The sequence below is a fragment of the Athene noctua genome, chromosome 4 (assembly GCF_965140245.1).
Source record: "Athene noctua chromosome 4, bAthNoc1.hap1.1, whole genome shotgun sequence".
NCBI classification, from domain to species: Eukaryota; Metazoa; Chordata; class Aves; order Strigiformes; family Strigidae; genus Athene; species Athene noctua.
In genome coordinates this window covers 25713608-25857786 of record NC_134040.1, presented here as the reverse complement: position 1 = coordinate 25857786, position 144179 = coordinate 25713608, and the positions used below count along the sequence as shown (strand labels likewise).

Below are 144179 nucleotides of genomic sequence, written 5' to 3'. Positions count from 1 at the left end.
GGCATTTTCAGAAAACCTGCTCTCTAAGTCAACATGAAAATCCTCACTGACTTGCAGATGCAGGCTTAGGTCCATGCTTAGCATTTTTAAGACTCATTTACCCATCCTTGTAGGTGATGAGGAAGGACACCTTGGCACGTACACATCCATCGGGTGCTGACACTGGTATGGAGGCAGCAACTCAGAGATCAGTGTCAGCCCTTGGGTCTAGCAGGTCTCGGTTTGCCTCCAAACCAGAACGGAGCTGTAGGACAAACCAGTCAGGGATCTGCAAAGCTTGGTACTGGGTGAAGGTGACCTCCTACAAGATTCTAACAGCCTGGTCACACTGCATCCAATGGAAGGATACTCTTCCTGGGGAATTCCTGAGGGAGAAACACTTTAGGAGAAGCTCAGGACCTGACCACTTAGAAAAATAAGGTGAAGATTCATTGTCTTACTTTATGTCAGGGAAGTCCATTTTTACCAAAAATTGAAATCCATTTTGATGTATTTCCTAACTAAACATAAACAGTGAGTAGAGCCTTTTCCCTGCATAGCATCCCCTTACATTTTCTCTGCAGTGGGCCAATCCACCTTCTTTAAATAAAAATATTGAGAGGATAGTTGGATCCGACAGTGAGTTTCCATGAGTTCTCTCACAGTGCACAGATAAAAAAGCCAAGTAGTATCTCTTCACCAGAGCTACCTCGGGCTGTTCAGGATGGAAATAGTTGTTGGGATAAAGATATTCCAGCCTTACCCTGCATTGGTCTCAGGGATCTCCTGTCCCTCCTCCCATTACCTTTCTCATGCCCTCAAGAAGCCTCTCTGGCTGCCTCCCCTGCTCCCATACCTGACCTGAACCCTCTTCCCCCTCCCTTGACATTATGGCAGATCCCACACCCAGCACAAATGTCCTCCCTTCCCCCTATGCAACCATGAAGAAGGAGCTGTGGTCTGGCTGCAGACATCCCAGGATGGAAGTCTCTATGCAAAGGAATCTTAGCTTGAGCTGAATGCTGAAGCAATATCAGATGTGAAATCTCATCTCCACATGCAATGGTCCTGTGTGGTCACCTCTGCAAAGGTAGCCCCATGTTTCTGAGAAAACCTGCCCAGGTGTTTGTGCAAAGAAGAGCTGGCTGCTCTTACCCATGCTGAGACACATCGCAGGGAGGCGAATGTGGTGGGTCCCCAGCAAGACTTTCTCACGCAGGTTCAGACTGTGATCAGGTGTGAAACCAGGTTTTGAGAGGAGTACTTGAAGGAGGAAAACATACACTTAAACCTTTCAATCTTCACACAGATAAGGGCAGTCACATATGTTACTGGCATAGGTTAACTCTGATGATGGTCCCTGGAAATACCTACATGTCCAGTTTGTCAGTGGAAAATACTCAAAGCAATTTTACTTGAATTTGCCCCAAGAGCAAAAGTAAAGATGGTGGGGAGTTATATTAGCAAATAGATGGGATATAAGGAAGTTAGCATTACTGTATGACACTGGACCATGTGAAAGCATCCTTTTACACAGTATTACAAAGAAATTTCAACAAGGTATACGATCCATGCCAGCCAGCATCGCCCCAGAAGCTGTCATTACAGCAGCTGGTACTGGCTGCCTGGCAAGGAGTGCTGCGAGACATTCAGTTCCTCTAATAATTAAGAGCTTGCTCCTGCCAGCTGCTGAGCATTCTCATCTCCTGTCCCTTTCAGCTGAAGACAAGGAAAGTCATATCTGCATGACAAGGAGCTTTGGCAGGATGAGAAGCTTTGAGGGCCAAAATGTTCCTTGTAGATCATGTTAAATATTCACACGTTTAAAAAAAAAAAAATCCAGAACTAAAAGACTTTGAAAAATCAACAGCTCTGTCTACCAATATCTAAATCTCCCAATTTTCTTGCCTTTCTTCTGATCTGGGTTTTAAAAACATGCTGAATTTTGGAATGACATTCCAGCCCTGCATAATGAAAATGCAGTCTGTGGAACGGATGAATCATGGCTGAGCTTTTAAATACAGGAAAACTAACCTCTACTGCTGCCACAAATTAAGTTTTTTGGCATAAATCAAACAAGACAAAAAATGCTGTCCATGAGTAGAAGGAGGTATCATGATTAAATGCCTGGAGGAGAAAGCTTATTTCTATGTCATGCATGTTCTTGTCAAGAACATTCTGGAGAACCTCAGACAATCAATGGATTCCTAAATTTGAAACGATCGTATCAAACTCAGAATACAGAAATAGTAATAGGATGGTAAGACTGTGTTAGGGCCATCCACTGTACAGAGCATCCTGTGGCATTCAAATCAACACATACATTTTATAAACCCTGAGAATATATTTGATCTGTGGAGAGTTGGGCCATTTAAAGGCTTGTTAATAGCCCAGAATTTTTTATGCTGCAATTGAGAAAGCAACATTTTCACAATCATTCAAAGCAGACTCCTATGGGATAAGCAGGTTTTTGAACACTTGCTACTTCTTCCATTTATTGACTGAGGAATATAATTGACAGAGATATGGTGAACATCAGTTGAAATCCTGGAAGACCTAGATTTCACAGATGATACCTGAATCGTTAACCAGATGTGATGGTGTGCGACTGCAAAGATTGACCATGAGAGGAAACCAAAACAAACAAGCTTACAAAGCAGGAAGCTGATAAAGGCAATGAAGATAAAAAGGATACTGAATAACGTAGCAAACCACATAGACTGCAAAAGTAGAGCCATTCAGGCTGGAAACTTTGTGAGTTGGTCCTATGACATAAAAGGACATGATAGTACTGGGACTGAAGGAGAACCAGTAGTTTTTACTGTTTCAAAGTGGTGTAGAAATTAAGATTAACGGAGGAATAAAACTCAGTTCTCAACACAAATGTAAAGCAAATTTTACTGAACAGGTCAGAGACACCAGGGACTGCAAAAGAACTGATGAGAATAGTTCTAAACATGGCTATCCCTCCACATTTTAGACATTAATGGATGGTTGAATGGATAGCAAATGAAAACACAAAGTACAAGAGAGATGCATCAAAGCTACTATTAAAGAAAGTGGAAATGGATTAGCCACTGTCTGAGGAAATCAGATATCAGAGCTAGCAGCCAAGCTCTGGAGTGGATTCTACAGGGAACAGTAAAAAGGAAGACCATAAAAGTTTGTGCTACAGAAGATACGTTTGGCTTGCAAAGACATCAAACAGCACTCCAAGACAAAGATGAGTTAAGGATCATCTGAGAGGCCCTAAGTGTCTCCTAGATAAGTAATACTAGCAGGAGACTTGCTCCAGTATGTCTTTACATAGATAAGTCTCTGTGATTTATACTGGAAAATGGAGTTCTGTTAAATAGAAAGTTTACCTGTGTTCTTGCTTGTTGACACTTAACAATACACTGGCTGCTTAACCATTACCTGGTTGTAACATATGGCAACTGTAATGTATGCCATTAGGAAAAGAGCACTTTCATTTTCTGCTCTGCACTACTACTATGCTGATGTTTGCTGATGTCCAAAACAATCACTGGGACAAAGACACATTTCAGCTTCTTACCCTGTCACAGCAGTGACCTCACTCTGCTCTCCTCCCTTCTTTTCTCTCACTAACTGCAGATCACCCCTGTTTCTCACTTAGTTCCATGCCACCCAAAACATTTCATTTTCTCAGCCACTCACTTTCCCTTCACCTTAGCCACTGGCTTCCCCCACCACCTTTACATAAATCTTACTGTGACAAAGAAGCTGGGACCACAAGGTTGAGCTGAAGTTATGTGGAGGAAAGGAAAAGACCCGAGAGGGCAACAGACACAAAGAGCTGTATCTTCACACATGATTTATGAAAAGGATGTGGAAAGTAGAAGTCACCATCCTTTATGGAGGGACCAAGTTTCCCTCCTAGCAACCTACAGCAGAAATTGCTCTCAGAGGAGAAGTCAGAGAAATATTTCGTATTTCATATTGGCACAAAGTTAGCTAGTAATGTTGGGGTGGACTAACCAAACCATCAAAAGAAACTACATAGAGCACACACATAGCTTTCATGTCAGGAACCTTTCAGAGTGATTGCATCATGTCTAATGCTTATCAGTCCAGGAATAAATTATCCGTCTAAGTACAAAACAATCTTTTATCATGCAGGCCATTGGAACTAGACAGATTTGAATTATCGACATTTAGAAACTCATTTTCAGAGACAGGCATCAGCCAACAAATGGGGAATATCTAAGCCAAAAAGATGATTGTAATGTACAAAATAAATAATGCACACACTGAATTATTAATTAATTAATGTTGTCATAAACAAACTTTTACCACCTACCCTTTCAAAATGTGTAAACTCATCTGAGTAAAAGTAACAGTCAACTCAAGCTAAACTGAAGTGAAAATTATTCTGGATATTGAAAGCAGAGAAGTAAAAAAAATCTTAATTATTTACTAAACTTCCCACCTCTGAGTTCACCCGAGACTGGAACTACCAAAACACCAATGAAAAAGATGGTCTCTCCAGAGTAATGATTTATCAAAATACTTCACAAAGTTCTTAACATACAGGGATAAGAACACAAATTCCTCAATGTTGTCTCCAAACACAGCTCCTCGTTATTCTAATGCTCACTCATCTTTAATTGCCAGTGACTTCATTCTTGACTTATTGAGAGTTCCTGCCCCAAGAAGCTTTGCCAGTAAATAAGTTGCAACAGAGTAGGAGTGAGACAAATATTTGTTCATCCAGAATTTTTTTGCCTTTAAACACACCATCATTAAAACATGTTTCTATAAGATGTAGTTATCTTACCTCGGAGTTCCATACAGATAGTTAGTCTATCTCCTTCCGTTCTAAGCTCAAGGTCCCAATGATTCCCAACTCAGTCTCAAAGAGAAATATCCTTCAGCTCAATTTTTGCAATTACGGTTTTTGGCTGAAAATGCTTCAGGGAACTCTCACTCTATTATAAACACACACAGTAAGGCAGGCATAACATTAAAAGCCCTGAAGTGAAATAAACCCGACCATTCCTTGACCTCACTAAAAGTAAGCTTGACACATGAAGACTTAGCTGTTCTCCCAGTTTCCTTGGCTGCTTCCTAACAAATTTTCTGAGGAATAGTGTCTGGTGGAAAATAGTTTCCTTGTCCCACAAAACTACAAAATTTCAGAGTCTTTCCTATCCTCAGCTGGAAGGAGCCAAAGACCTTTTGAAGGACTTTGCAAAAAGCAAGAGATGCCCCGCCAGCCAAGAGTCTGAGACTTTCGGCACTGACTGCCCTTCTCCCCAGGCTAGCAAACCAGACATTTATTCCACCTGCCCAAGGTGAGGGGAACCATTAATAAAGAAAGAAACTTCCACAGAAACCACAGAAAAACACATTCCTTATCACCCCCTAACAGAGAAAACACTTGGGAGGGAAAACAGTGAGTGTTGTTGCTTTGGCCTGGAGCTGGCAGGGGATGTATCCAGTCTTGGGGTCTTTCCGCATCCCAGAGGAGGGCTCTAATCACCCCATGGCTGGCTGCTTGTGGGAAAGGGACTAACAGGATGTTATGACCAAATAGCCTGTTTTGTTCTTGTAAGCACTCCTCTTTCTCTCTGTTTCTTAAAAGAAATATGAAGCAAAAGAATGGGAAAAGAAAAGAAAAAAGGAAAGGGAAAAAGATTTGTTCAATAAGTACACATCCTAGTGAATAATTCTCAGAGTAAGCAATATCTGATGAAAAGCATTTGGTTGCAAAATTCATGACCAGCTCTAGTTAAAACCTGCTATTCAGAGGTAGCTCTAACTGTCACAGCTCTCTCTGGGCTCCTCTGTATTTGCTTTTCCATATCCCCTGGTAAATTTGCACAAGGTTCAAGGTCTTCTGCTACTGTGTGTGTGCCCTTTGCCAGCCTCGTTGCTGTGACATATTCAGGAGGCTACAGGTGACCTTTACAGTCCGATTTCAGTACCTGCCGCAGCCCGGGGCGAGCCGCAGCCTCCCTCCCCTCCCAGGGGACCCTCACCCTGGCCATAGGAGAGTACACGGATCGCGTTGCTGTTGGAGCGGGATGTGGGGTGTTGCCAAGGCACTGCCTATCTCATGAAGCAATGCAGAGCTGCCGGGGCTGCCTGACCCTCCGGGACAATTTGACGCTTGGCCCACAGCGTGCAGCTCCAGGGCGGATGTGATTTCTTGGCTTTGCCCCCAGCACACCCTTCCTGCCAATTTTTCTACATTTGCATTCTGCTAGTGCTCCCAATAGAAAAGGCACTGCACTGCTCCCATAAACACCAGCCACACCTGCTGGTGGGTCACAGCAGCATAATTCACAGTGCAAACCTCCCAAAACTTCAGCCTGACCTACCGCACCTTCTACACCTGGCTTGGGGTGTCCTGCCTGGTGCTCACTTCTAGGAGAAGAATTGAGCCTTTTCTGCTTCAGCTCTCCAGTTCCTTTTGCCCGCTTCTCCCTGTGGCATCTTGCACAAGCCAGCATTGCTACAAAAACACAAAACTCCAGAAGAGTAATTTTAAAGGCTGTGTTGGTCACTGCTTCACTGCTCTAAACATAAAGCAGACAGCAGATTGAAAAAAACCCAGACATTCTACTTAATCTGCAGATTCTTGACAACAAAAAACTTTGGAGAGCCTACAACTAAAATATTACAGAAAGATCATCAGCAAACAAGACATATCTGGATGAACAGGAAGCTCTGAAGATTAAAAAAACCCCGAGAAAATTAGAGTGCTGTGAAATCAGACAACTAGAGTGAGATGAAATCCACAGTGGGCTCAGGTGGTTGGCAGTGACTAAATTAAGAAGACATAGCTGTAGAAACAGTATTTTAGGCTTGATTTTAATTAGTAGGTACAAGCAAGTATGCACGGAAAGTAATCCAAACTCATTGTGCATCAGCTGCTATGAGGGAGACAGCTCAGGCACTGCTACTAGTTGTACACAAGCCCTAATACATGGTCTATCCATGGGCCACTTCTGGCTGCACTTTTTCACATGACAGGCAATGCAATTGCATGTGCTCTTGCTGTTGTTTCTCTTTTTTGCTCTCCTAACTGTTCTTACTTTTATTTAACTTCTCAGTCTGTAACTTCAGAAAAGGAAGACATCACTTAGTATAATGTAATTAGACCAAAAGAGGGAAGCTGAATTTACCCGGAGGAAGTTCTGCTTTTGCTCTAATGCTTCCTGCCTGTTCTGGATATTAGGTCCAAAAAGATCAGAGAGAGGGTACCTGTTCCAACATCAGCATATTTTTCCTTAGAATTTCTGGACATCAAATTTCTGCATTTATTTTCCTAATCGGCACTGGTATTTACTCATAACCTTACTGACTGGTATCTAATGACATCAAAAAGTCAATTTGCAGCACATCATATACACAGTTTAGCTGCTTCCTGATCTTCTGTCACCTATACCAATTTCAGTAGTGCTGTCCTGCATCATTAGCCCACCTTTACCTGTACAAGCTTTCTTCCCTCAGTCCTGCTCCCATTTCACAGCACACAGATGCTACAGGTAAGGTATTCAGCTCACCTTCATTTCTTTTACCTACTGCAGACATTCAAATCAGGTGAAGCAAGGATGCGCTGGGCATAGAAACTGAGGGAGCAGGTTTTTAGCATCTTTTGTAGAAATGGAGTGCAGCTTGCAGCTGGCCAGCCATGCTGTTCCAGTGACCTGTGGAGGCTTGGGATGTATCTGTCTCCCACACCAATGATGGTACCTCAAGCAGGCACCCCATGCTGGCTTATGTACAGATAGCAACGCAGAGCAGGAGCACAGAGCTCTGCTCCAACTGTGAAGTCCTCCAGAAACAGGTGGTTAGCATGTGGGAAGCCAACTTGTGAAGATATTTTAGGCCACGGTTCCTTTTCCAATCCCATGAACAGCCCAAGAAATTTTGTTTGTGTCATCCTCTCCCTGGCCTCTGCTTGGTCCTCAGCACAGGATCTCACCACACTTGTTCTCAGCAGAACAAGCTCAGTTCTAGTGGTCTGCCTTTTCCAGAGGTGTTTTCTTTCGCCTTCATCCCACCATGCACTTTACTCTGCACAGAAAGTTATGGACACGGTCAATCCCGTCACCTGTTCAGCCTGTGTGTGCTGTGCTCTGAGATGGTGTCCCTCCAAGACACACAGGCAGAGACACGGGAGAATAATCTAGGAGACCAGATTGTTTAAATCAATTTAAGTCATGTCTCAGTGGTGCCCAGCAGCTCTCACATGTGAATGCTTTCCCCAAGGTCTCCCTCTGGCTTTAACAGCGTTACTGTTCTCCAGATCTGCTCCCATCAAAGGCGAAGATAGAGAATTTTGCTCAGCATCGCTCAGCAAAGTTGGGCTCCCATCACCCCTCGCCCTGGCCCTGCCCTTCTCACACATCCCTGGCACAGCGCAGTGGCCCCTGCACCAGGCGAGGGGTGTTTGCTGTCCAGGTGTGCCCTGTGCTGCCTCTCTCTGCTTGTTGGTACTGCATGTGTTTCTTTTGTTGCATGGGAAAAAGCATTGGCCTCGGGGTCCTTGGGTTTGTTTTTTTAAGAACACATTAATTTGGACAAAGGAAGTTAATAACCTTTTGCTAAAATAAGGGACAACTGCAGCTCAGCAATATAGATCCGGGGTAATTTAATTTTAGGGATCACTCCTGGAAGACCAGCTAACTATTCCAGCTTCCTAACGGTTAAGATACATGTTTAGTTGTGCTCCATTTAAAGCACATAGTTTAGAAATCTAATATATTGCCATAAGTGAAAAGTACTTTTTAAAGACTTCAGCTGAATGCAGATTGCTGCTTATTCATCTGTCCTAGCACCTCCCCCCACCCCCCCCAGTCATAATTTTCAGTGCTTTCTGCTACTACAGTTCAGCTTCTCTATCCTGGCTCAGTGCCACTGTGCTCTGCACTTTGGCTAGGAATTTATACCCGGGAAAGGCAGACTATTTAGGGGTTAGAGTGGTTGAGTGGGGCTAAGAGCTCTCCAACGTCCATCTCCCTTGTGCCTCTGCTTTTGCAGGGCAGGATGAGCCCAAACAGGAACAGTTAAACTCATTATGTTTCCACTACTGTGTTTACAAAGAGAGGAAAAAATGGGATGCTCTCTCTAAAGCACTTGAAAATCTGCAGATAAAAAACTCTATAGAAGAGCAGAGAAATGGACTAATGCTTTCTAACTAGCTCTTTTCTAACAGAAAGCTGTAAAATTGCCAGGATTTTAATTTGGGATGATAAGTGGAAATTGTGAAATTTTTTCTAGATAAGAATTTTTTAGATTGCCAAATTACAACACCCAGTATTAAATTAAATTTCATAATATTGAAAGATTATAAGAGTGCAATGACACAAACATATGATACATTTCAACTTAAACAAAAATATCTTCATTTTCAGATCTTTTTCTCTGTGTGCGACCAGCAGCAGTTCCATGCATCAGAGGTGTAAAAGAAGTTCTGCCCCTCAAACCTGGCTCAGAAGAAAATCGTGGGGGTCAAATATTGTCCTCACCTCTGGGAGTCTGACATCCAACACATTCTGACATCTCAGAATGAGGTATGACAGCAGGTGCAAATTAGGAAAAAAGCAAGAAAAAAGAGGTTTACCAGGTCTCTTGCATGTTTTCTCTGGGAAAAGTGTATTTAGGTTGCTCTGCCAACAGTTAGGCTGGCAGCCACTTGCATTGTGTAACATGGAGTGGGCCTCGTGGGTTACCAGATTGTCACAGTGTAGACATAAATTTGTTTTGTGTGTAGAAGATAGGTTGGCCAGAGATTTTCCTAAAGGTTTGTTCTGCAAAAGGTGTCAGAAACTCTTTCTGCGTTCAAATGATCTGCAATGTGAAGAAACTATTTCTCCACATAAGTAGAAGCTCACAGTGGTCGTAAAGGTTGTAATAAAAAATTCTGAATTTTAAATTATCTTGTTAGGTATCAGAGTAGCTACTTGTGACATAAGACTGCTAAAACCAAAATATATGCTGCAGTCTCCAAGTCTTAGTGTGGCAACAGAAGACTGGATAACCAGGATGAACTCATCCTTCTTCTCAGACAAAGCTGGTCTTTAGTCCTGCACTTACTCCTTTGTGAAACCATACTCCAGTGGAAACCAGTGGCAGTTTTAGCTGAGACAGCACCATTTAGCATCTTTAGAATTAATAACAACTTTGTCTTTTTTAACTAAGGTCCTTCTGGCTGGCATGCTTGCTAGTCAGTTGGGGACTGAAATAGATACATCCATGAGAAGGTGTCCTTGGTGGGTAGGTCAGCAGAAGCATCCTGGGTAACCAGCGTGGTATGCATGAGATAAGAGCAAGAGCGTCTAACCTTCATTTAGTTCCAATTTTGCAGCTTCCTATTTGGACAGGTGAATACAATTTAAGCTCGAAAGGTCATCAGATGTGTTAGCTCTGATTAAAACTATTACATCTCATTGTAAATTTTGCCTCTCTAGGCAAGGCAGGGGTGCAGCAATTGGCAATGCACAAGTGCCCTTAGAAGGGCCTGCAAAGACTTCCCTGAGTGTGAGATTAGTCTCACATCTCTTGAGGGTGACAAACCTCCGTTTCTCCAATTTAAAACAAAAATTACAGTTATCCATGTTTCTCAGGCTGAAGTGTGCAAGGATTACAGAATAGGGAATACTAACCTAAACTTGAAGAAAAAGTGTTACATTTTCCTCTCTCAATTCAAATTGTGCCTTTCCATAACTGTATCTACATCCATATCCATCTCTGTAACCAGGCCTGAATAATCCTTTAACAGCAATTAATGGAGTCATACTGCAGAACTTATCAAAATCAAGAATTGTTACTTTAAATTAAACCTCTATTGATTTTTTCTTGGTGGTATCTTTCTTACTCTCTTGTTCCAAGTGAAAGGTGAAGAGTCTTTTTTTAAACTTTGCTTTATTACTAAAAATAAAACTAGCACAGATGAACTTTAAAGAATATGTAATTGAGTCTCATGTGATCAGAGGATCCAGTGTTGACAAGGAATCTCTTATTGGATGTAAGTTAAGTGGTGATATTCTCAGCCAGTGCTAGTGGAGAGAATGTTATTGTTTGCAAATAGCATAATTCTGTTTTTAATTTGTAACATCAGTGGAACACCTCTAAGAAACAAACTGAGCTAATTTTAGGTTAGTATTTGCAGTTTCAATCTGTCAGCACACTAAGATAGTATTTAATGTAAAAGAGTCCACTGAATTTCATGATAAATACTAGTTCAGAAGCTGGAAACCTTAGGTCAAGATCTAAGGTGGAAACTGTATTTAGCTTTAATGCTACTTGCTATTTAAAGACTTATTAAAACATTTCCTGGAGCTGTATTGGCCTGAGATACTGCCTAGGAACAACCCCACAGCTGTTTGCCTGTAGCACATACATGAACGGTATTTCTTCTTGTGGGGCATGTTGGTGTTTTTTCATTTCATAGTCGTTGTGTTTTGCTGAATGAAAATTGCCCTGGTTTTGGCTGGAATAGAGTTAATTTTCTTCCTAGCAGCTGGTACAGTGCTGTGGTTTGGATTTAGTGTGAGAATAATGTTGATAACACACCAATGTTTTAGTTGTTGCTAAGTACTGCTTAGCTTAAGTTAAGGATTTTTCAGTTTCCCAGACTCTGCCAGTGAGGAGGTGAACAAGGAGCTGGGAGGAAGCATGGTCAGGACAGCTGGCCCGAACTAGCCAAAGGAATATTCCATACCATAGGACATCATGCCCAGTATGTAAACTGGGGGGAGTGGGCTGGGAGTGGCCGATGGCTGCTGGGGCATCGGTCAGCAAGAGGTGAGCAATTGCATTGTTCACCAGCTGCCTTTTCTTAGTTTTATGTCTTTCTTTGTTATATTCCTTTTCATTACTGTTATTATTATATTTTATTATATTTTATGATTGTTATTATTTTATTTTAGTAATTAAACTGTTCTTATCCCAACCTACAAGTTTTAGGTTTTTTCAGTTCTCCCATCCCACTTGACAGTAGGAGGAGTGAGTGAGCAGCTGTGTGGTGCTTAGTTGCTGGCTGGGGTTAAACCACGACAAAATAAATTATGTTTATGTGGTAAAGGTTACCATTTGGTCCCAGCTGCAGCCCACATTCACTGTGAATAGTAAGGCGCTTGTTCCCTGATCTGATTTTTACCGCAGTGGACTAATATTGCTAGAAGCTACATGGCAATGCTGCATGGCATGCCCTCCTGTATCATCACCCAGCCCCACCAGCACTGCAGAGAGCGGGTACAGACCTGTGAGTATGGGTATGACTGGCTGCAGGACTGCCCAGAGCCTCCACTGCCTATACATCTTTATCCAAATATGCCAGCCTGGCCGTACAAAGTGCCAGGAGGCAGGTGAAGAGGAGCACAGCTGCTATTTTACCCCAAGGACTGCACCGATGGATCTAGTGAAGCTTTCTAGTACTGTTGCAGAAATAGTCTTTTTCTTCTCTGTCACCATTGCCATAAAAGGAGAAGAGTATTTTTCTACTTCCCAGCAAAACTGTGGCTAGAAACAACTGAAGGATTTTGAGTCACACAGCAACAACGATGGGAATCAGATAAGAGCATAAAGCAGAAATCATTCTGCTTGTCTTCTGCACTCTGTCAATTAATTCATTGGGTTTAGACATTTTCAAAGGAGTTTCATGAGCTAAGACTTCCATGATGTTAATAATTAGAGTACATACACAGTTTTCATCAAAACCTTTTTCAAACCAAAAATTATTTTCTAATAAATGGAAACTTTTTTCTTCCCCAAATCATCCAAAGATCATTTCTTGGACAAATCTCATGGTTTCCACTTTCTTTTGGAGGTGTTGGCAAAGAAGCTCCTTTCAACACCAGACATCTGTAACAACATTACCATCTAGTGGGGAATTTGACTCACCGCTGACGTGAATTCCTTAATGCAGAAATACACACTGTGACTCTTGTTGCAAAAATGCAGAATATCAATTAAATATTTATTTTGAAAATCAATGCCTGAAGTTAGATGACTGCTTTATTTGAAGGGTAAAAGAGTCTCTGAGTCATACTGTAGATCAGTAATATTAAAACTGCTCTAAATGCAGGAAATCAATACAAGAATTTCTAGGTAAGTTTTAATTCCCTAAGACTTTTAGAAGGAAACATTGCTTGATATTCACTCTGGCAAAGAAACGAAATCTTTTCTGGAAAAGAGTTAACAAACTGCAAATACTCTCTATATACAAATTAGGTAAAAATTAGACCCTGAATTTAATCAACACAAATCAAACTCAAATTCTCTTTTGTTTTCTTCTCTGTTCAGTTTCTGATTTCTTAAACTTTAAAAATTTACATTTTTTTGCACAGGTTGAGACAACTGTTGTTGGACAACAGTTTAAATATATTAGGAGTTACCAACAGACTGGTAATTATGGAAGCCTCATTTCAGATTAGTGTAAATGGAAATCCTGAGGCAGACTCAGCCACGTGCCTTCTTCTGGAAACTTCATTAGGCCCTACCAGCTGTCTTTCACATGTTCATCCCCTCACATGCAGGAGGTTTGATGCCTCTGGCGCCAAGCACTGTGCAGGACAGATGCCGACGATGAGCGGGCTACCAGCGCAGGACAGGGCTGCTGGTTACAGGGCTTTCGCTTCCTGCACCCCCACCCCGCTCGTTCTACGGTTTCTCTCTGACTCTCAATTTGTTTATTGGGTTTCTCTAGCATGTCCCACCAGTTGCTTCCCCTGTACAGCCTTTGGCACAATGGTCAGCATTTCAGTGGGGCCTCCACAGTGAAGCACAGCACCAGGATCATGCATAGCAACACTTTTAAAGCTGTCTGGGCTCATCTGTGTCACCCTTGTCCTTCTGTGCTTTTTCTCCTGATTGCCATATTTACTTCATCATTGTAGCCGAAACCAGTTTGTATTTCTGCACTTGACTAGTTCATCATTCCCCTGTGGCCTAAAAAACCTCTGAATTAGGCAAAAGTTAACTGTTAGGAATACATACCATCCTCTGGGCACACTAACTTCATACAGCACTCAAAAACCAATGTAGGAACTTCGATAGAAAAATCAAGGTCAATGAATGCTTTTAAATCCACCCATGATTAGGGCCAGATTTTCACCTGTAGAAGGTGTCAGCACAGAGCAACATGCACGTGTGTGAAAAGCCATACCAAGAACTTGGTTCACCTCCTGTACTCTCCTGGTTTTTCTGTACAACACCTGGTAGCGTTTAGAAAAACTAGATCTCGTGGAAGTTGATGTCTAGAGGACACGGAAGCATTCTGCACAGCACAGACTCAGCAGCTTGCATAATACTGAACAACAGCATTAATAAGCACCTCCTTCGCTTAGGGTCACAATCACTGCTTTGCCTTGGAGATTATAGGCTTAGGTCTTAAACTCCGAGGGTAATAAACACATTAAAAAAATAACCCAGCAACAACAAAGGAACCCCTCCCCCAGAGGCAGTTTGTTATCTGAGGTAGGAATAATAAGGGTACCATCCTGTTCCTGTTGGAATCTATGCTTGAATTCCCCCCGGGGATAAATTTAGGTCCTTTAATATCAGGCACTAAAAGAAAAGTAAAACGAAACAACAACAAAAAAAGTGGTTTAAGTCTGCCAAAAGTTTTGTGGGTTTTCTTTTTAAAATCAAATTTCTTCCCTTCCTGATAAGATGCAGCAGGGTAATACTTCACGATGTTGGTGTTTCTTCCCTTATATAGACAGAACAAGCTAGATCTGAGACATGAAAAGTCCTTAAAACTTGTAATTAAGAAGATAGTTGCCATTTGCCTGGTGTAAGCCTGTATTATAATCAGCCTGATTTTTGTGATGGGTCTGGGTATGACAGCTGTTTAATTTTTAAACCTCCTTCAGTAACAGCAATGGCTACATAGCCAGGCTAATGGCTTGAAGCTTTACAATTCTTCTGCAAAAGGCAGTTGGAGAGAGCAGGAAAAAGCTCTCTCTTTCATTACAATTAAAAAATCGTTAGGACAAATGATCAAATAAATTAAGGCAAGGGAATGAGCGTAGCCTTTTTTTGTGGAATATGCCGCACAACTTTTCACAATTCCATCTGACCTCCAGTGCGACTCGTAACTGCTTTTTTGCCTCCAAATTAGTCCTGTTTGGTAGCCAGCAACAACCTTACTATATGCTGAATGTTTAGGGGCTTGCTAAATTAACACAGCTGGCAACTCTTGAGTTGCTCCTACCTTTAAAAAGTTCAATTAATGATCTGGTCTCAGTCCAGTGACTTGCCCACACATGTAAAAGTGGGGTGTGGAAACAGGGGAAGCTGGGTGATCATGATGTATTACTTTCAGACTGGAAACTTCAGTGAATCTTGCAAACTTCCATAGGCAGGTGAGAAATGCAGTTATAAAATTTTTTTCCCCACAGATGATATTTTAAAAGATATGACCTAAGGAAATCAAATGTTTTAATGCAGTGAGAAGTTATACAATTGGGAATGAATAAGCTGTGCCATAGCTACAGTATAAACATCTGGATGATGGAAAATGACCATGACTGAAAAGGCTTTAGGGGCCAGTCATTGCCAGAAAATTTAACATGAGTTCCCAGGGTGTGCCGGGACAAGAAGATTTTATGTCTTCTACAAACAGAAATGAAGGACTAACCAGAGGCAAGCAGAAGACCACCAGTGGAGCATCACATACAGTTTCCGTGCCTGTCATCCAACAATTATGAAAAATGGAAGGTGGTACAGAAGCCCACAGTGTAAATGGTCAAGGGCTGGAAAAATGTTTCACAGTGCTTGCACACACATTGTACCTTAGCCAAGAGGAAGCCTTGAAGTTGACCTGATAACACTCACAGTATGTCTCCATGGAATGGTGTAGGCTGACAGGAGTGAGCTCCTGTACTCCAAGCTTGCTGGGCACAGGCTAACTCCAAACTGGGAATCACTAACTGCCATCAGACTGCAAACTAATAAACTTGGCTAGGAAGTAGAGCGATAAGATGTGGGTTCTGGGTGGAATGGTCTACTCTGGTAGGCTCAGTATATCTCAGATCACAAACAGCTTTTTTTAAATCACCCTCTAGAGAAGTGTGGAGACATGCCTTGAGAAAGTAGTCAAGGATCAGTAACTGAAGGGAGAAACGATTTGAAACCATACATTGGGAATGGGACATGGCCTAACATATATCCTTCAGTCACTGAGTGAAAAAGCATAAAAGCTTTCAGACTGCCCATGCCCTTGACTTCCTTAGTATGGGTGAGAGGGCTGCAGTACCAACAACTGCTGGGCAGAAACCATACTTGGTAAGGAAGGCAATGCAGGAAAACATAAACTCTTTTAAGAACTCTTTATTCTAATGGTTGCTCTGCCTGATCAAAAAAATATATCTGTTGGCTCTATGGTTTTCTGCCTTTCCTTCTTGTTTGACCTTCTCTCCTAGATCAGACTGTCATGGAAAGTGGAAGAGTCATCCTCTCTTGAGGCCTGCTGGCTCACATGTTGCTGGTTTTCCAGAAGGTACGCTTCACCAAAATGCACAGGACTGGAGTCAGTACAGAGCAGGTGACTCTCACAGGCGCCACAAGCTGAAACAAGCACCATAGTCCCCAGCTGTGTACGTTTTTCCTCTCGACTGGTTGGCTCACCATGACATAGTGGTCAAGTGACAGACAACAGAGCTTGCAGATGTTTTGCCTTGTGTCTGTGTTACATGCATGTACCACCTTTATGTTGCAAGATAGAGTAGCTGGTGGGAGGGGAATACAGAAGGGGCTTTTAAGGGAAAGTGTACTATAACCTTTTCTCTGAGACCACACTGCAGTGACTAAAAACTCCTGAAATCTGTAGGCCACAGCAGTGAGACATTGCATGTTGTTTGCTGGGATCTCTCTGGAGGTCATACAAAGGGTTTGGGTAAATCCCTGCTGTCAGCTCTTTGCTTCTGAAACTCTCATTTCCTCCTTCTCTCACATACACTCATGTTCCTTTAATCATAGAACTTCCTACTTCTTTTTTAAGCAAAAGCTGACAATGGAAGTTTTTATCCTTTGTTGAGGCATGAAGTTTTAGAAAAGGGGAAACAAGTATTTACTGTACTTGGGTCACACACTCAGCTAATAATAATTAGTGCAGATCCACTCAAATGTCCAAATATATATTCCTTAATTTGTCCATAATTTTAAGCTCTTGTTGCCTTAATCTGAACCAATTTAGTAATGTCTTGTAATCATCTGCTCCAGTTAAAATAGGACTTCTTCCTGGAACTGAGATGCTTGGAACAAATTATGAGAGAATCTGAGATGTTTCCTTTTTCTTTTTTTTTTTTTAAAATATAAATGTTAATAATTGTGAACGCCTAAAGATATTCTGAGGATAGAACATGCTGCTTATGCATGATTGATTTAGGCTAACACAGACTTATTTTTCCTACCCCATAGAGAGCTTGGCAGCTACCAGAGTAGGCATAATGGCACCTGTCACACTAGCCAGCATATCTAAACTAGCATTTATAACTACTAAACTAGCATTTATAACTAGCATATATAACTACTGACATTAAAGTGTATATAACTCCATCACACGATCCCACTAAATCCTGCAGGAGTCAAGTGACCCACCTGCAGTTTCTGCAGATACAATTTCTGTACAGGTAGGGTAAAACACCTACATGTGTTCTATCTCACCACCCTTTTTATTGTCTTCCTACAAAGTCAGTGCATTAAAGCAATCTTTCTACTCTTGATGTAGTTTAGCAACTTAATGCCAAACAATGAAGTTAAGGTCACAAATCTGACAGTCAAACAATAAAATGCAAATTTTGTGAATAAACACTTTTTTCTTGTTAAAACTAAGGCAGATGGCAGAGAAAAAAAACAAGAAAAGTTTCAAACAGGGGCCTTATGATAATAGACCAGCACCACAGACTGTCTATTTCAGCTCCAACAACGTTACATACTGTAAGTGTCCATGGCTGGAAGTTGCTACTTAAATTGTTATTTGATTGTTTTTTCTCGGTACTATTGAAACTGAAGCTTGTTCTCAGCACCATGAAGAAATCAGTGTATCTCAGAGATATGCCAGAGACTGCTGGAGGATATTTTTGTATTACAAAGTCTTCCTTTGTTTTCCATCCTAGCAGGAAGCAAGCTTTGCTGACCAGATGACTAGGTTATATGATCAGGTCTTATTTGACTTTCTCCACTGTTTGAAAAGAACATCACATTTTCTTTACCAGAGAAACCTTGCTTGCACTGAGGCCTGCCTCTGTGAGCTCCATCAGGAACTGCAAAAACCTCTGAAGGTTTACTGAGGCTTATCCAGGTTATCACTATATTCAGATTTGTACTGCCTCTTAGTTCAATGGATATTTGCACTCATACCTCTTTACAGGATGTTAGACATCCTACTGCAGGTCCTGAAAACATCATGGCTTTATCACGGCTAGTTCTACATATTCTCTTCTTGACAGTCCATCTCTTTCCATTTTTAATAAGCATCTCAGTTTTTCCTTCTCTCAAAATGAGCATGTTTATTAACTCCTTTCTTGACAAGTTTACTGTACAGAATGCACTCCAAAGGCTCTATAATTATTCCCTACTTACATATTGTTAACTGTTTTGCTACTTTGCCAATTGCAAGGTTCACTGCTACTCTATACCTGCTTGTTACCTCTAACCATTGAAACCACCATTTCTGATATTCCTTACCAAAAAATCCTAGACACAATTGGTATAGCAGGCCATTAAATATTAAACAGCAACCACATTACAGCTTTTGTTTAGCTTGTTTTGGGATCAGATTTTTTTGTGACATGCCCTAAGAGAAAACTGCAAATAATGAGCTGGGGAGACATATGTACCACTAATGCCATCAAGAATCTACAGCTTCATGAACTCAAAATCCCAATCAGTGGCCAATTCTTTAAGCTACTTGGCTCATCTTAAATAATACACGGAGTAAACACGCTCTTTGAGTCAACTGTTGCCTTGGCAATTCCAAATCTTTGACATCGCAAGACATTTCACTGTCTACAGAGCCAACATCATCCTAAGCAACAGGTGTTGGAAGCATGGAAAAAGACCCTATATAGAAGCGTTATAAGTATTCATTCGTCCTGTAATACTTATGAAAAAAATCTGAGAAAGGAGAACTTCAAAATTTCTTAAATGCTAGTTAAAAGGTCAAAAAAATCCCCCAATCCATTTTCAAGAGAACTAGGGCAAATCAAGTTGTAGCAAGATGACTCTTTCCTGAGGACCAACTTGATTAGACAGACTTGCAAATAACTAGTGAGAAAGGGAAACTTGCTGTCTCATTAGTAACAGAAGCACAGACAGATACAAAAGGTAATTATCATATTCTGCTTTTAGCTGGAAAATGAAAAATGTATTTATATCTCCTTTGTAGACAAGCAGTCTACTGTGAAATGTTAACAAAAGGAAATGTATTACAGAAGAGTGCTAGATAGGGACAGAAAGAAGTAGGCACCCAGTTGAGCCTAGGACCTGTTTGACTGTTGTCAGAACATCTTTCTTGGTCATTTTACTCCTAATCAAAAGCAGAATCCTGCTTCCATCTCTTTGTGTAGCAGCAATTTCTACTTGTGAAATATAAGACTTTAGAAATGTCAGGAAAATTCCCTAAAATCTCTTTGGATTTCTGAAATGTTTCATGAGAGAAGTTGGGGATAGGAAGCTAGTACAAGCTTCTCCAGAGTCCATTTTAATCATCTGCTCTCTCTGTAAGAGGAGTTTCATCAACTTCTAGCATCTATAGCCCCAAAGCTTTTCTAACACCTTGGAAATATATGACACAATTAATTAGACAGAAGAAAAAAATCTGTTTATACAAAGGAATAAGTAGTGTCTTCTACATAATGAAATATTTACTGATTTGCTTTGGGTTATGCTGAAAAGGTCTACTTTGAGGCACTGAATTCTTGCAGCCTCAGGTGTGTTTAGATGAAAGGAACACTTTCTGGCAGCTGCATGAGCAAATGAGTACCCAGTGATCCAACCTAATTTAGGTTATGGTTATGTAAAACTCAGTGGGTGTAAGCCACACATGTGCCTTCTGAAGGCAATGCCTGGGTTGCACTCCTGCTGGTTAGCTTGACTGCCAGTGTTCTTCTCCCTCCTACATACCTGTTCTTCTCTGTTAAAGAAAAATTACTTCACATCACAGGGTGTGACACACTATAAATACTTTACAATGATCTAAGATGCCTCAAGCAATCATGGCATTCATGCAGCTGTAGTCAAAATGCATTATTTTTGGTTTAGGCACTTTTTTCGTGTCATAGATATAGTATGCAAATATGGTGCACTGTTTGAAGAAGAATGTGATCACATTATTTTGAAACATATGGGAGACTAGTAAGGGCCCTTTTACACAGTGCAACCATTGTGTTGGAGGTCCCTAAGCAAACTCTAAGAGAAATGGTTTGCTTGCTCAATGAAAAGCAGTGGCATGCAGAGACACCTAAACAGGCTCTGACCAGCCCAGCGCTAGAATCAGAAGCAATGTAGACAGGTAACGAGCTGAGCCATGGGGCTGCGTGTTGGGGAGCAGCAAGGGAAGGCGCTGCTCTGGAGGGGAAAGTGAGCCAGGAGCAGAAGGTGACGGGCAGGCAGGCAAGGGGCACAACTTACTGACTAGGGAGCTGCCCCACAGTACCTTGAAAGGACAAGCAAGGCAGGTCACCAGTCCAGGTCACCAGACAAGGCTGCGGTGGTGAGACAGGCTGAGGCCAAGCTAGAAAGCCAAGTCCATAGGTCAGGGATCAACAAGGGTACATGGCCCGATGCCAAGTGTGGCTGCAGCATAGCTAAGGCAGGGACCAAGCACGAGAGCCTCAGCTTCTAAACACAGTTCCTAAGAGATGGTGGCATGGTGGGAAGCACCTGGCTTCTTCCAGCTTTTCCTTGAATGGCTGCAAGGCCAGGAGGCACTGAGGGCAGAAGCCACTGGAGGCCAGAAGTGCCTCAAAGCATTACCTAAGTTGCATTATCTAACTAAGCAGCCAAACCCCCAGGAGAGAGGGGAATGCACTGAGGACACTGATACTATCCCAGCTGACTTGGCTAAGTGGTGTGCTCTGCCATGTTGACATACTAGGCTGTGTTATTATGGTGGAATTGCAGCAGCTAGTGTGGTGGACTTGAATTAAAAAATTAATTCAGTTCCTCGCTCCACTGAATGGTGGAGGAAGAGCTCAAAAGCTACGTTGTCCTCTTTGCTCTGTGTAGATTATTGTCCTTCATTCAGAGTCCAACTAGCTACAGTTTCAAGACTTTGTCCTAAGTAATGGCAAAGTAATGTCCAAAGTAATAATAAAGATTACTAAATTTGAAAAAAATTCCAGGAACACTGGCTGACTGGCGATGCTGTAACTACAGCCCTTGCTACTCAGGATTGCTGGCAGTGCACCTACTCCAGCATATCAACCAAGAGCTGGAGGGTGCCAGGTACCTGCAGAGGAGGTACCTGGTAAGGAGACCATGTGTTTTAGTAGGACTGATAGAGTTACTGTTGTGAGGGAGGTACAGTGGTCAGGAAAAGACACAGTTCCAGCAACTGTACTTTCCCTTTTACATTGATTTGGCAGAGCATTGCACAGAGTACACTTGATAGACCTTCTGGAACAATCTTTCAGATAACCAGCAATACAGTCTGACCACGACTTAGAAGACCTCGATTTCAGTACCAGCAACCACTGAGAAACTGAAAGATTTGATGCAAGTCATTGAACTTCCTTGTGACTCAATTCTCACTCTAAACAAGGGAGGACCTGCAATATGTGCCTTTATGAAAGTGCTTTGACCTTCCCACATGATAGGCGCTATTATCATTCTCAGATTCTATATTAAATAATGATCTCTGGAAATAGATAAGAGGGCAAATGATAAAAGTACATAAGCCAGAAGCACAGGGAGTCAGAAGTAGCTACCACAAACTACCACTTGCACTAGCTGGAAAAAACAAACCAGAACTGGGTGACGGCAGCACACCACAGCAGGTCCTCCAGCTAAGCAGTGCTGTTCATTGCTATGGTTTTAAAGGAGTTGCCTTTTTCTTGTTCCACATGCTAGCACTAGTTCTTTCCACCTTTCAGGCTAATACCTCTATAGAGTACTCCATTTATGTCATTCACTAGCACACTCACACTGCAGACTTTGCTGCCTTTGTCATGCACCTTTGAAGGCTAGGTTGCACATACAAGTGAACTTCTTCCTTCATCCATTTTTTACTGTCTTTCCTTTTCTTCAAAAACTAAGCATCACTCCCAGGGATTTTTGTCTGTAGAAGCGAGATGGAGAAAAAACTGATTATTACAACTTGGATTTTCTGGAGTGGTTCATTCAGGATTCCTGCTGAGGGCCAGTGTATGGATTCACAGGGGGTTTTTTTAGAACATTCTCTGACTCAGAAATTATTGTTCATATGGAAGACAGTATGTGGTGACAATTTCTGGTACTCAGAAAACAGATCTAATTTTACACATCCTTAAGGATGCTCAGTTATAGAGTGTAGTTGGAGAAGGATGCAAGTATCTGGGACTAGCTCTGGGCTCTATTACTTCTCTCGCATACTTCTGAAGGGAAAAGTCCCAAGCTTTTCCAAAGTTGGGAACTGGGTAAGTGATATTACCTTCTTCCAGTCTTCCACTTTGGCCCCTTGAAATGGAGCGGCCTAGTGACAAAAATCAGCACAGGATGGGAAGAGACATACTGAAGCAACATACCATATGTCTGCTTCAGTGTAAGCAGTAGAAAGACTTGAATCAACAATTTCAGTCATGTTCAGAGCCTAGACCGGTGCATGGCATGATCCCTCACTTTGCCAGACATTTACATATTTAACAAAATTATATTAATTTGCCTATGTACAAATAGAAAATTCATTTGTACCCACAGAAAATTCAACTCCCTGGTACAATGAACCAGTTACATCTACATAGCCACAAAAGCAAAAAATTGCTTGTTATGTTTACTACATTTGTGCATTCTGAGAACAGTGACTTTAGGTCTCATTTAAATGCACTTCTGGAATTACACAAATTCTCAGTAAAAGGCTCTAGACTAGAAGTAGTCTTCCACTTAGACTGGCAGAGAAGCAAAACATCACGAAAAGGAATGCATCCCTGGAGTCATGTGGAATGTACTCCACCTCAGTCACCACACGCAGATGCAGGTCCCAAGACCACAACTGGATACTCAGCACATTTAGAAGAGTCTCAGGACTGAGTTTTAATTAATAACCACTGTAGATGGTACTGCCACTTTCAGGGAAAGTCTCAATTTACATGGTTCTGAACTGTCACCCCACCAACTGGTTTTCGTTTTAAATGTCAAAAAATGTACAACCATTGATGTAGGCATAGATTATTATTATTTTTATTGCTCTTGTTAAAAAGTCAGTGTATTAATTACGGCACTATGCTGTAAAAATGCAACATTACTGAGTGCTCTAACAGTATGAGGTCCATTATGACAAAATTTTAAACATGAAGCATGAGCTTCAAGATGGATTTCCAAATTGAAAAAAAGCCTAAGAGGTAAATGGGTTAATAATAATCGATTTATCTGGAATTTCAATACTAAATGAATACAGTGGATTTGCAAGAACCAGGCATATTTAAGACACAACAGTCGAAAAAAGCTTCTAGACATTGAAGAATAAATTCTTTTTCTTTTTGACCTACATAGAGGTATTTGTTCAGCACAGTAGATGAATGTTACAGCTCTCCTATTAAAGTACAACAGCAATGTGTCAGGGGTATTTTCATGAGAAAAGGAAAAAGCAAAACAAAACCATTTCTACATTGCCAGTCAGAGAAAAAACTGTGTGCTTAGAAATTTTAAAAAGCACATCAACTTAAGGGAAAAAAAAAAAAAAAAAAAAGAGAGAATCACATGTCCTAGGTGAATCTCCACCATAACAAAACACTGATGCCTATTAACTGTGCTTGGGGTCTGAACAAAACTATGGCACTATTCCTAATTCTGAAGCAAACCTAAAAAAATGGATATCCATGGATATTATCGCACTTGTAGTAGTGGTGCTTTAACTGGACTGAAAACTACTTTAACTGTATTAAGGAAAGTGAGATTTTTTTTTTTACATGTGTCATCTTACTTGAAAGATGCATTGTAAAAAGATTGGTGTCCTAATTCAAACTGCCATACCCTTTATAAAACAGTTTAAGCATATCTGGCACAACATGAAGATCCTAAAAGGCCTCCACTACTTCAGAAAAAGTCTTGAAGAATGTAATTTCCCAGGGGATGGGTGGGCACAGAGTACCAAATAAAGGGACAAAAAAATTACAGTGGACATTAGTTTCCCAGCAAAAGGATGTCCTACATCACACAGCAGATCAGAAATAAATAAGATGAAACTTGAAGAGTCTGAATAGAAATCCTTGGATGATGTTGCAAGAGTCACAGGCTTCACCAAACCAATGTCAGTGTATTTAGTTAAGCATAATGCAGTTACTATATACAGTATATGTTTATCAGATAATGCCAAGTAACAATACACTAAATTAATGGTAGTTAAACAAAAAATGTACTAAAACAACATACTTATAAAAAAAGATGGTCACCCCCCCAATTATGCATAGTTACATATGATGAAGTCCATCTCTATGGATTCCAATGGATTGACACTTTAAAGCATCAGGAAGCTGTTTTCTGAAGCGTAAACAACATAATTAACAGAACCCAGTCAAGCTGTAGGGGAATTATACCATCAAAAATATCTCGAGTCTAATCACAAAACTCTCTGTAGATATTACCACCACATAGCTGCAATGGGGCAGTCATCCATTCAAAGGTTTTATTCTGCCATATTTCTTCAAAGGACCTGCTAAAGGATGTGCTATTTAACATGGTGGTGATTCTACACACAAACAAAATATGTGACGAACACAAAGCACTTAGGTTTAGAAGCACTTATGGAAGAATCCATGACATCTTTACAGTCTATTGTGTATGACTGCACGCACTATTAAGTTTCTCCTGTTTATTATTATGTGGCATCTTACTGTTCATAGTATTTCTACATTGTAAGAAGAAAGAGCCTTTTCCCCAAGAAACCAGCTTCTCTGGTATGGGAAGCCACCATGCCCATATCTTGCTTTCCTACAGTAAGGCATGTACAATGAAGGTGACAATGTCAAATGCCCATGGATCATGACAAAAAGACCCAGTTCTTCCCTTTGTTTCTTGTTCAGCTTCTCTGCTCTGTTACAATGGTGAATGTCAGTCAGCATCCATGTGTTCTTGTCTAGTAAGCAGAGGCTTCCCATCTATATCACCAATCTTTTTCTGCATCTCTTCCACTGCTTTCAGCAAAGCTGCTCGCTCCTGTTCAAGAGTGACAATGGACTGTTTCAATTTGCCTTCATTGGTCAATAAAAGCTCTACTGTGGCTTCAAGGTTTTGGATCTTTCCATTAGCCACCTTTCAAAGCAAGAAAAGAGGAGCGGGAGAAAGAAAAAAAAAAAAAGAAATCCATTAATAACTGAAATCAACTTTAAACTATTTTTTGAGATACATTAATACTTATAAAATACTTTCCAAATGATGAAAAATTACAAAGGTAAATGCAGGTATGAATGTTATTCTGTGTACTTTAGACTACAACTGTGCTTTGCTTATAACAAGAAACTTCCCCCTCTCAACTTGATTGCTTTGATTAGTTCACAATTACACTCAGAATATAATGCAAAGTAATGAAATGAGAAAGTTACTAAATCTGCAGATTATATACCAAATAACTGCAGGTTAAGTTAAGCCTCTGTATGGGTCAGTTGGGAGACATTTTGGCCAGCCATATTTGTTGAATTCCATGTGCTTTGCAAAGCAAAGACAACCCAGCTGCATCCTCATTTCACCTCAACATTTGAGTCTGACAAATGCCAGATTTGGAGGCAAAGGGGGAGGAGGGGATTTAGTGCAATACACAAACGGGCAACACATCTTGAAAAATTCCAAAAATTCTCCTTCAAAAGACTGCACATATGAACATTCTACTTCATAGCGAAACAAAGTATTAGATCGTTCAAACTCATCGTGTGAGAGCTGTAGCTGAGGTACTTTGACAAAAGCAGAGATCTGTTTGGAAGTTTCAGCACTGGATAACATTTGGAGACAACACTGTATGGTCCTGACTCCAAGGAAGTATTTGCCTTTCTGATGAGCTCACTGCCTTTCATGTAGTTATGGTAGGTTGAAAAGTTCAGCCTTTGGGGGCAAAATACTAATGAACTATGACCCACATTGTTTGGTGATGCATTTTCCTCCCATCAGCAATGGGTCACCTTTCACTATGGGAAATGAAGACTGATGAAGCCCACCTCCAAGACAAAGGGATTGCTCCAACACTACAGGCAGTTAAGTTCCCCACTATGATATTAGGTGCTGACTTGCCAGCACTCAGGTGGCGGTGATCTTTGTAAAAAACCATTAAGGGTTGCAGAGACTTTAGGTGCAGGAGAGGGTGGAAGATCCCCTGATGCGGGTATCTATAGGACATCACATCTTGAATCACATCCCAGAAATCCCTCTCCTCCATGCTACAATCAACAATTTCCTTGCCCATGTGCCTGGAGCTTTATGAAAACATCTTGCAGAGGAGTATCTCTTCTTCTGACTTCTCTAAGACTCATCTTAGAACCTGAAACAGGTTCAGATCTCACAGGATCAGAATTTACAGCTTAAGTAAATTTCTGTTATGAAAGGCAATATAAGTGTGCAGAGTTGGCTAGCTTTAGTCATGATACAGGACCAATGGCTAAGAAACCTGAACTCCTCTCACCTATTATCTTACAAAGTCTATGTCTTTAATAGTAATCAAGAGGCTTGAAACGTCTACTTCTTATCTTTGAAGTCCCTTTCTCCATCAAACTAAACGTATGGTCAAAAGTTTTATTACGAGTGTCCTGTTATAAAGCAGCCAGAAAGCTGACTCCTTGAACAGTTAAGCAGAGAATACCTACAGAGACCATTAGTACTACTCTGAAAAAGCTGCAGACTCAACAGGCTCCAAGCATATATTAGAAATTATTATTTCACATATTGTCTAAACAATCTGGATAACAGTTAAAAAAACCCCTTGTATAAAAGAGTATGTCTTCATAGACAATGTATCCCATATCTGAGGTATCTCTCAATTATGACACTGGTAGGAGTTTTCCCATTTGTGGTAGGCTAGTATCCCTGCTGTAATAAAGCATTGTCAGAAAATGTAAAAATGAAGTTGAGAAAGCACTGTCTGTATTTTTAGTCATTTTCTACAGCTATGATTTTAATTAAAAGAGAAGAGATAGTGGGATGAATTAACTTTTCACTAATTGCAAGCATATGCTCTATCCACCCCCTCTCAGAATTTCTTCTGCATCTAAAGGCTAAACTAAATAAAATTGCAAGTAGCTACACTTCAAAGTCACTAGAGCAAACACCAGTCTCTCCTGTGCCTTGGTGTAGGACAATCCCTTCTGTAAAGGTGGATAAATTAGAATGCTAATTCAATATGAAATAGAAATTGTACCTGCAGTTCTTCCAGGAGATCAAAGTTTTGTTTGCGCAAGCTGCTGTTTGCCTTTTCTAATTTATCCAGTCTCTGATTGTCATTTAAAGATGAATCTATAAGCTCATCCTGAAGCACGTGGTATTCAACTTCATAAGCTTGCAACTGCTTGCCAATATCCATTTCAAACACCTGTTGCATATAAAAATATTAGAGTGCTGTGCAGATCAAAACCATAGCTCAGTCAGTGCTTTAAAATCTATGGATCTAGACTTGGATATCAAATCATCGCATACAAAAAAAGGACTTAATTTTTGGCATTCACATTTCCTACTCCGGAAGTGGCAAGACTGAGGCAGTAGAGTGCAATACATTGGCACTGGATCTACTTAAAAACTTTGCTACTGATTTGGTACCTGATTTGAGCAAAATCACTTACACTAAAACTTTCAAGAAGTCCAAGCCCCTGCACCACATGTACAGGTGTAAGGCTAAGTAGAATGAAAGCTTTAAATGAAAACCAGTAAACATTGCTAAATTTATTTAGGATTCTATGGTGCTCCTGGAGACTGAAACAAATTTAAATAATCTATCCTTACACTGATACACTTAATGGAAACATGTAATGTCAAAGCAGATTTTTATTATTGTTAACTATTAATCACTGAAATGAGTGCTCAGTCTTATACATGAATGTTAAGAAAACGTTTTATTTTAAAAGCAGATAAATAAATTGAGGTGCAGAGTGACCCAAAGGAAAGAACTGTTGTTGTCTTTTCCTTTTTCTAGGTTTTTGTCAAATATCTGCCTTCAAATTATTCAGGAAATATGACTTGAATGTCCCTGAGTTAGTTATCTCCTCTGAAAGCAGTGAAGAATGTGGTAAATTAAAAAGACAAGTATGTCAATCACAGAACACAGTAGGAACAAAAGTTGATTTAAAAATGCATCTGGAAAATACCCCAAGAATAGAAGTTCAAGGATTATTTTTATTTTTAGATCTCCTGTACTTTATTCCTTTTGGAAAAGAGTCAAATATCAACATCATTTCTTAAATACCTGCTGAAACAACAAAAATTATTTCCTATTTTATCCACTTTGTTTACAAAACTTCAACTGTTTGTTATAAAGAAAACATCAGTTTATGAAATGTTTCTGACACCTGTTATATATGCTATAAAAAATTCTCTCATAGTTGTACAGCAGCAGAAATACACATACTGAGCATCTAAGTACAGAAGGCTGAAATACAATTTTAAGTTGAGCTTGGTTACACATATGGAACTTTGATTTTCTGTAGATCTGAACATCTCTGGAGAACAGATACTGTTGAATTTTCAATAAAACAAATGGTGCAATTCAGCGGGGCAGAATGCTAGTTCCTCCCATGACCTCTGACACTTCTAGCCTCTATGCTCTTGAGAAGGGAGGGATATCCCTGCCGTCATGCCCAGAGTATCAAATCTGAAAGGGGGGAGACATGAGGCCAATAAAAAGCTTGACTTAAAAGCTAGCTAACTGAAAGCACGTTGGGGCACGTAAACCAAAGGCCACGCTGCAGAAGGTGTCAGGAGGATGGGTATTAGCCCAGGAGCTGTGTATGGACTGCAGGTCTGGTCAAAAAGCTGCTCTCTTCAAACACAGCCCTGATCACAGTGGGGTAACTGCTCTCCCTTCAACTCACCTTTACCTGCCCACTTAAAATTTAGAGCAATCAGAGCTACCTAAAAAGAGTATCTCCTGCTCCTTCTGCTCAAAGCCAACAGTTTTCTGCAGGTCACCTAAGCACTGCAAGTCTCTGCAGAACTGCGTACTCCAGGCTTTCAGCCTGACAGATAACATACAATCCCCTTTGGCCCCTAGAAATCTCTTGCTTTCCTTCTCCTTGCACAGGCTTTCGAGTTCTCCCCTCCTTCCTCTGGTAGTAAGCACTAGAAGCAATTTTTATGATCCTAATTCAAGCATATGTCCCCTGGAAGCTTTGCTGCCAGGGATCAGAAGGGAACCCCTCGCAAGCACTCTGCAGTGTGCTGTGCTGCTGCCTGCTTTCTTTACCAATCCACAGGCTTTGCAGATCTCCTGCAGCTCTTGGTGAGTGGCAGGCTTTTGCAATTCTGCACAGTACAGCCCCATGTTTTGGACCACAATAAGCCTTCGGAAAACAGGCTAAAACCTGTCTTGTCTTTGCCTGCTGCAAATTAGATGTCAAGTGTAACAGGGTTTCTGAACAGGCAAGCCTTAATTGAAATAATCTCCCACTTTTTCCAATTCCACAGTTACCATCTGCAGCCTTCTGCTAGTTTAGCAGTATCACATAATTTTCTTGTGTCATTTAAAAAAAGTGTATCAAGGATTCCCAGTTTTTGCTATCTAGAGGCACTGCTCACTGCAAGACACTGCACTGCCCCATGTACTCCTGGCAGAAATACAAAGGCACTGTTGTAACATACTGAACCAGCACCATAAAAGCCAGTATAGACAAAGTCAACTAAGGAGGCTTCTAATTTCATTAAGTAAGGTCAACACTTGCGAGGCTCTTGCAAGTCAATTTTTCCTTCTGAAAAGAGACTTCAAGAGCAAGATTCCTTGGAGACAGGAAAACTTGGAATGCTTTTTTGTGGAATGCACTGCATATGATCTGTAATATTGCTGCCAGTAACAAAGTGTTGTCCACTTCAAAAAAAGAAAAAGTAAACACATTTCATTAAAGGCTTCATAAAATGACCATAACCAACATGTATGAATACAGAGGTACTATACAAGTCACATGCTTCCAAAAGTTTTTGACATCTTCAGAACTATAATAACAGAATTCTCAGTTTAAAGTAACACAATACGCTGTTGTGGTTTTTCTGTCAGGAACTTGTTAAAAAGAGCATTCTTTTGCATACTACTCATATGCTCATATTATTTCATACCTGACTAATGGTCTTTTCCATCTGTACCAAACCCAAGTTGGGGAGAGTGCTTTTAATAAAATCAACAATAGTTTCTAGGTTCTCATGCTGCAGAATCAAGGGCTTGTGGCTTCCCAAAAGGCTTAAAGCCACTTTAAATATAGCCTCTGATCCTTGAAGAAAGAGCATATCTGTGAAAATAAAAGAAAAACAAAGTACATCAAGCAAGAACATCTTTTGACAAGAATATTAAAACAGCAAAATGTCCAAGGACAACTACTTCTCACAGGAGCAATCTGGAGGCTAGATATACTGTGCCAGACATATGCTTTTGTTACTGTGACTATGGCTTTAGAAGCTTTGTTGGATCAAGATTATTACTGTGAAACACTCAATTATTAATCTTAGTGAGTTTTCATCCACAAAATCCAATTAAAATTTAAGCTAAGTACACAATAAACCGCATAGTCAAGTTTATCAATGTTGTCACTTTTTGTACATGTAACAGTTCGTGGACTTTTTCCTTTTGAGATGTTCATGGAAATCTGAATTTGAATAGAATTCTAATCCCATTTAAAATCCTGACAAAAACTACTCCTGAAGACACAAAGATTGGAAGTTGTTTTCATCTCATTTAGTAGAGAAAGCTACAAAATCTCAGTTAATACAACACCGAGTACATGAGGCTAAATGTGCACTTTTCAGCAGCCTCAAGTTTCATGTGCATGTCCTTATTTTTAGTATGTCTCAACAACTTATTAATGTAGTTATTGGAATATTAACATAAGTACACTGAAATCTTAGTAATACGTCTTAAGTGTTAATATTGCAGGTGGCCCTGCAATGACAGCACCTGGCATACATTCAAGCACACTGAAACCACAGTATATAGTGACTGTTCAGTGCAACTTCCTTTCATTTCTTTTCCTTTACAAATTGCCTATGTCTTTATAGAGGAAAGAAACAGAAGACTGCAATGAAAGCATCTGACAAGAAACCCATCTTCACAAACCCATCTGTCCACAGTATAAGCAGCATTGCCCTGAATTTGACTTTTCTGCTACTGTAACTTGGAATCTGCCCCTGGTTTTATTGAGGGACTTGCTACAGCCAAAAGCATCTAACACATGAAATATTACTGATGGAGGTGTAAAGGGGAGATAAGATACTGTGGTTTTATTCCATACTTCCTGAATATATTTTTTTTGTAAAGGGCTTCTCTCTTGTCCTTTCCCTTCTTCGTGATTGTGAATTTATTCACAGCTTCAAATACAAAGAAGCACAACGACACCAAATAGATAGTATGTCTTAATGATAAAAAAAAAAAAGAAAGAAGAATAAAGAGAGAGGAAAAAGAAACCCACACAGTAAGGGAAACAACTACTAGCAAAACCACAGGTATCACTGATACAGCGGAGAAGAAAAATATGAAAACACTGGCTAACTACCTTTCTCAGTTAAAGCAACCTCTCTTTCTAAATTTGTATCAGAATGAAATTCCCCCTTGTGCTATTTTGCCTGTAATGTTGAAGCCATAGCTCATCTCACTTCTCTCTCTCTCTCTGAGAAAGAAAAGCACAAGTAATAACTAATCATAAATCTTACACTTTGCTGCCATTTGTCCTAAAAGCAGTATAAAGTTTTTCAACTCTGATTCAATGTGAAGTCCAAAGGCAGGAATGATTGAAAGGTGGTAACAGAGCAGGTATCTGCCTCAATTCTCTATTGAAACTGAGAACTATGGGAAAATACTTTATAGGAGAAGCTCTATATTAGGACAGAGAATGCTGAAGAACAGCTAGGAGACCCAAAGTGAAAAAAACGTTTATTTATGATTCAGCACCTGCCCCATAAATATACGTAGATTAATTCAAGGTGACCTATAAATTGTTAATGAATGTCTGTAGGAGCTGAGCTGGTAATGTATGGCTGAAATCCCTCTCTCATTTAAAGGAGCAAGTACTTAACAAAGACCTGTTTGTTATCCACTCCCCACACTTCCTGTTAAGTGGCTGCCAGCCAACGACAGTACAGTGAAGGTACCCAGATTAATGTCAGCATGACTGGCAGCCTACAGTATTTAAAAACCCCGACTTTTATCTACAGTCTTGAAACAAACACTATTCTACCAAGTTTCCTCCATTAATAAATAAATAGGGGTATTAAAGTAGACATCTTTGTTAACACTGTACTTTCATTAGATCCTGCTCAGTAGAAGTGTTGAAAGTTTGGACAGATAATTAAGAAGTTAAAAGGAGTTTTGTTATTTGACTTATAAAACAGCCTTTGGGTTAACCTCATTCTAGCCCACTTCTTTTACATACCGTTTGTAAGATACTTGCAAAAAATACACTCTATGGAGATCTAAATGAAGTGGTCTGTAACAACTGTATTATTAAATAGCAGTGGGGCTTCAGAAATGCCATGTTAGAAAACAGCAGTGCAATCTTACAGTCTTAGTAATCTATAGATGAGTTACTTCAACATTAAAAGGTAACATTCTTTCATCCCGATAGTTCTAATAAGTGAGCAATGGAAATGTACATATGTTCTGCAAAAGTGTGTGAACACAAGGATCAGAACTGATTGGATCATAACTTGCCACGCTGCTAATGGCAGCTACTAGCAAAGTGATAGCTCTAGCCTTTTTTGGGTTTATAGTTGTGTTACAGAGTCTTTAGCAGGGTGAAGATAAGATTTTACTTTCTAATGTAAAAGAATGTCCAACGTTCTCAACCTACACAGTTCCAGTAAACACCATTTTAAGGAAATTACTAAAATACTTGGAAACATTAAAAACTGAAAGTGTTGGTCATGGTGGACTTTCTCTCTAAAAAACATCAGAGATTTTTAAGAGGTGACAGTTTCAGTCATGCATGCCTTTCTGTTCTTGACTTAAAAATCAGTCATGTGAAGATCATGAATCTATGCCTTCTATGCTAATGTAAAAATCTTTGCTTTCTAAAGCCCTACAATCCTCAAATGACAGATAAAATACTAATCTGTGTATTAAAGCAGAAATCCAAACATACTGCATGCTTTATACACAAGGCACTTTTATACCCTCACTGCAGTCAATTGCCCAATTCAAAGACTTTTCTTATCCTGTACAATACCATGAATAATTAAGAATAATTGAAAGATGAACTGATTATGAACTCAGTATATGACACTCACATACAGCACTTCATTTAATTCCTACAGATTGTTACTGTCAGCTAGATACTTGCTGATGTACATTAGTCTACTTTGAACTGTTCCAGAAAAAAAATATGCTGTTTTCCCTGGAGTTAAGGTGCTAGTCACAGGACATGTAGTTCTACTTAGCTGTACACCATCCTTTTCACTGTGATTTCTTCTAGTGCTACTTTTGGTGTGTCCTTAAACAGAAACAGGACAGGATTCTTTTTGGTTCTTTTCAGAATCTATATTCATTATTTGTTATTGTGGCAGATGAGACTACAATTTCTTAAATTAAGAAAGCATCAATATTAATACCCTAATAAATAATTGCTTCATTGTATCTCTTAAGTGAGGCTAAGTAAGGAAAGTGAAAATAGCTTCTCATTAGATGAGAGGAATCAGTGGGAAAGCTCCAGTCCACCTTGTTCATTGTGGATGATCCAGTATCACATGAAGAAATTGAAAAACAAATAACTGAAAAGGAAATAAAGCATATTCACAAATACCAAATAATTAATTTATGAAATACACATCCGTAAGATAGCATCAAGGTAAATTCTTAATTGGAATTTAATTAAAGAAAGAGAACTTTACTTCTGGAGATTCTAACAATAGGTAACAGAAGTGACTTTAGAGCCTAAACCCCATATGCTTCCAAACATTTTTGGAAAGTGAGATTATCAGTTAGGGTAAAATTGTAAGAGTAAGAAACACTAGTTCAAAAGCCCTGTGTTTCTGTAAAACCATGATTAAACTGCAAGGGCCACTTATGTGTGCGTTTTAAAAACATAACCCTCAACATAATTTTTCATTGACACTGTTGGAGACAATGACAATGGAGTAAATGGATATATTTCTCATATGATGCCTTTGTTACATATTTCTTGTCAGCTTGAAAACTAATTGTCAGTGTTTAAGTGCCATTGTCATAGCACCATGCCTTCATGGCATCAAATTTTACATCTTAGTGGTTACAGGGTGGGAGAAGGCAACAATGAGGATGAAAAGACAGGACAGTTTGGGACTGTCACATGCTTTCCTCCTCTTTCTTTTCATTTTACTGTAAATACTACATGCTACAGAAGATGACCTCTGTTGTTCTTCTGTTCATCAGTAGTAAGTAAAATATTTCTCCTGAGTGTGTGAAACAGGCTAGATAATAATGCTGTTCCTAATAACAGGATTCCAAATATAAGACTTCAGAAAGAACAGACAGAAGTTTTATGAAGAATTACCAAACACTCTAGCTACAAATCCGAGAGGAAACTGGGAGGCAAACATGGTGAGAAACCAGGGAGCAGCATAGAGGCTGGGGCCAATCTCATGTTCCTCTAGGTGGTTATAGAGATCTCGATGGTAGTCATGAAGAAGTCGAGACAGTTGATACATCTGGATCTGCACGGAATAAGAGCAAAGAGACTAAAGATAAACATGTTTTAACACTCACAGTAGCGAAGTCGATGCTTCACACTCTTCTTAGAAACAGTGAAAGATATTTGTCAGTTGAAGTTTAGACAGATTTGTGTGAAGAAAAGAACTACTCAGAAGCCACCTAAAATACCCAGGATGGGTCACCTGTGAGCCTAGGACAGGCTCATGTGCAGGATCACTTGAACCTCATTCAACACAAACAGAATTCTTCCTATATATGGTTTTCATAATTTCCCCAGGAGTCTTTTTATCTGAAACTAGTGCATTTAAGATGATGTAGTCTTTTCCCAGATTATTCTACCCCATTTCAGAGAACTGAATTTAAGTTCAAGTCCAGATTTCGATAGTTATCTACATTGAATTATTATGATTTAAAATTATCATCCTTTCATTAGAAAAATTGAAACCATACCTGTAGAATTGTCATGTCAGGACGATATTGTTTTCTCAGGCCCATGTCAAACATGAGAAACTTTAGCATTTTAAAAGCATCTTCTTCACTCATATGAAGTAGTAAAACTCCTGCTACAAAACTAAGTCCCTGGCAATATCCTACTTCCTGGTCCAGAAGTGAATAGGCCTTCAAAATATTGTAGAGTGACAGCTGCCCAGCTCCCAGCTGTGCCGAGAAGTACGGATGTGTTGGAAATGTGCGCCCTGTCAAAACAGTTGAAGTTAGCAACTTAAATTAGAAAATAAACAAAACACCCCAAAACTTGCCATGTAATCAAATTAAACAGCCTTCCAAAAAGGCAGATTCTTTGGAAAAATAGATTCCAAGTCAACACACAGAAAGATCATAAGAAAGTTAATACTAAACGATTGACTCATACTCTACTACTGTTTTGTTACAGTAGTTGAAAAATTAGTTTAGAAATTGTCAGGGGGATGGGGACAGGCTGTTTGTTAACAGGTGAGTAACTGGTTCTTAACACTGGCCCTTGATCAGTTTGTTAAAAGGCCTATAAGGGCTGGTTGCCTGTAATAGTGGGGGACTCGATTCAGTGGCTCAACAAGTCACCCAGTTCTCTTTTCTTGATTAAAAAGTGTTAGCTTTTAGACTGCCATTAGGATCCAGGCACAGACTTAGAAATCTGAGCTCTCTGGGTTGGGGCCCCTTCCCTTTCTCTTCTTGTCTTTTTTTCCCAGTAAATTTACCTTTTGTCACCTCCCTCCTTTCCTTGGACCCTCATGGTCTTATGGCTCCTTCCTCCTTTCCTGCAGCATAAAGCTCAGGCTCTTCCATGAGCTAATCCAGTTCACTAACCTGGCAGAAAAATCCCCCTTTACATGGGGTTAGTTGTTCTGCCCTGTCGCTCAGCCATGTAGCTCCAGGAGGCACCCCATGAGCACCTGCACAAGTGACAAGTACTTGGAGAGTGGGAGTCAGTTGTCAGAGCAAAACCTTCTCTTCATAGCAATGGGCTTTGGATCTATTCCCCACATCTCTTTAAATCCCAGCCTAAGGTAAATGGTACTAATTGTAGAGCTATAGGAGCACAGCTGAGCCATTTGCAGTCTTTCAGTTCTAGAACAAGATGACGACTTCCACCCCAGACCTCCTTATCTGTAAACTTTCATACAGAGCTGGGACCCCCATGTCCTTAAACCAAACCAATCCAACTAGGTAGCTTACACAATCAGTTTGACCCACAATATTTATGCAGTGAGTAAAAACTCAGTTTGTCTTTTTTTACTGCAGCCCTTACAATATCAAGAATTGTGTAGATGTTTATGTGCTATGATATATGCTATATACATATTATATGAGAGTGCAGCTAACAGAGGCAACCAATAGACACAGCACTTCGTGCAGCGGTTTCTGGGCTTTGCTTCTTTGAGCATCTGGACACTTTGTCTGGGATCACCAGGGGACTCCTGGGAACCCGAGGGTACTGCTGCTAGCAGGTAAGGTTGAGGCGGTAGTAGGGGTAGCTCAGTCAGCTTCTAACCAACCCTTGTCTGCTGCCCTTAAGCAGAGAACACCCTCAGCAAGTTTGCAGATGATACAAAACTGGGAGGAGTGGCAGATACACCAGAGGGTTACATTCAGAGGGACCTCGACAGGTTGAAGAAATGGGCCAACAGGACTTCATGAAGTTCAACAAAGGGAAGGGCAAAAATCCTGCACCTGGGGAGGAACAACCCTGGGCACCAGTATATGCTGGGGGCCACTGAGTTGGAAAGCAGGTTTGCAGAAAAGGACCTGAGGGTCCTGCTGGTCACCAAGTTGAACATGAGCCAGAAATGTACCCTTGTGGCAAAGGTGGCTAATGGTATCCTGGGCTGCATTAGATAAAGTGTTGCAGCAGGCCAAGAGTGCTGATCCTTCCCCTCTACTCAGCACTGGTGAGGCCACACCTGGAGTGCTGTGTTCAGTTCTGGGCTCCCCAGTATAAACGAGATATGGACATACTGGAGAGAGTCCAGCAAAAGAACACTAAGATGGTGAAGGGACGGGAACATCTCTCCCGTGAAGAAAGGCTCAGAGACTTGGGAGTGTTCAGCCTGGAGAAGAAAAGGCTCAGGGGGATTTTATCTATATGCAGAAATACCCAGTGGGAGGGAATGAAGAAGGAGGAGACAGGCTCTTCTCAGTAGTGCTCACTGACAGGATAAGAGGCAATGGGCACAAATTGAAATACAGAAAATTTCACCTAACATAAGAAAAAAAAATCCTCTTTATTATAAGACTGGCCAGACACTGGCACAGGCTGCCCAGAGAGGTCGTGAAGTCTCTATCTATGGACATATTCAAAACCTGAGCAAACATGTTTCTGGGCAACCTGCTTTGATGACTCTGCTTTTAGAAAGGGGGCTGGACCAGATGATCTCAAGAGCTCCCTTCCAACTTCAACCGCCCTGTGATTCTGTGAACAGAGACAGATCCTTCTCAAACACTTTTCCAAAAGGAAGTATTTCGATTTGTAGGAAAAAAATCCTCCCCCTATCAGATCTCCCCTGTGAAATACCGCAACAGAAAAGAAATTTGAATACTACTTCTGTTCTAGTATTAAGTGGATCTTGTTTTTCAGTTGCCCACTTGTTAAATACCACCCCACCCTTTAGCTCTTGGAATGCTGCTGTGCTGCCAGATAAGCAAAAAGACAAAACCCAGGGCAGAGTCCTTCTGTCATATAGTAGTTGCTCTAGCCTGCCACATGGGACACTGGCATTCAGTTCCTGAGCAGGTCTCCCCTGGTCAGGCTGTCACAGAGTTACAAAAGTATTTCTAGCTTGCAACTGAGAAGGAGTTTTGTGTTCCTTTCCAAAGAAATCCTCTGCCTGAATGACAAATTATTCCAAAAAACAAATTACGGGTGTAAAGGCAGACCTGTACTGCCTCACTCATGCAGTAACACTCCTCTCATGTAAGTCATGAAGAAAAGTTACAAGCTGAGCAAGAATAAAAAACGAAAACAAGTTCTAAAAAACAGTAAATGGAGGAGAAATAGAACTGCTAAACTCACACTTATTTATGAGTGTCCTGGGGATGATTTAACTAAGAACTTTAGCTTTTACTCAATAAGTACCTACTACTTTATTTTTGAAATGTAACAAAACGAAATACAATTTTCTACTGTGTTCTGCAAACAGTGATGAGTACAGTGGTTACCTACACTGATAGCATCTGGAAGCCAGTTTACCCTACCTTACTGAAAGAAGAAATCATTTACTGAACATGACTTTGGTGTTTAGGTCCTAAAATCCCCAGTGACAGATGCACACTACTGTCCTTATTCTCAGGAAGCACTATTTACAGCTGAAGATCCATTGATTCAACCAAGCATGAACAATACTGTTATGGCTTTGGTTCATACTGTGTTAGCAAGACCTCTTTAGCTTAACTTGGGAAAGCTTTTTAAAATATTATAACTACACGTTTCAAGAACATAGGTTTTTCTCTCAAGAAAGAAGTGCATGCTTTCAGAAGGATTCTTAAAGATTTAAGAGAAAACAGTTCTGATAGCCTGAAGCAACACAAGTCAGAACATGCAAATTCTTTCTAGTTGTCTATCCAGTTATGCTGTCTGTTAGTGTGCACCACTATTGTATTTGTGTGAAACACTAGGAAACTAGGAAGCCTTCAGCTTTGTAGTTTCATCTTATGGAAACAATAGGGCCCAATCCTTCCCTCAGCTATTGGGCCAGCTAATAGCTCCCTGACAAAAACAACACTTTGCATGAAAACAACCATGAAGTTACCATTTGCCAACACATGCATTTGTTTCTACCAGCAAAGCACATGGCTAAATTGAGAAATTATTCATGTGCAGAACCAGGTAGAAACTATGAACAGCTTGCTGAGCCACCAAGCCCCAGTCTGTTGTGTGAGGCAACCAAACTCACACTGACTGTGCTCCCTACTGTCCAGGAGTCGTCCCACCCCTCTTCCCTCTGCTAAAGGTGTTGAATTCAGTAACACAGCACAAAACTATTCACCCCTTACTGAGGCACTTCTGTGTGACAGAATCCCAACATTCATTGCCAGGGGCATCAACACCAGGTATGCCAATAGGTACTTGCTAGTGAATGATCTCTGGTTGCCTGTAAATGTCTCTCTCAAAAACAAGACTGCTTCTGGTGCTGTGAGATCCAGGGGAATTCCTAGAACTGGTGTGACAAAATCTGCAGGAAAACAGTTTAACTACACTGCAGCTGCCTACTCCCAGCTGGCATCAAGTCTCCTTGGAGTGTTACTTTTCTATTGTCAAGTCAAAACCTGACAAGCCTGTCAAGTAGTGGAAAGTGAAGGTGACATCGACCACCACCCTCCCTATCTCAGTTTATGGCGGTTAATGCAGAACCATGCCTGTACCACTTGATTCTTGTTTTCTGTGCACTGCCTTGATACTCTGACTCACTTCACCAAGTGATGCAAAAAAGGAGAAAATATTCTCATTGACCATGTAAAGCTTAGGTCACTGTCTAAACTTAACAAATCTGACAGTTCAGTATTTGCTGAAGATAATCTGCCCATTGAGTTTTAAGAAGTAGGTGCCCCTGCACAGCTTTGGGTATAGGTGATCCCTCATCAGGCAATTGTTCCATGTGGACGAAATGGGGTATAGCCTTTCATTTGCAATGAAAAGTACTCAGATACCATTTGAGTTGTTATAAAGAGCAGAAGTATGATGGGACAATTCTGTACTACTTCTTTACAGAAAAGATGTAAGTGAAAATAATACAAGAGGTATCAATCATTCAGATCAAACCAAGTACAGATTTTCCCATAAATTTTTGTCATTCTATCATATGACATTTGGTTAATTGCAGTGTGCATAACTTCCCCAATGGAGTTTTTCATAGCAAATCCATTTAATCAAACAATGATTATGGACTTCTTAAATTGCCCCACACAACTCCTCAGACCCAAACCACAAACACCACAACACAAGCCTGTTGTAAGTCCTGTTACGCTCCGGAAGACATTATTAAAAATTTTTCCTTTATTAGGAAAGAGCATAATGAACACTGAGTTTGTAAGCCAAAATGTTTTTTTCGGTAACAAGTTCAGTGTGCGATTATCCCACACACAAGAGCTGTGATCCTCTTGGAAAAACATCAGCTTCTGGTGTCTCAGACAATAAACTGAAGTAAAATATCCAAGGGAGGGGAAAACAATATCTTAAAAAATATCCACAACTGTATATTCATGAAGATAATCTGTAGATTATCTGTAAAAACTCCCAATTCAGCCATATACAGTGAGGTGTTATTAACCTGCATCAGATGGCTCACATTCAAACACAAATACTTTTGCAAGGGTAAAGGTTAGACATGTGAACATCTGACTCAACAATCACATATATTTGAATAATTACTGTCATGTTAGAAATGCTTTAATGATCACAACAGATTCCACAGAATAACCCATCTGAGGAGCAGACATGTGCTGCTTGGGGACAGGACTGGTGAGGAAAAGGAACAGACTTCATGAGGCAAGATGGAGATGGAGAGGATGCCAGAAAGTACCTCTGTGAGGTCTACAAAAGAAATGGCTGACTTGGGGGAGCTTCTGAGATGGAGAAGCCGCTGATAGTCATACAGACCTTAACAAAACCATCTGGGAGCAGCAGCAACCACAGACAACAACCACAGACAATAACAATGTTACTGTTATAACTGATCCACACCTTACAGAGCATACTGACTTTTGGTGTTATTAAATGTTCCTGCATTTTGTTATTGTCCAGTGGCAAGAGTCAATCAGTGAAAGACAATCTCATACAAGGGAACTAAAAGTGATAAAGAAAGAGAACCAGGAAGAGTAAAAGGGTTAAGAATGGCATAATTTTTTGAGGTATATGAAGACTGCTCTTTTACAATTACCCAAAGCAATCTTTTCTGCTCCTACCTTAAACCAATAATTTAATTCCATTTAGATTTCCTTTCTCATGTTTCCTTCTAATACTAGAAAATACTTCTTGAACTCTAACAATAAACATGAGGGAAAATGGAAAGCTCTGCTCAAGAAGACCAAAAGCCTGCCCGAAGCCCACCTACCAGTCACTTCAAATTTAAAAGCCTTGGTTTGTAACCCCATGTGCCTCCACAAACTAATTCACTTTCCCTAAATCAGGAGCTGGCTACTGCTTAAAACTAGGCAGTGTGAATAACCTGCCATAAAATCTTTTCTTCAATTATTAAAAAGAGCTTATTTCATAATTGTTTTAATAGAAGTAAAAATACCAACCACTAGCAACTACCCATTAAAAAAAAAAGAAAAAAGAAAAACTTCCACATTATTTCAAGGGAAAGTGTTTAACAGAGACAGCAAACACTGGACATCAGGAATGAATAGCACATGATTCAATAGCCTGAGCTTAAATATTGACTTCCTTTTTTGACAATTTGTATTTCACAGGCCTGTGAAGTTCACTGTCAATATCTGAAATACAGATGTATTACAGGTACATCTGGCAACCTCTTATTACCACATGTTGCAAAGGACCTCTGTGCTTGAATTGCAGATTTTGCATTTTCCTAATGATGTCAAGTAATAGTTCTCATTTATAACAGATTAAAAGCAGTTTTTACCAATAATCTATTATTAAACGGTGAGGGGCTTTCTTTGTGTTACCTTCTTTTATTTAATTCTCTTCCAGAGATCATAAACCCCTTAATTTCATGTCAGACCACTACTGTACTTACCTAGGTCAATAAGTATTGCATGTTGCTGGGAAGTTAATTGTTTTAGGAGTTCTTTATAAGGTGTGTCCTTTGGTTGTTGTTTACTTGGAAACTGATGTTTAAGATGGTATTGCTCTGCTAGAAACTTCCAGATCTCCCCACGGTGGTGACGTGGTACTCCTGAGAGAAGAAAGTCATTAGAACAGTAATTTGTACTCATGCTGAGGGTTCGGCTACAGTTGAGTGAACAGGATTGAGGAACTGAAGGTCCGTATCTGCTAGATATGCAAACAGATCCCTATCTGCTAGATCCATATCTGCTGTCTTCAGTAGACCACGGAAGCAGATCAAACTACATTACTTATATTACCTCAACCAAGAAAAGATATCGGCATCTTAAAAGGAGATATTTAAGGTACAGAGTGAGCTGCCTAAGTCTCAGGTTACTGCTTACATCCAGCCTGAGAAGTACTAGAAGAGGCAGCAAATATTGCAATACTTGTCTCTGAAAAGTTATCTGCTTATCTCCCACTTTTCCATGTAAGTACACAATAAAGCACTACAATAGTGCTAATGAACATTTTTCACTAATATAGCACTGACACTGTTGTCAGGAGTAAGTTCTAGGGATGCACACATACCAGAAGTATAAACATGTGCAAATGAGATGTGATCTACAGATGGCAGATAATCAGAAAGCAAGCATTGTATTTCTAGTTTTTCTATCGGTTTGCTGAATGACTGGTACATGTCAAAAAGTTTTAAAGCTTGAATTTCTGTCTCTATAAAAAGGGATGACAACTATTTCACAGAGGTAATGGTAGCCTTCATTTGTATCTGTGCGCAAAGCTCTGAAAGTAACAGAAAGGTTATTGCTACGCACATACTTATTTTTAGCACAAGACTGGCACTATTAAATCATCTACAGAAGAACTCAATACACTATTCTTTGGGAAAGTATTCTGTCTAATCCATGATGAACTGGAATCAGGTATTAAGAGTCTTAAGTAAATTATGGCTTAAAGTTTTTTGGACCACTTTTTTCTTTTGGTATATATGTAACATATGGATGGCAACCACAACAGAAGAAATCAAAACTGACTCAAGCATACATCATTTATGGAAAGATAAAAACGCATATTAGAGTCATTTCACTGCCTTCTCTCATATAAGCACAAACAAATACCAATTTATCTTTGCAATATTTAATTTTACTACACTGTCATAATCCAGATCCAATTGCTCGAAAATGAAATGCTAGTAGAAATTTATAATATTTGAATCTGCATCACAAGTGTACTTAGTGAGTGTTTCTGCAAATTAATTTAGGGAACTTAAACCCAATTACCAAAAAGCCTCCAACATGAAACAGTGAGAGAAAGTGCTGTTTCAGACACAGAATGAGCCAGGTTCTCCTCTTCAGATACACGTCTAAAATCCCATTAGCTTCACTGAGGTTGAATGTGTCACAAAGGGTAGAACTGGCTTAACAGTGCACATTTACAGCTGCAAAATCACAAGTTAATTAAAATTCCCTTTAAGGAAGCACACTGATATTAAGTTTATCTCTGTATGCTGCATCATGTGTGAAATAGTGTTTAGTTTACCACTTCCTAAATGAAAGATGCACCATATTTAAACATCTACTACAGGGTACATTATAGGTCAACACTATATATTTGTTATTCTAATTTAAGCCCCATGCTCATTGAAACCTGCATTTTTCAACTCTGACTTGATTACTCAAGTTATTTTTAATGGTTTTAGTCTAAACTAGAACTTGCTGAACTCAATTTAAATTCATTTTTCATTTCTGTGTATGTATGAAACTTGACATCACTGTAGGAACTCTGACACAACTGAGCTCTAGAGAGCAGAGCACAGCAGCATCAAGAGCTAGGGATAATTTCCCCATCTACTGGCTATTTGTATGTGCTTCTTATTAGCAGTCCACTAAGCAAACGTTTGTCTATTTATTTATTTACTTACATTGCATCACTCCAAGTTTTTTAAATCTTATTTTGAACTTTAACACAGGCCAGCATCAGTGGACTATCAAGAGAAACCAAGTTTTTGTCCTGCTCAGATACTGACTGGACAGAGCCCTTTACCTACAGGAATGGAAGGAAACCTGTGACAGTGAGCTTTCCTTACTCTACAGAGATTTGTGCTTGGGGCATTTGATACTGTTAGTAATCTAGACTTACCTAGTCATCTTAAATGGATAGCTTGGTTTAACTTGCTTGGGTAACTGCACACAGGCAGGTGCAAAATTTGAAACTTCTGCTAGTGGTGAATTCTTGACACTTCTTTACATGTTGGAATGCTTTGTATAGAACTATAAAAAGCTCCTTGGAGTAGCTATCTTCACCATTGGCTATATATAGCACTCAGCATAAGGCCTCTGGGTCCGACCACGGCACAGATAACATTTGAGTCACAACCCAATTTCTTAGAACATTTAAAAAACATCCTTAGGTTTTATTACTTTTAATGCAGTGGAGAGAGGGGCTGATTGCTCAGCCTTGCAGTGAGGAAGACTGTTAGTGGTGTTTGCAGTTACAATGCATTGTTGAACTTGGAAAAAAAAGACAGTTCTACAGAGAGAATTTCCAGATAATAGTGCAAACAGTTTCTTCAGTTACTTACACAGTAATTTCTTTGGCATTGTCCAGGCTTTTTTTCTTTAATTATAACTTTAAATTTATAAAATCAGATTGCAACAATTGTAATACATTGAGATACTGTACAACTCTCCTATAAGGACAAATGTTATTCAAAAATTAATACCAGGTACTGTAAATTCAGTAATACAATTGCAGCTGCTCTTGAAAGGGACTGTTACTTACATACGCATAACCATGAAGATAAAGAACATTGTTACTTGTTTAGTCAGCAACCTGAGGAACAGCTCTAGGGAGAATGTGGTTATAAGGAGTGGTTAAGAGGTCACCCTATTCCTTTTCTAATACAATTTGCATTCATTTCAACAACTCAAAACAACAAACTGTGCTTACCTTGCCCAACAGCAGAGTGTATTTTTTCCACATCAAATTTAATTTTTGACCTTCCAGGTGTACTCAACATTTTTTCCCAAATCAAAGTTACATCTTTTAAGCATGGTGTGATTTCTTCATAGTCAAGTTTCAGACGTCTGTTCTGCAAATTGTTTTCTGAAGCTAGGAAGTTACATCATTAATGTACCAGTTAATATTGTTTACTATTTGTAAAATGGATTAATTTAAAACTTCATGATGCAATCCACATAAAATTAAACCCTATTAATTCTGAAACATTACATGTCTAAATTTTTGTGATTGTGGAGTGTTTTGGTTTTGCTTGTTTGTTGTTGGTTTTTGGGTTTTGGTTTTGTTTTGTTTTTTTTTTTTTTAAATATATTATATGCAATATTAACGGTGTTTGGCCTGTTAAATTAAGTTCCTTACAGCTAGTCAGCTCTTAAATCCGAAGAAACATGAGAGATGATGACTAATGAAATAAACGCATGATTTTCCTAAGAGGATTTTTCAGTTTCCCAGCTCTTAAAAAAATTAGTGCAGAAGACCTACACCAAATAAAAATACAAAACCAGCATAGTCATCTATTTCTTATGCATACAGCTCCATAATAGTAATGACAAAGTAAAAAAATTACTTTAAATGTGATCATTCACATGTCTGTTTTTATACTACATAAAAAAGAAAGTTCAAGTGACTACATAAAAAAGAAAGTTTAGATATAGAAAATTTCAGAACCATGAACACAAACAGGACTATAAACACTGGGTGTACATGAGGCTCTCTCCAAAAGTCATTGAAGAAATCAGAACAAGGGTCAATGCATAACTCAAGCCTTAAATAACACATTTTAGATCATCAGAGTTCCTGGAGCACAGATCCACTGTAGTATTGGTAATTTTCTCAGATTACAATTTATAGTATGCATGTAGTTCCAGGACAAGAGTCCCAGGATATGGTCAACAGCTCTCTACTTGCAAAAATGAGCAGAGCATAGATTCAGAAGACATAAAGGACTGAAATGTTTCTATAGTTTTAAACAAAAATTTAAAAATACTTCTCAGCAACACACATCAAGCATATTACAAATAACATAAGTTGGAACCATGTTTATGAAAGTGTATCATGAAGACACCATGATTTTTAATTAAGTTGCCATGATCATTGTTGTGATGATGTATTATTGTAATGTTAACAAGACACTGTCATTTTAAGGACATTCTGCCATATATCATAAGCTTACTGCTACTTTTGATGACTTCACAGTATGAACTCACAAAATCACATCCCTATACGTTACAGTTTTAAGACAATCTATGTCAAAAGGATGTTATCTTTTGTTAGTTTAACTCTCCATTGTTTGTATGTTCAACTTGTTAATATAAATTTACTAAACAGTTAATTCACCTGAAATTTACATGCCCCATAATGACACTAAAATAGCCAACACACTAAGCTCATCTTGTTCTGAGATCTGTATCTGCAATTAAAGTTTTCTAGATGATGAAATTCTGAGAACTGCAAACAGTTAGCTGACCCTGTACTTTCACTGGCTAAAACAAGATTCTAGATATTAAAAATGGAAAAAGAAAAGAATGGTTTACATTTGAGAAGTGTCCACCTTACCTTCTTATTCTGTAGTTGCTTTCACATGTGAATTATTTCATTCAGTGAGGTTATTCATGTGAGTTATGATGTTACCTAAGTGTTTGCAAGACCTGGACATCATAGTATTTCATTTTGACATTTTCTAATCTAGTTTTTGAGTTTTCACTTCAAAGTAGTATATTTCATTTTAAAACATGACTTTGGCTGCATGTGTACTGACACATGCTTTATCCATCCTGATACAGGCAGGTGTAGCTTAATTTTACTCCTTAGGGCTTTTTCTATTCCTGGTTTCTTGTTGGTTTTGAGTTTTCCCTGTAGGTTATACTCAGTGTTTAATCATAGACTTATGTAAATACAAGCACTGATGGTTTTATTATAACTGTGTCCACACTGAAAGTGATTCTGTGTATCTAAACTCTTCAACTTCTTCACATTTTCTTCGGGTTAAATACAACATATATATTAGAATATTAAAAAAAAAACCCAAACTTAACACACATGTGGCATTGTATGAAGAAAAATTAAAAATGGTATTTAAGTTTCAGCTTATATGAAAATGAACTCAGAGAAATCCTTCCATGTTCTGTCCTTTTGTTCGGTATTAAATAGTAGTACTCTGGGAGTTATTACTGCATGTAAAATATTTATTTTTACTTCCCAGAGATAAAAGCATCAGAATGTGTGGCATTACATTACAAAGCTGTGCTCACTGGAGCACAGTCACCTGTTTTTTCAAGTACTGTCTCACCATCTGAGCTCTTCATGCAGCAGCTACCTAGGACAACTTCCTTACTCCATGGTGCATACTGCACAGCCTGGATCTTCAGTCATGCCAACACCTGTCTCATTCATTCACTGTCCAGCTTCAGACATGCTCATTTTAGTGAATTGTGACATTTTTGCAATTGTTTCTTTTGGGCAGGCAAAATTGGAGCACCTGATTAAACTTGTTAAAATTTTTATGGATATTAATGTCCTGCAGTTCCCAAAAACTTGATGGCAGGCTGTAGATTCTGATAACTTGAATACAAGATAATTAAAAAAAAAAAATCAGGACTATGAATATACAGAGAAAATTTATTTCTAAATGCCAGGTCCCATAAAAATTCCAAGTTACAGATTTACTTGATAGAAGTTTACCTATGACAGCACTACTCTAAACTGAAGGGACTGTATAAAATCATTGCTTTCAGTACATTGTGTATTTGGTGCCTGTTGTCATATTTTATTTTACTGGATTAGCAAGTACATTTGCTGGGAACATGCCTGTCACCTGTGGGGTTCTTGGGAAATTCAAGTATCAGGTGTTCTTCAGATACCAGGGTTGAAATAGGAGAGCTATACTATTGGGAGCAAATAGCCTATAGGTGGGCTAAGTGTTCTGCGAGGCCATATCCAGTGTCTGAGATGTTTTCTCCTTCCAGCCAGAAGTCTCAGCCCAAGTTTAAAGAAGGATTTCATGTTTGGTATAGTGACCTTTTCACATAGCTGGGCCGTTTTTCTACTCAGTTGTTGTTCCTGGAAGACAACCCTTCCTCAAGTTTACACAAAGACAAAGAAGAATGGCCATTTTCATGCCAGGCCCCTCACCCCTTGAGGATCCAGGTGTCTACTCCATTCCTGAACATTTAAATAAGTCAAATAAACATTTCTGTCCTTATCATTCATATCTTCAAAGGAGCAGCTCTCAAGAGCAATCACTTCTAATTCTGTATGCAGCTGCTAAAATAAAATGTATATCCTTAATCAGCTGCATTTTACATGTAAAAATTGGCACTGCAACAGATTTGTTGCAGCTATGCATTCAGCCACAGAAAAATTTTGGTTAAGAACAACCATGAATTCCAGTTTCTCATGGCCCTTCTCATCACCCTTCTGATTGATCTAAGTCATTACTACTCCTTACAAACCTTGCTTGCACTGTGTGTGTACACAGGCAGGCACCCATGGAAGTCCACAACCAGCTCCTTAAGAATTTAAATTCAACTTCAAGGCTGGCTAAACAGAACATTGCAATGACCAATACTCAGACAATGATCTATGGATGTGAATGTAGAAAGGAATTCAGTTCATGATAGTGATTGTGCTGAATCGCTTGTCAGAGCTTCTAGACACCAGACTAAAGAACCCCAGCCATGGTAAAAACTAAGAGTACCAATTAAGATAAAGAAGGTGAAGTGATAAAAAAAGTGTAAATTGTAACCTACACTAATGAGATCTGAGGCAGGTGCTGCTAAACTGATTTACCTGTATGTTTCTAAAATGTTTCATTAAGGCTTGGTCCAATACACTGCCAAAGCTACAGAGCAAACCAAAAATTTAACTTGTATTGCAGTAGGGTGTAATCAAAAACTTCACCAACCTTGTAATTTCTGGTTTTCCTTCTCCATTCTGAGGAGCAGTATCTGCTGAATAATGGCTTTCTTCCACAACTCGCGAAGCTCACGGGGTGTCCGTTTCCTTTCTTCTTTCACTGGCCCAAATGGGCCATCTTCACACACTGGTTCCAACGGGGATCTTGGTGGAAGTTCCCCCAATTCAGAGTAATCTTTAAAAGAGAGAAGCTGTTGTGAACTACTTAGATTTCATGAACAGGTGAATGATGGGACAAATTTTCAAAGACTGCATATATATATACATAAATACATACCTTTCTACATACGTATATAGGAGGTAACAATACCAAGCAAGGTTTCCCAAATGACACTTTCAAACAGATTTAAAAGCTGCTTTTGAGCAAGAATCACATGGGCCAAAGCCTGAAACATTTTTTTTTCTATAACCTGATAAAAATATTGTACCGTACATCAAGACCATGGCTTGCTAATTACAGCTTTACAAGGCTAAAAAGGAAAGGGCAAGTTTGAGAAACTGCAAAAATACAACCTACAGTTGAAACATGGCATGATTCAAACAGCAGATCAAATCAAATATAGCACCCACCTAATTTGAAGAATAGTCTCTAAACTGTGTTTAACAAAGAAAACACACACCCTTAGCTGCACAAACACAATACCCCCTAAGGCCATGCAATGGGATGATTACCGGTTCTTAAAGCAAACAGGCAGAAAGGGAGACAGGCACCTTAAACATGTTTGCTCTCACTCCTAACTTTTAACCATGTCATAACCTTCTGCACTTTTTCTTTTGGCTTCAGCTGATCTACCACAAAATGTATATGTTTTTGTCAAGCATGCAACGTAATTCTAAGAAGAGTGAAAACACTACAAAAGAAAGTGAACATTAAATAAATCTCAGGTAAACTAAAAAATCTTTTATTTTTAAGAGAAAGGTTAAAAACCATTGTTTTTAATCAAGCTCTCAACATGAGAAGCGTAAGTTCTTACACTCTGTTTTCTTAATGTCTGCTGCAGTATCACTTAATTTTATTGTTTAATACAGCTTCTCTGAAGGCTCATTTGTCTGTGATATAACCTGTATCTAGAAGAAAAATTACTCAATTAACCACCTTTAAAATGAATGGTCAAAACCACCCATCTCTTCCTACCAAATCCCAAATGGAAAGTCATCGCAACAGCACTTCTCCTTCAGCCAAACAGAATGGCTGTGAAATGTCTCCCTGAGGACAAGCTAACCAGTTATGCATGCAAACCATTCCCCAGACTCTCCAGCCAAAGACAAGTACATCTGTGCATGCTATTTGAAACAGCTCCTGGAGAAGGGACAGTCCTGAAACAATTATTCTCCGTGGTAGATCTGTGGTCCATTTCTTTATCATTGCCTAGCATAGTGATAAAGATTTTTGAATTAAACACACTCACACAACTATCTCATCTCTACAAACTAACAAAATAGGAAGGTTTACATCCCTTTAGAATCTGCTTAGAAAGCTAACATATTAACTCACACGGTTCCTATGCAGCTATTCTTTTCTTGATCGCTGAAAGGCACTCGCACAACTAAGCTCAGAGACTAAATAAGAATGGAAACAGTCACAGCTGTTGGTTTCTGCTTTTCTAAGTTTTGCCACTGTCAATCTTTTCCTCTTAAAGAGTCAGAGACAAATAGGGTGAGTCCAAAAGCACCTGCTTCCTTAAACAACATTTATTTTTTTGTTACCACAGTTAAACTCAAGGGCTAAACCACACATATAAAAATAAATACATCTTCAGCTAACAGCACAAATTAAATCTTTTACAAACTTCAACTGTGTGGAATACCCAATTTTTGGGTATCAACAGCATTTCAGAGAACAATGAATTTCACAGCAATGTAAATTAGGCAGAGGACAAATATTTGATATTTTAATGGCAATCATAATTTGTTGCAAAGAGAAGTAGGAAACACTGACAGAGGCATTCAAAAATACAGTGAATATCATTCTGATTCAAAAATCAGAAAATATCAATACCGTGAAAATATTATATCTCTTAAAAGAAACCAGGAAACATTATTTTTTTTCTTTACAGGTAAATGGAAAGACTTCCCTGGGCAAAGATCTGCAAGTATAAAAGAAGTTTAGGTAATGTCATCAGGTAGAGAAGGAACACACACTTGATAATCCTCAATTTGTGTTGAAAATTAAAGGAAAACTATTTTGATTTGTTTGTTGTTTTTGATGCACACACTATACTGTCAGCAATATTCTGTACATATAATAGTTTACATGCTGATTTTTCTTAGTGCATATTAACATTATAAGGGAAATGCTCTTAAGTATAGTGCTGGTGAAACTGCCTTAATTTGCCTGAATAAAATAATAAACTTTAAAAAATAAAAATACCACCTTGAAGGAAAGTGTTTAATTTTCTCTAAGGCTGCATTGCATGTACAAAGTAACATTGCCATAAGAGAGAGGAATTAATGAAAATGGTCACCAAACAGTAATGCAAAAAGTAAAAGTGATCCAGATAGGTACACCTTATCACTGTACACTATCTGTAGTCTATTCACTTCTTACTACATTCTTATAGCATCCAATATAGAATGCATGTACATCTTGGGGGAAACAAATCTCACACTACCCATCCTCTCACTGGTTTATGGGTCTCCTTTAGGGTCAGATAGGTGTTCTTGTTTTATGCATGTATATATGCGTGTATGTGTTAGAAAACATCAAGACTATCTACAGAGACAGTTTATGGTTACCCACTTGCAATAAAAAAAGGCTGCGAAAAACACATGCAAGGAAATGGGTTAAATGCACTGCATTCCTAAAGCACGAATGAACATACCCAAGACCTAAAATCTTCCTCTTTTTAACATATACATTCTACTGTCTCTGTGCAAATTTTATAGATTGGTGTTCAAGTACCGACTTAACAAAATATCACCTTCTAAATTATCAGAGATGTTACTCATTTCTCATCCTCCAGTGATTAGACTTACTGTGGCAACACTCGAACCACTGCTAAGCATTAATTACTCAAGTCCATGGTCCTGCTTCCATTTAGGCTGAAAATCTCTTGTCTGTTACTAACCTGATAAGATCAGTATTCACTAAAAGAAACTTAACTCACAATAGTTAAGGGTATAAAAGAAACCAGAAAGATTACAAAATTCTATAGGCTGAACCCTACCTCTAATCCTTCTGTGGAAGTCTTAGGCTTGACTTTGCCTTCCAAATGGCAGCTCCTTTTCTATCTTTTCTTTCCTTTTTTCTCTCTTTCTTCTTATCACTTGTAGACATTTAATAGGAAGTCTAAAGTCTACTCTGATAAAACGCAACACATTCACAACCTGCCTTCCCTCCCATCTCCATGCTGGCAGGTAACAGGATGTATAGAAACCAAAATGAACCTGTTTAACTGCTCAGGTGGCCTGTCTAAAGTTTGCAGAGTTGCATCAGGTGTTTGGCTAGTAAAGGAGGGGAGGGAGGTGGAATGTGCAGGTAATCCCCAAGGCAAAGTGAAAAACCAGACATATAGTAAGTCAGCACTAACCCATGTCCATGAATATACAACAGACAGACATGCCGCCCAGCTTCCACATCCCGGACAGGAGTAGAAATAATTAACAAGAAACTATGTTATTTCTTTATTATGCACAAATGATCTGGAGGATCAGCAGAGAAAACAAAAATAAACAGAAGAGCAATTCAACTGAACATAACTGGGAGCTCACATTCCACCGAAGCAAACTGCCATGTGTTAAAATCCAAGGTGCAGCCTTCAAAACTTTTATAAGATCTGTAAAAAACTTCAGCACACACTGAAAGACTGCTTCCATGTTGATCTGCCAACCTCATCAGCTTTTGTTAACTCCTATTTGTGTACTCCTTTTAAATATGTTGCTCCATACAGCTTCCCTGTAGCTTCCATATAAAATTCTACCTCCATACATGCTACTTCTACAGGCCTCCCATACTTCTAATCTTTCAGATTCAGGATTGGGCAATTTAACTCACTATTACTACATTTCATCAATGCACAGGTTATTTTCCATTTGAAGTTCAGACCTGGGCTACCCTTCAAAATTACCCTTCTGCACAGTGCACTAGTACAAGTCTGTGGGTCTAAAGTATTCCTCAAGAAAGAGTGTACTTTACTGGGAAAGCCACCAGTTCTCCTGTGCTTGTGAGAACTTGTGCAAGGTAAAGAACTGCAGATGAAACTGCTGATGGAGCAGATAGAAATGTTGCACAAATGCACTAGTGCATCCATCCATACCTCAGCAGTACTGCTGTGATGCTCCCACTGCTTATAATACCCCAGAAAAGATAAAGCCAATAGTAACAATGGACTGAGATGGAATTTGTACAGCAGATCCATTCATCTGTACCCAGTTCCCTTGCTTTGCATGGCAGTGCCTCAGTCTTAAAATGCAGAGTATCCCTACACCAAAAGGATCAACTCTCTCATGTGCGAAGATGACACACAAAACTAATGAAGAAAGTATCATGGTATATTGCTACCAGGGACCACGCTGAAGAAATTTTGTAAATGAAAAGCTGGTGAATGACTGCAGTAGTAATTAAAACAGACTATTTGACTGGTAGTGAAATAAACAGGAAATTTAATTAGCTCCAGAAGAAGCTACAATGAATATACATTTGCTGGGACCTGTGGGAGGACATTAAAGTATTCCAACAGTGAGTTATTAAGTTGTTGCCTTAAACCTTATTTTTTTAGGAAATTTCATTTTCAATTGACTAGGAAAAAAAAAAAATCAATAGTTTCTTATTCATCCAATCTCAAGTATTAAACAAGGCTTTCCAAAAACAAGAAAAAAAGGAAACCCACTAAGAGAAACCACATGAAGTAGAAAATAATAAAAGTGACAAACCCACCTAAAAGCCTAAAGTTTAAAAACATTCTTTCAGAAGCACTTAGTCTAAACAACCTCATCTTTGACTAGAACTGAACACTTCATACACAAAAATAAAACAAGCACTTTTTTTCTAGGAGTCTAATAGGGAGGAGGCTCAAACATAATGCTTTACCACCATCCTCACTATGGAGTTGTTTGCAGGTGGCTTTAAATGCAGAGTTTACCAGCCACATCTACTGTCCAGGGTTAAGAAGTCAGGCAAGATAAGGTGATAATGTGGATGGAAGAATTCCATTAAGCATTTTATTTTCTGCATTACACTGGTTTTCTTCGTTGCATTTGAAACATTACAAAATTCAGCTTAGCAATCAAAGAGAATCTTCACAGTCATGTAAGATTAAATTGCTCAGAAGACTTTCAGAATGTCCTTAGTTATCGTCAGATCTTCCATTCAGGTAGTGTAACTCCTCCTTTTCTACATGACACAAAATCAAAGAGGAACTCTAAACTTCTACAACCAATGATATAATATTCCTATTATTTTACACTGATATCTGGATTATTTGACTTCATAACCAAATGTGGTAACATGACCAGGAGCCTTCTGTTACCAGAAAGCTTCAGATAAAAGTTCCTTTTAGTCTGACATACAACTGAAGGCAATGGCTAAATGAGGAATTCTTGAAAAATTATGTAGTTCAATACAACTGATTAAAATCAGCTCTGAGAGATGCTTTAGATTTTGATTTTTCTTTTAAAGCCAAGAGCTTCTTAAAAAGCAATCACTACCTCCAAATTCACCCCATTTACTAATATCACCAACCTCTGAGAAATGAATGCCCTGATATTTCAGTGGGCACGGAACCTATCACACATTATATGTAGTATTTACTGCTTATAGCCAAGCTCCTATGCTGCAAATCAAGATTATGAGCATATATTCACTCAGAGAGTGACAGAACTGAGTAATCAATTCTAACCATCTGGCTTTATTACAACATTTACAAAACTAGTCATTAGTTAATTAAAAATCATTTTGTTGCTAAAAAACCCCCATCAAAACAGTATTGGAGGACACATGACAAATAATTTACACCACATAAACATTCTAAGTATAGAATGCTAAAGCAACAGTTGACAGTATTTGCAATACTACTACAAAATTATTTTTAAAATATTAATGAAGAGATATAACCCTCACCACAAAGCACATAAAACAGATAGGTAGGTGCTAACTACAACTGGTTTTAATAATAACAGTTCTTCAAATCCAAACTTTTCTTCAGCACTTAGGATTTAACAGTTTGCCACCTCTGTCTGACAGAGACTGAAACCCAATTCGTTTTAATGAACGGATCAAGTTTTTTTTCCTGTACAGAGACACTTATATTTCTAAAAGTGCTTTTATTTTGTAAGTCAAGTTGTAAAATACTATGTAGTTGTTCTGGCTAAATTTCTTTTTTTTCAACTGAATCTATTTTCTCAGTACTGCTAAGCAATCCGAAGCAACTCATTCCTCTTTATTGCAAATTCTTTCACTGTTCAACATGTAACTCCACCCTACTGCTCACCTTGAAACAAATCACCCATTCTCCAATCTAAAACTGATATATCTGTTACAAAAATTTCGCTATCTACTGCCAACACATCTCCTGCAGCAAGAAAGTTCACAACAAGCACCATCGCTTTCCCATCATTTACTTCAGAAAACTATTCACCCTCCCTTTGAATCTAGCACTTGATTTTACTCTGCTGGGAGTTTCTGACAATCTGCAAAACAGTTCTCCCACTATGACCAATTCTGAGCAGTCAATATGTGAGAACTGTAGTGGAAACAGTCCACTGCACACAGATTTGTAGATGCTGAATAAAGTATGCAAATATCCTGCTGCACTGCAGTGCAAGGTGAAGTTTCATGATCACTCTGCACTGATCTAAGTGTGTCCTGCTCCTGAGCAGGATAAGAGCACCCACCCTCAGCTTGCAGACACGTGTCCTTACCCGCCTCCCTGTGCCTGCTTGAGTGCTTGTGTAATACTGTGAGTGGGACTAGAAAACTAATGACCTTTTTTGAGTGAGCCCATACTTCAGCTGGTTTAAAATGATCACCAAGTTGTTCCCTTCACCTTTTTACCAGCAAAGAGAGAGAACTAGGAAGTCCTAAACCATTTGCATAGCCACAGAATATGGCTCTTGTTAGACTCTACGGAAGTATGAAGATCTGGCTGAAAGTAGGTGGGCAGGTATAAAGGTAAAAATCAAAAGAGCTGAAGAAACACTTTTATTACTTAGAATATTTAAGCCAGTGAGTAGGGGATTCAGAGTGAATTTGTGTACTTATATACAGAAAACGGGCCAAAAAAAGCTTTAGAAAAAGACATTAATGAAAACTTTCTTTCAAAAGAAATACAGTATTGTAACAGATCAAAGCATGATCCATTTTGTAAGTGACCTGTGCTCCTCTTTTTCCATCTCTCCACTTTGCAGGATACAACACTCATTCCACCTCCACAAATAAATAAAAAAGAAAAATATCAGAGGATAAGACACTGAGCGTGTCTCAAGGTGGCGGTGAGAGAAACGCTGCCCCCCAGTGCTCCACACCACATGCAGCAGCACAAAAAGACACGGAAAGCAACAAACAGCAGGAGATGGGGTTGGACATTTGAACTGTAGCTTGCTGCAATAGAACTAGCATAATTCAACCCTGCAAACCTCCAGCTACCAGCTGGAAAGCAATAAAAATCTCCACAGATCATTTTAACTATGCAGAAAATCCTTTCTAGATCTCCAAACTGGAGATTAGCCTCATCTTTGGGCTCACCAGAGATCACCTGGCTGTCCTGCCAGGTGGTAAACTCCATAATGCTTCTCCGATGTCTTTCATTGTAAAATTACGTACAGAAGCAGGGGAAAATAGCAGGGAAAGGGGAAAGTGGCAGCACCCACAAGCAGGAGGTGGCTGGAGGAGGGCCTGCACATGGGACATTCCTCTCATAACAAACAAAAAAGTAATAGTTTCCTGTACCCAAGGCTTGCTGTTGTCTGAGAGCACTCACCTTGCCTGAGCATGGCTGGATTGAGTCCAGTTATCAGGCAAGGCAGGAATCTCAACTGACAAGAAAAAATGGCTTTCCAGTGTATCTATTTTCAATATTTTATTTTTTTTAACTCTACTGATTTAGGACTGTTTTTCATTTTATTCCTGAACTAGTAAGAAATGAACACTCTCCTTTATATATAATAAACCCCTCCTTTTAGATAATGGTGTCAGCAAAAAACCACTATGCTCTCTGGTCGGTAATACATGATGCAACCAAAGCACAGACAGCAATCATATCTCTCCAGCTATGCTACAGGAAATGAAGTTTTAGCTCAAACTACTTACGATCATCTCCTAAAGAAATAAAGAATCCAGAACTGCAAGACAGTGGGACTCAAAGTGCTGTTAGGTTCACATAGGAATTCAGGACACTAGACATTTCTCAAGTTCAGAACCTCAGAAGATTAAGCTCAAAATTTCTGCCAAAGCTTTGTATCAGTTGTCTGGGGTTTGGGGGGTGGGGGGGGTATTGGTTTGTTTGTTGTTTTTTAAAAAAAAACTTTTAGTAAATACATTTTCATATCCTGCTGTGTTAACCAAAGAGACGCAATGAACACGATGCATCTTGAGATTCAGTTCCCCACTTGCCCACGCAAATGGAATCACAATTGTCAGGATCTAGATCTTTCTGTGTGTATAAAGCTTAAAGTTGTCTCTATTTCTTGTGACATCTTACACATGCATATTTTCTAATTACAACCCAAAGAAGTTACAGCCACAGAGCAATTTCATTTTGTTGACATTGCCTGTCCACAAGTGGTCAAAGCAACTCACAGTTCAGGCATACTGGTGGATTTTATGTTTAATACAAAGTTTAATAAAGCAGCCTATGTTAACCTTGAAAAACTTTATCGTCTCTGACTCACAGAGATCTGTGTCTCTTGGTTGGCTGACTTACTAACTTTTAAAAAATCCTTAGCCTTTTTTTTTCTCACTGGTCTCCTGCAGAGTACCACACACCTGGAGTTGTACTCTTGAATGGATAAATTGGTCAGTGGAGTCACAAACTATAAAGGGAAACTCATGAATGTTCCCTTGTTTTCCCTTTCTTCATGCTTACTTTTGCAGAACAAGACAAAATGTGTTATCTTTAAATCCTTCTTTGCCCTCTGTCCAATTTGGCTGAAACTGATCTTTTGGTGATACATCAGCTGTTCGCATAAATTCAGTTTCCAAAGAAAATCAGTCTAAAAAGAGGAAGAAAGACTTTAAGACTTTTTTTTTTTTTTAAAAAAAGGAAGTACAGATAACTTATCAAATCAATAGGCCCCACCGCATATGCTGCTTCTCCTTGAGAGAATATGAAAGAAAGAGGAACAAGATAATAAATAACTAGGATAGCTATTTACATTTACTTTGGAACTACTGAGGTTACTAAGTTAACTGTGGTGGTGAGTCCAATGTAAGATCATCTGTACAGCAGCTTACTTAAAGGCTACAGAGAGTGGATCATGAGTGAGTATCCTTTACTGCCAATAATGTTCCAGGAGATGCATGAAAATCCAAATGGAAAAACCCAATACTTGTTATAAACAATAAAAAAACCCCAACCTAACCCAGTTTTCTCCCTCTGTTCATAAATTGAATATGTACATTGGAACAAAAACAGAAAAAGAAAACAAGAGTGCAGAAAAAGGCCAGATATTTTAAATTGCTCCTCCTATTAATAGCACTTCCTGTTTTCCATTTTGGCCACACTTGTTTCTCCAACTACTCTGCTTATCCAGCTGTAGGTTGTTAAGACTGTGTCTTGCAGCTATTATGTCTCGGAGGAAATGCAAGCTAGGCAATTTAGGTTTGGGGTTTCATAACCAGGTAAGACTATTTTCAGTCACAAAAAGATGCATCAAACCTGCAAAAAGTAGCTTCACAGAACAGAGGCATTTGAACAGCTCCTTCATATGCCTTGAAGGACAGCATTTCACATGTATGTATACACAACATGCTCTTGAGATCACTTCATTTTGAAGTACACTGAATTTGAGAGGCATATATACCCATATACAGCTTACCCTATCATCAGTCAAATTACATTGCAAACAATGCATTAATGACAGAAACACTTTTGTTACATGCTGTGTCCACTTAATCAAGATCTCCCTTTAAGATGCAAAGAAAATGTCTCAGTGACATTAAAATAGTTACCTTTTACTATATTTACTATAATGTACTGTTCCCTCATACTTTTTCTTATTTCTTATACAATGGCCTTAGACATCAGTCAGAATGCAGAGCCTGCAGAGCTCTGAATTTCAAACTTTGTGAGACAGAGACCATAATCTACAGACAAGAACTTCTCTGAGGCATTGCTGTCCTCAGCATGTGCTGTACTATCTGGCTTACCTAAAATGAGATGTATAATGATGCACCCACATGGTCATTCACAGTAATTTTTTATCTAGTCTGAGGTTCTTTAGCTCTACAGAATATCAGAAAATAAATGTGTGAACAGTGAACACTATGGCTCAATGGGCAAATGTCACAGACTGGAGCAGCATACGTGAGGTCAAATTTCTGCAATGTATGCTTCATACCAGACTAACTCAACTGATGTCGTGGAAGGAGTGTAATTCCTTCTGCTAGGCCTGGATTTTTCTAGCCTAGAGTTCTACATTTCAGCATGGAAAGGTGAAACAGAAGCATCACATTTTCTTTAGAGCAATACTTGGTGATACATTTTTTTCCCACAACTCATTAAAATAGTACACATAAAAATAATTTCCTCTCTAGTTACTTAATTTCACACAAACAAAACTACGTTACATACAAAGCTCAAAAATAAAACTCAACAACTGAGCTTGGCATAACTAAAAAGTAGGTGGGAAACTGCAAAGACAGTACAAGCAGAGCACTGGGCAAATATGTCTACTTGGTAGACAAAACCATTTCACAGATACATCCACTAACAATGTTCATGGGAGCAAATAAACACAGACTTTACCATCATATCGACTAGGAGAATCACATGCTTTCTGAGGGGTTGCCACTCGCAGGAATATCTGTTGCCTCCACGAATGCCGTCGAATCCTTACAGGGCTGTCCGCACCAACGGCCTGCTGGCTGTGCTTGGATTCGTAGTCACTAAAATCGCGGAACACAGAATGGCTTGTGAGTAGGTTATCTGAATCTCCTAGTAACAGTGACAGTCTTCAGTGACATGAACCATCAACTAAGGAGCGTAGTGTGCTGTGCACATGCTGGGTCAAGCTCTTCGTGTTCGCTAGGTGAAGCTTGATTTATGGCAGCAGGCTTATACAAGGCTGCAAACATCACTTAGGTTCACCAAAAGGGACTGGCAGCTCTGTGCAATCTGTTTTCTCGTTTTAATTAATTTTCAGGTTTCTTTACAGCAGTGTATTAAACACAATGCATTAAAGACACACACCCCATAATGTATCTTTACCATTCTGCTATTTAAAAGCCATCCACAAAATCTAGCAATTATTCATAGGACACACAAAGAACTCCTGATGTCTTTTATCACACACATCAATAAGTTTTATAAACACCAGCTAAACTTCCAACCTTCTGTGAACTGGGTAATATATTCCTTCACAATACAGACTTGGAACAAAACTTTTAACCTTTGTGTTTGCAAGTCACCATTTGAAATAGGCAACAAACTTGGGAACAGTGTCCAGGAACCTTGGATGTTATTCCTTTGATGTAATCCACAAACTACATGCAGAAGTTTTAATTCAGAATATTAAATGAAATAGTGAATAGCAATGCTGCTTTCCTATTAAAAATCCCACTAATAACTTTCACCTGTTACTTCTTTAAACTCTTCATTGCTTTATTCTAGCCATGGGCTAAATGGTTGCATGAATCTTTGTTGGAGCTCTGGCAGCAACTGGGAGGAGCATTTTACAGGCCATCCTCTCCTTCCAATTTAAGGACACTGACATTGCTTAGGATGAACCACGTACACTCTTTTAACTAAAATCTGCTTATACAGTTCTTTAGCAGTAATAATCACAGGAATACATAGCTGGAAGTTGCATGACCATTACAACATCAAAATGGCTAAGTTCTGCAATCTTAATGGAAGAGGAGTCTGGGATAGCTCCATCTTTTGACAGCAACCACATGCAGAATACATGCAAGTGAACTGTTGCACAAATCAGGTTTTGCAAGTGTGAGAAGCATTTGAAATATTTCAGACAAAGGAACCTTTGAAAATACAGTTTTACCTCCAGGCTTTAAGAGTGAACCCTACCTTTTGCTCCTAAAGTCAGAGGTGTTATTTTCATCTACAGGAGCCAGAAATTTTAAGAAATTTGGCACAGAAGAGGAAGAATGAAGCTTTTTCCTTAAGGCAGTACGGTAGGAGATGCTGAGAGTGCAGTTGGGAAAAGTATAGTTTAGTTTAGAACAAAGAAGTATAAATTCACAGAACAAAAATAATACATACTGCTAAGTTTCAAACAAAAAGCAGCTAAATCATGAAGGCCTGAATATCAAGGAAACCAAAGTCAAACCTGAAACTGCTAACAAAGTGCTACTTTGAAATACATATTTGTTTGGGCAAACTAAAACGTTTCAATACAAATAAATGTACTTCCAGTGAAGTTACTATTCTTTGCTATATCCCAAGATTTTTAGTGCATGTTTCAAGCAAATTCCTTTAGTCTAATAAAAACTGATGCCAACTTCATTACTCTACGTTTACTTAAATATCAGTTTCAGTGATTGACTAAGTTTGGGGGAAAAGGTTAGGAAAAGCTGACACTGATAATCATTGTGCTGGCAAATCAAAAATAAGACATAGGCAAAAAAACATTTTGTAAAGCATTGAAAGGGTTTTATTCAGACAAGCTTGGGACTTTTAAGTTAAACACTCAGCCTTCTGACTGATCATTTAGGATCGTGGCTCTATTTATGCAACAGACAGGAGCACTAACCAAATTTGATCAACAATCCTCTGACCAACATAATTCTGCTTTTCCATTTAAAATAACAAGCCCCCAACATACTCAGAAGGTTAACAGAAGGAAGCTAGAACAACTCAGGTAATGAAAAGTTTCTGCATGGAATGAAAACATAGAAAATTACTTGGCTGATGATACTAGAAGACCTTGTTTCTCAGAAGAGTACACAAAAACATATGAGTAGGAGAATTTAATCCTAAAAAACTAGGTTCAAGAAAGACTTGCTTCTGATAAACCATAATGATATATCTGGGTGGCATTTAGCACTGTCCTCTGAAGATGTGAATGGGATGGGGGAGATAATCTGAGATAATCACTAGTATGAAGTGAAGCTGTTCTTTAGTTGCTGGTACTGAGCATGAATAAGGCTTTACATGGTGTGCCCTGCAAACAGGTTTCACTTAAAATCACATTGTAAAACCATCACAATTAAACAGTAATTTCACTTACAGAACACAATCAACTTGGGCAGTTTGACTTTATTGATTTTAAATTCATTAACCCATTTGACATCCCTATCAATTTCTATTTTCAGTTTTGTTGCTTAGAAGTTCAATACCCTTAAATGACAGGAAAAGGAAAAGAGAAGTTGCTACCATGTGTGCAGAATCATTACCAAATCTACTTGGAAAAATCTGCTTTTGAGAATTTAACCTTCAGGATTCAAGTAATTCTTAATAAAATTAAAAGTAAACAGGACATTGTAGACTCACAGTTCCTCCTGAGCTATACTACACTTCTGAGGTGAAGCTAAATTAGGAGAGATGCTAATTAGTGCTCAGCAAACACAGCTGAAGGAACTGATGAAACAAGGTTCTCAAATTTGTATTTTCTCAGGATCAAAAGAATCAGCACCTTGGGGAAACAGGAAAACTTCACCCAAGAGAACAAAACCAAACAATAAACAGCAACAGCAATAAAAACTGCTTGCCAATGGCCAGTGACTGTTGACAGCACTTCTGAGGACATTTGGTCTCAGTATCTTTTGAGCTACAATAAGCAATTTTATCTCAAGGGGTTAAGAAGGGGTTTCATGGTTAAAATTTTCAGGGAGCTACTTGTTTCGGGTTCTCAGGGAAATAATGGGTTAACATCCTTTTCCCAATGTTCTCTATAAGTATTTTTGTTCTAAGAAAGGAGGCACAGGAAAGTATAATTTGATATTGCTCAAAGTAACCAAGATAAATACATGAGCTGGTTGGGGTTTTTTGTTTGTTCGTTCTTGGGTTTTGGTTTCGGAGGGAGGAGGGAGTGGTTGGGTTTTTTTGTTGTTTGTGGCCTTTGGTCATTTGCGGGGTTTCTTGCATTGGTTCTCCACAGTCCTACTATTTCTTGCCCAATTTAGTTAACTTAGTCAGTTTGCCTGTAACGTCAAGCACAAAAGAATATTAATATGTTTATGTGTTAACCTGAACAAAGCCGAACAGAACTGAATGATTCAGTAGGGACAGAGTAAGCTGGATCACAGGTTCTTGGCAACTTATTCCTCACACTGTTTAAGTGGTGCTGCTGTCTGCTGCATAACAACAAGCTGCTTTGGAGCAACTCTAAACAAAGTCATGTGTCTGAAACAATTTTATTTATTAAAACAAAAAATTATGTAAGTAGCAGCTCTACATTCAATAGCGGAGCAGTTAAAGAGTTCCCTCTCCCATAAAAATCTATCACCTTTGGTCTATATTAAATTATTTTAATTATTAACACTACAGAGCTTCATATCTATGACATGGTAAAACAAATCCTACCCCAAACTGTGTACAGGTGCTAGCTCACCTCTTTTGTGCAAAAAGCCCACTTTGTTCTCCACTTGAATTATGCCTTAGATATTTAAAAAAGTTGGGTGAAGAGGCCGAAGGATTAAGACGAGCTAGAGTATGAGAATGTGCAAGTTGACCAGAAGAACTTTTAGGTTCGCCGACAGATGCGTTCAAACCGTATAGTGGGATTCCAACCAGAGCGATGGAGTTGAGGTAGCACGAAGAACAAAACACAGTAAGAGAGAAAAGGAGGGAGGGGGGAAAACAAAAAGTGAAATCCCTTCTCTAATCTTTGAAAGGGACCTGGCATATACAAATGAGCCATTTCCTATGTTTTTCACAGTTAATGCACTAACTGTAAGAGGCTGAACATTTTAACCCAATCAGTGAAGTCCCAAATACACACTTACAGGCTTCAGCAAGGCATTTCTACCTATGACTAAATTTAAACTCCAAAAAAACTGTTACTGACACACCCCCTTCTTCTCCCTCATATGTGCTTCCCCTTGGTTTCTGTGACAAAGTCAGGCATAAAGAGTTCTAATGGATGAGAAGTGAAATGCTACATGAAGAACTGAATTTATTTACACTTTGGGAACAATTTATGAGTTGAGATAAGCTGTTCAAAAACACTCATAAAATGTACAAGATTTCAGAAAAGTCTATCATTGCAGTGATTTTTGAGAACTTTAAATATACTTCTAAGTTTTCCATTTCCCCTGTTTCTATACATTTGCTATGAAAGGGAAGCAACAGTGATTTCTTTTTGCTTTGAGTTATGTGAGAGAGCAGGCACACTCAGGTCTTACAAAAAATTACATGAGCAAACCCAAATAGAAATAACTAAGGTAATGAAAAATACAGTTAATAACTAGCTGCATTCCTATAGTAAGATAAGAACTGATTGAACAAGCAGCTGCAAGAATCAAGGCAACTCTCATGAAGATAACAGACCATCACCACGTCTTAAACTGTACTACAAAAACATTCTAGTATTTTAAAATTAAAAAGGTTCAAAGAAGGGACAAAAAGGCAATCCAGGTTATGTTTCCTTTCAAATACTATAATTCTTTTTTTTACCATCATCACCTATTTCAGGCATGTTTGTTTACTGCCCTGCCTCCTGCAGGGAAAAATGAGCTGAAATACACACAGATTTCCTACTGTCTGGCTTGTGTAAACAAGACATTTTGGCAGTAAAACAAAAGCCTACAGACAGCAATGTTTCCGTAGTAATTGGAAAAAGCCAGATAGAGGGAGGTAAGAAAATTGCCATAAAGAGGAGACTTTAGAGATGTAGAGGCGGGCTTTTGAAGGAGGACAGCTTGAAGAAAATTAGCATGAATGCAAGCAGTAGCTTGTTTTTGTGAGTAAAATCCACATAGGCTCATTGAAAAGCTAAGCAGTAGCCTCACCTCTATCAACAATCAGGGAATTTATGTCAGTTTTGTGTGTTATTTTAAAAGTGAGACATGAATTCACCAACTAGTAATCATTTCAGCATCACAAATGCTACTGGATTTTTCTCTATAAATAGACAACAAGGAGTAGCATTTATTTATACTGCTCACAGATCAAACCAACAAAAATTAATCAATATTGCTTGCAAAAATATAATCAAACCCCTTAGGAGCAATCCTATGTTGGGCTAGAAAACATGCATCTCCTGTTTTCTTTCTTTCCCCTGTGGGCTAAAAGTGTTTTTAAACAGAATACCTACAAACCTCCAAAGAGTGACATACTGCTGGGATACATTTCTTATCCATTAAGAGGACATACCTGGTACGCAATCATCATCCCCAAATATGCCCTCAACAAACAAAATCAGCCTCCTTTTAATAAGTCTTACTTTCTTTTGTGAGGAGTCTCTGTGCTCACTGAGTGATACCTCATAAGTTTCCTCTGGGGAACAGATGGTGATGTTTCAACAGGTACCAGAGATTCCTGGCTTTCTGTTGGCAAATGACTCAGTGTGTTTGCTCGCCTCCGAAAACTTTGCTGAGGTAACATAACAGACTGCGCTACAGGAGAATCATCTGTGTCACTGGAGAGATCACCCACTGATCCACTGGTCTTGACAACATTTTCTGGAGGAAGTGTAGGAAGTCTGTCTTTCTCTTTCTCACACGGTGGTGGTTCCTAGCAGTGCAAAAAATAAGGTTATCAATACATGGGTTGAGAATCAATCTTTGAGGTTGCAGTCCCATGTCATTATTCACATTCCACAGAGACCTGCTTCAAACTTGCACATTGTTATCATGATAGCTCAAAGTATCTTTGATGTTTTATTAATCACTTAGGCCAACAAATCAATCTTCATTTTACAGAGAAAAAGTAATTTTCAGAGTAATGGTATTTTACAATATATTGAATACAACTCAGGAGAAACAGGGTCAAAACAGATGGGTCAGTTTTAGGTAACAGTGACAGCAGTAAAAAGGGTGGCATTTCAGAGTACTGTATATTTAACACCCCACCTAACAATATAATACTCCTCTTGTCTATCTGAAGATTCACAAAAAGGACTTTAATCCTATGACTAGATACCTGTTTCAGTCCAAACCCGTACATTTTTCTTCATTCCCCACCTCGTGTTTCCTGCAGTTGGCCATTCTTTCAAAAATGTAAGCAGAAAGACCAGACACTTGATCACCTGAGGTCAGGAGTCTGTAGGTGACTAGGCACTAGAGCCAACAGCTGTATCCAAGTCTTCAGAGTGCTAGGGCTGCCTCCAGGGAAGAAGACTGGCTGCTTCTATGCTGTTTGTTTATATTGTTTTATTCAGACTAAAAGCTTTCTAAGCATGCAAAGGGAGAAATTACTCCACTCCTTGGTTTAGTTTTAAGGTTTTTATGAATGTACGGTATGTACTTTCAGGGCTGAAATCAACCAGATTAGGATCAGCAGCATGGTAATTATTGTGTTTGTTATGCTGCACATTGTTGCAAGATTCAGATGATGTTATATAATGTTTTATTTCACATATTGTGGAGGTTTGAACTCAGCCTGCAGCCAGACGTCATGGGGCCGGCAGTTCACCTCCGCTTTCCCCCTCTGGTAAGATAGGGGAGGGACAAAAGAAGAAAATTTGTGGGTTGAATAAAAAGAAAGAATTTACTAAATATAACAAGAGAACAAGAGTAACAATAGTGAGTTCAAAAAGTAAACAGGTAAAATGCAGCAGTAGCTTACCGAATGCAGGGACCGCCCCCCACAGCAACAATACCGCCTGACGAGCAGACCGCGTGCCGCAAACCCCCAGCGGAAAGCCAAGAGGCAAGAGCGACCTGCCCACCTGGGCATGACATCACATGGTATGAAATACTCCAATGAAAATTAACTCCATCCTGGTCAAAAGCAGGACAATCTCCACCCCTTATTCCATACCACTGATGTTATGCTCAGGTTTCCAAATACATCTTAAGGAATCACCACCTCCTCTTCTTTTCAGGTCTCACAGATATCATTCCCTTAGTCTATCGGCCATCCTTCCACAATGTTTGCTGAGTTCATTAGGTCCATAACTTTGGGTTCCATCTCTTATGACAGCCTATAAGGCTGAGGAATGAGGCAGAGTTGGCTCAGTTGGTGGAGCAGGAGGCTTTGGATGTGGCACGGGGTTGTTGCAAGGCACCAATTGCAATAACAGGGTTATTCGACAGTCCAGTTCATTGGCTATTTATTGGCTATTTGCACCTAAAATCAAATCTCCCTGAGTCACACATCGGACTTCTCCATCCTTCTGCATCACCCACCAAGTGTATCCAGGTCCTTGGGCAAAAGTAATCCCACTCATGGGTTTACCTTTACCCAATGCAGGAGTAACCCAGATGGCCTTCCCCAACATATTCCTAATGCGCACTATGGGGGCTCTATCCCCATCCACGGTATGTAGGAGGTTTGGTTGAGCAGGGCCAGCTTGCTTGGCAGATCCTCTGGTATTGATTAACCAGGTGGCCTTTGCTAAGTGCACGTCCCAGTGTTTGAAAGTTCCACCACCCATTGTTCTCAGTGTAGTTTTCAGCAATCCATTGTATCGCTCAATTTCAGAGGCTGGTGCATGGTAGGGAATGTGATATATCCACTCAGTGACATGTTCTTTGGCCCAAGTGTCTATGAGGTTGTTTCGGAAATGTGTCCCGTTATCTGACTCAATTCTTTCTTTCTTTTGCCATAAGACTTTATCTTCAAGGCCTAAAATGGTGTTCCAGCAGTGGCATGAGACACATGAGACACGGCATGAGTTTCCAACCAACCAGTGGCTGCTTCTACTTCTACTATTGTAAGCACATAGTGTTTGCCATGCCAAATTTGTGGGAGCGTGATATAATCAAACTGCCAGGCCTCCCCATATTTATACTTTGACCATTGTCCTCCATACCAAATCGGTTTTAACCATTTGGCTTGCTTGATCATAGCACATGTCTCACATTCATGGATTACCTGTGCAATAACATCCATCATTAAGTCCACCCCTTGGTCACGAGCCCATCTATATGTTGTATCTCTTCCCTGATGGCCTGAGGAGTCATGGGCCCAGCGAGACAGAAATTGTTCACCCTTATGTTGCCAGTCCGGACCTACTTGAGCCACCTTAACCTTGGCAGCCTGATCTGCCTGTTGGTTGTTCTGATGTTTTTCAGTGGCCCGGCACTTGGGTACATGAGCATCTACATGACGTACTTTCACAACCAGATTCTCGAGCAGCAATGTCTTGCCATAATCCAGCAGCCCAGACGTGTGTGCCTCTGCACTGATAGTTGCTCTGTTTCCACTGCTGTAACCACCCCCAGAGTGCATTTGCCACCGTCCATGAGTCAGTATAGAGGTAGAGCACCGGCCACTTTTCTCGCTCAGCGATATCCAAGGCCAACTGGACAGCTTTCGCCTCTGCGAACTGATTCGATTCACCTTCTCCTTCAGCAGCTTCAGAGACCCGTTGTGTAGGGCTCCACACAGCTGCCTTCCACCTCTGATGTTTCCCCACATTGTGACAGGACCCATCAGTAAAGAGGGCATATCACTTCTCATTATCCGGTAGCTCAGTATATGGTGGGGCCTCTACAGCATGTGCTATCTCTTCCTCTGGCGTCATTCCAAAATCTTTGCTTTCTGGCCAATTTGTGATCGCTTCCAATATTCCCAGATGTCTGGGGCTCCCTATTTGAGCTTGTTGTGTGATTAATGCCACCCATTTACTCCATGTGGCATCAGCTGCATGGTGTGTAGAGGGGACACTCCCTTTGAACATCCAGCCCAGCACTGGCAGTCCGGGAGCCAGCAGGAGCTGTGCTTCAGTCCCGATCACCTCTGAAGCAGATCGAACTCCTTCATATGCTGCCAGTATCTTCTTTTCAGTTGGAGTATAGCGGTCTTCTGATCCTCTGTATCTCCAACACCAAAACCCCAGAGGTCGACCCTGAGTCTCCCCTGATGCTCTCTGCCAGAGACTCCAGGTAGGGACATTCTTCCTGGCTGCAGTGCATTTTTAACATCTTGCCCTGTCCAAACTTGTCCAAGAGCTACTGCATGAACTATCTTCTGCTTAATTTGTTCAAAAGCCTGTCACTGCTCTGGGCCCCATACAAAACCATTCTTTTTCCAAGTTACTTGATAGAGAGGGCTGACAATCTGACTGTAATTTGGAATGTGCAGTCTCCAGAAACCCACAACACCCAAGAAAGCTTGTGCTTCCTTTCTGTTAGTCGGTGGGGACATAGCTGTTATTTTATTAATCACCTCCATTGGAATCTGACGGCGTCCATCTTGCCCTTTTACTCTTAAAAACTGGATCTCTTGTGCAGTCCCTTGACTTTACTACGCTTTATGGCAAAACCAGCTCTCAGAAGTATTTGGATTATTCTCTCCCCTTTCTCAGAAACTTCTGCTGCTGTATTACCCCATATAATGATGTAATCAATGTATTGTAAGTGTTCTGGGGCTTCACCCTCTTCCAAAGCAGCATGGATCAGTCCATGGCAAATGTTGGGGCTGTGTTTCCACCCCTGGGGCAGTTGATTCCAGGTGTATTGGACACCCCTCTAGGTAAAAGCAAACTGTGGCCTGCATTCTGCTGCCAGAGGGACTGATAAAAATGCATTGGCAATATCAGTCGTGGCATACCACTTGGCTGCCTTTGACTCTAGTTCATATTGCAGTTCCAACATATCTGGCAGAGCACCACTCAGCAGTGGCGTGACTTCATTCAGGCCACGATAGTCCACTGTCAATCTCCACTCTCCATTAGACTTTCGCACTGGCCACATGGGGCTGTTAAAAGGGGAGCGCATCTTGCTGATGACTCCTTGGCTCTCTAGCTGATGAATCAGTTTATGGATAGGGATTACAGCATCTCCATTGGTGTGATATTGCCATCAGTGAATGGTTGTAGTGGCAGTTGGCACCCTTTGTTCTTCAACCCTCAGCAATCCCACAACAGAAGGATCCTCTGATAGACCAGGTAACACGGACAGCTGTTTGATTCCTTCTGTTTCCAAGACAGCTATACGAAGAGCCTACCAATACCCTTTTGGATCCTTAAAATACCCTCTCCTGAGATAACATATACCAAGAATGCATGGAGCGTCTGGGTCAGCCACAATGAAATGTTTTTCCCACTCTTTTCCACTTAGGCTCACCTCGGCCTCCAATACAGTCAGCTGTTGAGACCCCCCCCGTCACTCCTGAAATACAAACGGGTTCTGCTCCTTTAAAATTTGATGGCATTAGGGTGCATTGAGCACCAGTGTCCACTAGAGCCTTATACTGCTGGGGGTCAGATGTGCCAGGCCACTTGAATCATCACAGTCCAGTAAACTTGGTTGTCCCTGTCCTCTGCCTGGCTGGAGGCAGGGCCCCTCTAATATTGGTCATAATACTCGCTAACGACAAATGGTTTAGTGTGGTGTGCGTGGGTTTCAGCCTCATCTTGATTATTGGAAACTGGAGCCGCATTTCTCCTGAAAGGACAATGTTCTGTACTTGCTGTCCTGAAAGGACAACGTTCTGTACTTGTTCTTGCTTCCAGCTCACATACCCGCTTTTCTAGGAGGTAGGTAGGTTTTCCATCCCATTTCTTCATGTCTTCTCCATGTCACGCAGGCAATGCCACAGCTTCCCCTGGGGTGTGTACCAGTTCTCTCGAGTAAGGAAACGATTGCTCCTAATAGCCGAGATCCTGGTCCATGCAGGTGGGGAGTAGGACATGTTCTCCTTAAGTTGCTGGACACCTTGAGATAATTGTTTCACAGCTGCGATGATAGGGGAAGAGATGCTTTCTTCATATTGTAGTCGGCGAACCAGTTCATTGACCGTTGGTCTCTCTTCACCTCTCCAGTCCATTACTGCTAATGCATTGGCATATGAAGAGGGAGGGCTCCATAGAAAAATTCCTCTACAAGGGGCTGGGTGCATCAGACTTCATGTGGATCTGTGGGTAGCTGTGCCTTGTCTGGGTCATAGTAAACTACCTCCCACACAGTTAGCTACCTCAAGTATTGAATGCCTCTCTCCACAGTGGTCCACTTACTTGGTCGACATGTCAAGTTGTCCTTGAAGGGATACCTCTCCCTCACAGTTGACAGAAGTTGCTCCCAGAGACTGAGATTTTGTGTCTCCTTTCCAATGACTTTCTCAATGCCCCCTTCCTTAGACAGGAATCCCAGCAGCCTTGCCTCCCTGCCCTCTAGTTCCATGCCACTGGCCCCACTATCCCAGCACCGCAGCAGCCAGGTAACGAATTGCTTGGCTGGCTGGTGGCTGTAATCTTTTCTTATAGAAATTATAGACTGTCATAAGAGATGGAACCCAAAGTTATGGACCTAATGAACTCAGCAAACATTGTGGAAGAATGGCCCATAGACTAAGGGAATGATATCTGTGAGACCTGAAAAGAAGAGGAGGTGGTGAGTCCTTAAGATGTATTTGAAAACCTGAGCATAATGTCAATGGTATGGAATACTCCAATGAAAATTAACTCCATCCTGGTCGAAACCAGGACACATATATAGATCAACACAATAAGATACATACATACAAAATATATGTTTATATACAGTACAAGGCATTTCTAATTCAAATGCAGATCTAATTGTACTGCTGTTTTTTATAGCATGGAAAACAGAATGAAAGGCCTGAAAGCAACCTGAAAATTCTGGAGAACAAAACCATAGTTTAACTATGAGTTCTACCTTGTCAAAAAGTACAGAAATCTCCAGTGAAACTCTACAGATAACAGCATCTTACATGTCACCACTGTATTGGCATGTGACTGCTATTTCTTAGCTTGAATCTCTGTTACCAGAGTAAACTGGGAAATTACTTCATTCAGGTTGTGCCTCAGAAGACTCATACACATTCTAACATGTTATATATATATGAAAAATTATTTGGGTAACCCACTTGCAAATTCTAAAAAACTTAAATATTGCTTCAAGTGGGGGTTGGCGGGGGGAAGAAAGGCTGATCCAAGAGGCTGCCTGCAATGAATGCAGCCCTGTCACACTCAGAGGGACTTGACACAGGAAAAAAAGACACACTCTATGGACTGTCAGCAAGTGGCAGCAGGAGTCTTGCAGATAGGAAAAAAAGGTCATACCTACCCTCCTTACTCTGTCATACTGTTTTTATCATACTGTTTTTGACTATTCTGGGGTTTATTTCTTTTCACACACAACCATTTAAGCCAAAAAAATTATCAAAACAAAATACAAGATGTTAGAAGAAGAACAGTTCTATGAGCACTTGGTAACTGCATTTCACATCTGACTAGTTGTTTAAAGGAATATTATCTGAAGTTTCTAAATATGTACATTCACACCAGGCTTTACTTACTTTACTTGTGCTGCTTAAGGTACTGGACATGGAGTTGTCTAAATCCACAGAACCAGAACTGTCCAGCAGACCTCTGGCTTTACTGCCCTGTAGAGATAAACCACACCAGCAGTTAAGATCATAATATATGGGGCCTACCAAAAAGAGACTTACTTGTGTAGCATAGTCAGAATCTGTAATTTTCAAAGACAGTATCAAATTCAATTTCCTGAAATGCCTAAGAATAGCATTTGCCCCCGCAAGAAACAGGCTTCATTCAGGACAGTCACTAACATTTTAAAAAATCCTGTGGAATTAAGGAATTCTCATGGGCAATTATGTGCTTTCCATGATATGTACATAATCACATGTTGCACACATGTATTATAACTACTTTTAAAGTACCTTCTGTATTCCAAACAGGAAATTTTTACACTAGGTACTTCTTAACAAGATATAAAGAAATGAAAAGGTTATCTATTAAAAAGGACTTAAAACCATACAAATTTAATACACAGCAAAATGTAATTTCTGGTATTATCATTTCAATGCCTACAAAACAGAAAGCATAATTACTTTATATAATCTGTTTAACAGTTCTTTTGTATAATTTGTTCTACTAATGTCTTTATGTAACTACGAGAAATATCAAGAAACCTACTGACGGATTCTTATGCCCTAACACCGCTATGGAACTTGCATCTCCCTAAGCTTAAATGTTATCATTTTTTTATGAATCATAGAATCATTCAGGTTGGAAAAGACCCTTGGGATCATTGAGTCCAACCATCAGCCCTACTCTGCAAAGTTCTCCCCTACACCATATCCCCCAACATCTCATCTAAACGACCCTTAAACACATCCAGGAATGGTGACTCCACCACCTCCCTGGGCAGCCTGTTCCACTGTCTGACCACTCTTTCTGTGAAAAATTTTTTCCTAATGTCCAGTCTGAACCTCCCCTGTTGCAGTTTAAAGCCATTCCCTCTTGTTCTGTCACTAATTACCTGTGAGAAGGGACCAGCACCAACCTCTCTACAATGTCCTTTCAGGTAGCTGTAGAGAGTGATGAGGTCTCCCCTCAGCCTTCTCCTCCTCAGACTGAACAGTCCCAGCTCATAGGATCTATTCTCCAGGTCCTTCACCAGCTTTGTTGCCCTCCTCTGCACTCGCTCCAGCACCTCGATATCTCTCTCGTATTGAGGTGCCCAAAACTGGACACAATACTCCAGGTGTGGCCTCACCAGTGCAGAGTACAGGGGCACTATCACCTCCCTACTTCTGCTGGTCACACATTTCTAATACAAGCCAGGATGCCGTTGGCTTTCTTGGCACCTGGGCACACTGCTGGCTCATGTTCAGCTGCTTGTCAGTTAGAACCCCTTGACTGCTTGACCCAGCAGACTGTTCGCTCATCCAGGCCACGAGCAGCCAGTTTTTCTATGGGAATCCTATGGGGAACTGTGTCAAATGCTTTTTGAAAATCCAGGTAGACAATATCCACAGCTTTTCCCTTGTCCAATAGTCAGGTCATCTTGCCATAGAAGGAGATCAGGTTTGTCAGGCAGGACCTGCCTTTCATAAACCCATGCTGACTAGGCCTGATCCCCTGGTTGCCCATTATTTGACTTTTAATGGCACTCAAGATGACCTGTTCCATGACCTTCCCTGCCACCAAGGTCAGACTGACAGGTACATAGTTTCCCGGATTGTCCTTTCTGCCCTTCTTATAGCTGTCACATTTGCCACCCTCCAGTCCAATGGGACCTCCCCAGTTAGCCATGATTTCAGGTAAATCGTGGGCAGCAGCTTGGCGAGCACATCTGCCAACACTTTCAGCACCCTTGGGTGTAACCCATCTGGCCCCACAGACTTGTGTGCATCCAAGTGGTGCAGCAGGTCTCTGACCACCTCCTCTTCAACTGTGCTGATCTCAGTCTGCTTCCCCTCCCCATCTCCCAGCTCATGAGGCTGGGTGACCAGGGAACAGCCAGTTCTACTGCTAAAGACTGAGGCAAAGCAGGCATTGAGCACCTCAGCCTTTTCCTCATCCTAAATTACCATGTTTCCCTCTGCATCACGTAAAGGAGCAAGATTTTCCCGCATTCTCCTTTTGCTAATAACGAATTTATAGAAACATTTTTTGTTATCCTTAGCAGATGTAGGCAAATTCAGCTCTAGCTGTGCTTTGTCTCTCCTAATGTTCTCCCTGAACAGCTACACTACATCTTTATAGTCTTCATGAGAGACCTGGCCCCTCTTCCAAAGGCAATAGTTTCTCCTTTTGTTCTTGAGATCCAGCCAAAGGTCCCTGTTTAGCCAGGCTGGTCTCCTTCCCCACCTGCTTGTTTTTCAGCACACGGGAACAGCCTGCTCCTGTGCCTTTAAGACTTCTCTCTTGAAGTATGACCAGCCTTCCTGGACTCCCATATCCTTCAGGGCATCGTCCCAAGGGATTTCGTTAATCAGTCTTTTGAACAGGTCAAAGTTAGCCCTGCAGAAGTCTAAGGTGGCAGTTTTCCTAACCCCTCTCTTTGTTTCTCGAAGGATCAAAAATTCAATCATCTCATGATCACTGCATCCTAGATGGCCTCCAACCTTTACCTCTCCCATAAGCTCTTTCTTCCCTGTTCACAAGAAGCAGGTCCAGGAGGGCACCTTCCCTGGCCAGCTCATTCACCCACTGTGTGAGGAACTTACTTATGTTCTGAAGTTAAGGCCTATGTTCTTTTTGAACTGTTATTCCAGGTAAACTATAAAATGTTATTGTTCACAATAGTGACTATTATGTCCTGGAAGCTCAGACAAAATGTTTTGTCTCACATTTGATCAAAATCAAGAATTTCCAGCAAAAAAGATGACAGTGAAAAACGTAACCAATATACAGCTGTGCTTACCTGAAGACACCTTATGCCACTCAGGACAAACTGCCAAAAATTAGAACAGTAACTACTATAGTTGGTGTAACAACACTAACATTCTGTTTCACATCCGGGAACACACCCATAGCAGGACTTTATGGGGGTGTACTCTTGAAATGCTGGCTGGGAAGTAATGAGGTGAGATACTTAACTAAAAATCCTCTCTCTACACATAATTATAACAAGGAGAACATGATTTGCCATCATTTGTTTCATGGGAACAGGTTAGAAATGATGTCTAAAATAAGCTTTTAAAGCCTAGTTCTGTCACTACAAGTTGCACGTCTATGAGCCAATAAACTGTACTAGATCTTGCTTCAATTTAACTGTTTGCTGATGAGAAATAAGAATGCACAATTTTTGTTCCTTAATATTTGTTCTTTGGCATTCCATCACAACTCCCTTTTTTTTTAAAAAAAAGGGAGAAGGCCTGATACTTTTAATCCTTTGTCAAGTAGAAGTATTTCCAAGTCTCCTATTATTTTCCTCAGACTTTTTCCATGAGGTGCAAAACAAAGAATATTTAGACGAAACTCTATTAGTTTAAGTAGTTCTTAAACTTGATATCTGATTTGTCTTCTTAACCATAGCAATATACTTTCAGCAGATATTTTCAGCCATCTGTTCATGATAAACATTTTTCAAAGAGGTTTTCTTGGGGATCACCATCACTTAGAACCTCAAGTTTTTCCCACCAATAGGTATTGCCAGACACTGTTTGCAAAGAATTTTACCTCATGCGATATTGCACAAATGCCTTAATATTCTTAGTACCTTCTGAAGTTCTTTATAATCCTTGCCTTCTAATAATCTCTAGCATTTGAAAGTTCAGATGGCCCATTATTCATCAGTTCTGTGTCACTAATAAATACTATCTCATTAGGAATGCTTAGTCAGTTCCCTACTCATTTCCTTCTACATAAAGAGAATTGAACAATTATAATTAATTTTAAAATTTTCTAAATCTTAAAGAGAAATAAAACAATGGTTGCTTTTCATAAGTTCTCATGCTCAATGTCATATTACTTTTTTTGAAATGTCTATATATACTATTTCTTAACTAGAAAGTAGTTCACTTCTTCCAGGACTTCCAAGTATGCTCTCTACCAAAGCCCAGCTTTGTTTTGTCTTCTGACATGTACACTCAAATATTTTTGTCATTGTACCTTTAATAACCACTTGGCTACAACCTGGAAGGATAATAAATATTACTTTTCTATAATTCAAATAAATAAAACAATGAAATTACCTTCAGAGGCAATAAACATGAAGATACTTACACGAGATAAAATACTTTCAAATGATTCTGTCAGAGATCTTTTTGCTTTGTTCTTTAACATATCTAATCTGAATCTTGGAGCACTGCTGGGCACCTCATTTACAGCATTCTCAGCAGAGGGTTGTGAAGTCTGCAAGTGTTTAAATACATAAATGTGAAATACTCAACAGCAGAGCAGAATCTCAGTAAACAGTCTTAAGACATCTGTAACCTGAATCAATACTTTCTCCCAGTGTCCTTGGCTTTTCATGCCTTTTCTCTATTGATATTAATATTGAAGTTATACAAACTCCTAACATAAGATCAGGAAATCTCTTAAAGCAAATGTGTTGAGTGTAGTAGCATGCTTCAGAAGAACTGCCATTTTGACAGGGATTTATGGCTGTGTTAATAATTTTTCTTTAATGCCAATTTGTACAATTGTACAAATTCTGAATGCTTAAGTGTAACAGATTAGAGATTTCTGATGTATTTACTTTCCTTCAACTAAGAAATTAATTAAAATTGATGAAGCTCATAATTAACTGGAACTCTCCAGTGTCTCCATTATATTAAAATGTGGCTTTCTAAGGGCCAGGAATATGTATAACAATCTAACTCTAGTATTTCATCAGTAGAAACACTTCTACCTTAAAGCTAACAGTCTATTGAGAGTTTTGCTTTTTAAATAAATATTGCAGTCCATTTTAGTGCTTGCGAAGGCTAGTGTAGAGAACACAAAAGTGACACTACGACGCAAATATTACCATCCATACCTAACACTGCAGTAGAAACCAGAGCACAGTTTTCAGTGTTGTTTTTGAGGGTTCATCTTGAGGCTTCCAGGCACTGTAGCCCACTCTATCTGGCCCTAATTTCAGAGACCTGAACGCTTGATCTATGTAACTATTAGTATGTGGGCAGCTGAATAGCACATCATCACCATCACCAAATAGTCCTGTCTAGATATAATTTTAAAGCATCCAATTTTCAGTATGACAAAGTTACGGGCTTCTGTATTTTCTTTTTACCTTCACTCATCTTAATCTCAAAGGGCAAATCAGATGTTGCCTGTTACATTCTTATGAAAAGACACTTATTTTGAAGGTCATTTTTGTTAAACAAGATCCATGTCCTAGTATCACGTTTCAAGTTTTCCCTCCTCTGATTTAAATGCAAAAAGAAAAAAAGCAACAAAAAGCATGAATGTGAATATCTAAGCAGAAAATAAGGGAACAGGGAAATCAGGATGTCATGAGTTAATGATTGTTGAGACAAATAACACTGCCAGGGTACATGTTCAAAGGTATCTGCTATTACACAGCTCTGGAGATAAATTATCAGAGTAAATATAAAATGTTATGCTAAAACAAACGACGAAGCAAGTCAACTCTGTTCTTAAAGCACTGGCATTTTTGCAAGTGTCAGATTAACCAATTTTGGTTCCAGGAACTGAGCAAACAGACCGCAGCAGGCCTTAGGTATTTTCAAATCACACTGAAGACGTATTAAGATACTATCTCACTTTGTATATCCCTATTTCTAAGCCTTTCATGACTGACAACTACTTGATAATCAGCTGGCATTAGACCAAAATACAAGTATTTCAGGTAGGATGATAGAGGACCTCAGGCAATGTTTCTTTCTGTCATGCCATAACTACAGTGTTTTTTTCTTAAAAACATATTTCTGGTGAGATGTCCAAGACAAGAAATCAGAGAATGAAATATGCAAAGCTTTTTTCCTGCTTTCTCGGGGAGGTCAATGGCTAGCCAGTAAGCCATAAAAGCAGAAGAGATTAACAAAGTGAACAAATAGTAAAAGAAGACTTGCTGCTATTTCCCCAATTTCTTCTGAGGTCTAATTACTCTCCATATATTCATTTGCCAGTTTATATCACAATGGAATTACTGGCCACCAGTGGTGGTACAGCCAAGATTTTTGAGTCAAATAATTGGAACTGAAAGTTTCCAGAGAAAGGGTGCTGGTCCTCTTTATAGAGACCTGCTTGAGGTGCCTCAGGTTAGTTAGTCACAAACCAAGGCATCCAAAATCATTAATTCCTTTTGTAAAATCGTAACTGTGCTGTATATATAGCCAGTTAAACAGCACAGATGCAACCCGATACAGAATGAAAGGTAGCTCAACTCTTTGGAAAGGGATGACAGTCTGTACTGCTGTTCCTGCAGCAATCTTCAACTATTCCTCCTTGAGGCCACTTCAAAAGTGCACACAAGAACACAACTTCCAGCTATAGAGTAAATGTAACAGTCTTTATCAAGGAACAAATCCAATGTGTTGTCAGGAAACTGACTCACGCAGACAGCGGGATGGCAAATGCCACAGATCAGCTGAGAGCAATTACAACTTCATTATATATTCTCACATACATTGAATTTTCATTGCAGTGAGAAGAAAGAAACAACCAAATTAGTGGTCTACCTTGTTTGCATCTTTGTCGCCTAGGCCTGAAATCAGACTGTACCAAGTACCTCAATAATCTGAGATATGCCTGTTCTGGCACATGACAAGAGCCTGTGAATCATAAGCAAAACCAGTGTTTCACCACTGCCTACAGTTTGAAGTTCCAAAATGCCACTGGTGGAAATTTGCCTTTGGAAAGATAAAAAAAGGGAATGGAAGATTTCTTCCTAGCTCCTCCTTACATGAACTAAAATTGAATGATTACTTACTTGTTTTGCTTCTCCAACATGAACGTGGTCCTTCTGTTTTTCTTCATACATGTTTCTCAAAACAGAGATAACCAACTCATTCTCTTTTTGATCATTCCTTGGTCTTAATTTCTTTAATTGAAAACACCATAAACACAGTAATTAAACATTTATATAATAGTTAGCAAATACTTTTCATTTTGTCACTGTCAATACGTTGTTAGTGTAAGAACAAGTTTAACTTGGTTAACGCTACTACTCCAGTCCACCAGAGGACACCAGTGTCCCAGGCAAAGCAGCAACACAGCCAGAGAAACACTTGACCTCACTTCATACATGACAGAATTCACATGAAAGATAAAGGACAGCTGTAAAGGTATCAAATTGCCACAAGCAAATAAAGACTTGAAAAAATATTTTTGCCATTTTTCTTTTGATGTAAAGAAAACCAAAACACTGTAGTTCTGAGTTTGCAGCACACATGAAATACTATCTTGCAGTTATGATGCACAACCCTTCTCCTATAATTCCTTCTCACTGGTCGTTTAATTTTCAGGAAATGACATAGGTATTTTAAAAATTAGCGCACAAAGTGAACATATTTGTCTCTGCTGCATTCTATTTAACCTGAATTATTTTAAGAGAAGATGTTTTTAAAACAATTTATTATAGAATTGAATCCCAGAAACCTAACTTTTGAAAAGTATATGCTCTTTTAAGCCTATTAATGTAATGCAGAGGAGACAGTATGAATTAGCCAGTGCCAGGGTAGCACATCAGATTAATAAAAATATCCTTAGAAAGATAGTTATCTTAAAGTGCAAATCATGGTTACAACATATGGAGCTGTAAGAATGTGACAACTAAAATTTCAGGCAGTTCAACTCAAAAAATCAGCTGAAAAAGATAGGCAAGAGAGATGTAATTTACCGTTGGATTTACCAAGTTAATTGTTTGCAGACTCTCACCAGAAGCAATTAACAGTTTCCTGTGGCTAGACCATTAAAATGAGTGCAGAATACTAAAAGGAAACAGTGCCAGCTAGCTACTGTATATTAAGAAATTACTTAGCTCATGGAAACGTTCCCACAGAGTAACTTCCAAATTTGGTATGGATGATAAACTGCCACATGGAAACACACAAAGAGATTGAAATGACTCAAGAGAGGAAGGAAATGTTCTTTTTTAAAAAGTCTGAAATTTCCTAATCTTCAATAGCGGGCCAAGCCCAATGGCGTTTCCTACAATGTTCATCACCCATCTTAAATCCAGCTATGCTTTCCTCAGGGCTAAAATGAATTTCATTCAGAAGATAGAAAGTTAAACTTTGTTAGTTAGTTTAACAAGTATTGAGATCTAGGATAAATTTTAGGCAGGAAATTTTCTGATCTAGGAATGTCACAGCAATTTGTTTTGGTCAAAGTAACAGTTGAATGTTCTCACAGTACAAGTTACTGCTTTCACTCCCAAAAAAATGTGTTCAGCTTTATCAGTGAGAAGTCAACATTTTCATGGAAAACAAGTAGTATCAGTGAAAGAAAAATGAGTAAAATAAGCCATTTTTATCAAAAGGTAAGTTTTTAACAGCTCTAGAAAAATAATTATATTGAAATTAAAGCACAAAGTGTTTAACAGTCTTATAAATCAAGATAAGGAATAATTCACAAAAAAATGAAAATAAATTGGTGCTTCACACTGACATTAGCAAAAAATATCAATTACTTCAAAATCTTGTAGGAAACAAAGTTCTTACCTTAACTTCTTCAAAAACAGAGGCTTGCTCCTGATCATTTAGTGTTGTTAGATGCTTTTGTAGTTCTAGTTTAGTCTTAGAAGGGTGTAACCCTACAAAGAGGAACAAAAAAGAACAAATCATGAGGTAAAATTTGTCAGATTTAATCAATCCCATAAATATGCACAATTTAAGCCAAAGATCGTCAGTTATTTGAGCTGACCCATTGTACCGATTTCATAACAGAGCATTAGAAAGAATTCTAAGTTAATTTAAAGCTACTACTGAATTCATGTCTTTAAAATGAGGGACATGAACTCTGCAACGAGGAGATTTACTGAGCACAGATCAGGATTATACTCTTAGCTGAAGATTCCATTATCACACAAGATAAAATAGAACCACAATCTACTGCATTTTAGCAGACTGCTTTTTTGGTGGTTTATGCAGTACTGCTTACATTTTGCTTGTGGTATAAATCTGATTTCCACTGACTTTCTCCAATTTCTATGCCTTGGCCTCTTCCGAAAAAGAGTAAATTTATTACATGTTAACGAAATTCTTGCTTTGCCTCTTGCTGAAAACACCTCCTGACAGTCTAAAGCAGACTACCCTCTCATTCAGATTTTTTTTTTTCCCTCTCATCCTGGATTAAATTCCTTTCCTCTATTTTCTGTGGAAAACCAGCAAACCATCAGCAGTATTTTGTACTTCAATTTCCGATCATGGCATTTCTCCTTCAGAAGTATATGATACGATTAACTAGATGACATGATCAAAGGCATCATGTATCATATGCCTTTAAGAAATTTCTCAAAAAATTGTAGCTACCTGCAGACCAAAACAGAGTGAAAAGTAGTTTTGGAAATTCTCCAGTTTCATCAAATTAATACTAAATAGGTTTTAGTCCAACAAGCTACTGGCACGTGATCTGACAAGCTGCTGTTGCCCTTTATTCACCCCAGACATCGCTTAAACGAACAAAACCTAACTGAAATTTGCTGTAATGCAAAGAGTGGTTTTTTTGTCTAGAACTTGTTTTCTGGACAACAATGACAATTTTAACTGTTGCATTCTCATGAAGTAGCATAGATCAACACCACAAACATGCATACTGTTCCATTCATGTTTAGTGGTAGTGTAATGCCAGTATCTTAGTGGATTCAACAGGACAGCTGGTCACAGCTATTGCAGCATATATACTTGAGAAGTTCTTTATCTATGGACACCTGCGTTTATACAGCTAAGAGAGCCAAGCTAGCTGCAATTCAGTAATATTTAGATTCTTAATTAGTTTTCAAAAATTCAACTGAAATACAAGAAAGGAGCTTAACCTTTGCTAGAAAATTCTTATTACCTTACAGATAACTTGACATTGCAGTCCTCGAAATAAAGACTGCCTTTCAACCCTCCATCCCAAGTCCCAAGCTCTTTTAAAGCATTCATTCTCTTAAGAGAATATATATCTTTCACATATAAGGTTGTCCCCCAATACAACTGTTAGAAAAAAATATTTGACCAGAAAGTTCTTCAAACCTCACCTTCTATCTTTTCACAAAGTTTATGCAAGCTTTGCATAGGACATCCTTCACAGAGCTGGAGTTGTGCCTTGGAAGATTGTTGTACAGCAGCTACGGTGAAAGCCTGTTTCAATGTCATCATGATTTCATCAACCTGAAAAGAATAGAGTGCAAAAAACCAGAATTTCATTCCTCCACTGAGCTTCTGTTTTCCTTAACATAAACAGTCTTTTAGAATGATACTGCCACTTGTTTGGGAATGTGCTTATGATTAAAAAGAAAAGTTGTTTCCATACTGTTTCTGCAAAAAACCACACAAGCAAGACAAAACTCACTGTCAAGTCATATCTCTTCCAGGCCACCCAATTTTATTATTGTGGTCTAATAAAAGATACTACTTCTATCTAGAAACCTTTTCTTGTCTGTGATAAAAAACTTACTGCAGTTGTGGTGCATTGGCCTGATCTAGAGCACAGTAGTGTAGTCCTGATTTTCTGAACAGGTACACTATGAAAAAACCCTCTTCCAAAAAGAGAGGCAAATAGTCCAACTTAGATTGTGCAATGAAAGGAAGTTTTATTGTATTTTAAAGGGGATTTTGACTTCTGCCTTTGAAAAAAATTAAAAAGTTCCATTTGCAGTCTGCTATATTAGTTACATTTTAAAAATAAATTTCTGAGCGGAGCAAGATTTGAAGACATTCAACAAAACACAGAGCATGGAGACAGAAGACTTTTAGGGCCTAATATTCTATTAGGCTCTTTTCTTTCACTTACCAGTGCTTCATCTGTACACTGAAACACATAGCAAACAAAGTGGAAGCCTCCATTTTCTGAAGACTCTCTGCAGATGAACCCGAAGTGATCCACATGTCTAATTCCCTAGCATAAAAACAACAGTAATGAAGCAGTCATATTTACTTTCACTGTTCTGCACCTGCATTTTTTCCAGTAACAAAAGCACGAAACACCCAACAGCATTACAAATTGGTCACATATCTGTTACAGCTACACTGAAGACATCTGGCCATTAAAAATCTATTCTGTTATAGAACATATTACTTCATGAATCTTTTAAATTTCACTTAAGACAGAGCTTGTTTGTTCTTTTGGTTTGTTTTTTTAAATGGCTAAATTTGATATATATATACATCTCCACTGGAAAAAAAATTACAGGGATGAGTAAATACTGTTCAAGATGTATTGTACTCAATATTAGAAATAGCAGGGGACAAAAGCCTGCTCTGTTTTTCTTCTCTTACTGCTTAAGTGGTCAACAATTATTTTAAATTTGTAAGAGCAAATCAAAGTAATAGTGAAAAATGCATTAACTTTTTTTTTTTCTTCTAAAGAAAAGCTTGGCTAGTTAAAAAAACCCACAGCAAACAAACCTAATCCAAAAAAGCTAGAAGCAAATAACAGCAAATCATTATCCTTACATTTAAAAATGGGTAAATTAGCCACTGCAAAAAGAAAAAAGGTTTTGCCCCAACATCATTAAGATGAGAACCCATGATGCACTGAGTAGACCTGCACTATGCAAGTAAGCGAAGTGTAAAATAGTTCCTAGGGCAAGAAAGAGTGGCAAAGTTCACATCCTGGTATACTAGGTCTTATTCCCATCCAAGGCCTGCAGTACAAACCACTGCATTGGTTTAATTCAAGGTGCATTTTTAGTTAAGTTAGTGGGAACACCCATTCCTCAATAAATGTAAGTTTATTTATATAATTATAGTTCAGGTTAATTTCTCAGAGGTTTAAACTAAAATGATCTCTAACAGGTTTTAAAGGAATTAAATGCTCTCTAAGGACTCTATCCTAGTTTAATGAATTAAATTCAGTTTTCTCCATTCACTTAAACTGAATCAAATCTGATACACAGACTAACTAAATACAAATAACACCCTGCTGGACAGAAAATGGCTAGTGAAAGACCAATCCCTGCATCATGACACTGGTTAGTTAAAACAAAGTATCTAGTCTATGAAATGTCTTTACAGTCATTTCAGTCTGCAGGTTGATATTTAAGCAATTCTCAAAGGAGAGTCCTCTTCTCCTGTACAGAGGACCCACCAGCAGTTAGTGCAGCTGACCATACGGGAGTGCTGTAATTGCCCAAGCTTTCCCATGTCCTTGATGTGATGGTGACTATTCTGCCCTCACACCGTTGAGCCACTGCAGTAGCTGAGCGTGAGTCACATGCCTGTGTAACCTACACAACGCCATTACTGCTTCTTTACATGTGTAAGGTGTATCCCTTTCAAAACATACTGCTTGAACTAAGTCATCAGATAAATTGCTCCCTCACATAATCAGTCAGAGCCACGAAAATGAGGCAGGACAGGGAAGCAAACTCTGTGGCATAAGGAACAGGGACTAAGAGCAAATGAGGAGGCTCTGAAACATGCTTGTCCTCAGTGCACCACACACATTACCGCTGCATGGTAGAGGGTTGTCTTCTTTTACACATGTGCAACTTATACTCTTGAAAAAAATGTGTTTCTGAAGTATTTTTCAGATAACTCCTACATATCATTTTTCTCCTTTCATTATCACTTCTTGAAAAATATGGCTCAGAGAATCCCAGATTTACACAACTGTGAATCATGTCTGCTGGAATCTCAAACCAGAGCTGACCAGGGTGCTCCGTCGAGCTCATATTATTCATCCACCACACAGAGAAGTGAGTCTTTATCTCAGAAATTACAATGCAAAGCACGAGAAAAGAATGATGGTTTTACAGAATTACTGATTAACTACCAACTTGTCAATAGCAATTACTGAAAACCGTTGGGGTGACAATCCATTTGAAAAACACTAGCAGAGAGGAGTACGTGAGCATTCACAAGTGGAGAATATTTAAACAAAAAAAGACAGAAAAAATACACTGCGACCTTACCTGAGAACAAAAAGATATTTCTTTAAAGCTTTTTTCAATTGCTACTTTTTTTGTGTCAGGACTGATAAGGTAAACTTCAGACTGGCCAATCTAAAAAGAGCAAAATAAACAGCAAGATGATAACAAGTAATATTACACTTCCTTTTGTCTCACTATAAAAATGTTTCCTGTACATAAATCTCGATTTTTTTTTCTACCTGTATGTTTAGACCAATTAGTGTATTATTACCAAAGAGAGAATACCAAAACAACACTGATTTGGCATTCAGAGCTCTGCACATTACTGAACTGGAATTTAGTTTCACATTTGAGACAGGAGACTGAGAATAGTGTTTAATTAGATGAGAGTAATATTATACTACAAGTAGCTTACTTTGCACTGAGAAAATATACTCGCACTCCCTCTTCTAATTTTCTGCAGTCTTAGCGCATACCACATTCCCAAAAACTACTTAATCAAATTGTCCTAAAATTTAAATCCAAGTGTGTGCCTCCACCTGTATTCCACCTAATTATTTTTAGGGGTTTATTTAAGACACACACAGCATTTAATTTAAAGGTTTTAGATCAAACTATACAGATGAGTTTACTGGAGTATATTTGCTAACTTAATTTAATCTGTAGTCCATTTGTACAGCAGTGACCCAAAAGCTGATGTTAACTTTTAATGGGCAAAGGGCATTTATAAGGTGAAACTATTGTTTTCAATTTTTCAGCTTCTGACAACATCTTTGTAACATTTTAACAGATAAAATTTAAATTTCTTGTAAGTTTCTAGCACATCAGAAAGTCTGCTAAGGACAAGTCTCATATCAGATTTTAGGGAAGATGGGTGCAATCTGGATCCATTCATGAAAGCATGACGCTGAAGCTTCAACCACTAGCAAATCCCAAAAGATGCACATAAAAACATCAGCAGCACCAATGTACCTGTAATTTCTTAAGGAAGAGGGAAGGGGAGAATCCTGTGTGTGAATGGATCAAGTGAGATGTTCCATCTCTGTGTGCCTAAAAATGGTCCTATGCATTCACCTTCTACCTCTTCTTTCACTTCAACAGGTCACAGTGATTTTCCCCAACTCCCTGCTGGTTTCCTTGTCTTGTACCCGGTGCTGACCTCACACATGTTCATGGTGTTATTTTTTCCAGCACCCGCTCAGCAGCCTCCTCCTGCTTGCTGCTGCCCTTCCCTCCCTGCAGCAAGAAGAGGCTCCTTCTTAGGTCAGCCCCACATACTCCTTTCACACTTGGTCTCAGGGCAGCAGGAAATCATTTGAAGCCAACTGAATGAGGGGGGAAAAAAAAAAATACACCCCCTCCTTCCCTCCCTACCCCCCCAAAATACAGCCAGGAGAAAAGCCTAAAAATAATTTAAAAACCACCCCAAAATCCTAAGAAATTGGCTAGGAGAGCAGTTCTTCAGGAAGAGATATCAAAATCAGGACTGTCTGAACCAGGTGAGGAGACACCTCATAGACCAACCAACCTCTGCTGCAGTCCTGAGTAAAATCCAAGTAAGAACTTTAACTGAGAAAATACAAACCAATTTTCCCCTCTGGATATAAAGTTACCTTTAAGGATTTTACTTGTAGCCATGCAGAAATTGATAAGCAAAGGTGCAGACCTGTGCACACTGCATACATACTGTTACTCAGAACTTATGGAACACAGGGGACAGCTAACCAACAAACAACTCTGCCACGAGCTGCTAGCTTGTGGATACCAGAGGCACAAACCACAGTTACTTCAATTCCTTATATTCAGATAAATTTAGATTGGCTGTATGGCAAAAGAATACAACTAGGCATACTAAACAATATTTTCCCAGGCAAAAGGCATCCAAAGATAGAAGCCAGCTCAGCAGAGACTCACGATTTGGAAATGACCCTATCAGCACTGATGTTATATTCAGGCTGAATCTGCATGTGTCTTTGAGAACTGTTGCATCTATTTAATATGTTTAAAATGCCCTCACTGAAGTAAGAGGATCTGGACCTAAGCAGTCCATCTATAATTCTTCCTATATCTAAAATTTGTGCCATGAATTAATAACAAAGTCAGTATTTGTTTAAAAAAAGGGCATTATTATAGAGGGCATCTGTATTTTGTGTAAAATATGTGCTCAGGGGAAGAAGGTAAAAACGGAATTGTTTTTTGTGGAGCACAAAATTTCTGTCCACGTTCTTTTACTTTTCTCTCTGATGCCAGCCTGCCACGACTAAACAGAAGTTAGCTATACCTGATTTAAAACCACTCCTCTTTGTGTTTTACTTTTTACAAACATAACACTTTGGCAATCCTCCTTAAAGCAGCACTTCTGTTTCCCCTTCTCCAAAAAAACTGCTATAACTGCATCCACTCCACTATTAACTGTCCCTAAAAACTCCCAGCCCCAACAACAGCAGACAGATGCAAGATGACCTTATGACAGCCAACCATTGCAGTATCAGCTCTAGGCTTGCATTATGTTCATAAGATACAAGATATATAAAATACATTATATAGAAGATATATAAAGTATGTTATATAACTTATCTATCATGAGGGTTGTGAAAGGAACAAATAACACATTCCTTACATGTTTCTCAGATCTTGAAAAATATTTTTGCTGCTTGCCTATCAAGGCAAAGGCATTGCTAGCCACACAAGAGCCGGACAGGAGCGGAGACAGGCGTGGAGTAGCCTAGGAAGTTACTACACTGCTCCATCATTACACAGACATGTTAGTAGCAGGAACATATTCATGAATTGTGCTGCTTATCATGGGACATAAAATCTATAGCTCCTAGTCATAGTTTGGTCCTTCTGCTCTAGTTACAGGTAACTCATTCACCTGGAAACTTATTTTTGCTGTTACTAGTTAAGTGCAATTGTACATACCATTTTGCAATTGTATAACTACCTACTAACTTGCTGTAGTTTTCTAAAAGCTGTCTTTAGAAGCCTAGTGTTTCAGGTAGTGCTGTTTTAAACTAATACAAATTTATTTTGACTATGTAAAACAGTTTACATTGACTGGTAAGGCAAGTTTAAGTTAAACTCTGGTAATTGCAACTATTGAAGTTATTAAAGAAGTAATTGCCATCTGTCAGAACATCTGCTTTGGTGTTTGCCACTCCAAACTTGAAGATGTGAAAACACCACCAAGAGCTGCAAATCTTGCTTTACCGTAAACAACATTGTCCGGTTTTCTGCAATGTCTGTTGGCTGCACAACACTGTGTCCATAGATAAGTTGACTTTTTAGGTTCAGTGAAATTGCATCTTCTTCAAAAGACCTGACAAAGCTGTTACTCCTATGGCTTCCCTCTTGAAAATCCTTCTTAAAAGCAAAGGAACGAAGCCCGGGCTGAGAAAAGGATTTTCTAATTGGCCTTTTCTCCTCTTCTTCACTGACCAAGGGCTGGAAGACAGCCCGAAATTTGTTGCTGAAAGAGAAGCCTCCAAAGTTATTGGCAGTTTCATGTTGTTGGGATGATGAGTTGAAATCTGCTTTCTTCGTATAACTTGCATGATTAAATTTCTCGATGCATTCATCTATGAGTGCTGGAGGTGCATTTTTATGTGCTACAGTCACCCGTCCACAGAACAGCACCTCAAACTTTTTAGCAAAAGGGTCTTCAACATCTGAGAAATTATTGTGAAACTCTTCTTGACGAGCAATTTTCCCCGCTTGTCGAATAGAGCTTATGATCTCAGGCACCTACAGGAGGGGAAAAATATACACAACATTAGAATTTGGTGCTTTATGACAAACAAATTGCAACACTAAGAGGTGCTCCCTGCTGTCATTTTTCTGGAATGGCTAATTTGGTTTTGCTTTCTGGAAGACCAGTTGAAGTGATCTTGTATCCGTCCAACAGACACATTATAAAAGTTAAAACACTGACTAGATTAATTGCTCACTTGTCTCCCTGCCAGGAGTTCACCATCTTCAACACTTTGTCAAAAGAGCCTCATGTCTTGTAATGCTCTCTTTTCAGTAAAAGTTTTGCACTTGAAGTATAATGCAACAAATTCAAACTCAAAGTGAAAGATAAAAATACTTCAGAAAGCGTAAGAGAAGCCACAGACTAATTATTAGGGAAAGTTGTTTAATTCCTGTTATTTTTCACTCCCCTCTCTTACTCAAGCATTCATATAATGTAATTAACGAGTCTCTTGTAAATTTGCTTTCACCTTCATAATACCATATTACATTGCTATGGCAGTTTGATGTTTGGAGGGTTTTTTAACAGTAAATAGCTGTGTTTTTTAAAGAAACATACTATTTTAGATCTAGATCCTAGATGACACTTTCAAATATTACTTCCACATACAGTATCACTTGTAGCGCATCTGTATAAGAAAGCAGTCTGATACAGCCCACAGATGTTGTAATTATAAAAAAAAAAAAAAAAAATTAACTGCTATCTGATATATTTTAAGTAACAGTAAACAGTCACAGTTTCTGATACGGTTATAAGGTAGGAACATCTGCTGAACTGCTGCAAGGCCGATGATTGGTTACATCCCACTGCTTTGACAGTAGGAGATTATGGCAGCAGCACAGGCTGCAGAAAAACCTTAATGACAAATGCAGGGCCACCATCTATAATTACAAAAGATAATTCTGCCAACTTCTTAATTTCCCCAAATTACTTTGAGAAAAATCCATGCTAAGTGTGCCAGTTTACTAACAAAACAAATATCTTCTGTCAAGCATCAACTGGAGCTATTTGGTTGTGGATAATGTAGAAAGAAACATGGGAGCAGCAGACTAAAACAGTAGCCCAGAACCATCTCCCCTATAAGACAAGGCATCCCTAAACCCAAGAATGCTTCAGAGACGTGACTTTTGCCTTTTTCAGACATTTCTATGTTATCTAACAAGCATAATGCAATAATGTACATAAACCACTGCAGGAAACAGCAAAGGACTCAGAGGGGAAAAAAAGAGGTTGAACAGTGAAAATTGAATGCTTATATTCAGGGTGCTCATAAAGACCTCGGTAGCATTCTTTTTATAGACAAGGAAGCACAGATATATAGAGATGGATGGATGGATATACACACACACACACACACACAGAGCCAGTGGATTTAAGAAGATAAGTAACAGATTACAAAATAAATAAATGGAACAACTCAGGAAACATTACTTCACCCTTGAGCACAAGGCATGACTCATCAACTAATCACTCAGCAAAGACAATGGGAGAGAGATAAGAAAAGCAGGGTCATGACTGTCATGACTGCAGAAGTCTGTTCTCAGCTGTCATGAATCAGTCGGAAAGCCTTGGGTTCAGGCAGCTTTGTGCCTAACTTTTTAATCATATACAAGAAGAACATAAGGGTATAATGAATCCTTATTACCTCAAATGATATGCATTTGCTCCACAGTGAGCTCAAGGTTCACCTCAGTTTTATTTACCTAATACTCCTTCAAAGAACCAATTTTTAGTTACATAACATATAAGGATGACAGTGAAACATAAAATCTTTACCCAACCTCTTCAGCGTTTTCTAATAAACACAATTACTCTTGTGGGAGTGTCTGGACTCAACAGCCATAGGCAATTTTGCTTCCGAGTTGCCCAAAATACATGCAGAGACCTGCGATCCCACCACTGTCTCTGCTGAGGCTGCACAGGCAACAACGAAGGAATGAGGTATTTTCTGGGAAATGTTCACTTTGTTAAAGACAGGAACATCAGCTCTCACCCAGGCAGAGTGCCACTATCTCAAGCAGGATTGAGCTCCCCCAGCACCACCCATGCTGATGACCATAAGGAGAGTTTCCAGAAGGGCAGGAGCTGCAAGGGGTTATAGCTGAGCTAAAGCCCAGGCAAGGCATTAAGGAACCATCACAGAGGTACCATTATTCAATTTGATTTCTTCAATGTTTTTAGTTATCAAACACCTTGGACACTAACAAAATTGCTATCTAGCAGTGGCTGGACTTTACATACAGACAGTAGTTGAAGACACTACATCACAAAGAATGACTCTGCAGTAGTTAATAAACTTCACGTTTGAGGAGACCTAGCAGACCTGTTGATGAAAACCAAGAGGATTATTTATTTATTTGCATGCTGGCTAAGGCTTGAATTATGTCATTTATAAGTAACAGCTGGCGTCCATGCTACACTTACTGAAAAACAGACTCCTCTGTGCCTGCTTATTAACCTAAAAAAACTCACAGCCTGTTAATATCATTTTATTACTTCTGATTAGGCAATTGATGCAGCACTGCTCTAGCAGAAGCAGCAAATCACCACCTCACTTCCCTGTGACCCTAACGTATGTTAAACATTAATCTCTTTTCATTAGTAAAGACAAGATGCCATGAGGAATGAAAAAAAAAAAAAAAATAGTTTCCCTGGAACTGTTCTTGGCCTGATCAAGATTTGTGCTCTTTTCATCTACCTGTACTGTTCCATCCCTTTTATGCAAGTATCTGGAAACAAAGAATCCACATGCTCCTGTTCCTCTAATCCTGGCTCTCTCAGCAAACAGACGTGGATGCTGAGTACATGAAGATCAAGTAAACATTACTTTAAAAAACAAAAAAGAGAAAAGAAAAAATCTGTGAAATGTAAATAAGTATATTTATTTCAAATTCTTAATATAAACAATGTAGGCTTTATCCTGGCAAATGTTTATTAACCACAGATGGAATTTTTCCAGATTAAGCAGCATGACACTGGGCGAACAGTAACCACATCTCATTGCAAATCTCCAGCAATTAATTAAGATGTAAACTGAATCACGTTTTATGGTTCTTCAGTTTGTATCAAAAAGCAGCAGGGATCAAGTTACTCCTGAATTAAGTTAATGTTGCTTGGCGTTTTTTAGAGGTTGTGGGGTTCTTTGTGAACATAAGAAAAAGTCTTTTTTTATTGTAAGGTGGCCCCATGCTGGCACAGGTTGTCCAGAGGTTGCAGTCTCCATCCTTGTATGCAAACTCTGACTGGACACAGCCTTGAGCAACCCAGTCTAGGTGACCCTGCTTTGAGCAGTGGGTTGAACTAGATGACCTTCAGAGGTCCCATCTTACCTCAGCTTGGTGAGTTAGTATCCAACACCTATACAGACCTACAGGTAATTGTGTCTACTGATCTGAATTTGTTAAGACACTGGGGGAGGACTGTTGTACATATGTGTGATTTCTTCCTGCCACACAAATTCTCTTTTCTAGCATACTTCTATTCTTAACTGTTGTCTGACTTGTTTATCAGTATAAATATATAATTAGTTGATAAAAATTATTTTTGTAATCAGAAAAACAACTGCTGATGACCTAAAATTATTTCCCTAAACCCACAAAACTAAGTATAGAACAGCAGTGTAAGCAACAATGAAACTTTACCAAACACAGAACATGACCTTTTCATCACTTACTCTGGGCCAAACAGAACTGGTGAACAGAAGACACAACTGAAAAATATTAGGAAAAGTTTTTGCATTTAGTGTCTGAATTAGATACAGAAAAATAAGATGTATCTATAACCATTAAAACTAACATTGGACTGATGTGGTTGGTTGTTTTTTTTTTTAAGTATACCATGTTATTTCTGCTATGACGAGAATGTTTATTTTTCAGAGACAAAGCAGGGAACCAAAATGCTGAGTACTGGTAAACTGACTCTTGGGTAATCAAGCAAAACACAAACCAACACCTAGAATTTCCTAATGTTTGGTAGTCTATTACTAGATAAACAGCTACAGCTTCTACACCATGCACCAAATCATGAGAGAAGGCAATAATTTTTAAACATGCACAGGTTTGCTAGATCTTAAGAACAACGAACAGCTCTTCCCCTTAACAAAAAGGGAAACTGCAGATGCATTTTTTCCCCATGGAACCCAGAAGTCACCCTGTAGGTTTACATACAAACATGCAGTGAGATGTCAATGTCTTTAGCCTGTCAGTGGATTTGAGAAAAGAGTGGGAAACTATTTTAATGAAAAAGGCCCAGCAACAGCTGAGGACAGCAGCTGCCTTTTGGTAAACAAGATCTGGCTAAAAAAAGATGCCCCGTTTCTTTAATACACGGTAGAAAAGCAAAGCGTGCCACATAAAAAGAACAGTTAACACATCAACTGGCTAGGACTAGGAAAAAAAAGTGGGGCTGTAGAATGAGTAAAACTATATGTTCCGGTTAATGTCTAGGCTATAGTGACACTATTCAAGTTAGAATTAGGTATACTGCATTTAAATCTTATAAGGAGGACATTGGCTCCATTGTGTAAACCTGATACTTTGTATAAACGATGCAGGCCTTGCTAACGACCATGCCCTTGAAGAGAAGCTAAAAGATTGATAAAAGGGGGACATCCTGCCCCAAAAGGAGCCAAAGGCTGGATGATTACCTGAGAAGCATGAAGTCAACGAAAATCTGTGGCAACTAGGGGAAAGGTAAAGGCAGCAGGGGAGATTGTAACCACTGACTCAATTCAAGATCAAAATGGCTGTAAGGAGCATACATGCTAATTTACATAGCAAGTGAGGCTAATTTAAATGTAACTAATTAACGAGGGACAATGTGATAAGAAACTAACCAATGGTCGTTACAGTAAACGTGTATTTGTGTAGTTTGAAGTGTATAAATACATTGAAGGTCTTTTGTGCAGTGTGCTAGCTTTGTGGAATTACCATCTAACACCCATCTCTGCACGGACAAGGAGTAAAAGAAATACCTTGACCCTGTGTGTATTGGCTTGTATACGAGGTGAAAGAACTCTTCTTTTGGGATAACAGGATGATTTATGATTTTAGATGCTAACTATAGTATAAACCTATCAGTTTATACCTACCAGTCCCTTCATAAGGCTTCAGGTCAGTGAAGGACTCAAGCACAGGCTTAACTATTTTAAGAGAGTAGGTGGTTTTGTTTAATAGAAGACAGACCTGTGTTGTTAGGAACTGGTCTTATACAATAGACTCCATAAATTCTTGGAGACTGAAAACCATTAGGGTCAGCTCTTGAGTTGAACCTCAGAAAGCCTCACACCACCCTTGGCTGGAATAAAGCCTTAAAAGTCTTTCACAAACCTCTTGAAACAAATAGATGCTTTGATTGAGTTTTGCCTGCCTACTCAAGTACGAGAGGACATCTGAATTATTTTTGTGGGTTTACCTGCCTTTTTTTCTGACCATACCCGGCTCAATATAATATGCCAAGCAGTACAAAATACTGTTTGCTGTTAATACCTTTCGTTCTCTATTTTACTAGAGAGTGCTGCTACAGGAAAGAGAGTCCATAGCTAAGTATCTTGGGAGAAGCTATTTATCGGGACACATAGCAATATTTTTGTCACCCATAAGATACTTAGTAAAAGTGCTTTGTAAAAGTAAAAAGAACAGAAGAAAGCAAAATAATTTTTGAGACATACACAACATATTTTAAAAGATGATACAGCAAAGTATTTATTTGCATTTTTAAGAGACTGCATAAAATCCTTAATTTCAGTAGTCTGATATGTACTAAAAAGCAGTTGGTCTGTTTTCAGCACATTTGTAGCAGAAATTTGTAGCAGAAGAGCTGTGCAGTAACAAAACAGATCAATGCTTCCTGTCTTTATCACTCCTTAAACCCACACTGGTGGTCAAATGACTGTTTTGAACAGTTTCCTCTGCTCAATGGATTTAAAGTTTGGCATTTTTGATCTAAAGCATTTGAATTTATACATTTCACTGTTTTGTGGTGTGGTGGTTTTTTTTTTGTTTGTTGGGGTTTGTTTGTTTTTTTTTTTTTTTTTTTTTTTTAAATCAAGATACTGCACAATTTCTCCTTTCAGAATCACAGAATAATTTAATTTGGATGTGATCTCTGACAGTGCAGCCCCCCACATAAAGCAAAGTCAACTTTCAAGTTAGATCCAGCTTCAAACTTAGAAAGGCCACTGGGGGTCACATCCAGCTGAGTTCCAAGTAACCCCAATGACAGGGACTGCACAACCTCCTCTTCCCCACGAGAAACCTACTGTTGCCAAAAAAAGAAGGGCAAGACACAATCAGCTGAGACTTCTTTTGTGAGAAGTCTTGCCCACTAGTTTAACCAGAGAACAACAAAAAAAAACTTCTAACACAAAACCGCAGTCTTTAGTCTCTCACTGAAGTAAAAAAAAGAGGAGTTTTAAAAGCAGCAGAATTTCCTTAATCCTCATTAGTAGAAATTCAAGGTAGAAAACAGTAACAAAATTTTCAAGTTAATTTCCATTTCAGTGATAAACCTTTTATATTCAGGTCTTATCTCAAGTGTCTTCCCAGAGCTTTTTGTTCTATTATCTGTCTTGGAGACTGCTCTACAGCATCCTACACCTCACTGACTTTTTCCAGTCATTAACTTCAATTCTCATTTTCCAAATTTTCACTCCTTGATTCCTAATCAACAGTTCTGTGGAGTATTTTGATTATTAGCTTTCTTCCTTTGCTAATTGTTGACTTATTTCTCTCACAAAGCCACTTTCAAACCAAGACCTAATTCAGAAAGGCAGAAAGATTATATTGCCTCCAGTCCCTGAATGACAACCATCTTTTGCAAGCTCCTGTCAGTTTTTCTGTGCATAACAAATGCACCAGGGGTAGAGCCAAAGTGAGATTCTTACCAACAGCTCCCTAAGTACTTAAGATCAGTGCGTGCAGGGAGAGACAGTTCACCTTTGCTCCATGACTTCACACCTCAAGGCATACAATCCAAAACTTTGCTGCTGTATCCTCATTGCTCATAAGCCAACTATGAACCATGCTACTGTCAGCAGCTTCACCATCTGTGCATGCTGGTCTAGCTCATTTCTCTCTATAGTACCTAAAATGTGCTAGGTGTCTTATTTAACCAGGGAACTTGTGAATATCTTTTGAGAAAGGAGAAGAAATCAGAGCACAAGCAGAGGGCCAGGAGGGGTAGCCAGGCTAGCAGCCAGCAGGGCTAACCACACTGCTCAGGAAGGACTGTCAAACCAGACCTGCAAAGGCAAGACTAACATGTCATTTCAACCTTGATAAGGGAAAGATCAATGGCTAAATAATATCACCATGGACCTATGAAAATAAAAGCGATCATACATGTGTCTGCTTGTGGGCACTTGTTTGCTTAGTTAGGTTTGAATGGGCATTATACAGAGAATGGGATAAGTGAGGGTGATGGGGCTAAGACTCAGATTTTGCAGGGATGTATGTAAGAAGCTGATGAACAAGAGAGGACTAAAATTAAAAAGATATTCTGTGTAGGGCGGGTGAGAGTCATCTATTTAAATTCAGTTCTTTCTGACTTGGAGCATGGTGGACAAGTGACACTAGTGTCCTCTGAGATGACTCTGACACAGTAAGCAGCAAGAGTGTAGCCAACATGCACTCTTACAGTTTATCATAAAAGGCCATAAAGGTGATTAGACTTCCGACACACGTCAAGTGCTGCCTCCAGAAGATTGATAAGTAATGCAGATTGATGCCATGAGTACTGTATGACACTTTCACAGTATCACATTCCTCTTAATATTACAGACAAATCTCAGCTCAAGAACCTTCCTCATGACTCCTCAGACAGATGGAAAGGGTTACACTTTTTGCAAAGTCATGTCAGTTGGAGTGCACTCCATGCAATTTAAAGAGGCACAAAAAGGTTTTCTTTCCTTTCTGAAAAAAACAATATTTGCAGAATCTGTTTATAGATTATTGTAAACAAGCTTAGAAATATAACATAACTGTACTTGGTGTTCTAGAGAAGTTGGACTGCTCTATTTTGTGGTGGAGCTTCCTTCCCAAGAGAGATGTATCATGTTGCTGATACACTTTGGGGTTTTCTTTCACATTCTCTCAAGACATACCTTACTCGAAGCCCAAAATACAACAAAACCTGGCTGCTCTCCATAAATAAACTGCCACGTCCCAGACTGCTGCTTGCTTCTGGACCCCTCCCCATGAAAATCCATGATCCAAAAAGCAAACTGAAGCTGGCAGAAGGCCTCCGTGGGCTTTTAGTGCACCTCCAAATGCAATGGCACCTGACTGGCTCTGAAGCGGGTATTCCTACAAAATCTACTTTTGGGAAACCTATTAGTACACTATGCCCTGTGTCTGGAGAGCTTATCACATGGTGTTCACTAATTCATTCTTCCCCTGTCCCCTTCTGTCCTTACAATACAAACCTTTTCTTTTCATCTTGCACTGCTTCATCAGCTCCTCCATTCAGTACCATAAACTTTCAAGCAACAAATATGAAATAAAGCAAGTCAACAGATATTTCAAATAGCACATAAACATCCTTATGGTATTATTTTCTCCATTTTTTGTTTCAAAGTTTTCTTTTCACACAATCTCACAAATGAAAACAGCATTTGAAGACATACCAGTAGTTGCCGGTCATACCTTCAAGATTCCTGGCTCACATTTTACAAGGTGATTGTTGAAAAAGGAGGCAATACCTATATATAAGTGATAGCTATAAATATCTGTGCTCATTCATTATCAAAAGACATTATTTTTTTGGGGGGAAGGGAGGAAGTAGAATTGCAAATATCAAGTAGCTCCCTTCACAGCGTTGAGACAGGTCTGGAGCTGAGTAGGAGGCTACAGGTGGGAAACAGAAGGAAGCCTATTCTTAGTTATAAATGGGAAAAGCAATGGCATTTGAAAGCTTTCAAGACAATGTTTTTTTTCTTGGGTTTTTTTTTGGGGGGGGGGCGGGAATTTGTGGTTTTGTTTTTTAAGGTAGTAACAGGATTTAAAACAGAAAATTAGTTACTAAGAACATTTTGGGGAAAAAAGTTATTTATCAGATTAAATTCCATTGGTAGGATAGGAGACAGGCTCTTGGCCAGTCTCTTTTGCTGTCAGGCTTCTGTCACAGTCATCAAAATTGGTACAACTGGCAAAATAGGGGCTAGCAAAACAGACAGGTGAATGTTACAGCTGAAATTATTTTTGATATAACCTCCTTAGACAGCTGATCCAAACATGTGTAAAAATCCCTCTCCCCTCAAAATTTAAGTTTTCATGGGGTGTATGGGGGATCATCCTATGAAAGTTTTTGATGGACATGATGTATAAGTTAGCTCTACCTGCAATAGAGCAAAACACCATCTCTCTTACTCCACCAACACAGTGAGACTTCCTATGGAAAGGGACAGCCCCACAGTCCTCCCTAGAACTGCTGTGGTGGGGGCAGAGGGACAGATGATGTTTTCCATGTGGGAAAAAAAAAAAAAAAAAAAAGAAAAGAAGAAAAATCTTACTCAAACATTAAACTTATAAAGGCCCCAAGGGAACTGGAGTGCAGAACCTGATCAGGTTTTTCCAGCATACTGCCTGACTGGTATAAAATGCCGGTGAACTGATTTGCTTGTGGACAAGCACATATTTGCTGCTTTGTCGTGGAGTAGTAGATTTCAGCTGCCTGGGGTCAACTCACAGAACAGGAAAGTAATGGTTAAACATCCCAACAAAGCTACCCTGACTTTCATTTAAAAAAATCAGTTATTTAGGTTCATCAGTTTTAGTCCTTTTCAGAAGCAAAAGAAAATGTTTCTCATGTCTAGAGGCTTTTTGAGGTTTTAGGAGTTTTTTTTTTTCTCTAAGATATGCCTTCTAGTGATGGCTCCTCATCAGAAGGTGTAATGGGATTATTCAAACTTTTCAATTAACTACATACTTACATGAAATCCACACCTATAGTTGATACTAGTTTGTATTATTTTTTTCCCCTAAAATATAGTGTAAACCACCCAGAGTAACAATGTATTTATTTCTGAAAATTAATTTTCTTTGAACGTAAAGTGTTTGCCAGCCTTGGATTCCTACATGAGTGGTCCTCTTAGGAATAGCTACACATTTTATGGTACTGACATAGGTTAATTTAAAGTTTTATAAAGTTAAAGTTTAATGCTACTGATTTCTACCAGGCATTCCTAATGTACAGTGCATTCAATATAATGGCAGAGAAGGAAGAACAATACACCTAAAGAGACCTCAACTTTCAGCAAGACCCTTATTACATAAGAAGCATATAGGGAAATTGTTAATAACCTACAGAATTAGACTGTATTTTGAAATTAACAACTCACAGAAAGCTTACTGAACTCCTCTGATTCTCTAAGGGCAATTTACACTAAAACATTTATCATGTAATTTGAATTAAAACTATTCAGTATTTTGTGAAGAAATTTAGCTACAATAGGATAGGTCATGTTTTAACTGTCTTGGAAATAGTTTCTAAACTGTTATCAAGGACTGTGCAAACCACATTGCTTTCCTTAGGATATTTTGCATTTACTGGAAGCTATCAATGCCATTTCGTTGGGCAGAAAAGTGAAGAGTAAGCTGTTTACTCAAGATTCCCTCCATTAAGATACAGCTAGATCACGTTAGGGGAGTTGCCAGTTCTTCCTCCAAAGAGTCAAGGATCAGTCCTAAAAAGTCAGTCCTTCTAATTTCTGATGATGATAGACAAATTAGCCCTTGCTTCCCTCCTGTTAAAAGATAAAGCAGTCTTAAAATTTTACAGTAGGTGAAAAGTTCAACTTTTCTCTTTCTATTCTTCCTCTCAGACACAGATTTGACAAAAATCTTGCAAGAAAAAAAGAAAGAGCTTGAAAAAAAGATGCTTCTGTGCTTCTGTAGAATGATTGTTTCATACATCTTTATATCAGGTGCCTCTGAAAGTCACTGTAAGAGATCCAGTATGTCTGCACTAAGTACATAAGTGTGCTAGAAAAGTGAGATGGGATACTACATATCTGAAAAAGTTATTTAACAATGTATTCAGAGGAAGACGATCAGTGTGGAAAATGTCGCTCACTTAAAGACTGTCTGAAACAGTGCTTCACTGCAAAGGCCATCATGAATGGTAGGAATGCATCAGCTGTAGACTAACTATCCTGTCTGGCAGTCCTGCAATACCATCCCACGCAGCACTACTTCACTTGTTCATGCTTTTGGTCATCTTAACCAGATCTCATTTCTTCATTTAAATGTTGGCATCATGTTCATTGGCTGTTCTCTCCTCACTTTAACTGTTAAAGGGCAGCCAAGCAAGCACCTTGTGTTGACAGTCAATAGTGCAATTGCATGTCCCAACACAAAACCCAAGATGCCACTGTCCTTTTTTACAATAGATAGAGCTGTACATTCAGGCCTACATGGAGAACAGTTGTCAAAACACAGATAAAAGATACCATCAAGACAAATGGAGCTATGGGTTTACTCCTGAAAGCCATCCCAGAACCAAGCCAAGATGCCACCCCAGAAGTACCTAAGAACAAGAAGCCAGAAGACAAGTTTTAGCAGTGCCTCCAGATTATGAAAACACCATGATAGTTCTCCCTGCTGACAAAAATTCTCATGTTTATATCCTGTACCAAATTCACTAAAGACCTTGGTCATCTCAGTTCAGCACTATTACCTGGTCTATGCAAGCACTGCTAATTGATCTCAGAAGCAGTGCTTATCTAGGAAAACCCCAGTAACTAAAGAGTAACAGCTGAAATTCATCCTTCTCTTCCTTGTCTGTTAACCATACTGCAGTATTACCAACATGTCTCTAAAGCTGCAGTCAATCATTTACCTGCATAATTTGGTTTCTTTAATTAAATGCCATACTAACAGCAACCGGTATCCAAGTCCTACATGATACCTGACAAGAGTTTGGAAGTACTAGTGATGCAACTGATGAACAACAAGAGACAAAATGCAGGGAACTTCATTAATTTGAGTCTCAGTCTCAAAATTCTTAGTATTCCTATGTAAGAATGCAATGCAGGAAAAAAAAAGAAAAAAATTAAAATCACAGCATGAAAAAGACAGTGCCAGACTGACTGAAAATGGAAGACACTCTCAGATTCTCAAGATACTTGCTAAAATAGTAATGAAGCTCCTCCATCACTATAGCCAGAGCAAGCTAGCTGTACCAATGGGAAATGAAAAATCACCAAGCAGAGCTAGCCTCAGTGCCTTTCCAAAGTGTATGCAAGGCAGTGCAATATGTGGAGAACTGTAATCAATAAAAATATGTATATATATCTGTAAGAGCATATACGAAGACTTTCAATAATACATGTTGGCCCATGATCATAACCATTTCTAGAGCTCCTACCATTTATTTGTATTACCACTTAACAAATATAAAATTTGATCCACATTGGATTTTATTCAGCTGCAAATTATAAGAATACACACACAAAAATGCACAATCTGGTCTCTTTTTTGGGTTATAAAATTGCTATTTTAAGCCTACTCAGTCTCTTCAAACTATTCATTTTCTGTTATTCCTTTTCACTCTTCCACTGTCCCCCACAAGTTAAGCCTGGGTTTCTTTAGAAAATGGTAAATCAGAGGGACAACTACTAAACACTGAACTGCAGCTAAGCTGGACAGTTGATGCTGTCACACCCCTTCCAGAGTGACTGAATTCTGACCTTCACAATATTTCTGAAGTACTCTACATTTCAACACTTACTCACCCAGGAAACCCAAAAGGGAGTGGTCAATATTCAACATTTCTAAAACAGATGTCACAGGCTTACAGGATCTCCACGAGAAGTTGGAAGGGGATACAAGGATGATGTTCTATGGGACGCACTAACCGATAAGCTGAAGGAAATCAGTAAGAAGAGAAGGAAAAAAAGATTTCAAGGAAAGACTCCTTTTAATGCAGCTTCTCCTCCCCCAAATTATGTCAGCACTAGGGAGTGCTCATATTTCAGCCACGCCTAATATACAAGTGCACTGGGCCTTTTTAGGTTGTTTTTTTAAACATACGTGAAAGTATTATTGAATCTTTAGAAATACCAGAGAAAAAATACCACCTTAATTATAACAACCTACAATAAATAATTTTGTGTATGATTCTGCACTTTATAAACATAACATACCATCAGCTTTATGAACTGTGTTCACATATAAAAGAACATTTTTCTTGTCTACAAAAGTCCACCTCCAATAACTGTATGTCAAATGGAAATGTCAAGCACTTCCACAGAATGCTAAAAATCCTACAGGTTATATTCCAGCGGGACTTATCCAAAATCTGAAATTCCAGCACATATTTTTGATTCAAGTTCTGAGTAACTACCACCAGTTTTAAAGACCAGCCTCTTGTACATAATCGTCTAAAACTCCAAAGCACTTCTACAAATCTCCTTTTCCATGGCTTGCATTTGAGGAGACTGGAAGCTATAAAAAGATCCAAAGAAACAAAACCAGCATGAAACATTTAGTGTTAACCATCCAAATTTCCATGACAACAGCTTCAGTGAGCTCACCTCATTGGCACTATAGCAGCAGACCAACGGTCCAGTAAATGTAGAGGCGCAACTGTTAAAATCTAATAAAAGTAAGATTTTTGGTTACAGAGTTCCTTGAAATAAACACACAAAACCCCAAAAATGTTTGATTGAAAAAGAAAGGGGCTGTTTAGTTTAGATCAGCTTTGCCATTTTCAGTAGCTGGGAGTGTGCCTGTGTAACTATGCACAAGCAGTCTGTTCTCCCCAAACGTGCAATTTCACAGGATATCTCTACCTGAAAATCCTGTTTGGTTACTGCATATCAAAGGTTCCCCCTGGAAAAAAACATATGTTTTTGATTACAGTGATGATGCACAAAGAGAAGCACTCACATGTCCAAAGCCAGAAACTTCTAAGCTGGGAAGAAGCTTCCAGGTATTTCAGCCAAGATGAATTTTTGTTTTGGTTTTTAAATATGACCATCAATGTCTGCTTACATGCACACTGCCTTAAGAATGTAGGGGAATACATGGTTTTTTCTCTCTCTTCACAGTGCTTTAGTTAGTGACAGACTAAAGTCCAGCTCACAGAAACTCAGACACCCTCTTCAGGCCTGAAATTCTCACAAAGCAGTAGCCAAAAGGTCAACATCCCAATAAAACAAAAATTCTCTCATGGACCCCCATTCCTTGCATCAGGGCCAGCTACTGGAGAGCTCTTCATAATGCTGTTTGTCCAGCTTCTCCAACTGGATTCTCAAGTATTATATAGGTGTGACTTCTTCGCTATTTTAATTTGGACCAGGAACATGTTTGAGAGAGGATTCCCCCAATCCACTTCTCGTGCAACAGATTGCATTGTGGAACTGTCTCAAAGTGTCTGAACTGGTGTCCATTTAAATAGAACTAAACCTTCATTTTGTGATGCATTTCCTGCAGACAGGCATTTGGTTCACAGCACCAAATTAGGGCTAATTCAAAGTAAAACCCCCTTCCCTGAATGAGGTACACAAGCTATTCTCAGCAGCAGCAGTTTCCCTTGAACTGTATGCTACTTACTAATGTAGATGCAACCTACAGGTGATTTCATTCGGGATAACTGCAGCTTTCACACACCCAGCAAGCTGATCCAGGAATACTGGCCTGGCCTTCTGGGAACTTGCAGACACAAGAGAAAAAAAGGTAGCAGAAACCCAGTTACGCTCTAGTCCACCTCAACAGTGTAAAGGTGCCTGAACCTCCCTCTTGCTTCTCAGTAAGCACACTGTGTAAAGCTCTCCTATTAAAACTTTATGCTTATGCATTAATCTCAGTATTTGTTACTGTAACTTGGTTAAAAAGTAAGAATAACCAAAAACAATCCAGTACAACTCAGTACAAGTCAGTGATCAAACCAATGCACAGTGGTTGATGTCATTCCTTGCCCTCAGCTTCTGCTCTCAGAGTTCCAGCTGCTCTTCACAGCTCTACTGCTTCACCTTCCCATACAAATCAGTAAACAAGCTTCTATTTGGGCACATCTCTTCACATATTTTGCATATCTTTACTGATATGTCAAATACTAACTTTCTTTTTCCTCAGTCACTGCCATCTCATGGATTTCAGCTTGACCAGTTCAGCTGTAAAGGCTTCTAATTTAAAAAAAATTCATACCCAAGCTGTATTTCTATTAACAGTGTTTCTGCTAACGATTTACTTGCTAAGTCACTAGTCAAACTGTACACCATATACAACCTCAGCTCTTTCAACTTCAAGAAGTCTTTTAAACCATTTTATTTTAAAATTGTAAGTATTATTACTTGGCACAGTAAAAATGTTCCAACATCCCCTTAAAGCAGAGTTTTCTCAGAAATGCTGCAGCTTCTATATTCAGGATGATAGGAAATTATAAACTGGAAATGTCTTGCAGCTCTGTGAGCTGATGTCTGAATAAAGAGGTGCTTTGCCTGAATTTTCCCTTGAAGATATTTCTACTTGGAGAACCCAGAGCCAAACTGCTGCTTTTGTGTTCTCAGCAACACCTCTAGAGCACATAAAAGACTGTTTCATTATAGTAGCCTTCCAAAAAGGCAGGCTATGATGTGAAACAGTATTTTAGATCATCAAATGTAAAGCAAATAAAGTTAAACTGTGGTGCCCCATATATATATATACACATATATATGGTAAAAACCCAAACAAACCCTTTGTTGTACTGTCCACCTCTGATGGGATCTGGAGTTTTCCCTGATCCTGCAGGATTTACTAATATTTTTGTTACTGGTTTGGCCCAAAACATGTTAACCACATGAAGACAGCTAATAGCACCAATTTCCACAGAGCTTTTCAGCAAAGGAACACAATCAGTTTTTGCCTGGAGCCTACAAGTTCTGTTTTGAATAGCAGAGGGCAGGAACTGTACAAAACAGCAAGCTCAGCTACCTTGTTGGGCTTGGCGTGTTGCTAAACCTGAAGGTTGATATGAACCTGAAAGTAGATGCTCATAAGAAATTAATTCAGAAAGGCATAAATGATTCAAGAGAAAAACCTTGGTAAGCTGCAATCTACATGGCCAGGAATTTCACTATGTAAAGCCCTACTCCTTACTAAGCACCTGTAATGTACCTTACAAATGCAGCGAACACTTCCCTCCTACATCTGCCCAGCCACATAAAAGCCATGTGACCCAGACTGTATTCTGGCCCTCTCCCATCGAATCAGGGACATCTAAGCAGAGCGGGTGCAATTCAGGCCTGGCATGCAGGAAAAGAAATGGAAGGACAAAGAATAAAAGCAAACAGCTCCAAACGGAACATAACTGCTGAGTAACAGAGGGGTTTTACCACAGAACTGACTTCATTTCAAATGCTGAGCACATATTCCTCAGTCATTGCCCAGACCCCCGCGGGGGAAGGTGGGGAGTGACTGGCATACAGAAAACAGCGTGTTTCAACTGCTTGGCATTTTGTGATAATCTGCATTTATCTGAAAGCTAAATTGGTCAATTGGTAACATTTTTCCCCCCAGCATAAACTGGATTGGAGAAACACACTGAGCAGCAAAGCAGCGTTCTCTGACAGGGGCATTGTGCAAAACGCGGGCACCAAAGCCCAGCTCCGGCAAAAATCCGAACCTTCTCTTTGCTGCATGGCTGGCATCTGGCCTGGGAGACAAGCAAGGGTCTGTCCCTCCAGCCCTACCCGCAGAATCAATGGCTTCAAGGAGATTCTTCCACAAGCAACACTGTGGCATTTGAGCCTTCCCTCCCCAGTGATTCCCCACTCTTCCCCAAGACTAGTTATCTGTTAACTCTCTAATTCTTGATACAGTATCGAAGTATTCAAATTCATTTACAAAAAAGGGTTATCAGGAGTAAATGCACTAGCACAGAGAAGGGCTGTACCCCATAGGATACCACCACCATTTATTTACCTCCTCAAATAATTTGCCGTCTTAGAAGTAAGATGGGGTTAAGACAGGGTTAATAAACTTCTAAGTTTATTGGGCTTTAAACAGTGTTAAAACACCTGGTTATGAGGGCTCCTTAAGAGACCAAACATCGATTTGTTTGGATAAAATGCCAGTCATTCCCTCAAGGATTAAAGATGCCCAAAGGTGCTCAATTTTGCAGGAAGCTGTGGAGAATAAAAGAAGCACTCAGTACAGCTGGAACAAAACATCCTCACAAATGAGTTCGATATGCCCTAAAACAGACGAGCAAAAAAGCCAAGATCACCCTTTCAGAATACTCCTAAAAAGGAAAAAAAAAAGGAGGGTGGGATTTCTTGAGCTTCCTGATTTTCAGTCTCTCATTCCTTCTCATTCTCTTCCAGAAGGCAAATTAATTTAATTTGCACCTTCTGACCTAAGAAGTAGATTGTTACTCCCATTCATTCTCCCCTGGAGATCTACTAGGCACTCTATTATTTAGAAAATAGTAGAAATAACAACAAAACATCAGCAAGATCAATTCCAACACAGCATATTAAGATATATTAGGATTCCAAGAAAAATAAGTGGCATTTCCAATATTATTATGATTCAGTAACATTTCACGGCACAAGGCAAGTAACCAAGCCTTGCTGCACTGAATAACATAGAAAATTTCTTTTTTGATGTCTTGAGAGCGTCCCAAACTGAAGAAAGTTCACAGGCAATTATGACTCAGCAGGCCTTGGAAAAAAAACCCCAACAATCTACTTCTTGCTTTGCTATTGGGAATTTCAGAGCATCTATTGTGAATAAACCCTAAAATCCGATCTTCAGAGCAGAAGAAATCAGAACTATAAACTTTGCAGTCCAAGGTCCAAGATTAGCCAAGCCAGCTGTGGACAACTACACCATAAATCCACCCTTTCTGCCAGTGCTGGTGGGAGGTTCCTCAGGCTGCAGTGACAAACCCTGCTGCTCTCAGTTCCCCTCAGGAGGGACACGGACGCATTCCTTCCCAGCTGCTGTCCCACAGGTTGGAGGCGGCTGAGCAGGGTTGATCGATCCATACCAGCAAAATGGTTATAGAAGAAACCTTGATTTAAATAACTTAAATAATTTAACCTTGCTTTGCATTTTACCGTATTTATTTTCTTTACCAGTTCCTTGTTGGTTTATAATTCTTTAGACAAAATAAACTGAAACTAAACACAGCTTTCACATTATAAACAGTACTCTTCTTTTGTAACTAGAAATACACACTATGTATTAATTACTTAACTATCTGAGAATCTGAGAACACATTTACTCAAATTCTTTATTTATACCATTTATTACACTAAGAACTGTTTCTTACTTTCTATTTCTTCAGCAATCAATTCTTTAATTATGGTTTCTGTCAAGCTGCTTCTGAAGAGAAACTTTCATTATAAAATTTAATTAATTGTAGACAACAAACACGTAAATGGGGTGCTTTTTTCCACTTAAAGCTGTATTATGATGGAAATGGAAAAAAAAATATTTTTAACTATCACTGTACTATTATCTCCTACTAACAAATTAATGGTGTGCAAGTGCACTGTAAATCAGGAAAAATCTGCATTTCTACCTATTTTTTTACGTGCAAACTGAAAGCTACGATGTTTTTCAACTCCAAAATGATTTCTTTACTGAAGTGAACTATACTGAACATAGATTAAAATATCCCTGTGTATCTACATAAGTGACTGTATTGTCTACCCACAACAACGCAAAGCTAGTTTACACTTTCAACAAGCTACGTTTTAAGGTGTTTAGTCAAAGGTTTCCCTGAATTCAGTTGTCTGACTTCGTATAAAAACGTGCAGGAAAATCAGGTATAACTGTTCTTTTTTATTTAAATAATTTTAGGAGACTAAAGTCAGTACCTAAGAATTCATTATCCACCGAGTCATCATTCAAGTGGTTTAGCCAGCACCCATATGGCCAATGTGTGCAACACCAACCCATGTAAGACTCAAGCAGAGCTTTTTCCTCCAGTCCAGAACAGGCCCCACAACCCAGCCTGGCAGCACCACAAAACTCATACCCAAGGAGCCTGCATGTAGGTAGAAGAGAAGGTGGGTAAAACAGCACATAAAAACCTGTAATGAAGACATATTAAAAGGTAACGTTTATACAAACACTAGGGACCTATTTTACAGCACACAGGAGTAAATTACTTCACTTGTAAGTATCTGCAGACCTGGGGATTTGCATGGTGACACTAAGCACTCATGTTACTGAATGGGGGTGCTGCTCATTTTAAAGTAACAGATGCAGGGGGACAGCTTTTTTTTTGAGGGGGGAAATTTCCTCCCCTCCACGTCCTGCAGTCACTCTCTATTCTGGAACAGGCCAACATCTTATAAAAACTGGAAAAGCTTGCATTTGTGTTGAAAGCCTACAGCAGTAGTTCCTACATTTTTACTGATTAGATCTTGGCAGGCAGAAAAGCTTTCTCTGTTAACAAGCCTCATTTTATATTTCTAAATACACTGCTTTGCTTTCACTTCCAAATTAGTGCTGATGATTAACAGTCATTAAAAGAATAAAACCAAACACTTGCGAGGAACCAGCATTGCAATAATTAGTTCTGAAAGCCCAGAAAGCACTCCTGACAGCAGTGTTAGAAGTGTGTTTCTGCAAGAACTGCTGTTACTCTGTCTAAAAATGCAGCCAGCTCTGTGCGCTACAAGTTCTGCCTTGTACCTCCTCCAAGACTAACTTCTCTCTGACTAGCTGCTTTGTCCAGCTGACAAGTGATCAACGAGGGGGAGGAAACTGGCTACCCCTTGGTGGCATCCCTAAAGTATTTACTCAACAGCAGCACTCATTTTTAACACCTGTATAGGAGGCCGGCATATTTGTAAGAGCATGGAAATCAAGCTGGTATCATTCCCTCAGATAATGTGGCAAATCAGGCCTTGTGTCATCCATGCAACAGAGACACAGTGATGACAAGAGAGGGAACTATTTTAACAAGAGATCTACCTGGTAGCTCTTTAAACAGAGGAAAAAAAAAAAAGCCAAGTGGAAAGAGGAAAGGATTAATTTCTATTTTTCAGGGCATGGCTAAAATTAAGCAGGCTCCTTTTAAGAAAGAACAGAGAAAATCCTTCTATCTGATAATCTGAAGGAAGGCACCACAGCCACACATCAAGAACTTCCCTCTTCCTAACTTCCCAGCGTAGGTATTTCCCGTGTTAAATGTGCAGGGAGAGGGACGCATAACAGTGATTAAGCAACTGACCATTTACACTTGGCAAAACAGAAGGGAGAACCAGGTTTTATGTAGTCTGCCTAGTATGCTAGGCTGCCTCTTAAACTTCAAGATAGTCTTTTTTTTTTTTTTTCCCCAGCTAACTCCTCCAAGGAACCCCCAATTCTTGCCTGTCATAAGCTGTTTTCACCCACTTGCCCTCTTCTACACTTTCTACTGTGCCTCGCGACAGTGTATCATATACAGCTTATTTTAAATTCAGAATGACTGTTACTTTGGAAACAAAAATTTTTTTCTGTAACATCTACTCAAACTATAGTCTAGATTTCTTTTGAACCATCTCTACTGCTTTGCATCCACATGGAACTTCACAGTTACAGTGGAAAATTCTACTGAAGCCCGAGACACACGGACGTAAAAGCCAGCATGACACATGCATTGTCAAACTTAAGTAAGTCTCCCGCTAAATGCTAATTTATTGATCTTCATAAATTCAGAGTATGACAAAAAATAGGAAAAAACAACCAGCGGGAGTAGTGACGTATTCCCCATAGCACACAAGCAGCGTTAGACTCGAGCAGCCAGTACGACCACACCTTCCGTGCAGTTTTAATTCCAGCTCTCCCCTTGTGGATGGATCCGCAGCAAGGTAGAGCCCCTCAACCCAAGCCGTGAGCTCCAGCAGTCTGCCTCTACTGTTCACTTTGAGTGCTTCTCCTTTTCCCTGGCTGAACAATACAGCAGGGATCTGCTCCCTTCCCAGAGACGGTTGACTTGCCTTGAAATGAAATGCGAACATCTGCAAACTCTTAGGCTGGACTTTTATTTCGCGAGAGCCGGGCTCGGCGGGCGCGGCGCCGCCTACCTTAGCCACCCAGCTGAACAATGGTGACATCCTCCGAGCTCCGGCGCGGCGGCCGGCGGCGATCCCCGGCTCCGGCCGCTCCTCCGCGCCTCTCCCCGCCGCCTCCCGGCTGCCGCCCGCCGCCTCATGCGCCGGGAGGGGAGCCAGCCAGCCCGCCCGGCCGGCCTCCCAAACTCTCCCCGACGCCGCCTCCGGGCGCGGGGCACCAGCCGGCGGGACCGTGAGCTGGCCGCGCCGGGAGGCTCCCCGCGGCGGCGCCAGCTGCTGCTGCGGTGCTGCGGGGCGGGAAGGGAAGGGAATGGAAGGGAAAGGAAGCGCCGGGCCGGCCGGGGCCGGGGCCGCGTCCCGCCCCCGCTGCGCTCCGCCTCCGCCGGGGCGCCCCGCGCTGGGCTGCGGCCGCCCGGCCCCGGGAAGGCGGGAGGGGAGCGGGCTCAGAAGCCCAGAGAACCGCCTGCTGCCTCATCGCGTTGCCGTCACGTAACTCCGCGCAAAAGACGGGATTCGCAACTATTTTTAAAAAAATCCCGCGCGGTCCAAGCAACTTTCCGGATATGCCGGCATCGAAGTCGTGCCTAACATTAAAGGATCAAGCGAAAAACCGTCTGTTTGAAATCACTCTGAGATGTTACACTTCCAATCAGGCTCACCCACCGCTCATGTTAGCATCTGACATCACACGCTAGTAGCTCTACTTTCAGAAATAAACTGTTGAAGAGGAGAAAAAAAACAGTACGGCACAAGTCAATAGTACACCTGTTTCTGGCAGGTCAAGGGACGTTACCTGCCACCCGGACAGGAAAGGTGTTCATTCCTGTTGTCGCTCTGGCTAGGCCGCCTGTGAACACACAGCCCTGCTCAGTGGCTGGAGGGCTGCCTGAAAACAACTCATTTTCCTCAGTCTGGAGGAAGGGCACAGAACTAGAGGGAAAAAAAAGGCCTGGATTTCACAGGAAATAATCCATTGGGCCCCAAACAAAAAGCCCTTTATTTTCCATCACCCCACAGAAACAAAGTGAAGAATTAGATTTCTGAAATTATAACTGGAAAGCATAGGGGTCTGTTCTGCACTTCTTCCCAATAAAATTCGACTGCTCAAAGTTAGATGTCAAAAGGCCAAATTCAGCTCTTCTCTTTGCCCAAAGACACTCTCACCAAGACAGTCACCCCACTTGGGAGAGTGTCCTGCAAGTGCTCGCAGTTGTGTGCTAAGGGGCAATGGAATAATCTCCGGGTTGAGAGCTGACACTGTCCCACTCATCTAAGGTATTAAATGACCACATGAGCAAATGAGTGACACCCGCACACACAGGCTGGGGAGAAGCAGAGCCAATTGCACAGCTCACCAAGGCAGAAAAGGGGCAGTTTTGGCCCCTGCCCCAGACTGCATGATCCTGCAGCTCTGGGTTTGGTTCAAGCCAAGCAAACAAGGCAGCCACTGACAGAACTGTACCACCTCCTAACACTGCACTGGCAAGCACCATAGCACTAGCTGTGTGTATATAAGGGGCCACCCTAGTGGGCTGAGGGGGCAACACAAAAGCAGGTCTCAGTTCATACCTGCGGCATCCGCAGTACCTGAGCACGACACTTTCATCTGCTTCCTCCTGAGGAACAGAGAATCACAAAACCACAAACCAGAATGCTGATGCAGAACAGTAACACCTTCCCAGAAAAGATGGCACGAACCAAAGGACTGCACTGGTGAGGCGTGATATCTCTGTCTTGGCCAACACATCGCTGATAGTCTGAGAAGGGAGGTATCCGACTGCGGTGGATGAGCGAGCTGGTGCACGGCAGTCACACCCAGCCCTGGCCTGGCCCGGCAGCGCCATGGCCCAGATGAGCTGGTGTTGGGACTGTGGAAATCTGCTACCACTGGATGTTGTTAGCACTCTAGCTAAATACTAGTCTACCCATCTGTAAAATTAAGTCTTGACCAGTTTCACTGGCTTGCTCAAAGACACGCTGCTAATCAGGGGAAGAAATTTTATGTGGGAATTTGAAGGCCTTTTTCTGAGCAACATTTGCCAGAGAACCACAAAATGCTAACCAAGGAGTTAATAAACCAGCATGCAAATTATTTACAGTAACCTTCTCATGGTTGGAGAGCCCAAAGCCTGCCTAGACCTGGTTTCTGGAATTAAAACCATAACAAATACATTTCATATTTACATAAAAGGGGAATGGAGATCCATTTTCCAATAGGTCTACAGGTTAAAATGTAAGCCAAGATGTCTTGCTAATAATTTTTTTTCCTCATCCTATTTTTCATATTCCTAAATATTTTTTACTGAGAATAAAGTAGGTCAGTGTCAATATAACTTCTGGAAAGTAGAGTGTGATTCACAAGGATGGTCAATGGCTTGTTTTGTCATAATGATAGTGTCCATGGACAGTTTGATTGCATCAACATTCTTAGCCATAAGCCCAATAAATGACTCAATATGACCAAAACTCACTCTGGTGGTGGTCTGTAAAGGTTTATTGGCATGACAGAGAAACTTTCACTGCTGCTACTGTTCATGATGTATAGAGCACATACATTAATAAATTACATCTGTTCTCAAGGATTTATACCAGGCACCATACTGGAACACTAGAAGTATTACCATCTGAAGTACAGAACTGGATCTGCTTTTATTTCATAGAGCAACCAAGTGCAAGAGCTAGGCATAATGTTCTTCATTATGTGCCTCTTATATTTGTACAGTATAGCCACTATTTGGTGGTAGCATTAGAATGCATTTCTCTAACACTGAGTGTGAACAATATTATTTCTAAATAATTGCATCTTCCCCTTTCTCTGAGGAGATTCTGCCTGCTTGGAAGTTTTTCCAGCTCCCCCTTCCTGAGTGGCAGTTTTAAACTAACATCCCCTCTGAGTCCACATTAAACGCTGATATCAATCAGGAGATCTGGCTTCTCGCCCTGACTGCAGCTCTCTCAAAGAGCCATGTTGTGTGATGTGAAGCCGTGACTTCACACTACTGTCCTCTAAACCTGTTGCACGCAGTTGTTATAGCAATGTTTGTATGGTTTTAAATGCACCCTGAAACCTTCTACATGCTTCTGTAGGACTGGGAAGAAGAGTGGTCTAGTGGTGAAGACACTGAATTAGGAGACAGAGTAACAGTGAATGAATTCCAGCTTCTGCTGGCAACCTGATCTTCAGGCATGCTACATCACCTCTCTCTCTGCTTTAATTCATCTGTTAAACGGAGATGATATCTGCCAGCCTTGGAGGAAGGAGGAGTGGGCAGTCTTTGGCATTTGGGAAACAGCTGGCAGCTAGGCTTAAGTGTTCAGATATAAAAACATTTGGTAATGCATGAAATTCTTCAGTGTAAATGAAAAGGTGACTGTGTTGCTCACCTTCCAAAAAAAGATAGATTTAGTAATGTAGTAGGAACAATAACTGCATTCATTTTTCAGGATGTTCAACTTTCTAAAAACAGAACTTCTGTATTTTTCTATTTTAAGTTTGGCTTGTGCAAATAACTGTCTCTCCAAAAATACTATATAACCATTTTGGGTAAATGGAAAAATTCAGGGCCAGGGAATAACATCTGTATTGCATAAACAGTAAGTAGCACTTGACACCATCTTATCTAAGATCTTATAAAAAAAAAAACAAAATCTTCATTCCTATGAACTGTTCCATGTTATCATGGAAAATACTAGCAAAATATTTGTGGCTGTTTTTAAAATAGTAGCAATTAAAATACTTCAAAGCCACAAATGAAAGCTTACATCATCAGAAAGATGATCTTTCAGTTTTACAGATGTCCTTCATAAATTTACACATACACAAATACTCCCATTATTTCCCCTCCAACAAAGCACTCTCCACTAAAATAAACCATTAAGAGATAAGGAACGAGATGTGAGATATAAAGAAATATTAAGAAGAAAGGAGGCTGCAGTCAACCTTTTAACTCAAAAGAGGAATATTTTCTGACTCTTTCTCCTCTGATTTCAGCTTTCTTTAGGTTTAATGGCTGTAAATATTTTTGAGAGTCTTCACAGTATGTCACCGTTGAATCACATCTCACAAGGAGTTGCATTAAAGGTATAGCCACAACTCTGTTACCTGAGAACTGGCCTCTCCTGTTATTTTTATGTTAACTCTGGCAGTGGTTTTATAGCAGACCCCATTCCCTTTTGAAGCTTTTTCCTCTGAATTGTACTTAAACATGTTTAGGCAGCTATTCTTCTCACGAATTATCCCCTCTACCCACATTCACTACTAGAAGTTTCACTTCTCTGTTCTTTCCCTGTACAAAGAAGGTCTTTGTAGATTGAGCTGAAAAAAAGCAAGAAAAGAATCTGCCTGCCAGTAATTACCAGTATCAATTATTTGGTCTTTGTTTAAAAACACTCACATTTTTTATCCTTTATTACTCAGCTTTCATCATTCATTAGGATTTCCTTGAGCCTTGTCTCATCCCTTCCCATTCTGAGCAGTAGACTAGAAGACGGTTTCTACTTCATTAGAGGAAAAAGATAGAAAGAAACTAACTACTGTGAGAATACTGTTTGTCACGTGAATTCAAAATGCAATAATGTTTTGGTTCTTAGATACAGCTGTATTAAAAGATACCAAAACAAAGGTGTCTAAGGAAATCCCAGACTTTTATGGCATCTCATATGATGCAAGATTCCACAAATGATTCACCTGGATCCACTGAAGGAAAAGAGTAATGAATCCTTTGGATTTCAACCTATCCGAAGACTCAATCAAGCCTGACTAGCCAGCTTCTGAGAAGATATCGTGGTCAAGGAAAGAGTAAGCTTTGTTACTTCTTTTGGCTAAACTATAAGCAAACTCCTTCTTTCTCCATACTAAATAAAATTTAAAAACTAATCACAAAACCAAACAAGATCTGCATCAACCCCCTGATGAGAGACAACAGCAAGACTTGACAGCTAACAACTGACTGGCAGTGGCTGTCCCCTTAATGCAAAGTGCATAGGAGCCCTGAGCTGCACATCCATGCTAAAGATGAAATCCAGCTCTCATCAAAGAAGATGATATGACTTGGTCGTTTCTAGACACTCAGTGGAAACAGAAATGACAATGTTTTGGGTAATTTTCTTCCTACTGTTAGTGAGTTAAAAGTGTAGACTGAAGTGTTTTGGCTATCGGCTAACCAGTAGTAAATATGGAAAATGCAAGACATTGGGCCAGTGCCTAGAGATAACATGCAATTCACACCCCATGTGGCAGACAGAAGAGAACAATTCCTCACAAGCATGCTGGTCACTGACTCAACAGTGTAACCCTTTCCAACCTCTCCTGTAGGTTTCAGCTTATATGTGATTGACTTTTCAGCCACAAAATCTGTAACTGCTAAAATGCTTTGATTCAAGTGACTACTAGCATTTCCTCAGGAATGAAAAGCAGCATTGGCAATGGGCTATCTGTCCTCTTCCCTACCAGCAGCATCCATCCTCTCTCTAACCGTATCAGAGCATAAGAGGCTTACCATGTGCTGAGGCTCATTTGGGATCCTGCATCTCAGCAAGAGGGATCTGTGAAGGGAAGTGATCCTACACTGTGTAGGTGTAGTGCTAGGACCTGAATAATAGGCCCTGAAACAAAGTTGACCTCTAAATGAACCTCACAACCAAATGTTAGCCATTATTAGTACCTTCTAATTAGTAAAATCTGTACTACTATTAGCATTTATTAATTAGTATCTGATCATTAATGAAATATGTATACTCACTAGTGAAAGATGCAGCTTACACAAAATGTAATCAGTAGTGAGGATGAAATGTTGTGAGAACGTGTATCCAACTTCTCTTGTTTAGCCTTGTTCAAGGATGGGAACCCAAGTGTTTGGCCTTGTTATAAACTCCCTTGGTTCTCCCCCCCAAGCCCTGGCCAGGCTTTGGGTGGAATCCAACAGGAGAATGAAACCAGATGTTTCTGCTCAAAGAAAAGTGCAAGTCATTCCAACTTGCTGATTTTTGGTATATAAGGTTGGACCCTCTTGCCGTGACTTTGGATGCCTCACCTATGGACAAACTTCCATCTGAAGGGAAAGGCTCTCCAAATCCTCGCTGTAACCGGGGCTCCCCAGCCACTGCGGATCTGGATGACGGTAACATATGCAAGTGACAATGGATCTTTCTTAATCACTACTCTCCTCGTTGTGTAGTAATGATTAGGTGAATTATCTTGCTTGTTCTGGTTTTCTATAATTAGCTGTATGTAGTAATAATTAAATGTACTGTTCTGTATTTTCTGTATTACTTAGTTATATCCTTAACTATTAACAGTAAAATAAGTCTACTCTTTTCACTCTGGTGTCTGAATTTAATTGGCATCCTCGATCAGCAGAACAGTAGGAGAAAGCACAAGAGCCCAAGGGCCATGTTGTTTAGAAGGCAGTGGAATGAAGTCCTCCTTGTGCAAGTGCTGTCCTGTAGGTAAGGTTAGATCAACCACAGCAACGTCATGAGAGTATTAGATGATAAAATGCCTCATGAGGTTGAAGAACCTTTCATAGATGGTACCATTATCTTAAGGTTCTTCCCCATAGGTCTGTTTTGGACAAAGAAGTGTTCAGACATTCTTTTTTCCTTGGACTACAGAAAATGTATTCTCTTTCTTATGCCCTATCATAAAGCCATTCTGGATGATAGCAGATGCTGGGCTGACCAGTGAGGTATCTTGAATGGAACAGAAAGGTTTTAGTGAAGTCCTTAATCAAACAAGGGACTAGAGAAAATACTACTCATGGGATGCAGAACAAATCATTCTGTAAGGGACCTCTGCCTGAGGATGAGTGTTACAGAGAATCTAACACCAGAGAAAAGTAGCTTTACCTTCAACACCTGAAGTGAGCTACAGGAGGAGCGGCTGGTAAGAGGACACTTTTAGATGTACAGTATATAACCAACAAACATGATGCATGCCAAAGGTACCCAAAAAATCCAGTTACAGAGGAAAAGCAACATACAGAGAAAGAAAAGAGAGGTAACCAAGGGCAACTATACATAATCAATGTAACAATAAATACAATCTAGCTTTAGGGTCCTACTGCCCATTCATAAATGTTAAGGCCATCTGATGTAAAATGCTCATCTGGACTGAAATCATCCTGCTACTTCAAACACTTCCAGAAACATTGATGAGTAAACTTTGGATTGGCAAGCTTTATGCTAGATTGAGTATTTCTTGACTTCCCACAGACAGAAAAAAAAAAAAAGCTTAAAGCTGTCAGGAACTTTGCCATGGGTTCTGACTAATTCCGCTCAAGCATGATCATATGTCTGTGTTTGACCAAGACCAAATGTACACTGCTGAGTGATCCAACTGTGATCAACTGATCAGATCTTGATAAATGAGCAAAAAAACAACAGCCTGAACCTGCAAATAAGTCCAGGCAGACTTGTGAAGAGATCACTTTGATCCGAATGTTTGAATGCAAAAAACCTACAAGGACAATGTGGCAAATGAGCAATAGGGCAAACTCAGTGCATAGCAGTGAATTGCCACACAGAGACATCAGAGGTTACACACATTTATTCTGCTTTGTGACAGAGGGTTTTCTGGCAGCTGTGAAATGGGAGCAGTAAGAGTGGAGCACAGGCAGAGAAAACTGGCAAACTGCAGAAGCAGATTACAAAGCTCAAAACAAACGGAGATTCTCCCAGTGTGCAGTGACAAAGACACAGGTCAAGCCCTTGAGATCATTAACTGGGTCTTGACTGTGGCCGAAACAGCTCAAAATTTCCCATTTTTCTCCCTGCAAGGACAATATTTTTTGGCCTTCTTAGTGTCACCAAGTTGAGGGACAACTAGCTGAGCTCCCCAGGTTGCTGAGGCAGCTCTGGGGGAAAAAAAACCAGCTGCCACATGGATGATACACACCTGCACGCACACCCTGACACAACTAGATAAACCATAAAATATTAATAATGCAAGACTGCTTATTTTATAATTCCCCCTGACAATGGGGGAGAATCAAATCAGGATGAATGTCCGCTGGCATTACATATAACACCATGGAAGGACTTTGCACCCTTTTCCTCCAGCATCCCACTGGTTCCTTGTGGCAAGCACTGAAAGGTCTCATGAGAAAAAAACCTCTCAAAGTTTAAGAAACTTTTTCTGAAATGCAAATAATTGAAGGTTATACTTAGCATTCCTTGATCTTTAAACTTACATGGTTAACCCAGGTTACTCAGATGGGAAGAAAGACATTTCATTTGAAAACACGTCTTATTTCCTTTGTGGAATAGCACTACCTCACAACAGAAAAAAAAAAAAAAAACACCTAAGCACTTCTACTTCCAAAACAGATAAGTTACATAGCAAAAAAAGTCTAGAAATTGTTGAGGAAAACCAGACTATGAACATAAAATGACAACTCCCACTTGACTGGTTAAAAGCAAAATATAAATATAAATTTTAATCCGTTCCCCATCTGATGGCATATACTATGAATGCCTATTTCCATTACATGGGATTTCACGTTAGCTAAGATGTCCATATTCAGTTTAACCTATTACAACACTCTAGTCAAGAATAATATAAAATAAGCAATTTTGTATGCATAACTTTACAGTTATAGCACAGCTCTTTGTTCACATAATTAACAATAAACACAAAAACAGTCCCACCACCCTAAGCATATTATTTTGTGTATTTTAGTTGCAACAATAGGAAAGTATATCGAGTTCCACAGTATGGAGACCCATGAAAAGTAGCCAGCCTTCTCAGTTCTTCACAATTTACTTAATAACTTAACAAATCTATTTCTAACAGTGTTGATTTCTCATCACTGAATTCAGCCGCAATCCCCATAGTCAGCACACAGTTTCTAATGGACTTTTATTGTAGTCTGGATACCCTAAAGCAACATCCATTTCAGTAAACTGAAAAAAATCAACAATTAGAATAAAACTTCAAGTGTTAACCATTCTAACCCCAAACCCTAATATTCTTGTTTTTGCTGGAAAGAGCTTAACAATAAAAAATATCAGTTCAGGTTTATCTCTGAGCAGGTGTCGGGTTCATAACTTACCTACAATCAGTGGAGTTATATTGTAATTTACATATGATGCGCATCAGGGTGTAAAAGCTGTTCATTTGAGAAGGATTCAATCCTGCCCCCACTAAAATCATAGACCAAAGTTGCTACTATATCCTTATTCATCTTAAGCATAGATAACAAAAAGAGGAAAAAAAATACCATATTGTCCTGTTCTTTTCCAGAATCAAGCTGAAGAAATTTTAATTTCTGTAACGTTGCCCTCATATCAAAAACCTCCCTGCTCCGGTGCTCTTGAACAAAACCCGGGTGGGAAAACTGCAGCAGCCAGCTGAGAACTACAGCAGCCCCTTGCAGCCGATTAAGAAGTGCACTCAGCAGCCCTCCCAGCCCTTGCTCTGCAACTGCTTCCCATCATGAGCCTTCCGTTTGATTACAAGCTGCAGCAAAGTCCTTCGTATTTCCTGTGTAATGCTGAATTGAGAATACCACTGGAACCTACTAATATAGTAATTTGCATGTACAGTGATTTTTGTATGGTGCATGTAAGTTTGCCTTTTTATTAAACCAACGGAAATTTTTTTTTTGCCATGTTGTGCTGTTGATTACATTTCTTCTCATCTGTCTTGCAAGTGCAAAATTTTATCAGCATTGTTCCCCTGAATACTGAACTTTTAATTTACTGTTTCTTATCTCTCCCCTTCCTACCTTCTTCTTAGGGCTTCTTTACCCATCGAGTGTACCTTTGGCAATGATGTGGACTCTTTTGCTCTTGCAATTTTATATACTTTTGGATATGTCATACTATCTTTCAATTACAACAAAAGCCACAAAATGCCAATAAACCATCTTTAAAACCAAGATTCAAACACTGTTTCTACCAAACTTTCCCCACAATTCAGTTAGCTTTCTATTCAGAAGTTTGCAGCTCCTTGTTTCATTACAAACAACATTCCACATTTGGTTAATTTTAAGCCAATTCTGTTTTAACTGCTAAAAACATACTGGAAAACACTTGTGTTTTCCACACTTGTGTAACACACAATACTGAGACTTTTAAAATATAGCAACAGGATTTGTCCTTATGGCTCTTCTGTGGTTTTGATAAAGCTGCATCGCTTCAAAGGGCTCAGGATATATTACTGTAAGACACCACTGCACATTTCTGCCACATGTGCTGACTGCGCTTCCGCTCCTCTGCCAGAACAATGGAAGCCTTCACGCGCTGAGTCAGCTAACCTACAACCATGGATCCACGCAGACTGAATGCATTCCCTCACTACAGGTTTCTTTAACCATATCTTATGACTGAGAATACTAGATAGCTGCATCACATCATGTAAGACTCCTGGAGCAGGTAAAATATGGGAAATGTGTTACATATTTTCAGGAATAAAGCCCAAAGTATTATTCATCATGTGGTACACTACTGAAAAAAATAAAGTTACAATAAAATAATCAGGGGCCATTTCCTCCTTCCTAGGTATTCTCAGTACCAACAGGGAATTCTGGCATTCCAGGAGAAACCTGCACACAGATGGAAGGATGGACTGGACAGCTGAACTCTTCATTCAAGCGATCTGATAAATTCAGATATCAATGCAACTTGTGAGTCTGAGCTCACATATTTGAATGCATTCACAAACATAAAGACCCAAATGAATAAGTAAAGCTCAAAAGTTAGCTGTGCAGAATCTTTTATCCCAGGATGTAATAAATTTAGTCTCCTATTGGCTTCAATCATAATTTATGAGCAAAATGTAGGACAGCTTTAATTCATTTTCCCAGTTTGTTTCTGATATGCAAAAAGCTGTAATATACAGACAAACAGCAAGAGCTTAAAAAAAATAAGAATCAAGTATTACTTCTCTCATTGTAGATCCATAATGTCATTCCCATACATGTGCTTTGATTTCACTCACAACCCGGCTGGGAATGAACTCCAGTTAGGACTACCTCCTGGAAATCTAATTCAGCTGATGTCTCAAGTTGGCATCAAAACTTCCAGAACAGACTGACTTGGATGTGCATACATGTGTGTGTAAAAGTCAGGTCACCAAGGGTTATCCAGGTAAGGAAATTTGTCACATACGTAGTTTTTATATGGCTTGTGGAAGTGCACAGTCTCAACTTGTGTGAAGGGATTTATCCCGAGACCTTAACAGTTTGCATTCTGTAACTTTAACAAGAAATGTACCTATAAATCAGAAACCTATGTTTCGTTTGCTTGAGGTCCCTGTCAACTTTTTTGACTCTTCCAATCCTAGCTTGCATATGGATAGTCTATTAAAACACAAAAACTTAAATAGTGGAAAAAACCCACCAGACTTCATTTTAAAGAAAAACTTGAAGCATGCCTTCCGCAGTACACAACCTACCTGCAGAATGCCCACTGTAAACCTCCTCCCAGTAAAAAGGAAGTCTGCAGACAAGCAATGCACGCACTCTTGAGTTTTGTTGTCCCCTGGATGTATCTAGTTCATTATGGAGATAATAACATACATATAAAGAATATTCTGAAGTCCTGAAAGTTTCTAGAAGAGAAACTTTGTTACTCATTCAGATACATGCATATTATATCAAGCTCAGAACATGACTGAGAGCTAATGTTTTCACATCTATCAGATACTATGCTGAGAGGAGCTGAGACATGCGAGAACATCAGCTGATGCCAAACACTAACGCATTAAGCACGTGTCTTGTTTTGTGAATTTTAATACCCAAGAATAAACGCCAGGAATACTAGTATTTCAGTTCTATGGACAGCACCTTTACTTACTGTTGGTTCTTGTGCTAGCTCACTGCATAGTAAAATATCAACTCATTACAATACTTTGACAGGCATTTATTGTCAAAAAACACGCAACAAGAACCCAAACAGAACTTCAAAAGGACAATTTGGAAAAAAAAAAAAAGTGAAATGAGAATGATAAGAATTTCAATACTCTCAAAAGCCCATCAGGTCTTTTAACTGATTTCAGGTAGTCTTCGGTTAAGCCTTCAGTATCTCTAAGATAAGGCGAGGAATTCCCCTGCTGGTGGAAAGCAACAGCAGGAGAGGTGAAAACTGTCACAGCTATCGCAGTATCTTACATTTGCTCCGGACAGCCACTAAGTGGCACCTAAACACCTCATCTTAAACCATGGTGAATCTGCAAACTGTTTTGAGGGGAGTGGGGGGAAAAAAAAAGGAGTTATGCACTCCGGGGACTAATCCCTTTTAAGAACAATGAAGTTCACTTCCCGCAATCAGAGAAACTTTCTAAGGGCCTGACTATATACGAAAATGTTACTGTCAGGAACGCTGAACAGTGCTCCGCAAAAGCAGAAATACTGCACAGAGCTCCGCAGAAGCAACTGCTTCCTCTCCTAAATATCGATCCTGCTTTGGAAACCGGAGTGCCTCATTCCAATAGATCACTACCCACTATTGTGCCATTTTGAAATACACACTTAAACCAGGAAAATGAAATTTTCTCTTCGGTGCTGGACTGCAGGTCAAACTAAAGCAGCCCTATCGACAAAACTTCTAGAAACGCCTCTTGAGTCCAGTCTCAGAGATCTCTGCAGGGAACAATGCTCTTCGTACTTGCAGATGCACATTAGAATGGGGTTTTAGGAGCCAACAGAGAATCAGAAGTGATGAATGGAGCTTTGCTCTTAAGACTACCACATCACCGCTTCCTAAATATATGTCATACTGTCATTTGCATTTTTAATCAAAGGAACCCAATTTTCCTAATAGTGGTGTTGAATCAACTATGTTAATCATCCTGAATGTGTTCATGCATTACACTTATTTTTTGTTTTATCTGTTTTTAAAAGTGCTTCTGTTTCATTAAAGTCTTTCTAAATGAATTAATTACAGAGATTGGAAACCATTTTTTCCTATAGGAACAACATAACTGTCATTGGAAAAAACCTGAAAATACAAACAAGCAGAATAATATATTAGGTGTTTTAGGTGGTAACTGAGCAAGTATCTACAACCACGTTCAATGTCATTACTGCAAATATTTCTGTTGTCTTTCAGCGGAATTAGCCTAAACTTAAAGCACATTCAGGTTTTCAGCATCAAAGACTCAGAAGCAAGATTTATGTACAATTTGCTTTCTAGACTCTCAAACACCTCAGTTAGACACAGATTTAGATGTAAAATATGCCACCAGATATTACCTCCTCTGCTTTTTACCTTTGTGATGAATGTGGCTTCCAGAAATCTCAAATTGAGCCATGAATTTATCTTTTATTCTCTCTTCCTGTGAAAGTTCTTCATGTTATAATTAGAAGCACAGCATATAAGCAACAAAGCAACTCCAAAAGCCATACTACATCATGATTACTCAGAATTTTTAAGCATATTCTGCATGTATGAAACTAGTTTTGTTAGGGTTCTTTTAAAGGCTGAAATAAGTAGCTTATAAATGAAAAGCATTCAATCAGTTACGTAGAAAGATCAAACTTAACCCAATGCAAGAGGAATCACCAGCAGTGAAGCTGTTTTTATGACTAGCAATAGATCTCAATTACTGTCACTCTGGGAAAAGTGGGGGGAGGGTGGGAAAGAAAGAAGCCCACATCAACCAGCAGTTTCATACAAAGGACAAACCAAGTATAAACTGGCATTATCCACTCAATCCTTGTATCAGATCCTCGATGATCAACATTTAGGGCAGACACACATATCCATTTAAGCCTGTATTTGTGCAGTCACACAAATCATTCTTTAGGAAAATATTTCCCACAGACCTTCCCACAACTTGATGTCCACAGAGAGGGTAAAAAAACAGAAATATAGAACAACTGTGTCTACCCCAGGCAAGGGAAAGCACTGATTTTACAACAGTGATTTGTTACCATTATTCACTTTGACATATAACAGGATGGGAGATTGTGCTGCTAAAGTAAATAAAGCAGTTATATATGCCTCCTCTGCTTTGGTTTTCTGCTCCACTACAGCCAAAGAGCCCACATCTGATGACCTTGAGGGCACAGCATAAATGTCAGCCAAATGCAGGCAAAACTCTAAATGAAAAGCCGATTGCATGGAAAAATAAGGAGCTATTTCAGGATGGTGATTTGCTCAGTATCATAATTTATGATTTGGCATCTTCATATTTTAATATGGATGACGAATTTATCCATTAGGGCCATTTTAGAATCTGAAAGAATGAAAATACAATTGCCTGAACATGAATGTCCATGTTTAAGTAGTTCCAAGTGAGCTAAAATCCAAGCTTTTCAGAGAAACTGGTGGAGCAGATAAAATAGAAAAGTTTGGGCTTCACTAGTCTTGAGGAAAGATCACTGATGTAGGACTCAGTCCCACCATCTGATTCATGCCAGAACCACTCTTGAATCTGTCTGGAGATTGTACTAACCTACATGACACATATGGCCTTTGTTTATGCATATATTTGACAAAAGCTATCTTTCCACATGTTTAAAAACAGATTGGGCAGGCTTTGAACGTTCTCTTTCACTAACTAAATTAGACTGCCCTCAATATGTTACTCTACTGTGTGCCATAAAAACTAATACTGTATTGGGTAAGACTGACCTTTTAATAAAAACTGTTCCTTTTCTAAACAGGTTTTTTTTCCCTCTAAAATATACTTTCTGTCTTTAAATCACATACAACTATCCCTGCACCGTGTACCCACAGAATTAATTTTAAAACATCGCAATTATGCATATTTTATATTGCTTAAGATCATTAATTAAATGAGAAACAAAAACCATCTACTGAATCTAGATTAGACTTTCTGACATGTTTGGAGGTCACTAAGGCAACATTCTTCCAAATGTTCTCATCTTAAATTAACTTCAGCAAGCCACAGCAGTGGGTAACTCCAGGAAATACACTGGAGTTCCTTTATCATTAATTATTCCTCTTTGTGATACTGCACATTCAGCTTAATATTCAATGTTGCAACAAATCAAAAAGTATTTTCTGAACTCTTAATTCTGTATATGCAGCCTGGGTTTCTAGGCTCATTATCTTTCTCACTCAGAACTTTTCCACAGACACAACTCACACTTTCTTTTTTTTTTTTTTTTTTAATTTGCCTGGAGTTTTCTGCTGGCTGTGAGTTGGTTTGAAGCTGTAGGTCTGACTAGGCTGCAAGGCGATGAGGAGACCCATTCACTTACTTTGTGCATATTGCATCCAACACCTTTGTAGAAGGCAGACTTTACCACACTACAGTAAGGTGAGATGGTGAGCTGCATAACTTTACCATTACCTATTTTGTTATTGTTACTGCTTGTGAAACTGGGGAATTTAACATACATAGTGCTGGGTAATGTGTGGATAAACAGTCTCTCAACTCAAGACCTACACTGTACTTTTGAGTACTCTGTGGATTCTCAAATTTTTGCATCCATCTTCCAAACTAACTTACCTTCAAGCTTTTCAATTGAATTTGAAGACTACAGAATCACCAAACTTGCAAAATTTAGGAAGTCAGTTGCAGAGGGTTAAATTATTTGTTTGTGAGGGTATCACTCAGCAAAGGAGAAAAGAATTATTCCATCTAAGAAAATTAAATAAATAAAGCACAGGATAAGCACCAGAAAGTTAGTGCCAGAATGAGGTTAAAGTCACAAAAATGAAGAAATTGTCACATGACAGTATTTCACAACACATTCAACCCCTCAGGGGCAGGTTCACTAGTAATTTTAAAACAGTTAGGTGTAAATCATGGAAATGTACTGAAAGCCTTCCATTCCTACCACCAAAACAGCAGCAGACATAAGACTAAGAAGATATTTGCCAGCACACAGATTGTTCCCATACTGTTTATGTCTTCTTAGAGCAAGGATACTCCATCTTCGGACTCACTGGGCAGGCGTGAAGTGATTTCTTTTCACATGATACTAGCAGGACAGACTTCAAAGTCTGTGACACTTTGTCTAGGTGGCTCTGTGTACAGAGGCCAAGTAAGCCTGCAAGTCTCATGCACCTAAATCCTCACAGCCTTACTTTTAGGATCTATGTCATCATACAAAGAAACAACATCATGTTTCATGCTGCACAGCCCAATCCCTTTGGAGTTCCTCTGGTGCTGTGCTCTAGTTCCACCACCTGCTTGTGAAAGTACCAGAAAAAAATTGTCCAAAATGACTGTACATTCTCACTTTATTCTCCAAATTTATGTCAACTTGGAATTTGAAAAAACACCTAAGGTGATCTACTGAGGTGCACTGAGTTGTTTTAGAGCAGAATGCAATGCTATTTTTTTATCTTAGACCCTAAAGCAGCTCAGTACGAAGCTGGACAAGCACCAATGCCAGCACAAAGGAAAACACCAAGAATGTACATCAAGTGGTAGTAGATCAGAAGAGAAAAGAACAACATAACTGCCTCTTTTGTCAAGAGGATAACTATTAGATCTCCTCACTGTATTATCAGTTATTACATTTGAATGGCAGACTGAATCTAGGGAGATTAAAACGTGGTTGTTCTTTTGCAAAAAAGCATAGAACACAAAAATGAGGTAACTGAATTTATTTCATTGCAACTGAGAACTTAATTTGACTGTTTTCTGCCTCCTATCCATATGCACCTTTGGGTTTTTTGGTTATGAAATAAATCTACATTTGGGGATTTGAGGTCCAGCCTTCTCTCTGCTCTAGATAGAGAGGCCTTGCTTCTACCCGCTTTTCGCAAAGGCGCCCATGAAACCGTTCTGTGATCAGGTTAGAATGTTAATTTAATTGAAACTGTATCACTTTTCCTTTTGGAATATTTAAATTGCTCTGAACTGCCTCACTGAGTGATACCACAGTGTAACACAAAAGTAGGGGAAAAATATGCAAGTCAGCAACCAAGGGAGTACAAGGCCACCAAAAGCTGGACTCACTCTAAGTTAATGTTAAGAGTGAGCTTCTCTTTGAAGATACATAAGGAAGCTCTTCTCTATGTGAAGAAGGTTCTGAAGGAAACTCTACTGTAACTCTGGAGGATGTTCTGATATTACGGCTCCAATTACCTGTACTGGACTTCATAGGCCACAAGCATCAGACCTTGTAAGACAAAAGTAATGGTTAGTAGTCAGATGAGAAACCATCACAAATCCGCTAATAATGTTTTAGCCAGTTCCACCATTTTGTATTTCTGCTACAATCCCCAACAGAAGAAGTGAAGGAACAATACACAATCTTGTCATGAACTCTGGTTCTAAAATGAAGTGCACATGACAGCACAAGCAACACACAGCTACTTTTAATATTAAAGTTAAAAAATAGGCTAACAATATAATTCGATACAGAATACTGTTGAAATCACAGTAAGAGTTCTTATTAGCCATTCTGTAGCAGAAATTTCTATATGATTTAGGAGATTGAAGAAATCACAAGAAAATATGATTTTTTACACTGTTGCTGTTGTAAGAGTGGGAATAGGCACCCCTTTTTACAAACTGTGTGATTAATTTAATCTTCCTTGGTAAGACATTCTTCTCTGACTTTAAGTCAGGAAATGGCACTGGTATTGCACAAATTTCTTCCTCCATGTGGCAATCACACATGAGGTTGAGAGAAACCACACAATATTTTTTATAAAATGAGGGTGAACACAGGAGCACTTAGCTGAGCCAGGATGTCACAAAGTCATCTAGGGTCTGACAAGAGTCCCATAAAGGCTTGGGGTAATGCTGTTAGGGACAGGGTCATTGGCCACTAAAGCTCCCTGAAAAAAAGAGTTCACATACATGAATCCTTTGAACAGATCCCAAGATAGAGCCGGTGTAGTCACAGTTATGACCTAGGCTCAGGATGAACATAAAGCCTGATTAATTGTGAGAATGTCTAAAGCACAGTTGGCTGTTTGTATCACACAGGACACTATTAACATTTACACAGCCAAACTTTGACCTGATTTATATACTCTATTATGTATGTGTACAAATATGTATTTGATTTTCATTTGTTCTGTTGGATTTTTTTCCTTCTGTTTTCTACATTAATTTCTCCAGTTAACATGTGGGAGACAAGAGACACTTCCTAAACCAAAACTCAATAATAGCAGTTTGCAACTATGTAGATTTCATTAAAAAAAACCCAAAGGCACATATGAATAGGAGGCAGAAAACAGTCAAATTATCAGTTGCACTGAAACAAGTTCAGTTACCTCATTTTTGTGTTCTATGCTTTTTGAAAAAGAACAACCATGTTTTAATCTCTCTAGACTTATCAAGCAGTAAAATACAGTAGAAAAAGATCACCTCTATCTTTAAAATTATCTTGCATAAATTCTTTTAAGAAAGGGAAATGGTGCTATTAAAAATGAGATACTTAATGAGGCCATATCTTGAAGTCTAATGTAAAAACAAGTTGTGTAAGAATCCTCAGTCATGAAGCCAAGCCTCACAACAGCTTTGGAGTTCACTGGGCCTCTGCCATTCCTTTTATAGATGAATAATGTGAAGTTCACTCACATCATCAACTCTGTGCAGCCTCATAGAGAGCTAAGTGTTGATAATCTGAAACCAGCTTCTCAGGCACATAATCAGATCACAAACAACATGTAACAGAGTATTGCATTCCAGGTAATACAGCATGAGCTACTTAAGTGCATAAGCTATTGTAATTCATAGAAGTAGGTGAAGGTTGTTTAAGAAGTAGTAACTGTTAAAGCAATTGGTGGAGCAAAAAAGAATGAAGACCTCTGACAAAAGGAGAGATCACTGTTGTAACCAAACAGCTCAACAACAGGGCAAGTTCTACATTTTAAAAACTGCCTCAGCGTAAGAAGATGGGGCTTATCTGCGCCTGCTATGGGGCAGATTTGGCAAATGCAAAGTCAAGGAGCAGGCAGGTCTCGAGCAGGTGCCCCAGTCCTCTGCAACCATATGGGCACTGTAACTCTCATGGCAACATTCCTGCAGCCGCCAGAAGTCCAGTTCCTGGGCCAAAAGCTGTGCCTGATTTATGACACTACAGAATGAGGATTCAGAAGAAGCAAGCAGACTTGTGCATGTCTTGTGCAGCTGTGATCCTACTTAAATCATGAGCAGTATTTCTCTATAAAATAGAAAAGAACAGTTCTATCCAGTGTTTTGCCATTATAGCATTAACAGCTCTGGTAAACACAAGCATATATTACAGGCTGTTATGACAACTTGGGTTCAAACTCTTGGAAAAAAGAACTAAACTCCCTCAAAATCTGAAATGAACTTTTTACATTTCTTCATATTCTAGTTCTGCATTGGTCATTGATAATGTCAGAGAAATATTTCTCCTTACAGGACATCGGCTTCACTAAAAAAAGATGACAATGCTGTCTGCTGATTTTTAGTCTGCATACAGGAATTTATTCTACCTTGTAACCAGGAAGAACAGGTGGATGAGGCACTCTACAGACTGCTAGAAATAGCCTTGTATTTGCAGACCCAAGTCCTGATGGGGGACTTCAACCACCCAAGTATCTGCTGGAGGAACAATACAGCAGGGCATAATCAATCCAGTAAGTTCCTTGAGAGCATCGATGTCAGCTTACCAACCCAAGGAGGTTGTGCTGAGGAGAGGTCCTCTGCTGGACCTCATACTTACCAACATGGAAGAGCTTGTTTGGGATATGAAGGCCAAAGACAGCCTTAGCTGCAGGGACCATAAGATGATGGAGTTCAGGATCCTGAGAAGCAGGGCAAAAAAGCAAGAGCACAACACTGGACTTCAGAAGAATAGATTTTGGACTCTTCAGGGATCTACTTGAAAAAGTACCATGGATTAAAGGCCCTGGAGGGAAAAGCATCCAAGAAATCTGGTTGTTAAAGACCACCTCCTTCAAGCTCAAGAGCAGTCCATCCAAATGACCAAGAAGTCAGATAAAAATGCCTGCATGAATAAAGAAGGAGCTCATGGCAAAACTCAAACATAAAATGGGAGAATACAGAGGGTAGAAACAGGGACAGGTAACCTGAGAGGGATACGTAGACACTGTTGGAGCACACAGAGACATGGTTACAAAAGACAAAGCCCACCTGGAGTTGAATCTGGCAAGGGATGTCAAAGAGAACAAGAAGAGCTTCTACAGCTACCTCAGTGACAAGAGGAAGGCTAGGGAAAAATGTGGGCCTGCTGCTGAATGGAACACAGGAGATGGAAAAGGCTGAGGTACTGAAAGTCCTCTTTGACCCAGACTTCTGTAAAACCATGGTTTAAAACTGTTACTCTTTATTTACAATAAATATAAAAGTATAATAAAGGACAGTACAACCTTAACTTGTCTTAAATCTAAACTAGCCCAGGGCATTATCAGATAAACTACTGATCAGTATCCCATTTGCCAGCCAAAACATCCATCAAATAAGATTAAACGTACTTAAGTAAAACAAATCATTTGATACACCAAAGAAAGATCAACATAATGGCATGTGGAATTACTTTTCCAAACTGAAAATAAGAACATAAATTACTCTTCCTTTGTAATGTTTTAGCTACTTTGTATCTGCTGGAGAGCGATATCCTGTGACAGTATGCTATTAGCTTCTCATATCTACAATTTTCATTCCTCAGAGTGAAGGACATGCTGAAGCAAGGTGTCTTACAGAAGGAGAGCAGTGTTGTGTTTGTGGAGAAGGAAACAGCACACCTCACCTACAGTTCCAAACACTTCCAAACTAACACATCTCAAGTGTAGAACAAAAAAATGCCAATAATTTTTAATGTATATAGCTTTCAACAACGATGACAATAGCATCAATTTCCACAGAACGTAAGCAAATGTCAGACCAGGGGCCATGGGGAAGATACATAGGCTGGAAGCATATATGTTTCATTTAAGCCATCACACTTCTACAGCCAAGCTGTTCAACAGGGCTGCATTCTTATGATGAAGGTACTATCCTGCAAGCACAGATTTACTGGAGAGTTAATTTCTCCTCATCTTCCACCACCATTACTCAACATAGTATGCATAATCTCCATCTATGACCTAGCTGTAGCCTTCATAAGCTCCCTGCAGGCAATATAATTGAATCAACTTTCACTCCTGAGCACCTACAAAGAATATGTATTAATGCTTCAGCCCCAACCTCAGGCAGAAATTACTCAATGTTAATGCCTCATCAGAACTTCCACAGAATGAAGGTGAAGGGATAAGGAACTCCACTATCTGTAACTAGTGGAAACTTATTGAGGTTATGGGTGAAGAATGAAGGCTCCAGATTCCATATCCAACATATCTGCTTAGAAAGGGAACTCTAATCCATGAAAGAAGCTCTCCCCAGGCAGTGTAAACCCATCATTTTAGTACTAAGTGGAGCGGAATGATCTCTATATGCACGTGCTTGTTTTCAAGTAATGTGCCAAGGAGCAGTTCACCAGGAAAGCTTCTCTCATCCTTCCCTACCTACTGCTATACCAGTGGGGAAAGTGAGCTGTATACTGCTATGATGATGCAATGGAAATAATTATACAAGATCCTACAGAGTGAAGACAAAGACCACAATAGGGCACTACTTTTTCTTTCACTTCTAAAGAGAAGCAGAACAAAGAATACCTTGCAAAGGATCTTGACATTATTTATTATTAATTACCTGTCTACTGATTTTTTCTCTAAAGTGGATATGTTGGTAATGGAGCAACAATGACCCTAACAGCCCTGTATTAATATCCAGGAAAAGTATTGCATGTGTTCCCACACCCTCATCAATTCTAGAATTTAGCTAAATATTACCCAGGAAAAAAAAAAGTCTCCTATTAATAAAATGCTTTCATATTAAACAGTAAAATAATCCCTCGCTAATCAAGTATAGGTCCTCACTCAATTTGTATATATAAAGGAGTAGACCACAGACCACTAACTGTAGTTGTACCTGCAATGCTGATGCTAAAACCCTGACCATTCCTGGTTTTCTGTACTTTCTACCACCTCCAGTGCTACTCCTCTGTGCGCATGGAGTTCAAGTTTTTTGTCCTTCCCTTCAAAAGCCTTCACTGTTTAGTCTTCTACTCACCTGTTTTCATCTTAGCATACTAATCTTCCTAGTCTACTTCTCCCACAGACATCCTTCTGCACTCTTTTATTCTATACACCCTAAGGTGGGGATATACTCAGAACTTATTTGCAAAGCCACAAATCCTCAATCCAGTCTGACCTAATCTGAGAATTCTTTGTCAAATATAGCCCTACTACAGATTTATCTATGCAGATGCAAAGAACCATGGTTTAGTTTACAATATTATTGTAATTAGTAACCACCTGGGGGTTTTTTCAAATTAAAATAGCTGAAGTGCAATTATCACAAAAGTTTAGATGTCCAAGACTGCTGGATAAAGGGTTGTTATGAACACATAAACTCTGTGAGTAAACCTATCTGGACTACCATGTCTCTTTTACAGAGCTGAAGAAAAAAAGAGAGTCCTTAGGAGCAAGAGCACCAGCACAGGAGTCTGCTGAATCACACAGGCTGCATAGGTCCACTTTCTAAAATTTGTTTCTTCTGAAGCTGAACATAAACTGCAGCAACATAGTGCCAAATTCTTCATCCCAACTCACTTGCTTTTAACAAGCAGCTCCCCGTATTTGTAACAAAGGTATACAGTACACTCCTAGGCTTTCAAATTGGGTATCTGCAAAACAGGCAACATCAACTGACAAATACATAAACACCAATTAGCTAAAAGGCATTATATGACAATATTCAGGGCAGAGTAACAACACCCTATGAAGCATAAGCAACTCACTTAGTAGATAGGTAGATTAAGGTAGATTAATCAAATTACACTGAATTTAAGTAAAACAGGCAGAGCTTCACTTTAGAAGACAAGAACACTTGGCATTTCCATTATCCTTCCATTAAAACATAGGTGCACAAATGCTGATTAGATGTTTACCTCCTAATTAGGAACCTAGCCTGCAAAAAAGTCAACAGAAACAACCCTTGCAATCAAGGCAAGTTAAGAGACCAGGTGGATAGTAGTTTTTCGAAGAACAGATAGCCGTATGAACCTGGGGCTAAGTAGTTAAAACAGGCATCCAAAAATCCTGGGTGTTGCCTCCAAAAACATGTAGACACAGCTGAAAATTTAACTAGAGCCTTATTTTGTTCTCTATCATTTCAAACACATCTAGGAATTTGATCAAATGAGAGGAAAAAAAACCCTTTAATATTTTGTGGCAAAAGAAAATGCAAATGAAAATGTACTGAGGTGATCAGTGCTCTGTACTCACCATAATCCTGTAAAATCACAAGCAAAAATAAGTGCATAAGCAAGCTGTAAAATGCATTTACCAACTTTTATTCAATGCCAGTTCCAAAACATCCATTCCTTATTTCTGTTCCCTTACATACATAAATTTGGTATTCTACATTTTAACTTGACAGGATTTCTCACTTGAATATTTATGATTTACAACATATTTGCCTTCTAATTTACTGGAACTGCCTTTTTATCTGGGGGGATTTAACTAAAGCTGTTTCCATATGTTTTGAGCTCTAAGCTTGAAACCACAGATTTGGAACTGTACAATGCTTTGTTATTGGGCAGGTTGGCATAAATCCCATGTGTGGTGTATATTCATATAATACCTCCAAGTTGCTTCAGCACAACATCTCCTACGAGTCAAGAAAGCAACATGTAATAAGATGCTGTTTTCCAACATCATAACTAGAGTTTACATTCAAGAGGTGAAGGCTATGTCACTGTTTTGTTCCCAGTAGATCACAATAGTTTTGTGCCAAATCCTACTCACCTTATTCATGAGAGTTATTGCCTCACATTACTCTCAAACAAAAGAAGAAATTGACTATTTTTAATGCTTCCACCTTTTCAGCAAGGGCACAACTTGCTCCTAGCAAAGGCAGACTGAGCCAAATCTCACCCACGGTGTGAGACATGCACACCCAACTCCTGTCTCACACCATGCAGCAGCAAGCCTACGTCAGAGTTGCAGCACTGCCCTGTGGCCTCTCTCCCATTCCCTGAAACCACCTGTCAGGCTCTGTGGATTACAGAGCTAGGAAGAGGTTTCTACGGTGTCCTGTGGTTGGATGTATGTTACATATGGAGGCTCCGCTGTACCCCCTTCTCCTTCTGAGAAAGAAGGTATCTCTATTTCCCAGTCACATAGGTCTCAACTCAGGAAAACAGAAATTTGAGAGGTCTGACCGTAGGATTAGATAAAGTTCACAGTGGCTCAGCGGTGAAATCCTAGCCCTAGTGACATCAACAGAAAAACTCTCACTGACTTGAGGGCCAAGATTTCAGCCCATATCCCAAACGAAAGTGTTTTTTAAGCCAATGAAATTCAAACTCTGATCCTGTAGGAGATTTACACACCTTTCACTTCACATACTGAACAGTTCAAATTCAAGTGAACCATTAATATCAAGTAAAGTGACGCTTGTCAGTAAGTTTTAGCAAGATCCAGTCTCTAATTGTAAATACAATCTTAAGATCTTACACTGTAGTGAAAGGCTTCAAACAGCACAAAAGCAACTCTGGAGTTGCTTGCTTCAGGTTTTTTTTTTCTTTTTACTTACTTTTGTCTGATCATCAGCTTTAAACACATAGCAGATACTTCGCTGATTTGCTGCTTCATCCTTTATCAGACAAGCAAAGTAACTTGGATCATGGCTGTTGTGAATCAGTTTGTGGACATGCTGTGGCTTGTATTCAAACAAACTTGAACAAATCAAAGGATCCCACTGCTGGATTTTCCCTGTGTCTGGTTCACATCGCAAACTCACTGGTGAAACATAAAGTCGGATTTGGCTGACGCTAGGTTCTTCTTTGGAAGACTTTGTACCGAGCATCCGGATCTCTGCCACAATCCAAGGCAGCATTGACATGGTGGTTAGTGAATGCACTGGCAGAGAACCAATGAGCTGGAGACTGAAACTTGCTGAGAAATCACTAGGTGTTTGATACTTTTTAACTTTGAATGTTATTGGCTCCATTTTACAGTCCTTTAGAGAACCTGGACTAATTCACCAGTATTTCAGTTCCATGGAACGATGATATCTGGACGGTTCCTTTGATTAAGGAACAGAAGATTTCTGAAAGGAAAAGAAATAGTTATGTAGGTGCTGGAATCCTGTTAAAAATGAACTGTCAGTAACATAAATATTCAATAGCTTAACATCAGAAGAGACATGCTGATCATCCTATCTAGCATGTTTCCCTTATATTCGGACCTTACTATTCCAGGTCCAACAAACATAATAGTATTAAATACACTGCTTGGAAAAAAGTCAGTCCTGATTTCAGAGTAGCTTTACAACCCTTGCTAAACCATCTAATAAGTAATAAACTCAAAAACGCACATTCTTTCTAGCCTGTGCCTGTTTCATGGGCAGACACACGTGGATCACACCGGCCTATTTCAATCCTGTTATCACAGAGAGAACCCAGCTGAGCTATTCTGACCTTCATGACAGTTGAAGTTAGTGCTTGCTGAGACACCTTCACACTTGAAGGAAAAAAAAAAAAAAGAAAAAAAAGAAAAGAAAAGGTTATCTTTCTTGTTGATGGATGATTTTGAATTTGGTTACTAACATGGAGTTGTTTCCTTGGGTATAGTTTGCCAAGTGATTCTGGGCTGTTACCAAACAGACTTCATTAAATAACACCCCAGAAATTGTTGGTCATCTGAAAAAGCTAGCAGCAGTCAACTGACTGATCACTGATAAACCTGTCAGGTAGCAGAGATGAGCAACAATCCTTACAGCATCCCACTAATAAACAGATGATGATTCTCAATTCATGATTGCATTTTAAGGCCTGTCAGTCAGACGGGAATATTTAATGTTTGCCACATTGATATTGTATTGTTTTCATTTCTTAAAATATCAAATGGAACCAAGTTACAAACAACTCTGTTATAACCCTGTTATACCCAAGCATCTACTTTCACTACTGTTATTACATATTAGTAGTTTTAGTAACAAAATCCAATAATTGCATTTATCTATCAGTTTCATTTTGCAAAATAGTCTATGGAAACACACAGATTTGGGCTGGCTATATTACCATGTTTTAACTCCTCATTAATAGAACACAGTTTCAGCTGTTACATTATTTTGTGCAAGATTGATGAGAAGCTGACAAGCCTGTAATTGCCTATGTTTAAATGCCATGACACAAGTTTACTCTCAGCCTTCTAAATTTCCCATGAAAAGACCATTAAAAAAAAGATGAGCAGTCCCAAGAACGCCTTACAAAATGTTTTTAATTGTATTTGAACAAGTATTTAATAAATGGCATCTGTTTACTGTGGCAACAGTATTTCTTGTCTTTATTCATCTACAAACATGATCACAAATAGCAGTATTTTTCTCATGAGTTTTCAATAAACTCTGTCCTTTATTTGCCCTTGTAAAAATATTTTCAAACTGAGTTTCTAACAGTGCTTCACCTTGTTGAAAACGAAAGGAAATTTCAGAATTAAAAAATAACTTCAAAAAAATTTCAAGATGGAAATTTTGAACTAAACAAGTGTTTAAAATGCAAACAATTTGCAAATGTCCAAGTGAGGAAAAATGTTCCTACGGTAACTGGCAAACTGTAAAAACAAGAAAACTGCAGAAACCACGTGTTTGGGTACATTTACTTTATTGCAGCTTTTGACAAATGAACTCTGTGCCAACGTTACCAGTTCCAAGGATGCCAAATTTAGCAAGAGAATCCAATAATGCTGGTTTTAAAGGCACCATTTGAAGAAATCATCATAAGTAGTATTCTAGATGTGTAGAACAATTTTTTAAAAAGCCTTTTTATAAACCTCTGTGTGTCTGTACATGGGAGGTGTGGGAAAAAGGGCTATGAAAATCCAGAATTTATGTCTCATTTCAATTATACTACAACTCCTTTTCAACTTTTTATTTGTTTCACAAACAAGCAAGAAAACAACCATCTTTAAGAGGAATATAAATGCATTGCATCAAATGGGGTAGCAGCTTCAGGAAGCATTTTTATACCTTATCAACACAGAGTGCTAAACACAATTATCATTATAGTTTTGCATCTGTGAGGAATCAAAATGGTCTCCTCTTCTTTGACAAGCTATTACAAATATTTTCTCCTTAACTGCAACAATGAAAAATAGTTCAGCAACTGTGGGTAAGATTGGATTCATTCGTAACTAGAATGGTGTGTAGTCCGAAACACATGAAAACTGAAAAATTTAATTTTTAGTGTTATCATTTACTGGCATACATAATCCTCTCAGGATAAACCAGCCTAAAAACCCTCCATTCTTAGTTCAAAACAAAAGAACTGAACTACCTCATGGATGATGACCTATTAACCACATACTTTTTGTAACCATATTTCTCCATTGTGTTTTCTCAGTACTCTTTAAAAAAAAAAATAATTAAATAAAATGCATGTAAAAATACAACAAAGTCATCCTCATTTAAATCAACTATTCAAGGAAGAGAAGTTTCATTTGGATTAGCACAATCTACCATACTTTTACCCCCAACCTACAAGGCACTGCAGCCTCAAACAGAAATAAGTATCACAATATAATAAATTATTTTGCATGCTTACTCTAAGGACTGAACAGTATGCAAAAAAAAAAATGGGTTGATACTCTGTCATACTTAAACAAACGCTGTGTTGCTGGAACATATTTAATACAAATGCAAAGCTTCTTGGCATTCATCTCTTTTTAACAAAATAAACACCTTGAAAAGTCAACAGTATAAATACTCCAGTGTCTCCATTTGTTATTTCTAAAGAAAAACAGTTAATACTAAATCAAAACAACTGAACTAGAACTCAAAATGCTAGCATTTTTTTTACTAACGTTAAGAGGGGCTAAAAGTGCAGTTTCTCAGAGCAGAAATTCAGCAGAATCAGGTCTCCTTACTTAACCTATATCATTTTGTATGTTACCGTTCTGCATGTTTCATCTTCCTTTTCTATTCTTTCTTTGTTTCCTCCTGTCATCTTTCTCCTAACTTACATACAAATCCCACCAGAAATTAACACTGTCAGCATGAAATCAGTGTGATGTTTTTAAGTTGACACCAAGGACTAGGTTTTACTTCAAGACCATGAAGTATTTATGTACATGCTTAATTTAGACGTAAAAACAGTTCTGTTCATCTCAACAGGCCTATTCCCAGCCATAAAATTAAGCGTACATTACGGCCAAAGAGTGTCTGTGCTCTGAGCCCATCCACAACTGCCCTGACTCCACCAGAGTTCTGGCACCTTCACCCATCTCTGGTTGCCACCACTCAGTTCACCCCCTCCAAAACTTGACTGTGCAGAAGCTGTCCAAGAGAGAAAAGGTATCAAAATAAAGCCACCCACTTTTTTCCTTCCACCTAAACTTTGATCTTCCCCTGACAGCTCTAAGAGCCATTCAGCTCTGTTACTCTGGGCTGACAGGCTTTGCTTCTCATAGAGGCTGAATGTCTCCAGTTGTTCTCCCAGTGCTCACAGACATAACTGGGACAGCTTCTCTTTCTCCTCTCCATCTGCATCTTCTGAAGGATCTCCATTGCCCTTGCTCTCAGAGCTGAAAAGAGCTTGAGTGGCATTCCTCAGCTAACAGTTTTGCTGCTGTCTGAGAAATGTTAATGTTCTCCGAACTGTATCTTAATGTTGCCACGGTTTAACCTCCTTTGATTTAGCTGTACCTGCTCCATCAGCATAAAGACAGACAGACAAACTGTAGCACATATGATATTCACACAAACCACACTAAAATCTAACCCCACCTTCTATACTAGAAGACACCAGACTCATGTGAAAGATACACATGGCAACATACGTGTGCTCTGTCCTCAACTTCTCTTTCACTGTGACCAACCCAGTCACTTCTCACGCGCAGGGAGCAGGCTTAGAAAGCATGCAACATTATGCTGATAGTCCTGATACTGTGTTTTAAAATACACACATATATATATATATATATTGTTCTCCTAAATTAAGCTGTATTCTCATCTTTTTATATCACCAGAAACTAAAACGAATGCCTTCAGAGAGAAGTCAGGGTGATGGCTGGACAGCATGAAAAAGAAAGCTACAGAAATTAGTACTTCTGCCATTCTGGACCCCATGTTCTCCCTGCATGAAGGGACATCTCTAAGCAGCTGTGCATCACGCAGGACAGCATTCCTCAAAACTCACCTTCTCTCAAGAGAGCAAAGACTTTATCATGAGGACAATGTACACGCTCCGTGTGCCATTCAGTTAGATGAGCCCAGGTCAGCTTTGAGGTTAGGAAGGAGAATCCTGTGGTGTACAGAGAACAGGTTATTAGCCTGGGAGGGTGGGGCATGGGAAATCAGGTTTTGGCAGCTGTGAGAAAACTAGGCAGATTTGGGATGGACTCAAACTAATACAGGAAAAAAAAGGCAAAGAAGAGAGAGAGATTGTTCTAAACCAAAAGAACACACACAAATAAATAAAGCAGAAACTACAACAGTGGTGAAGAGTTATACTTCTTCTTTTGTTTCTTCTGGACTGGACTAAATTCAATACAGACATGTGGCCAAAAGTTTCCCTCTTGTTCAGAACATGGGTAAATACTGAGCTAAGCAATCCTCCCCTGTCCTCCAATTCTTCCCTGGTTTGGTAGCAGTTGGAGTGTTGAGGCCCACAGCAGAACTGACAAGTTTACAAGATGCATCAAGCAAGGAAGCAGTCAGAGCTTCCACATGTCAGTAATTAAATGATGAGTTTGACTTGTGAGTTGTTGAACAGAAAGACTCCAGCCTTCTCAACCTTTGCAGTTCATCTGAGAGACAACTGTGCAGTTACTCCACATCAGGCTGCTGACATAACAGCAGGGTTTTTTCTGTAAGTTGGTTTTCTTTCTCCCCTCCAAGAAGCTAAACAAAGCTTCAAACCACATAGCAATGTCTTGTAAAAAACGGCTGGTCTTAAAGAGCACAAATTTGTTCAGCTCTTCTCTGCATGGTATTAGTGCTGAGCCCTGACGACAAATGGAACCAGATGCATTGGTACTGACTGCACTTCACCGCTGATTATTTTAGCAGAAATATCATACTACTTAAGGATTATGAGGAGCCCTGGCCTGCAGCCAGAGCTCTGGAACGCAAGCCAGAACTAAATACCACCTCTCCCTCTCTTCCTCTGATCTCTGACTGAGATTTACATTGACCTCACTCATGTCAACAGATTTCTCTGTCCACCTAGCAGGATGTATAGAAAACCACAAATGAGAACATGTATTAGGTATGTCACGATATGGTCACTGCTGAGAAGAGGTCCTTTTATGTTTCCATCAATATGTATTCTCTGGTATCACAACACAGCATCCATTAGATCGTTCTATATGGCAGCTAGCTGCAAGCTTTATCTTTTTTCTTGAGGCTTCAAATGTTTTTGGCCTGTTTTCTCTAGTTAAGATTGTTTAGATATCATACCACAGGTTGCTCTCAATTTTCAAATAGTTTTAATTTAACTCAAACTTGGCACTTGGAATCATGACACACCCTTCTGTTGCAAGGATGTTCTTTTTATCTCATAGCTACTTATTATCTGCTGTTTCCTTCTGGAGCAATGGCTTGCTGTGGGCAACAGCATGTGCAAGTCCAGAAGTCCGTTCACCTCAGATATATTTTTCATGTCCATTCTTTTTCTGTATCATGCATTAAATGCTGACTTTTAAAAGATTCTTTTCAATGCCATCGGCAGCTTCAGATGTGGTCCTGAATAATGTTTCACCATGTATTCTGAGCAAATCACTTGGTTTTGTAGTAATAATCACACCTAAAACATTTAAGAGTACAGCCAGCATTTATATCACTCCTCAAATAGGTTAAAAAAAATTAAAGACTATTAATAAAAAAAATCCAGCAAAATGGTAATATGTTCTTGATTATAATCATACAAATTTATAATTAACTACTGAACAAAGGAAATAGCTCACTGCTCCTGCCCTTAACACCTGTTGCTAGTTCCCTCATAGAGTCCACAGAAATTTATATGCTGATGATTGAGGTGTTCTCAGTCAGCCTCACATTGACCTGAACAAAACATTGGGCTGTTCTACCACGGCAATGCACTAAAAAAATCTTTGTAAAAGAAAGCTTGTTTGGTAAATTACACTCCGAATGCCATTCCTTTTTATTCAATTGCCTATCCAGAGCCAAAATACTTGCATCCAGCTTTTCAGTTAACCAAATTGTGAAGTGGAAAGTGTCAAGTCATCCACGTATCACTGAGTGTGTTTCACATTCCTTCCAGCCAGTCATCCTGCTCACCTGCAAGCATTTCTACTTTTGCATATTACCTGTGACTTTCAGCATTTCTATAAAACAAGCTGTGACGAATTTCTATTTTGGCTCAAGAGTTAAAAGTATAGTCACATTCATCAGTTCAGAGATATTCGCTATTCAGGACATGTATATTTTTATTAATTTTGACCCACGATGTTCCATTCAATCTCTGGTCTTAACGGCAGACACAAATCCCACCATCTGCACTTCTAAAGGTTCCTACAGCAGATCTGCCATATTAGCCTCTCTCCCAAATACAACACAGCATACAAAGGTCTTGATCTTTTCAAACTGCACTATAAATAACCACATTTGTTTCATACCTCTCATGAACGCGGTTTCAAGAGATCATTCCCTTGTTAATTTAGTACACGAATTAAAAGAGCCATAAAACCACTGCGCCAGTGTGTGGGGATTTTAAGGTTAAACTCAACCGTGCTGCTGTCGGAAAGGTTAGTTTTACTCCTATGGGAAGGGTCGCTGCGTTGCTCTAAGAAGGAGCAGGCTCTAGGAGGAGTTACAGCGAGAGACTTTGCATTGATGGGTGAGGAAGGTGTAGGCAAGACTGAGAAAAAGAACTAAAAGCAGACCGTGGCACACGAGGTAAACGGCAGATTAAATTCTTCTGACGAGAAGCCAGCTCCCCCAGGACCTTGCGAGATAAGAAGCGCAGCACCCGCGACCCGCCGTCCCCGCTCCGCTCCCGCCCGCCCGCCCGGCCGCGCCGTCCCGTCCCGTGGCTCCCGCCGCCCCGCAGAAATAGTCCCCAGGGCAAGTCCTGCAACTTCACCAGGGGCTCCGAGACCACCGACCGACAGCGCAACGCTGCCGCGAGAGGCGGGCGGGCGGCAGCGGGCACGGAGCGGGGCCCCGGGCGGACCCACCTCCCGCCTCACAGCCGTTTCCTCCCGGCCGGGCGGCGGCTTCTGCCCCCCCGAGCCTGGGCAGGGCGCACAGACCAGCCCCGCCGGGCCGCAGCCGCCCCCGCGGCGGGACGCCTCGTTTCTCGCCTCAACTCTTCCACTTCCTCAAAGCTCGAAGCCGCTCTTCCTCCTCCCCGCCCCCTCTAAGAACGCAGCTCCGTCCCGCCAGCGCAGCTCCCCCGGGCCGGCCCGCAGCGGGGGCACGGCGGCTCCCCCGCCGCCCTGGCCGTGGCCCGCGGCCGCCCCCCGCCAGGCCTGGAGCCGGAGCCGGTGCTGACCGGCCGCGCTTACCGCCGCCTCGCCGCCGCAGGATGTGCTCGCTGCAAGGAAGTGCCTTCGGCAGGCAGCGGCCACGGGCTGCCAGGCGCCGCCTGCCCACCTCCCGCTGAGGGCACCGGGCAGAGCCGCGGACGGGCGCCGGGCCGGGGGAGGGGAGCGGAGGCCACAGCAGCGCCTCAGGGCACCGGCAGCGCGGGCGCCCCGGCTGGGCCGGGCCGGGCGAGGGGGGCTGCTCGCCGCCTCCTGTTGCTGTCCGCCTCGGTCGGGACGAGCCGCCCCGCCCCGTCTCTACCTGCCGGCGGCCGGGCGGGAGCGGGCGGGGGAGGCCGGGCCGCACACCCCGCGTCCGCCACTCGCCGCCGCCCTCCGCCCGCCCAGCCAGCGCGGGCAGAAATAGCAACAGGCGGCGGGTCCCCGGCCCGGCGGGGGCGGAGAGGGACAGGCGCCCGCCAGAGGCGGCCGGCGACAGGCGGCAGCTGGGGCCCCTTCCCCCGGCCCGCTCCGCTCTCTCGAGGAGCATTTCGGCGGCGCCGCCGCGTGTGTCTGTCACAACCTCTCATCTCCCGCAGAAAACATGTCACTGTCGCCTTGCCGCAGTGAGCCCGGCCGGGCCGCGGCGTTAGCTGAAGCCGCGAGCGTAGAAGGTGAGAGGCGGGAACCACTCTCAGAGGGGAGTTTGCTCACAAAACTGGAACTAGCCCGGCACCTGGAATCTGACGCGGTCAAGGGCCCCCTCGGGTCTGGTCCCCGCCCTGCCCGTGGGGCAGCCTTCTGCGGGCTCACCTTCTGTGAATCCCCTTTGCGCCTTCCTCCCTCTTCTTCCATACACGAGAAGCCACGCATGCATTTATATATATGTATATAAATATGTATGAAGTCAGGGTAAGAGTTAGCACTAGGCGGTTTTTCAGTTGCCAGAGAGGGTAAGGAATGAATGGATCTGAAGACTTACACTCCTCTGCAGGTGCTCTTCAGATGATCAAGGCACCCTACATTCCTGTTTCCCCTTTTGCGCTCAATTAATTTCCAGTCTTCTTGACAGTAAGACCAACGATTTACTTACTTTTGGGCCTGTGCACATTTGTAGAATCAGAGCTTTCTCAAGAAAATTTGCTCTGCTGCTCCATGTGTGCTCCTCTGTGAGGGAAACAGCCAAGTAAGCTGTCAAATACAAGCACGATGTTGCCCAAGGTTACGAAAAACAAGTTACATTTTGGTATGTAAGCACACCCCCTACTTGCAAAATGTATAGTGGTTGCATCTACGTGGCTTTTGCTTGCTAGGTGTACTTTCATAGGATTGTTGATACGTGAATTGAAATACGAAAGCAGCAGTTCCCTCAGAGCATTTGTTCTCAATCTGTATGCTCTGTTTACGGTTTGCTGCTTCTCCTTCAGACATGGGAATAGGTATGAGTGCCTCTTGTTTTTCAGTGACATCCTTTACATTCATTGGGAATATGTTTTT

At 39.7% G+C, this 144179-nt stretch overlaps 1 protein-coding gene across 6 annotated transcripts; it reads right to left on the bottom strand.

Moving 5' to 3' along the window:
- Positions 1-24389: 24389 nt before the first annotated feature.
- Positions 24390-143077, bottom strand: TBC1D1 (TBC1 domain family member 1). 6 transcript variants are annotated; one of them, XM_074904641.1, is made up of 23 exons: positions 142725-143077; positions 139394-139498; positions 134791-135306; positions 88747-89280; positions 85579-85668; positions 83457-83561; positions 82702-82834; positions 81182-81273; positions 79450-79560; positions 76779-76907; positions 72599-72685; positions 65616-65905; positions 63783-63911; positions 61298-61414; positions 60020-60159; positions 49108-49293; positions 45135-45296; positions 42139-42297; positions 35396-35640; positions 34788-34947; positions 30391-30560; positions 27494-27664; positions 24390-25404 (listed from the first exon to the last, which is right to left on the bottom strand). In XM_074904641.1, exons 3-23 carry the CDS (start codon positions 135205-135207, stop codon positions 25204-25206), a joined length of 3828 nt encoding a protein of 1275 aa, XP_074760742.1. In that variant the 5' UTR covers positions 135208-135306; positions 139394-139498; positions 142725-143077; the 3' UTR covers positions 24390-25203. The 6 variants fall into 6 exon arrangements, with proteins under 6 accessions (XP_074760742.1, XP_074760744.1, XP_074760743.1 ...); XM_074904643.1 differs by having other exon boundaries at positions 65655-65905; XM_074904642.1 differs by lacking the exon at positions 142725-143077 and adding an exon at positions 142395-142456.
- Positions 143078-144179: the final 1102 nt, after the last annotated feature.

Excerpts from the sequence above, each read along its gene's own strand:
- TBC1D1 (XM_074904641.1), bottom strand. The coding sequence starts at position 135,207 with ATGGAGCCAATAACATTCAAAGTTAAAAAGTATCAAACACCTAGTGAT. Across the intron at positions 89,281-134,790 it reads AAGCTGATGATCAGACAAAA|GTGCCTGAGATCATAAGCTC; the intron begins GTAAGTAAAAAG and ends CCCCTCCTGTAG. Across the intron at positions 25,405-27,493 it reads ATCTCCTGGAAGAACTGCAG|GTGGCTAATGGAAAGATCCA; the intron begins GTACAATTTCTA and ends TTGCTTTGAAAG.